Source organism: Lethenteron reissneri, chromosome 27, assembly GCF_015708825.2.
Source record: "Lethenteron reissneri isolate LAM-NWPU_2019-01 chromosome 27, ASM1570882v1, whole genome shotgun sequence".
In the NCBI taxonomy this organism is placed as follows: domain Eukaryota; kingdom Metazoa; phylum Chordata; class Hyperoartia; order Petromyzontiformes; family Petromyzontidae; genus Lethenteron; species Lethenteron reissneri.
Genome location: NC_083805.1, coordinates 5,410,436 through 5,554,614, shown reverse-complemented (window position 1 = coordinate 5,554,614; position 144,179 = coordinate 5,410,436). Strand labels below are relative to the sequence as shown.

Below are 144,179 nucleotides of genomic sequence, written 5' to 3'. Positions count from 1 at the left end.
AAATTGACTTGATTACGTGTTAAGCCCAATTTGCACACCTTGTGTGGTAAGAGGGACACACGACACTTTTGATCGAGATGGATACATTTGCATTTCGTTTCAGATATTTAAGAAACAGATTTTTTTTAAATGTTGTGAGTTGGATGCTTGCATTGTTATATCGAGTTTCAAAACTGATTCTGTGAAATACAGCTACCGTAAAACTTTCTTTGTATCTATTAAAGCTGTGACCATTGCCTAAAGGTGATTGTAAAAAAACAGACAAGCACCTATAAACATTTCGACAAAGTACACAAATTAATCTTGAGGCATTAGCACGTGAAACATTTGTTTACAATTGTACAGTGATCACAGCAGTAGCATTTCTAATTGATGTGTATTTCTTGATCTAACAGGGTGGGGGGGGGGGGCAACCCGCGGCTGCGAAGCCGCGCGTACGGCTCTTTAAGGACTGCGTCATAACGACGTTATTCACATTGCATGCATTGGTGGCTCTTGAAATATTAATAATTTTTTTACCGAATTCGAAAAAAAATCTCTATTTTTGTTATTTTGATTGCCGACCCCTGATCCAACAGATGCAAGTGTGTCTGCATGAGCACGTGGCCACTTCAGCGAAATGCAGTCTGAATTCTTAACAGTCGTGCCAAGGGAGGTATAAACTACCACTTATGCCATGTGTTTTTGCTAAAGTCAAGCTGTAGGAATTAGATAATGCTGCTAGACATACAATTACACCCTCTGTGAACATGACAGAATGGATGGAATTTTCGAGTATTTATTGTCAACACTAGGACAAGAACACTGGGATATGCATAGGGTTGTTTGGGAGAAATGCCTCAATAGCCAACAGTTAAGCACAATGGTTCTGAGCTGCCAAAATAAAATCTGGTTTCTAGAATTGTAGGTATTACTATTTTCATACAATGTATTTTGTGCTCTATATTTCAATACAGTAAAGGTGCATCCCTGCAATTTCTTGCTCATGCCACTGCTGACAGAAGGGACTTCGATAGAGAGAGCTCTACAAAGTCCCTCTACGGGATATTTAGGCCTACTCTTCTATGTTAGCCAGACATCTTAGAAGAGTATCCACACTTGACCCTGCCAATCGAGTGTGGTGTGGGGGGGGGGGGGGCGCAAATGTAAGAAGGTTGGTTTTTCATTGCTTCAACTACCACACCAGGAATTTGAATCGAACCTGTGACCTTCGGATTGCAATTCCACTGCCCTCACCATTGCACTACATTTGCTTCCCTTGATGGTACATGCATACTAATGTTTACTTTAATTTAACGTTCGTTAAATGTGTAGTGAGTCTAACTGAGTTGCAGATGCTGTCTTAGGAGCAACACTATCTATTTCACCAAATCAACATGAATAACACAACCTACACTTGGGTGTTGAATGCCTATCTAGCCACGCTACGGCAGAAATAGACACGGTTCGCTATCCCGGCCCGGACCACAAGCTGGGTCCCGGACCGCGTGGCTAGAGACAACTTTTACCCAACGTGGATCTTCTTCACCAGCAACACGAAGAACCCCGAGCCCCTCACGGGGCCCTGTTATATCGGCCTGGGCTGGGGCTGGCTCCGCCCCTCGCCCCACCCACCTTCTAGATCTCTCGAGCTCTTTCCTGAAGGCTCCCGAGAGCTCTTTTATACCACGTGAACATCCAGCGGCCGCCGTCCACCGGTGGCCCCCCTCCAATATCATCCGGTCACGTGTCGGCAGGTCAACCAGCGTATCATGCTCCAACGTAACCCTGGTTGGCTGACACTCTCTCTCGCTCCCTCACCGGGAGCCCGCACCACACACTGTACGTGGTGCCTCCACGCTGACCAGCGCTCACCCAAGCCACGCTAGGGGTGGTATCTACGCCCAGTACGCGGGCTACACATAATGCCAACACATTCACAGTCACTACATATGTGAGAATACATTTTGCTGAATTGGAACCGCAAAGTAAGTGGCCTTGGGTAGAACAGACTTGTGACAGAATGGCAGCCAAAGGACAGAACACAACCGAGAGGATGACAAGCGTAGAGACAGAGCGAAGAAACCGGCTGTTGTGGGGGAGTGAGATGGATTGTGGCATCTCTAGGCATGAGAGATGGTGGCAGCATGGGGAAGCTCTTCATCCAGCAGTGAATAGACTGGCTGATGGTGATGTTATGTTAATGGTACAAACTGCCGATGTAGACTAATTTAGCCATTCTCCCCAGAAATGTAACACGGAGGATAGATTATTTTATCACTGTACACACATGCGACTCTTCCAATAATAACATTGGTATCTGGTATCCATACACATACCAGAAATTGTATGCAACATATTCAATTTATCTTTTAAGGTTTAACAAAATTGCATATACTTATTTTCGAGATGCCTAATTTAATTACTTGTGTTTGCAGTGCCATCTCTATATATCATCCAGGTAGCCAGGTCTAATATATTGTCCGGCATGGATTGAGATTAATAGGGCTGTCTTGATAAATTATTCTCAAGCGTACTACCCCTCCTAATCTCTTCCTTATTTTACCATCTTTCTTTTTTCAAACATGTTTCATAGCTTTTTTTTGCCTCCCAGTCCAATACTACAGACCAGTTGGTTTAAACATGGCCATCTTGGGGGATTTAGTCAACGGTTGTCAGATTCATCTCTCTCCCCCCCCCCCCCCAATAATTTGGGTCACACTGTAAGTAAAGCGAGTTTAACACTCGCTTTAGTAAAGTGAGTTAATTGATATCTGGCTCCAAACCCATGGTACTGGACAACCGTTCACGACATTTTGGTTTAATGATCGAGAGCATATAATTGACTAATTCAAATCAGACACATCTGCCCATTTGTACTGGGCGAAGTGGCAGATGCCTACATTCCAGTGCTGATGAGGCAGTGTTTGGAAGAATGTGTAAGCAATGACATTTCAGGTAACATTACCGGGCAACAAGGTATGCCGTTGGTGCTAAGGCACGAAGTAGGCTGCTGACCTATCCGTGTTATTTGACTGTAACTGACTGTGTACAGATCCTCCGAGTACTCTCCTAAGGTAAAGGTACAGTTGTGCAATTGCTCACCCATGTTTCTACTGGTGGAAAAGCCCCCATTAGAGAGAGAGAGAGAGCTCTATAGTCCCTTAAGAGGATATTTTGGTTTATTCTTCCATGCTGACCAAAGCATCTCAGAGGAGGTGGGAGTATTCACCCTTGACCTCACCACATGGGAGCGACTCTTCAACTCACCGTCGTGTGTACCCATAATGCATTGCTACATTATGGAACTTGTCCTTTTCATTGATGAACATGTGATTGTTTAACACATTGGTAAACATACGGTACTTTTTGAATTGCATCTTATGTACAAATTACTTGTTCATGCCCCGCGGTGCCCATAGTGAATGGATTAGCTTTATAGGATATTACTCCTGCAACGGAAATGCATTTACTCTTCGACGATTGTTTTTTAAGCTGTTTTGGTAGAAACGTTAATCTAAAACACATTACCCAAAATGTAATGATCAAACAAAACAAAAACACGAGCGAAACCCTAATATATATGTTACAATGTAACCCTTACAAAATATTTGAATATGCAATAAATGATGCTCATAGCTATATATGTATATTCAAATGGTGTCCCCAACAGTGAAACATAACAGAAACCCCATCTTCAAGGCGATACATCACATTGCTGTCCTAAAGTTGCAGCTGTTGCAATATAAAACACAAGCCAGCTGTGAAAATGTTCAACAAAATTACAACTACTGAAGTAGCAATGGTGCATTTCCAATTCGTAATTGTTTCGCTTAAAAAAATAGCACGTTCAATTACGTGTCATTTGTTGAGAAAAGATTTGGTGATGTGTAATATGGAATGAATGCAATGCTCCTCTAAGCAACCGTTAAGATTAAGCGTTTAATAGAAATATGAAATGAAGCTGGAAATGCCATAGGATTTAAGTTGACGTGCCACACTGTATGGCTTAAAATATCTGGCTTAATCAAGGTGTGTGATTTGGAAAATAAAAATGAAACGTCAAAGAAATTTGAATCGAATACAAAAGAAAGCTGTTAAGTATTGCTAATCAATGGAATTCAGTCTAATTCACGGAACGGGGGTTAATAAATATGGTCTTATTGCTGAGCTGTGTTAATATTCCGTTTTACCCCAGGGAGGCCTGAGACACTGGCACAGCAGAATCACGAGTGTGGTTTGGTTCAAAATATGATTTCATGACCACAACGATGCATTATCAGCGAGGAGCAAGAGAGGAGAACATCTATATATGCATAGTCAGCCAGGAGGGATGTGAAGATCATGAACACCTTTAAAAAATACACACAAGGAGTCTCGAAAATGGACATGAGAGGAGCCCAAAGAGACAAACTCCATATTGTCAGAAGATGTCTCTAGCACTCGGCACGTTTCACACAGGAAGTGGTCACATCCCAGTAAATATGGAACGTTGGGCCAACGTTGATCCCAATTCAACGTTACCCAAGAGATGAAGCAGGGTATTACGGGCAAGAACAAGGCAGTTAATATCGAACGTCTAGTTCAGAAGATAGAAACTTGTTCTCTCATCCCTCGAGAAGCATTGTGATGAAATGGATTTTGAACTGGCCACTGTGATGAACTAAATGTGGTTGGTAATAGCAGATAGGGGACATGTTATCAACATGCATGTTGAAGAAAAGGATATCTGAAAATATGTAATGATGGTAAACAGGTATGAATGACGATTATCTATATACATAAAAGGGGAATTTGTGAATATGTGTGTCTTTTCATGCTTTCGCACCTGATGACGGACGCTTGTGTTGCGCCCGAAACGTCGTGATTTATTTTATTTTATACCTACGTGACGTTACTGAAAGAACCAAAGAGTATGAAAGGGAAATTTGTGAATGTGTGTCTGTTCGAAATGTTTAGCATACTTCCCAATATGCAACAAACTTGAAATTTGGCATTTGGGTAGCTTCCAGACTGTACACAATGCAAAACGTATAAAAATTTACTTTTGTATTTTGGGTGGGGGGGGGGGGGCAATAATGCATATATTTTGCAAGGCAAGTGAGCGGTGACGTCACACCTGTGATGTCACCCGCATGCGGCAGCGTTCCGCAGTGTGCCTGCTGACGTCACGCACCCCCTCATCCTCCGCGTAGGCCATGTATTAATCCAAGACAAGAATCCAAGTCACGGGCGAAGCCGGGTAGTAAAGCTAGTATATGTATATAATGCGGCAAATACATCGAGAATATATCAACGATGTTAGTATCAATGGAGACAGTCGTAACAAATGACTCCGATGAACGACGGGAAGTGATTACATAACTTAATTTTGCCATTCACAGAGAAAGTTGCAGAGTAGGGATAAATATAATAATTTTAATTAAACTCTTTCCTCAACTTACGAATAAGATTCTTAAACATTTATGTGGAGCACATAACCTATTCAATTTAGTTGAATGAAAAGGCAATTCAGAAATCTAATTATAAAAAAACTCTTGAAAAAATCTAATTCGTTCATAATTGAAAATCGTCATTGACCAATGTAGCATTTTCAGGCGCTGACATGGCTTTGCGATAGCAAATTTCCCGCTTGTTGCAGATGTCCACAGTTCGGTACCAGCGGCTGCCATGAGTGCATTAAGCAAAATATATATGGACCAGCATTACTACCCTGCTTCGCCAAGGACTTGGATTCACCACGCCCGGCCGCCTTTGTCCCCCCAGTGGCGATGTTCACACACCACACCAGTTACTCGTTTGAGGCTGAGTCGACCTAGGGGCGGCCCAGGACCGGTTAAAATAATCGTCACCAGTGGTGGCCGTGAGCAGGAATCGAACTCGGGGTCGCCGGGTTCGTAGCATGGCGGCGCTAACCACTACACGACAATGCGTTACGCTTCCACATGCGCGGGTCACGTGACAGATTTGACGTCACAGCTCACTTGCCGTGCAAAAATATATGCATTATTGAGCTCCCCCCCCTCCAAAAAAATAGAACGTGGATTTTTATAATTTTTGCATGGCGTACAGTCTTGAAAGTACCCACATGGCAAATTTCAAGTTTGTTGCATGTCGGGAAGTACGCTAAACATTTTGAACAGACACGTATTCCCAACTTTGCCCTGTATATAGATGGAGATGTACCGTCTGCTTCACATTGGACGTTGAATATCCCGTTACTTTATTTGCAAGAATAAGGCCATTGCATAGTCCAGGTTTGCCGATATTTGTTAACTTAACCCACAAATTACACTTTGGAATATACACACGTAGCAATCATCGCCCACCTTACTGCTCAAACACTTTGCAGGAGCCTCCTGAAAAAGAATCATTTCAAAAAATCAATCACCAGATTCGTGAGGTAAATAAGTATAATAATGAAGAATAATTATAATTTGTCGGTATAATTTGTTATACACTGTCTTCGCACATTATTTTTATTCATATAAATGTTGTCACTATTGGAAACTGGTGCACTGGTGGGTCAATCTTCAATGCATTTCAATTTCATCTACTCGCTTACCATCAAACGAGATCTAATTAATATGTAATTTCCTTTCAAAGACTTGCATGCTGTTTGTGCTTTTTCCTCTCTTCAACTCGGCTCAAAACCCCATAGAGTGGCACCAGCTTTTAAAAATATAGGCAATTATAGTCAAGCTAGAGGTGATAAAAATGAAGTGGCTTTTTCTGACCGGTGTGGATTACGGCTCTGCTCGGTGATATGCAATTAACCAGTGGCATGCGAGATAAACAAACCATTAATGCAAGCTGATATTCTAATACTTCACCAACAAGTCGCTTTATTACGTGGGATCCATCGTCAGTAAAGGCTTTCCTTTGTACATTCTCATTTGCTATAAAACGAATTGACTTTCAATCACCAGGTATATAGCTTGTTTTCAGAGATATCCTCCAACAATCCCAAGCCCTGGCAAATTTAGCTATTTCCTAATCAAGTGGAGAGCATATATTACCACAATTAGATTACTGATGAGCATGTAAACTACACTCAATATTTTTTGAGCCATTGAAGGACATACATTCACAATTCACATTGTGTTTGGAGAAATGAAATGCCGATGTAATATTGTCCCAAGTGGGGGGATGATCATTTATCATCCTTGAACGATATGAATGAGTCATCTGAAAATATGATTGGATTGCTTTTTTAAAATAAAAAGTGAACATACATTTGGCTTTGCAAATCCGATATTTTTTTATTTTGAATTTTGTGTACATATTATCAACCCCGCCGCCCCCCCCCCATAGAAATATCTTGACATCAAATGTAAACATTTAAATGTTTCACAGTACTAGCTACATTGTCAGTTCAATCACGTTCAATGCAAGAGAAAGTGTTTAACAATTTGACCAACAACTTCATGTGGAATTGCACTATGTGCTTTGCTACCAAAACTGTCTAGAACATTCCTCCCAATATTGCACAAAAATTGAAATGCGGACAACTGCCCAAAGTCGGACTAAAGACATACAGCTTTTATTGCTTAAAGAAACAATGATAAAATCGTGATTATAAATGAAATGTATGATTACTACGTGAAGATATTCCTGGACTCCGCAGTCTACTCACTTTTACTTCAGGTCCAGAAGCTTTACCAAATGCACTAGGTGCTGAATGATATCTTGACATTTTAAAACGTGGTGTCCGTTTGGCCATACAATGTGGGGACAGAGAGAGATATTTATGTCTCAATACCGATGATGAGTAGTGTTATCACCAGTTAATTTTGTTAAAACCCGTGAAGAGGGCACACACTTGCCACTGTGATTTCTCTCCATGATGTACATTGCTTTGTTGTTTGTGGAATATTAAACAGCGTTGCACTATGTTGGAGGCCAATGATTCAAAGTAATATAAATAACCAAGTGTTAATCCAGTAATACTGTGTGGCTATAGCAGCTGAAGCTTTACACGTTACACGTTATTGGAATGGACACTGTCGGCGCAAGGAGCCCTCCATTCACGTATCTCCCAAATTGAATCCCTGCCACCACGAGAAGCACCTGGAGAGAAAGACGCAAGCTGCAAAGCCAAACACTGTTGGATAATGTAATCATTGGCGCAACACATAATCACCACTGTAATGTCATTAAACTGCGTACAGTTGTGCCATAAATTCACGATAACGTGCAGACGTAAAAATGGTGGAAACTACCACCATTTGTGCTCATGTATTTTTTTGTTATATTATGTTAAACAGATGTTTTTTTTGCATAGCAAATATTTCTGCACATTGATTATTTAGCAGTGTTAAATATTGCACTGTTATTTTTCGTCAAGGTATTGGGGTTAGATTCTAAAAGTTATTTTCTTTATTATATTTTCATTATATTTAGATGGATGAACAAATGAAGAGTAATTGGCCCACACAAAGCAACGTAATTTGACAAACATTTTACGTCTTAAAACATTTGGGAATTTATATGGTTTGAATGTATGCCCACAATGAGTATATCAAAAAGAAAATGTTTATATAACGGAAACCCTTATGCACTCACTGTGTAAGGCAACATGATTTTTATGGTCATTTCTCTACCTTTTAGAGCAGATGGTTGCACTAATGTGAAACCAAATTAAATCCTTTGAGGCCATAACAGCTGTGACATTTCTTAAAGCCATTTTAAGCAGCTTCCACAAGTAAAGCTTTGCTGCTAAATACAATGGCTTTAAACAACCAACAGTGGAACAAGTCTTTAAAAAAACTAAAATAAACTTTTAAATGCAGCACCTATGAATCTAAGTTGACTGTAACAACACAATTATGTTTATGTTATAGGTATGCATCGGTTAATATACGGGTGATATTCATATATATGTATGTATTTGATGTTATTGATTTTATTTGTTGGTGTGGGTAAGACGCATTCATCCGTGCGCAATATTACAAAAATGACCCCATGTGGAAGTTTGTTTAAAAAAAGTTTCAGAATATAAATCATAAAATTGCAGACACTAAGTAGCAAACACATTTGTGGAAAATATAGCCAGAGTTTAAGGTGTCCAACTTGTATTTTATTACGAACCATGATGTGCGCCTTTTGGCGTCATCTGGTCGAACACCATATGAGACTAGGCTCTAAAGAAAGCTGTCTCTGGTGTGGACCAATCAGTTTCAAAGGCAATGCATAAATGATCAGAGTATTGTTTTTTGTTTGCATTTGACTAAAAGTATTGTGGTTAATGTAAGCATGATTCCTTGCAAAAGGTGTCAGTTTTGTTGCCAGAAAAAAGGGGAAAAGCCTATTAGCATGATGTGGTACTTAATGTTCCATAGGCCAAGTGTAATGGTAAATGGAAGGCAGAACAAGAGCGACCTTCATTTGCCACTAAGTGGCGGTGACGTCACCGCGGTGCTCGTACCAGGCTTGGTGCACGTTGAGGTCACGTGAAGTGTGGAAGGCTCCCTGGGCAGGAGGTCACAGGACAGACCCAGGGTGTGATAGATTGACCGACTGAGATGACTGACAGATGCACCATCTCTGCTCCCTAATGTCCCAACTTTGTGCGTTTTAGCCGCCCGGCGCTCCGCTCGTTTGTTGTGAGAGTTACTTACTGGTCTCCATTGTTGTTGTTGTTGGTGAGCGACTGCCTCCAACTGCCCAACAGAGTCCTTCATGAGCCTCCTCAGTATGGAAGGCATATACTGTATATATATACACATACCAGGCCGTAGCCATGGAGTCAACATTAGGGGGGACCAAATGTTCCAGGGGGTCTGGGGGTCCCCCCTCAGAAAAAAAATCTAAATTTGATAACTCATTTCCTGCCTAAAATAGAAAAATAATCACTAACACATGGGATTCACTTTTTATTTTTTTTTAACAATAATGTCTATTCGTGTATTGTATTACATTGCCGCTTTTTTCTTGTTTACCTTTTCTTGTTTCATTTTAAGTAATGGCAAAGATTAGGGATTTATAAAGTACAACCATAACCACAATCATATAAACAGAAATATATTTTATAGCAATATATTTGGGGGACATTTGGAGCATATTTGAATATTACGGCCTTGACACATACAATCCAGCACTTAACATGACACTGTAAAATCACAAAAATTTTGGCATGCAATGCTTCATTGATTAAAACTATAAACGATAAAAACTATACACTTTTTATTTTACCAGGTAAGGCCCACTGAGCTATTTACTGTAGCTCTTTTTCAGAAGCAACCTGGCCACAGATGATAGCTCAACGAAGTGGCTTTTGTGGAAATGTATTGCGGCCACATATTCTATATGGACGTTGATTCTTAATGTGGAGGGGAAAATCGGTTGGACCGACCACGTTGAGAGAGAACACACAAATTCAAAAATATACAGCGGGCATCAATGTCGGGATCGAACCCATGACCTCTTACATATTAGGCGAGATAGTTAACATCTCGCCACCGTGGCGCCCCTTTCACCTATGCTTAGGAAGGTGGGTGTGGTCGGGGGGTGGCCAGTTGTCAGCCCCAGAAAATATTCCGTAATAAATTAATCTCCTTGTTTAATGTAAACGTTGTAGGCACTACCGAGCTTTACCAGTCAGCAATAGCAACAAATACCCACATTTTTAAGTGGCAAACTTCTACACGCTCCACTCCAGTCTATAAATGACGAACCAAGAACAGTCAGAACAGGGAATGTGGGACAAAATGAAGAGATTCGTGCCCGATAATAAACAACCAGGAAATGAGTCTCACAGCAGCTGCTAGGACATTCCTGCCAAACCTGGCGTTGTGCAAAGCCAACACAACGTAACAATAATACTTTACAAATGCCTTGCAAATCTGCAGGATGACACAAAGCGATACAGGCCCATGGAACTGCCATTGATCTAGGAGAGTGCACTTTACACCACCCTGCCAAGAGCAATCCTTAAAAATAGGTTTCTGACATACTGTCGTTTACCTACAAACCAATTCTCCGCTTCAATGCCTTCCAGCACCTTAAAATGTACAAAATGCTCACTCTGTGTCCACCCGAATTTTGTTTTCTACAGATAAAAGGTCCACGCCCTGACCACATGCAATCTATGTAATTGAGCCTGCATCGCCTATTTTAATGGTTTTCAGAAAATAAGAGGTTTTAAACAATGTCTTGATTAGAGTGACAGTCTGACAAGAATATATGGGCAAATCTAAAAGATTTCCCCAAGATGTACTTCATCAACTGTTTTCATGCAATAATATAAAAGGAGATCTTCTATTAAAACCTGTATCTTACTAACCCGTCGGGGGGGGGGGGGGGGGGGTGGGCACGGACCGTGGGAATGCTGCGAAGTTTAGGATTTGCTAAATTACTCGCGCTGATGTTGGCCAAGGCTGGGAACTGAACTCGGTAAACGCAGTGACTAGATTCACAGTGAAGTGCGGAAATCCAAACATTTGAAACGTTATCAAACTATTGCTTTTTTTACTGTGTAAGTCCCACTGAGCTGTATAGCTCTTTTCCATAAACGACCTGGCTATCACAAATGATATCTCAACGAAGTGGCATATCGTGTGGAATTCATAGCAGCAAAACACTCTCAACGCGTGATGTTGATTCTAAATGTGGAGGAAAAAACCGGAGGACCTTGAGAAAAACCCACGCGGCCACGGGGAGAGAGAGAGAGAGACGCAAACTCCAAATACACAGGCAACAGGGTCGGGATCGAACCCACAACCTTATGTAAGCCCCTCCACTATAACTATTTTATTTTACCGGGTAAGGCCCACTGAGCGATATAGCTCTTTTTCAGAATCGACCTGGCCACAAATGATAGCTCAACGAAATTGCATATCATCACGTGGAAATTTATAGCAGCCGTATACTCTAAACACGTTTCTAAATGCGGGGGGGGGGGGGGGAACTGGAGGACCTAGAAAAAAATCCACGTGACCACGGGGAGAACATACAAACTACAAATATACAGCAGGCGTCAGGGTCGGAATCGCACCCACGACCTCCTGTATACCAAGCAAGCCAGTTTAAGATCTCGCCACCACGACACCCAATCCACCAATGGCTGCAGGCCTTCCCGCATCTTCTCGGCCATGGTGTTATTTAACTTTACTTCCCTACACTGGTCATTGCGGGTTGGTGAAGGAGGTGGTTGTGGCGCATGTCCCGTTTTTTGACATCACTTGCTGTTCGTGTGTGTCGCCATTGCCAGGAATCAACGGTGGGTTGCCGTGGTTAAATCACACAGCGCCCCAACCACTCGACCACTGCTCGCCAGGTGAAATAGCCAGCAGAACAAAAAAAGAATTACTTGAGAAACTTTTCAGAACAAGTTGCCACAGGGCTCAGATCGATAATCACAGGACGTGTTTAAAGTTACCTGCTCAGCGCTCAATACCTTCACAATCATCCAGAGAGCCCTCGCTGAGCTTCCACAAACCTCTTGAACACTTCATCTACCGTGGCCTTAAGCATGGATGGATAATGGCTGTAGACTGACAATGGGTTAAGACTGTTCAAAACCAACAAATGCCTGCAAATCACTCTCTGCGTTATTAAAAAAGCAAGCCTCACCACCATTGTAAGACCTAGATCCCTGAAACAAGTCCTTTCAATCTCATTCCCGTTAAAGGAGAATTTTGCCAGCAATTTGACCGCGAGAGCACAGTTAGATGGGTGAAATGCCGCAGTTTGCCCATAGGCAGAGCCAAGAGATGCAAGCATCATGAGCTCATTGAGCAATGTGGCACACAAGAAGAATCAATGATGCCACCTCGTGATTTTGATCCCCTTGCCTGAAGTATCCTCAGAGTCGAGGCAAGAGGCGGAGAAGATGCATGCCCCCATCTCTTTCCCCGACAAATGTACCTCTTCAGGGCTTGATTTCTCACCGGAAATCTTCCGTGTGTAAATTAAGCCCTGAAGATACGTATTGGTTTATAACAGCCACTGGTTCATAAGACAATTTTGTCATCTTCATATGAACTTATTATGTATTTCAACCAATGGTCACATCATCAATCAGCCTTGGGCAATCCATCACTGGATAAAGGCTTCGCCAGGCAGTCGACACATCTCACGATTTTTGCGATGTGAAATATTATAGCATGTGCAACTTCTTCTTAGATCGTTCGGTAAAGTCACGTAGAAGGGAAATAAAAAAAAACATAACACCTGAGGACGGCTGCTTGCGTTGTGGCCGAAACGCCGTGAGAATTATTTTATTATGTTTTTTTATATTATTTTATTATTTTATTATTTCCCTTCTACGTGACTTTACCGAAAGAACCAAGAAGATGAATCCCTGCAGTCACGAAAGCTTTAAATAATGTGCAACTTACATAGTTTTCATGGCATCTAAACTCCGGTGCCTAATTTTTTTTACATTTAGCCTTGAATTGTGGGTGTTGGATGATTGGATGAATGTCATGGTGCAGAATAATGATTCAATTCCAGATTGCGACTATCATTTGTTCCCCAGTGATGTATGCCTCACATGGTATCCTACAGATAATTGCTTTGAGTCACCTTAGATTCTTACAATTTAATACATCTGATGTATGATTCACTTTTGAGCATCTTGGGCCTCTGTCGCAGGAATCGCTAATTGTCTCCTATTGTTGACTGACTTCGGACTTGACAGTCTCACCGAATTTTTTTTTTATTTTCCCTTACTCTTCTCTTTCCAATCCTCTTTCTTTTTGGGTGGTGACATGGCCCAGCGGTAGTGCGTTTGTCACTTTGTAGCAGAGGATTGCAGTTCTCATCCGGCAAGCCGCCCTGGTTACTACTCCAGGTGCAGTAACCCAATAAATACTCAACATGTACTTCACAGTGGGCAATAAAGATTCCGTGACGTCATTCGAAAAGAGTTTGGCCATTTCGTGCCTGCGCCATGGGTTCACACATTTTCCAGTTTTAAATAATTACTTGCAAATAACTCAATTGGGATAACAAAGCAGCAAAATATTGCCCCTTACTGTGAAACTACTGCAGACTGCGTCTGTGAAACAAAATAGCGCCTTTGCGATATCACTATGCTCTAAGGATGGCACAAATACCAATTATACTCAATTCTAATTGTTATACATTGTATCCTTCTTTTAATTTATTTTCTCTCGCCATCCTGCCGTTTTCTTGATCATAAGAGCTCCTAGTTATGTGAACTAGATGTTAACTACCTCGCCTGGTATACAGAAGGTCGTGGGTTCGATCGCGACCATGATGCCTGTATATTTGGAGTTTGCGTGTTCTTCCTGTGATTGTGTGGATTTTTCCCTGTGGTCGACTGGTTTTCCCCTCCACATTTCGAATCAACACACGTTGAGAGTATTTGGCTGCTATACATTTCCACACGAGAAGCCACTTCGTTGGGCTATTATTTGTGGCCAGGTCGCTTCTGAAAAAGCTATATATCTCACTGGGCCTTACCTGGTATAATAAAAAATAGATAGTTTTAATAGTTTATGTAGGTCGTCAGGATGCTGTGTATCGCAGGTCTGGGTTATCCTCTGCTCGTCGTTGTTGACATTTTTTAAAACGAAATTGTGAATGAAGCAATCATGGGTGCCTGTTTGGTTCATGAGTGCCTGTAGGGTCCATTGCCTATAACAAATAGGAACGAAACAATATTGATTCTTTCACATGCATGGTTTGTCAGATTGAGAATCGATATTAATTGCTCAATCAAAGCGTCGTTCCACTCCAAATTAAAATACACTTTCATAACATTTCTTGAGGACAATGTCAACTCTTTATCATTAAGACAATTTCGGTGATCAAATGTAAAAATCCATGACGTATCACAGAGCCTCTTAACGTGGATGTAATCATGGCAATCAAGAGGATTGGTCTGAGATTCTCTTGATTAAAGGCCATAATTAAAATATTAGGTTTGTGTTTTTTCTCTCCCTCCGCATCGTTGAAGATTTATATATAACTATAACATGATGCATACGTTACTGTATAGTGTATGCAAATAATCCAAACGCATCGAAAACCCATGTATCCAGTAGGCATGTCTGTATCTTCGGGGAATCCTGCACATGGCCGTGTATTATCACGAGTTCAATTTTGATGTCCCATTTTAATGAGGGACTGTGTGTTGTCTTGTCGTGGACTCGGACTGTTTTGGTTGTTGTTTTGCTGCCTTGCCCAAGCTTGCATTAAGGTGTTGACAAATCAGCAGCAATGTATGCGCTTATGCCATTTGTGTGTATATCCTTTATTCATAGATTTTTCGTGACGTTCATTTTTTTGTTACATTTTCTATATTTTGCCATTCCTATGGGTTGTTTTTTTGTACTGTTTGTTGTTGTAACTAGCTGACCCGCCCCTACTGGAACACATTCCTGCGGAGGGAGCTAGTAGGAACGTTGGGTTGCTCGGTCAATGGCCAGGGTCAACGGCGGCGTGGTGTATTCCGCAAATATGCCCGACTGTGAGGGCGGGCACAAGCCGGCGTGAGTAGGTGAAACGTTGAGTTTATAAGGGCACCACGGGGTGACCAGCCCCTCCCCACCCAACCCCACCCCTCCCACCCCCCACCCAGCCCCACCCTCCCCACCCAGCCCCTCCCCACTCAGCCCCTCCCCACCCTCCCAACCCCACCCAGCCCCTCAAGACCCTCGCCACCCAGCCCCGCCCTACCCTCCCCTCTCCACCCAGCCCCACCCCTCCCATTTTTGGATGCACGACGGACGGACACAATAATCCCCTGTGGGCTGGTGGAACCTGGTTCCTACCACTACAATATCTCTCTATTATTTTCTTCGTATTACCACCGCTTAGGAGATATTTCTTATAACACATAATTAAATAAATATTCGGCGTGTTTTCTCAACTTTTTTTCTCAGTTGGTTGTCATGCTTTATTTCAATGAAATATTCAGAATAGTTGGTGAAACATCGCCCCATTTTTATTCGTGTGCTGGACTCAAAAGATATCTTATTTATGAAAGATACCTCTTGTAACCTTCACCTAATTCTTTTTTGAACTATTCTACAATGCACATTTGCCTTGCTATAGCCGCACGTTGTTAATAGCATAGAGCTCAAGTTTTTCGGCTGCATAATTTAATTATTTCGCGAGTAAATATAACCAAGACCGTCTAAGTAAATTTGCAAATAAGCACAACGCAACTGCGTCTTAAGTTCTTGCGGTCAATGTATCAGCTGAAAAAAAGTTATTACATACAGAAATTAGAACTGATGGAATCACTAAAGACAGCCCATATGGAACAGGGGCCAACATTTATCTGGACTGAACTGTACTTGCAGCTTAACTGCAATATTCTTTATTCATATCAGTAACCACACATGTGCTGCTTTTTTATTTTAATTTGGATGCCTAATGTCAGAAAACCTCGTAAGAAAAGTTTGCCGATTCCGCACCAGAAGAGAGGTTTCTGAGAAAGCAATGCCAATTCAACTTTTGGCATGTTGAAGGTATTTTGTAATGAAAACACAAAAGGAAGGTGCTATGCAAGTGCATTCGTATGCATGCATTACATCTCGGTGTGGGGATCCTGCAATGGTGTGACGGCCAGTGCATTGGACTTGCAATCTCATAGGGTAGCACTTCCACAATACAAGGTTTTTTGTTGTGTGTTAGATCACGTAAATATAAATGTGTCGTTAAACCCGCCACCATCCGACACAGCCAATTAGTAAGGTTTGTCATGTAAACAAAACTTGCCAATTAGTTACTAGTTCAGTACACCGGTGTGTTAAAGAGCAAGCCCACAACAGTTACAATTCTAGTACGACGTTTCGCCGGTAATTACAACCAACCTCATCAGGCGACAGCCAGAGTTGTGTAGAAATCCTCCTCCTGCTTCGGTCTTAAATATCGGGGGTTAATGTGATGTCGTCACTTGTGAGCAAATCCGGTGCAAAGACCAGAGGGGCGAGGTAGATGTAGTCATGTATCTTACAACGGACATCTGTCATCGGTTTAGTTATTCACAGTTAATCAACATACATAATGTATTTGCAGCGGTTGAGACAACTATATACTCTTAGTTCTTTCGGTAAAGTCACGTAGGTGAAAAATGAAATTAATTGAGACAACTGTTGAGGTTCTGAAACACCCAACTGCGTTCATTCCACTCAGAAGTCTTGAAGGGGTATGGCACAGTTGATTGGCAGGTTGTGTATGGTGGGTTACAGTTCGGGTGCTCTGAGCGCAGCCACAGTAAATAGAAAGCGTGCCGAGTACCCACCTCTATCCACGATGTACTGGCCAACATGGACGTCACCCTGCTGCTGCTGCTCTATTTAAGACCGGGAGCAAGAGGAGAGCCTCACCATTCTGGCAAATTGCCAGATGAAGCTGGATGTAATTACCAGCGAAACGTCGTACTCAAATTTTAAATGATGTTGATTCACTCTTCAACACACCGGTGGGCTAAAGTAGTGAATTATTTGTCCAAATTTTAAATGATGTTGATTTACTCTTCAACACACCGGTGGGCTAAAGTAGTGAATTATTTGTCCTTTGTAAACGTGGGCCGTGTCGGGTGGTGGAGGGTTACGACGCATTTATAAATAACGCGATCTAACCCAAAAAACATTATTAGGAATAATATTGGTCACGAAAGCCTACTACGTGTTAAACTGATGGAAGGATCGGTCAAAAGAGTCTCTCTCTCGAACTATTTTTAGTAGAGACCATTCAGCCAGCGGTGGCGTGAGCAACTCACGGGAACGCTGACCTTTAAGCGGTCACCTTCGATACATCAATATGCTGAAAATAACAAACGTTGTTTTGAATGACGGTCGTCTGGGATCCCTCGACAGTCTTACATGCATGGTACAGTTTAAATATACAGACAGCGTCGGCTGTTTTTGTATGAACGCTAATAATTGCAGCGGCACTCCACCCCTATGAGCAGTCGAATTATTAGCTAATGCAGTCAGGCGTGCTACTAAATCACTTAATGTTTGAAATAAACATTCGAGATATTAGCCCAAATAGATTTTTGTTTTTTTATCTCTCTCTCATTCCAAGAAGCAAAACATGTCCAATCCATTTGCTCGCATGTTTTTCTATAAATCAGTGCCTTTTGATCAGCGCTCGCTGACCACGGAATTACGCAGGCAGGGGCGGCCTCAACAGAGCACACGGCACAGTGGCTCAGCGTGAGGTTAGAGATCCCAATCTGCTCTCAGTGGAAGCCCTTTTGTGTATTTTTTTTAACTCAGCGGTTACACCACGGCTGTGAAAATTCCCCGACAATGCACGAGGCCCTTTTCCCCCACTTTATCAGCATGCCGTTTAAATTGCTGCGAGTGCTCAGTGTTGCAGAGAAAACTTTTTCACCTCTCCGTTGCGCATTTTTTTTTGGGGGGACCTGGGTAGCGAATACGGTGAAATGTCTCTCGACTCTGACTTCTGGTATCTCTCGATTGACCCTCCCGTTACTCGTGGTTTCCGTTGACACGAGGAAGAGTGAGCAAAGAACTGCAGACCTTGCAGCAGCAGATTCCAGCAAGGCTGCAAAGAGGCGCCGACATCTGTTCTTTCATTCCGTTTTTTTTCTCACAACGTAGTGGAGATGGATGATGATTATGATGATTAATGACTGATTATGATAGTGATAGATAACAGATGGTTGTCATTGCTGACATCTTTGTCAGATACTGCTAATGTTGGCACCACGTCTGCCAAGAATAAATCACGATTACGATGATGATTCTTTCAATAATACTTTCAGGAACATGTTTTGTTAAGTACGTAAATACAACCACATCTCAAAACACTGTTTCGAGAAAAGCCGAAGCCATTGAGGTTCAACACCCACGAGGTCAAGAGGCACCAAGATCATTCCCAGTAAACATGGACTGCCGAAGCGACGTTGAGCCAACGTTGAGCCAACGGTTCCATCGAGTGCCAACGTTGACCCCACGTTCCATGTCCACTGGGTTGAGGCTTGCCTCCGACGAGGTTGAGTCGTGCACAGGGCCCAGCAATTGACGATGTGCAGGACGGGCGAAGCGATGTGGTGGAAGCGTGCCCGAGAGTTGCAAGGAATAACATTGAGAGACAGAAAAGAGATGGATTCGAGACGATGCAGGTGAGAGACGTCGTCTTGACTGGAAGTGGGTTTCAGCAGGACACATGCCTCGAAGGGATGATAGCTCGTGGTCATTAATCATAACGATGGGGCAGCCAAGGGAAGGAACTTCCCCAGGAGGACGTGAAGGTGGAGTGATGGCATCAGCTTGTGTGTGTCGGAGGTCGATGGATTGTTACATTGTGGGATTGTAAAAGATGGCGATGTTTTCTTTAGAGCCCTTCATCTAGCAGTGAATTGATCATGGCTGATGATGATATTACAAAGCAGAAGGCCAGGGGAGCAGGTGAGTCGGGGTGGTGCAAGAGAGCAATCTTTAATGTTTAAATTCTGCCTACAAGTTCCGTATTATTTATGGATGTGCCCTTGCTCATTGGTAAGGGGCAGAGTGGGGAACGTGCTGCCACATAGTGACATCACACGTCAGGAATGGAGCACGCGGCACAATGAAACGTTGCTCTCTATTTTATGTTGTTGCCTGCTTAAGATGCAAGCAAATTGCAGGTAGAAACGTCTGTGCGCTCGCTTCATTTGGCTGTTACGAGCATGAATAGTTGATTAGCTTGAGCAATCATTCTGTCCAGGAATTATAAATCGCCTTTCGCCAAGGCGCTTGACAACGCTTACCGACGACGGTACGAAATGGCAAAAATAATGGATGGGGGTGGCGTAGTGACGAGAGTGGAGGGAGCGAGGGGATTTGGCTGGGGAGGGGTTTAGGGGCGTTCGGTTGGGCTGGGTTCGAGTGGCGGAAGAGGAAGGGGATAGGAGCTGAGGGCAGTGCGAATAGAAGAGAGTGAAGGGAGAGAGTCTGATGCGAAGAGAGAGTGTGTTATTTTGGTGATTTTCCGAAAAGTGTTTTGGTTTGGCCATTTTTGTTTGTTGTAGTACTGAGCTAGACTGATGGCCTTAATCTAAGTTGTCTTGTGGTTGTTGTTGTTTGACTTGCATCCCACTGGGATATTTGCACAGGGTTGGTTTACGGTGATTTTTCTGCACTATTTTGCTGTCTTTTCTTGGATTATCTGTTTGCACATAGTCACTTTAAGATGTTTTCTTGTTCATGTTTTTGTTTTTTTGTTGCGGTTGCACCAGATTCAAGAGCCGAATGGCTCACAGAGCTATACCTAATAAATGAACTTTGAACTTTGTGTTCAAATTGTTCGTGATGGTTAATTACAAAAGGCCATGATTGTACCAAAGGATTATGAGAGTATCATCTATGACATGACAATTGAAAATATAAAACTTTGACATCTAACTGAATATAATGTAATTTTAACTTGAACTTTTTTCCGATTGTAATATGACTCTTCTTTCCACCGCTGCAAAATAGAAAGCCATGCGGTGGTGAGCAATCAATAACTGTAAATTCACGACAAATAATAGGCAGCTGAAAGGGGAGAGGGTTGTGGCTATTACCTGCACATCAAGTTCGAAGGAAAAACAATTAATAGCAGCTCCCCGGTGAAGCTCTATAGGTGCCTGTAATTGAAATCAATATTTTCGTTGCACAAAAGTCTGGCTCGTCAAAGTCCGTTTTTCCACACATGAGGTCATAAACAGCTATTCAACACTAAACTAGAACAAGTTAATTTTTAAACTATTTTTTCTACATTGCCAATTTACGTTCATCAATGATCTGCCGTGTTTGCGAGTTGACTACTAAGCACGGTTTTAGGTTGCGTTACAACTAAAACTGATAAGATCCCAATATGTGTTTACTAAACTCCAATAGTTTACAACCCTTTGTCAATCTACTTTTGGTTGAAGCAGTGGTGGGGGGGGGGGGTGGTCCAATACAGGCATCACTCGCCACCGATGTTTAGCAGTGGTCAGGAATTAAACTCGGGACACTGGTGGTTCACCGTGCAGCGCAGTGTGCTTACCAACGTATCGTCACTCCACCTGCTCTCTCATACTGGATCAATATGTATGCATAGTGGGAATATAGCTGCCTTCCAGATGTATCCGTCTCCCACTCTCTGACCTTTCCTTGGATTTGAGATGGCTGTGCCCTGGCTTACAATGTTGCCACTGCCCCAACTCAAACTTTATCTGGTCCCCACCTCTCTGCCTCCCTCGTGTTCGATTTCATTCGTGGGTTTGTTATTTATCCCCCCCTCCTCCTCTTCCCCTGCCTTGTTTATTTTATTTCCTTGCATCTCCTTGGGGCTCACCTCTCCGTTGTCCCTCGATCTCTGCATGCCCTCCTTTCCGCGTCCTCACTCCCGCAGCATCGCCTCTCGTCTGCCCCCGGGGTTCGTGTGTGTCACCAGCTAGGGCTCCTCTGCAAACTCCCTGATGCAGCCTGAGCGAATCGCTTTGGTGGAGTGCACGAGAATTCAAAATAGATGTTTTTTTTTGTTGGTCGATTAGTGAGGTTTGTCACGTGCATGAAACGGGCCAATTTGTTACTAGTTCAGCACACCGGTTTGTGTGTTGAAGAGTAAACCCACGACATTTACAATAACTCACCAATACACCGGTGTGCTGGACTAGTAACGAATTGGCATGTTTTGTTTCCATTGACAAACTTTGCTAATCGGCTGTGTCGGGTGGTGGCGGGTTTAACGACACATTTATATTCACGCGATTTAACACAAAAAACCTCTTGTGGATTATATTGGTCGCGAAAGCCTAGCACGTGTTAAACTGAAATATGAATTGTTCCTGAAATGCCAGAACCCTGCTGAAAATGTATATTCGTGCACAGTGAGGCTTCCTTGTATAAATGGACATTATGTATCATGATTGCACACTCTTTCAGAAAGTTTGGGCCTCGGATTGCTACCTGTGTCTTGATTTTGCCTAGGATTGTCATTATTTTGGGGTAGCTGTACTGACAAATCTGCAAATCGTCCTCGAAACATTAAACGTCCCAGTTGTTGTCAGTTACGTTATAATAACCACTTATTGAAACGCATTTATCCACTCTTCTGGTAATGTGAGGTATATTGCTCTGTGATATGTCAAGGTTTTTGTACCTCAGGCAGTTCTGTATGTATGTATGTTGAGTTTCTTACGCGCTATACGTAGCCAACGTAGGTGTGGGGGAAAGACAACAAACTAAACACAAAGTGGTTCTAAAGAAACGAGTTTGAATTTTGATTTAAAAGTGTAAAGCTTCAGTAGCCCCCTAAAACCAGAAGGAAGAGCGTTCCAGACGGCCGCAGAAGCGCATCTGAAAGTGCGCGATGCAGTCACCGTCTTTGTTCGATGGTTCACCAAAAGCACGCTCCTGCAAGGATGACCGGAGTTCTGGGACTCATTGGTGAAATACCCTGGTCCCCAAAGACTGCCCTGGGACTCATTGGTGCTGCCCTTGCTGCCCTGGCTTCCCCCGGCTGTTCCTGGTGTTCATTGGTGTTGCATTCCCATCGTTACCCCTGGGAATTGTTGACTCGGGGTCCCCATTTACTTTCATCCCCTTGGACTTGGCCTCATTGGCCGCTGGGCTGTGTCAGGGCGATGCACTCTGCCCTCTCTCTCTCTCCCATGTGTCTCCCCCTTCATTCAGCCGCATGCTCTCGCTTCACTTTCGTCCCCGCAGTTGCATTTAGAGGCTATATACATTGAAAATATATTAACGTATTTCTTTTTAGACATTTCATCAGCCACACGGCCTTTTGGGAGTGCATAATTTCAGCAACATTAATTACTGAACGAATTATAATAATGATTATTATTTCGTGTGAAATGCATTTGTGTTATTGTTGTTGTTATTGTAGCTATGGAAGTTGCAGAGGCCGTGCGGATGCGTTTGTAAAAAAAAAAAAAAATCGGAATTGTGTTTTAAATCCAAATAATATACCTTTGAGGTCTAAGTTAGGTGTATAAAATAATAATTAAAGGTATGTTTTATAACAAAGAAACGGCATAGCATCATACAGTTAATCACCTAACGAGGTCAACCTTCTTCTTTGAGAGGCGATTAGTGGCAACGCAGTCGATCAATACGTCACGTGTGGCGGGGTAAAGTGTCCTCCGACCAAGACATCTCGGCCAGCGTGGGGCTCTCACGACCTCCCGTCATTGGAGACCTCTGGAACCAGGAGTGTATTTGCGCAAGCAACGGCAAGGGCTGTTGCATCTTTACCTAATAACAACACGATTCACTCTACTTACACATTCACAGAGGGACAGAATCTCTTGTTGCCAAATACATCGTGTAAAAATAGGAAAAACGAAAAAATAAATATGGTAACTGGTGAGTTTCCTTCATCTCTGAAAGCTTAATTAGCAACGAGGTTTCCACAACCGTGCTCTTGGGGGTTAGCACGGCAATAAAAATGATGATAATAAGATAGCACGTTCTCTCTTTTTTCTTATCAAGCATGAAATGATACTCGTGCTCTTCTTCAATTGTTATTGCGGCAGTAAAACAATCGTAAATGTCCCATCACTGTTGGGCGACGGCAAGGTTCGTGAGAAATGTTGGGACGTTTTAATAGAGGCCACGGTCTATGATATACACGATGTCTTAGCCATTTTCGGTTGTGCCATGTGGAGCCAGTGTAGTAATATAGAGGGTAGCACACTGCATCTACTACAAAATGTCTGAACGCACGTTATGTTAGTAGTCTCAGGCGACTCTATATAAATCCAGTAGCGAAATGGCTACGCCGTGGTAAGTTGATTGACAGATTACTTCAAGCGGAATGCAATACATGACATCACGTCATTTAAACAGCAGCATTGAATTTCAAAAAGTCACTGAACAATGAGACGCTTTCTGATAGAGGTTTCTTAAACGCCACGTGCACCATGTCGGGTACAGCTTGCGGATCGACCTATTCATGTTTTGTACGCTGGGATCATCATCCGACTTGGTTCAATGCAGTCCGATGGACAGACTTGCTTCTGTCAGAAGAATGTATAATTTCCACCACTTGTTTAGGGCCACTAAAAGTAATACCTGATCTGTTGTCGTTCGTGCATGCAGAAATAAGAAGAGATGTCAATATCGTATTATATTCTCAAAACGCGATTTTATGCATTTTCACACATTTTAATAACCAATATTCTGTTGCACAAGCCATAATTTGGATTATTTGAATATTCGAATGCATACTCTTCCAATTAAAAAGCAAACGCTTAATCTGTAGTAATTAATTTTGGTCATGTCCATGATGTGATCTCAAAAGCAAGTCGAGGCAAATTATATTCAGTTACCAAAATGACACAATTTTTATAGCAGATGTTATTAAATTTCATGAGAACTTTAATAATGCACTTTAATTTGATTGCTGTTGCCGAGCTGATTAAATTAATATGAATTCTAAACTGGACACATGCTATACACAAATTCATTTTACAACAACCATACATTGAGCGCAATTACCTGCGCATGTTAAATATAATCACTAAATCGTACAACATATGTAAGAATTGCTCTCATTGTTATGCTGTCACCTGGATAGATAAAAGATGATGAAAGCGCTATAGAGTCTAGCACGTATCTGATTTATACATTGGATTTAATGAGGGGTGTGATGGAGGTCAGTGTGATTGTGGCCATACAACCCAAACTATTAACCATGTAGTAAAACCATCGCGAGTCTGCACTCCTTGAATGGAGAAGGAATAGCAAAACTACGCCAACTCTCTGCTGAAGCCCTCGCGTGGCGAGCAGACCTCGACATTGGCATTTCGCTCCTGAACGCATTACACAAATACTAGAATGACAAGGAAGGGAAATGTTGCAATAATAATGTAGTGGTCGTGCCGGGTCTGAGAAATTCTGCGTTGAGGGGTAGGGGATGCTGTTCAATGTTATTTCATATACAAGACCGAGATACTACACTATATATTTATACTCTTTGGGTCTTTCAGTAAAGTAACGTAGATAGAAAAAAAAGTATTTCTTTACATTTCGGACAGAATTGCTGTGATAATAGCACCGTTCGACGCATCATGCAATTTCTAAAGTGTAAACATTTCCAGCCAAAGAAACAACTCATTGGCTTTTAATTAAAGTTGTACCGTGTTTCATTGTGCTAATACAATAACTCCTGTACCAGTAAGTTTTGCGGGCTGGGCCTGAAAACCCCAACAAAACCATATTGGTTTAACACGTGAGCTTTCGCGACCAACATTATCCATAATAGAGGTTTGTTGGGTGAGATCGTGTAAATATAAATGTGTCGTTAAACCCGCCACCACACCGACACAGCCAATTAGTAAGGTTTGTCATGTAAAGAAGACATGTCAATTAGCTACTAGTTCAGCACACCGGTTGTGTTGGCGAGTAAACCCACAACATTATTACCGAGTGTTTGTCAGCCTGTGTAAACAAGCTTTAATTAGCTGTTTCCATAGACCATTGGTGTCAAGCATCTTGAATGAAATAGGGTGCAATCGAGCTTGAGAGAGCTACTACGTTTGATAATTGTATGCAGTTGTGATTTGTAGTTTGACACTGGGTCCCCTTCATGTGAAGATATTGCACACCTATGGAAACCATTTCACCCAGAAAGACAGCCTGTACCTAGTGAAAAGACAGTTCGGCGACATTTCTGTGGGGAAAGGGGGGAGCTGCTAAATCTGCAAATGGTGGTGATGTAACCATTTTCCCACCAAATGTCAGTAGAAACTGCCTTTCCACCAACACATAAATTAATCCCTGATCATTACTCATTAGCGTGGAAGAATAGAACAAAATACCCTCTGTTTGGGGGGATTTCTAGAGCTCACTCTCATGGAGAACCTTCGACCGCTAGTGGTGTGAGCAAACAGTAACAGGTCTGTACCTTCACCTTTGCTCATCGACAAAATGGTGATCTGCCATGAATTGATTTTGATCGTGAACAATTTGTTTATTTAAAAAACAAACTTTATTTTGACAAAATTTTACAGCATTGTTGGCAGTAACTGGTCTTTATATTAACAGCAAGTTTGCATCTATATGTCCACTTTAATGGTACCTTTGATGATTACTTACAATACTTATGGAAACAGAAAAAATATTAAAAATTGAACATGCATTTTTAAAGCAGCGTATTTGCCAGTTCAACAGCTTTCTATGACACGTGAAGTTTTATAATACAATACATGTAACAGTGGTATACATGTACAGCAACGTACACCTCTGTAACTATAATCGATAACAGCACAGACCTGTGTTGTTGAACTGGATACTATGAGAATCTAGCGTACACATGACCAAAAAAAATTACACGCATCTGTGTGTAAGATCGATTATGCCAAAAAGTGGCTTTCATTTGTACAATAGGCATGTGAACAAGAATCCCATTTTTACCATTGTTTTAAACAATTCCATTATTATACAAGACTGCACAAAAGGCAACCCATAGTATTTATAATGTTGTGTGTGTACACCGTATCATGTTTCTGACTGATATTTGTTGAGGCCTTTGGTCTCGTTTTGTGATGTCGATGTGCTATTAAATTCCCACTGCCACCATCACAGCTACAATGATACTTTCCAAGACATCAAGAGAAAACTTATTTTAAAGTTGGAAAAGTGCTGGCTGGCAATCTGTAAGTGCCTCTAAATTGTTGGCCTCATGAAAGAGAGAGAGAGAAAACGAAATAAAGCAGACGTGAACTTAATTTAACGACAAGTAAAAGTTAAAGTGACTTATTTCTCAACTTTCACGAATGCAGTATAATTCAGCCGTCACCTATGTTCAAGAAAGATTGTTTATTTCAACTATGATGCTTGCCTGACTTTTCGCTCAAAGCTGAAATGAACAGCCAATTCAAAGGTTTACAATTGAAGTGTTGAACTTAAATAGCCTGGGTGGCATTTTCAGTCACGATTAGCCAATGTATTAAAAACTCTCCATGCTCCTTGATTAAGTAGTGTTATATTCATATAAAAATAAACCAACATTTCCTCTCAAAGATTGTCATGGTATTTTAAATGAAAAGTTATATTCATATATAAATGCTAACACAATTTACACTACTCTATGAAAAATATAGCAGGCTGTTTTTTTTGGTTTAGATAAGCCTTTACTGGGTAATAATAAAAGAAGAAAAAAATCCCTAGATTTCCAATTTGTTTAAACTTGGGTCTCTGATTAAACCTGTGATGGTTCAAAACATATCACTCCGGTCAGTTTTACATCATACAAACAAATATTGATTTATTTGTGTGGATATCACGTACACGAGTTTGCATAAAATTAAGTTTACTTATTAATTTGCCGATAAGGTATTTTCGACTGAAAATTCGTCAGCAAATATCCAAAAATGTAGGTGGCCATATCTCTGCAATTTTTCACACAGTTGGCGAATTTACCACCGAATATTGGTGGAAAATTACTTATCGCCACACCATGAATAAGGTCCGATATCTTCAGTATAATGCCAATTAAAACAAAGCCCCACTCATAATGGTTAATTAGAGCGTTTTTCTTGTGTCAGTACCAATTCTACATTTCAAAATACTATCTCAAACACTGCAAAAGATTCATATGATAACACATCACTGTTAATTTCTAATCCGGTGTAAGTTTAGGTATTTACAGTCTACATGTTTTCATGCCTATGACAAGGCACCATTATTGAGCATTGTGGGACAGTGTTTGTAAGGCATTAACATACTTATATAGATACAAAAAAATCGTATCACATCGTAGCACAACACGCTAAAATAACAAGAACAAAAATACTGTTAACGTCACAGAAAAAATAAATTTTGTGCCAAAAATGTCGGTGTTTCTTTCATTTTAACATATAGCGGTCTGGAAGGATATCTGGTGATGCATTTGAATGAAAGTGTAGCGGTTCAAATTATTTTATTGAAGAAAATAATATAATAAAACAGCCATATTATATTATTATGAATATTGCTAAAATCTCATAATTGTAATTTTGTAGTGGAACTAACATATTCTCCGGATTATAAGACACACTCACTTGAAAGTAAAATGCACCCAGGCTTTGTGCTCGGTGTTAATAAAGTTTTAAAAACAAATCTGGTCCTGTACACACATACAAACACACACGCATACACCTACAGGATTATCTGATTCACTTGCAACTTTTGGTAAAAAAAATACAGGGGAAAAATATGCGCCTTATAATTGGGAGAGTATCAGACATGCCAATGTATGACGACGGAAAATGTTGCAACACACCATTTTAAAATAACCACTTAAACATATCTCGAGACTTATTCCATTACAAAAAAAATGGTCTTGTGTTTCTGCTCTGCACCAGCATATATACAGTAATGTATAAGATTTAGATTGAAAGCTTTCGTGACTGCAGGGATTCATATTCTTCGATGTGACTTTACCGAAAGAACCAATAATATAATGTCTAAGATGTAAAAAGGAAGAATGCTGTATGTGCTACATATTCCAGATTTACATATATAGAGAGAGTTTTTTTTATCTTTACTGAGGAAATCCTGGCTAATCTTCAAGTCTGTTTTAAAGAAAAAACTGCTTAGGCCATTGGACCTTCGAGTCGTTTTGCAAGTGAAAGGAAATTGGAGTGGACAGAACATAAATTCGTGCATCTAACGAGAGCAGTTTAACTTCACAGAAACAGCTCCGAACTCTACTTTCTGCATGATCCCGTCTCATTTCACAAGAAGTGGGTCATTCATGAATGTAATCGCTGTTGCTGTTATCCACTTTTGTAATCCAGAAACACAACCTACATATTTCCGTATTAAAGCTACGTGTAGCGCCCCACCAAAGCCAACTCCAAATTGTGTGTTTGTTTTGGTATATTTGTTTTATCCAGATTTTAGTTTTTATAGATTTGCACGTTTCAGCTAATTCAGTTATATATGAACTTATAATTAATTATATTACAATGATGTGCCTATCCATTGTGTTATTTGAAATGGTTGTAAAAAAAAAACATTGTTTTAAAGCAAATTGTAAAGCACACTATTTGAGTGACTGTGTTATCAGTGTTTAAATAGGAGAAATATACCGTTAATCAAGAACAGAGTGTTTTAAAAAAGACAGCTGTCAAAATGTGTACGTCCCGTTTGACGTTGCTTGACAAATGTTTAGAAACCAATAAATATCGAGTTTTTATTTTACGATTAAAATTTTTTTTAGCTAATAAGAGTAACAAATGACCATTAAACCATGGATATGCACACAAGCATGGCCTCGTAAATTGCATACACTAGCTCTAATTATTTACCAAAGCCTTGCACTTTTAATTAGACAGTATGTCTCCTTTATATATCTCTATCTCCACGTAAAAAAAATGCAAGTTTTCTTTTTTTACACAACCAATCAGCCTCACGGCCTTCTGGGAGTACATAATTCCAGCAGCATTGATTCAGTAACATTGATTCAGTGCTGCTAAAATTATGCACTACCAGGAAGCCCGTGGGGCCGACGGACTGTGCAGAAAAATTACGTGAAATCTTCTATAGAGAGACGGATATGTAGGGAAACATATTGTCCACTCATCCATTTCACTACTGACATTCTCCACAACAATTCTAATAATAATAATTGTGTATTTGCATTTATAAAAGACTGTTTTCTCCAAAGTATACAAACATTTACAGACACCATTAGATTGCCAGCTAACAGGTACAGTATGCAATAGAAAGAAAATTATGCTGGGACAGTCGTAGACCAGTGCTACGGAAATCATATATATATATACACATATATATATATTTATAGGTTGTTTCTTCAATCAGTAGCACTGCCGTATTGTTCATTCTCTTCTCTGTGCAAAATCTGTCACTGTTTTTACTTCTCCCATTATTTCTGCGTTGGATATAAATGACGTGATCGCCTCATTTTCGCCGACCAGTCCACTGCAGCTGTGGTGCCGGAGGATTTCGCAAGGGCTGGACGTCGTGAAGGTGGCAAATGTCACCTTTTTCCTCTGCGACGTGGGCGACGTGGACAGATCGAACTTGCGGTGCGACTCTTCTGACTGCGGAGGCGCTTCGAGCGCGTGCCTGTGTCGATGCGTTTGGATGTAAATCTTTGGGCTGCTGCCACTCCCGAAGCCTCCGTCGTCGACGATGTGATTGACGGTGGCAGGATACGGCTCCTTGGCGTCTAAGGCCCTTGCACTAATTGTGCTGCTTGAATTTTTGAGGGAGACCCATTCGTGAGAATGGGCCATCTCCTCCTGCTGTCCCCTCCGCGTGTGCCTTTTCCTGTACTGTACTGCGTAGAACAAGCAGTTCACCAGGAACATCAGTATGGCCAGGCAGAATACACTCAACAAAGTGTACATTCCTATTTGCAGGTCAGATAGGCGACGGGGCTTTTGTGACAGCTGTTCCTCGAGGTCTTTGTTTCCCGAAGGACTTGTGTCAGGGACGTTCCGGTTGTCCGCAGGTCTCTCATTGTCTTCAGAGCCTCTTCTGTCCTGAGATCCATCGTTACCATTGTCCCACTGGCCAGGGTGTGTCCTTCCAATGTCAGTGTTGGATGAGGTGCTAGGTTGTGCGTCGTTTTCCAACGGCTGGCCTCCCAGATCGATAAAGTTGACCGGTACGAATATTGCAGATGTTATCAATGTACTTGGCTCCACGGAATTCTGGCACACGTGCGCATTTTTTAGTTCCACTTTTATTCTCCCATTACCCTCGCCTTCCGCTATTATCATTGGCATCGGTGAGTGGGGATTCACGTCAATGGACAGGATATGTTTCTGCAATGTGCTAACGACGATGTTGTAATCCTTGGGCTGGTAAAAGTGGAGAGGCGATGTGGTGCCATCACTGAATTGTATCCAAGCACGCAGCGTTCCTTTCTGCAAAGGGGTTGAAAGAAGCAGCAGTCAAAGGATCGCGTGAAAGAAATTAACACAGTTAAATTGTGTGACAGTAGTTTAAAAAAAATATTTTTGATAACTCTTATTAAATTTAAAATTACATTTTGCAGTAACATTTACGAGGTGTTAAATGTTGGCTTTTAATCATCATAACGCCCCTTTAGGATGCATCCAAAACCATAATTGTTTTTTTAATAATACAATGATATTTTAGATTCTCGGTATGGTTAAATGTAAAAAGCTCAAAATGTAAATTTTATATTTAGGTCCAGTCCATTGAGCCAAAAGCTGGTGTTTTCGATTTACACGTCTTAATATTGTAGCATGTCACCAGGTACTTGGACAACACTTAAAAAATAAGACTCTTTAGTCATTAGGTACGAACTAAAAAAACTATTTGTAACACAGAAAAACTCTTCAAAACAGATTACGTTAAGAGTTAGGATGTTTTCTTACCGAGTGTTAGATGATTTAAATTGCCAATGTGTCATTGCAGATCTCATGCACATCAATTGCTGGATAATATAATTATTGCTAGATAACACACCTTCTAAATCAACACTCACGTCTATAAAGAAAAAAACATTCTATATACAATGATATGAGGACCTTTGTCAATGCTACGCTAGATGAAGGCCTCTCCATGCCACGTCGATCATGGGGGTTGTGTAACACACTTCACCACGCCGGTCAGTGCAGGTTAGTGAAGGGAGGGGTAATAATGCCCAAAACAGTCACAGGCATCGCTCGCTACCGATCTTGGCCGTGGACGGGAATCTAACGCAGGAAACCGCGTTCCTAAAGCGGTGCAATAACCGTCATGCCCGCCGCTCGACATCATTGGATCAGCAGTGGCAGGCCTTCATGCAGCAGTGGATTGACTATGGCCATGGTTGACGATGATGATAACAGTAAACACTCGGTGCAAATCTCCTCGCAAACAACTTCATTTTAGCTGCATGAAGGGTTAAAGGTGCGCAGAGATGTTGTCCTCTCCCCCACTTCGTTGTTCTTCCCTCGCACCGCCAACTAGCACGGTCGGCTTCGTACGGCGCGAACGAAGTTCAACATACGTACGTACAGATCTGCAAAAAAATGTTTGCTCCTGCCACTGCTGGAGGAAGAGCCTCCACCGGAGTTAGATCCTGACATCACCACCCCCCCCCCCCCATTAGGTGGGTCAGGCTGCAGCACCACAACCCCACTGCGGCTCGTACCTGCTTGCTGGCCGTGAAGATGCTGAGCCCCGTGGTGCGGGCGACGATGACGCTCGGCTCGCTGCTGCTGGGCCGCAGCGACAGGGAGAGGCCCGAGAGCAGCGTCACGTGCAGCCCGCTCACGGAGACCTTCTCCTCGCTCACCGTCACCGCGCGCTCCCCCAGGATCGAGTCTGACAGCGGGGACAGCACCTGGGGGATGGGGTTTTGGAATCAATGGGGGATCGATGATTAAGAAAGGGATGTTGCACAACTCTCCTCGCATCGGATGGTTTGTAATTGGTCCGTGTAGGCCATTAGGGGTCCGTGCGGCCATTAGGAGCACGTGAGGACTAAACTGAAATGAGCACAATGGTCATTTGTACTTGGCAAGACAAGGGTTATCTCGAATGACTGGAATAAATGTGTTTAACCGAGTTAAATTAAGTGGAAGCTTGAATCACTGCTAATCGGTAGAATGGCATACAGAAATGACATCGTTTTAGATAACCGATTTGCTTTGCTATCGTATACCCTATAGTTTTGCATATGTGAGTTTTGTATTGCGTTCACAAAGCATAGAACTGTAACTTTTAATAAAAAAAAAACATAGTTCCAACTGGTTAGCAGTGGGGTAGCTGGAGGTTATGGAGAATCAGCGATGTTGACACCAACTGTGAGAATTGGCTTAACAATTCGGTATATGAACACAATAGCCTAATCATACACTTCCAGTATGATATAGTAAGTAGCAGTGTTGATTTACATAAGAAAATGCGTATAGCATTCATGCATATTTATACCAGGGCCTTCATTAAGTTTTCATAAAGCTTGTTTACAAGACTGCCCCAGTTTGCCTCTGGGAATACTATATTTTATTGGGGGTAATTTTGCCATTACAGACGCCTATTAAGGTCTCTCTTTCGGGAAATCTCATGCAATCTTTATTATCTCTATACGGATAAGCCACAAGCTTAGGATACCTGTCACACAAGGGCACACTCCGTAGAGCTCTGCTAGCCGAGCAATATCACGAGTGAAATACACACAGTGCAGCACTTTGAAATTCATGAGCAAGTGCGCTCCCTTACCCCACATGCGTCCATTGAAAACCCTTCACGATATTAACTGCGGTACAGAATCAGATGAGCTACTCATAAAGTGATGCTAGGTTATCGCAGTTGTGCCACGAGAGCTCTCCGATGTGTTCTTGGGTTGTACCGCGTGTTCCGCGGCACTGATGCCCGACGTTTCGAGCCACGTGCTGGGATCTACTTCGGGAACTGGATGTTGAAGTTGTCAGCACGCGGCCTGATACACGCACATTGGAGAGTTGTGTGCACCACAACCGCATAGTGACCCCAACGAGCTGCAGTGCAACCATCTGCGTGCGTGAGGCGTTTGGGAAAAATAACGTGGGGGGGGGGGAGGAGAAATGTGTCGCCCATTCTACGGCAAAAACATAAACGCGGCTTTAAAGCGCGCAGGAGCGTCGTGTCACGTTCGATCACCGGTTTGACCTCGGCTTCTCACTGGTACGCACACTGGTCGGTGCAGCTGTCATTCTGCGGACGCGGTATCGAGTGGGTTGTCTTGTTTTGTTTTGTTCTGGTGTGTTGTTGTTGTTGTTGCTGCTGCTGCAAACGGGTTTCTATGGTATACTCTTTGGTTTTTTCGTCACAGCAAAATTACTGTATCAAGTGATACAGTAATTTTGCTGTGACGGTGCCACCTGAAGACAGAAGCTTGTGTTGCCTCCGAAACGTCGTGATTGAATTTATTTTTATTAGATTTTTTACCTACGTGACTTTACTGGAAAAAACAAAGAGTATGGATCCTTGCAGTCACGAAAACTTCAAATCTAGAATTGGGTTTCTATGGTGTGACCGGGTCCCCATCGAAGATGAGTGTTTATTGCCCAATGGGTTTTGCCCGTGCCAGCATGAAACCTAACCTAAACCGTGGGGTCCGCCACCATGGCACCAACGGAAGGGAATGTTGTCGGGAGCGTTGGGGAATGTTGGCGTCTCACCTGCAGCATGGTAGAACCGGGCGCCGTTCCGATGAGAACGTCGCCTTCAATGATGCTGGCCACTTTCTGGTCCTTCACGATGACGTTCTCCCGGACCAGCGCCGTCACGTCGAGCGTCCAGCCGGTACCCGCGAGGTAGGCGACTCGATTGCCCTCCTCGGGGGCATCGGAGAAGAACCGCGTGTACACGCGCAGCGCCGCGTGTTGGTACTGCGGGAGGCAATTCTTGTCCGGAGGTTTCCTGCGTGGATGTTAATCAATTTGTGATCACGGGAAGTAAGCATTGAGGCAATCGAGTTGATTGAATTACTATTTCACGTTATTAAATACGTTTTCTTTAAAACAAGATTTCCAATGTGTTTGGTAAGAGTTTTTTTTTTTTTACGTGAATTTTAAAGGTTACTTTAAGAGTAAGGTTAGGAGCTCGTTAATGTATTGCTTTTAATTATTTATTGAAGTAAAATGTCAACTTTGCACGAGAGAATGTAGAGCAACATCTACATTTGTAGCACTCTGTATGAGTGTATCATTTCATACATGAGTTGGGAAAAAAATTCAACCTCACCTCTGTGTAATAAATCTTTAAAATGTACACGTTATACGTTTGTACTTGTAATGGCATCACAGTTACATGTAGCAATCATTTACGTATCAAAGGATACGCGGTTAACACATAGGCTTTCACAACCAATATCATCCATAACAGTTTTTTTTTATTATATCGTGTAAATATAAAATGTGTCGTTAAACCCGCCACCACCCGACACAGCCAACTAGTAAGGGTTGTCACGTAAACAGAACATGACCATTTCGTCACTAGTTCAGCACTAACCGGTGTGTTGGAGAGCCAAGCCACAACATTTACAATCTGAGTACGACGTTTCGCCAGTAAACACAACCGGCATCATCAGGCGGCAGCCAGATTTGTGGAGAAATCCTCCTGTTTTCGTTCCTTTAATAGAGGGGTAGATGTGATGACGTCAATTATAATAGGAGTAGCAGATAATAGGGAAACGGATATATAGGGCAACCCTATTTCCTGTATTACAGGCAACCATATGGCCTGTAAACTGTTACCCTAAATGTGTGTAATGTACAGTGTACGTTTTAGAAAAGTCATAGATATACAGTAGAGAAGCAACTGGTTCAATTAGGCCAATAAATTCTAGAGTATATGCCAATGAAGTTGGCAGTGGTGTTTACAATTTGGTTAATTGCTTCTGAGCACACACTTTTTAGGCAACCGACCACTATAAAGTATAGCCAATAGAAACGTATTTTATTCGTAAATCATTCTCAGGTAGTGAATAAATGGACACGATGACTCAGTATACTATACCATTATTTAGTATATTATTTCCAGGAAATCTATATATATAAAATCGTGCATGTCTGTCTGTCTGTGTATGTGTGTGTGGATTTCGGACCATACGCACTTTCATTGGACGGCGGTTGCCCCTGGCAACAGCTAACGACGCCTTCGCCGCTTTCATTGGACGGCGGTTGCCCCTGGCAACGAGTAGCAACTTTTCGCCGCGGGGTGGACGCCATTTTTAATAGCGCGGGGGGGGGGGGACCGGCACCCGTACCCAGCGTTCGCCGGGTGGGAAAATCAGGCAAGGCGGGAGGCTCTGCACGGTGCTAGGCCTCGACACCCAACACGCCACTCTGAGGTAAATTCATACAAATTTCACGTCCTCTACAGAGTGGCGAGGGAGGCAGAGTGGCGAGGGAGGGAGAGTGGCGAGGGAGGGACTCAGCCTCAAAACGAGTAACTGGTGTGGCGTATTAACATCGCCACTGGGGAGACAAAGGCGGCCGGGCGTGGTGGATACAAGTCCCGGGCAAAGCCGGGTCATGACTATGTGTGTATGTGTTTATGTGTATGTCTGTGTGTCTGTATGTATGTGTGTATGTATGTGTCTGTATGTGTTTGTGTGTATGTATGTGTGTGTCTGTATGTATGTGTGTATTGTGTATGTGTTTGTGTGTATGTATGTGTGTGTTTGTATGTATGTGTATGTCTGTGTGTATGCATGTGTGTGTATGTGTGTGTATGTGTATGTGTTTGTCCGGCAAAACAACCTCCTACCTCCTCGCGGTGCCGGACGGGCAACACTGTCGTGGGCAGTGCTGTGGGGGGAGGGCCAATGCCCATTGGCCTCTCCCCTCATGGCGTCTGTGACCACCACAGTGGCTAAACGGGGGCTCTGGACGGGTGTGAGGGGCTGGTAACCCCTCCACCTTCAATTCATTACCACTAAACCACGAATTAAACATAAATCTGTAACAAATAAGCTTGTGCCGGAGGCCCCGGGGGGTCAGGCTTTTATGACGTCTCCTGGCCAAACCCCATTTGGCGGAGCCAGGAGATTGAATTTTCACCCTCGGGGCTCCTCCAGAAACAACAAAAAACCATTGCGGATGGCCACGTGGAATGTTCGAACGCTCACTGCGGAGGAGAGGCTGCCACTCCTCTGTCGGGAGCTGGACCGGTACCGCCTGGATCTCTGTGGCATTCAGGAGGTCCGGTGGACCGGTTCTGGCTCCTGCCACCATGAGGGGTGGACAGTCCTCTACTCGGGGCAGGAGACTGCCAAACAACAGGGTGTGGCTCTTCTTCTGAACAAAAGAATGAAGGGGGCGTGGGAGCGTGGCGGTGAGGTGTGGGAAGCTGTAAGCCCCAGGATACTTTGGGCTCGCCTTCCCATCAACCAGAGGCGAGGAGTGGTGGTCGTGGTTACTTATGCCCCCACCGAAGACGAACATCCGTGGAGGGATGCAAGCAAAGCCGATGAGTCAGACGCTTTCTATGACCTCCTGTCACAGGTGCTGGCTAAAGTGGCCACTCGGGACAGAGTCATCTTGTTGGGTGACTTCAATGCCCGAGTTGGTCATGATGCTGACACCTGGTCTGGAGTGATTGGAAGGCATGGGCCAGATCAGCTCAATAATAACGGTAGGAGGCTGCTAGATTTTTGTGCAGCCCATGGGCTTGTAATTACCAACACGCTCTTCCGGCATCGGCGCATCCACACAACATCATGGATACATGCCGGGTCCAAGCAAGAACATCTGCTGGACTACATAGTGACGGACCAGCGGATGCGAACCCATGTCCTTGACACCAGGACCTACCGTGGAGCTGATCTGTCCTCTGACCATCGACTAGTCATCTGTAAGATGCGCCTGCCTTTCTTCCACTCCGGTGGTGGGTGTACACCCAGGATCCCATTCCAACCAAAAGTGGCCTGGTCTCAGTTAGCTGATGAAAGTTGCAAGCGAGAATTTCATCATCGCTTGCAGCTGGGGTTGGCATCGTCCCCCACTCCACCTGATGTCGAGGGTAAATGGGCGAGGTTTAGGACTGTGACTCATGCAGCTGCAATGGCTGCTTTGGGTACGCGGTCCAGACCTCCCCAGAAACCCTGGCTGACAGAGGAGGTGTTCAGGTTAATTGAGAAAAAGCGACAGGCCCACTCTCATCGCCTACAGCATCCCACGTCAGAGAATGAGGAGGTTTACCGCAGCCTTCGCTCGGAAGTTCGGAGAGCCGTAAGGCGTTGTAAGGATGGGTGGTGGTCGCGGGTTGCTGAGGAGATGGAGTCTGCCTCAGTGGCCCGTGATCACAAATCACTATTTAACTCCATCAAAAAAGTAACCTGCAGCGCCACACCTATTACCATCATTAGAGGAAAAAACGGTGATCCAATCTCCGACCCCCAGGAACAGGTTTGCAGATTTGCTGAGCATTTCTGTGAGGTCCTGGGGGAGGGAAATTCTCTCAGCCAGGAAAACATCATGGCACAAAGTGGGGATAACCCTGCTGAGGCTGCGGTGCCTCAAATATTGGAAGAGGTCACCCCCTGTGAGTGGCTGGCTGAGGTTCCAGCTGTTGAGGAAGTACTGAGGGCGATCCGGAGTCTGAGACCAGGGAAGGCACCGGGCAGAGATGATCTCCCAAGCGAAATGCTGAGGGAGGGTGGCGTTTGTGCACAGACTGCCCTATATGACATCATAACAACAGTCTGGACCACTGGACGGGTTCCGCAGGACTGGAAGGATGCCCTGGTGGTCCCCCTCTTTAAGAAGGGGGACCGCACAGACTGTAACAACTACAGGGGCATCTCACTCCTCAGTGTGCCGGGTAAGGTCCTGGCAAGGATTATTCAACATCGCCTTGCTAGGCACGCTGAGGAGGGGCTTGCGGAGCCCCAATGCGGTTTCAGGAAAGGGCGGTCCTGCACAGATGCCATATTTTCTGTCCGTCTGCTACAGCAGAGGTGTAGGGAATTCCAAAAAGACCTACATCTCTGCTTTATTGACCTGGTCAAGGCCTATGATACCATCAGTAGGACTGGACTCTGGGTTGTTCTTCGTGCTTTCGGAGTCCCTGACCCTCTGCTCACGATCATTAAGGACCTTCATGATGGTGAGCGGGCCCGGGTAAAACTACGTGGCCGGGAGTCGGAGCCTTTCCCTGTACACCTTGGGGTGCGACAGGGATGTCCTCTGGCTCCCACATTATTTAACATCTATTTTGACCGCGTAGTTCGTGAAGCCTTCAATAGCTGTACCGGGGGAATTTCCGTTTGGTACAGATATAATGGGAGGCTGATCGACGCCCGGGTGCGATCAAGGGATGGCTCCTTATTGGTCAACCACGTTATGTATGCCGATGATTTGGTAATAGCTGCTCATTCAGAAGAGGAGTTGGAGGCGCTGCTGCTGAGACTGGAGCGTGCCACTAAGAGGTGGGGCCTTACCATCAGCCCCACCAAAACCAAGCACCTGCCTGGGTATTTTGTACCATCGGACACTCCACCCCCACAACTCCCAATTGGTGATGGGGCAGTTGTGGAGAGAGTGGAGAGTTTCCCATACCTGGGCAGTGTGCTTATGACCGGCTCCAGTCTATCAGCAGAGGTCTCACTCCGAATCAGTCGAGCGGCAATATCTTTTCATCGGTTGCGTAACGCTGTGTGGAAGCTACCTGGTCTGTCGCTCCGCACGAAGCTTCAGGTCTTCTCGGCCACGGTCATTCCCTCCCTTCTCTACGCTTGCGAGACGTGGACCCCCCTGGTGGAGCATCTTCGCCGGTTGGAAACATTTAGGCTGGCCTGCCTACGATCCATCCTGGGTTTAACCAGGCTGGATTGTGTGAGGAGCTCACAAATCCTTGAAAGATCTGGGCAAAGTCCCATCAGTGAGCTCCTCCGGCAGGCAAGGCTGCGTTGGCTGGGTCATGTAGCCCGCATGCCCAGCCACCGCATGCCTAAACAGCTTTTGTTCGGCCGGATCGAGGGGGCTAGACGGGCGCGGCACGGGCTGGAGAAGAGATGGAGTGATGTGGTACAGGAGGACGTGGAGCTGAGTGGACTTGCCGATGACTGGTACCAGCGGTGTCAAGATCGGCCTCAGTGGAGGAGGCTCGTGAAGGACGCTACTGGGCAGTTGGAGGCAGTCGCCCTCCAACAACAACGGAGGGCGGAGGAGCGACGCTCACAACAACGAGCGGAGCGCCGGGTGGCTAAAGCACAGCAAGTTGGCACAGTAGGGGGCACAGGTGGTGCATCAGCCAGTCATCTCGGTCATCTCGGTCAGTCGACCAGTGGCACCTGGGTCTGCCCCGTGACCTCCTGCCAGCGGGCTTTCGACACTTCACGTGGCCTCAAGGTGCACTTGGCCTGGCACAAGCATCGTGGTGACGTCACCGCCACTTAGTGGCGAATGGCGGTTGTTGTTGTTGTTGTTGTTGTTGTGTATGTGTTTGTGTGTATGTGTGTGTATGTGTTTGTATGTGTTTGTGTGTTTACGCTCGCATTACACAAATGTGTTGCAGGTCTAAGGCGTTCCTCGCGCAGCATTGCCGCTTTATTATTGCAGTCGTTTACTGCCGTACGCACCCTCAAAGTCGTGTGTGTCTGCAGCAAGCGCGTGTATGTGTATCTATGGACGCGCGCGCGTGTGTTGTGTAGGAGGAACGGTAGTGTAGTGCTTAGCGTGCTGCCTGTGTCTGTGTGTGTCTGTGTGTGTGTGTCTGTGTGTGTGTCTGTGTGTGTGTCTGTGTGTGTGCGTGTGTGGTGTGTAGGGGGAACGGTAGTGTAGTGCTTAGCGTGCTGCCTGTGTGTGTGTCTGTGTGTGTGTGTCTGTGTGTCTGTGTGTGTGTGTCTGTGTGTATGTGTCTGTGTGTGTGTGTGTCTGTGTGTGTGTGTCTGTGTGTCTGTGTGTGTGTGTCTGTGTGTGTGTCTGTGTGTGTGTGTCTGTGTGTGTGTCTGTGTGTGTGTCTGTGTGTGTGCGTGTGTGGTGTGTAGGGGGAACGGTAGTGTAGTGCTTAGCGTGCTGCCTGTGTGTGTGTCTGTGTGTGTGTCTGTGTGTGTGTGTCTGTGTGTGTGTCTGTGTGTGTGTCTGTGTGTGTGCGTGTGTGATGTGTGGGGAGCGGTAGTGCAGTGGTTAGCGTGCTGTCTGTGTGTCTGTGTGTCTGTCTGTGTCTGTCTGTGTGTGTCTGCGTGTGTCTGTGTGTGTGTCTGTGCGTGTGTCTGTGCGTCTGTGTGTGTGAGGAGCGGTGGGTGTAGTGGTTAACGCTACGCTGCGCTACCAACCCGGCGAACCCAGTTCGATTCCCGCTCACGGCCACCACCAGTCAAGATTATTTGAACCTCCCATAGGTCGACTCAGCCTCAAACGAGTAACTGGTGTGGCGTATTAACATCGCCACTGGGGAGACAAAGGCGGCCGGCCGTGGTGGATACAAGTCCCGGGCGAAGCCGGGTAGTACAGCTAGTTTAGATATATTGCTAAGCCTTTTACGTACATTAATGTCGAAAATGCGCCATTGTAATTGTATGGCTTTGAAAACTTTAAAGGGCAGGGTTAATTTGTCTATGCCAAGATGTACAGTATGATTTTGTTTTTTGGATATTAACTAATGACGATTGACATTTGTCAGGCACGTTTCAGCCACGGATACCGATGTGCTGCGCATGGAAAGCAGGAAGAGAAACATAACCTGCAGGGTACATCAGCCAGAAGTAGTGGGCGCTAAGCCAGTTTAAACAAGTATAACCCGTAAAAACAAAGTTTTCCACTATAAATCCTTTATATGCGTGGCGGCTAGAGTTCTCTCGTCCTCTGGCTTGAGATGGCTGCCACCTATGGGTCAGATGATTGCATTGCACCATTAAGCAATTGGTAATTAAATATAATATTTCTGTCCTAAAAAGTGTAAACTTTTGGAAAAAAAATTTCACGAACATTAATTGTCACGCACAACGAGTCTGTGTGGAAAATGTCAGCTCGATTGGATCACGGGAAGTGGGTTTAAAAAACGACCGAAAGATTTGCACGGTCGTAAGCAAGCAAGCGAACTTAACATAAAGGATTTAAAAAGGTGAGTTTTCAAGACAGACGTAAATAGCTCAAAAACTCTGATTGTCTCGTGTCCAAAGGCAAAGCGGTCCATGGCTAATTACGGAACTTGTGCCTACATCCAATGCCAATATACAAAATAATCCACTCCGGCGTGTTGCGACGATAGATGGCCAGTGGACATCCCCAAAGTTATACTAAACACGTTACATTCCATTTGTTAATCAGACGACCAATAATAATGGGAAACACTTGCGCGCATTGCACGGTGCAGGGCTTTTTAGTAGTGACAGTGGAGGCACCCATAAAGAGCAAGGACCCATTTGGCAATTCAGTGGAGCATTTCACATCACGCTTTACCCCCATGTGCGAGTACATAACTCACGCGGAACACACACGGAGAGTGCCGATAGGATTGCATCAACAATGAACGCTACTCTCGTGCAATTGGGTTCATGGTCAAATTAAAACAACTCAGTGGAAGGAAAAAATACCACACCCACACACACACTAACTGTACTTAAATCATGCTACAATTGAAATATCATGATTGTCCACCTCTCTCTGAATTTGGTTTATCAAGAGCTGTACACGTTGTACAATAAACGCGTTGTACATGGACAGCCCGTTTTGTCGAATCACTGCTGGAGGAGTGCCGACAGGAAATGAGGACTAATTTGGCCATCCTCCCTCCACGTTGGGTCACCTGCAGGTTGATGAAAGTGGGGAGAGGGCAGAACAGCGGATCGAGAACAATGGGAAAGTGGATCTTTCTCACAGATTGTGTTCACGGGAGTGCTGTGCAGTTCTGTAGACATAGAACCAAAACATAAATAGGAGGAAATATGCCTCCTTCGCATATCTCTCCCTCCACGTTAAAAAATAAACAACACTAGATTTTACACACCCTCTCAGACACAGAGGCATCTGGGAGCACATATCTGTAGCAGTTCCGCTCCCAGTTCACCCAAACAGTGCACCCCTAGTAGTTTATGATACAAATATAACAAGTGGCTTGACAAGGTGCACTTCACTTTTTCCTTTATCTACATTATCTGGAAGATCGGCAGAGGCTCTGGCAGCCATTTTTTATTGAGTTAAAATGACACCACTAACACGGATCCAAACAATTCATTATTTTGCTGCACAATCTGGAACAACGGTGCAATATGTTATTGGTTCTTTCGATAAAGTCACGTAGAATGGAAATAATAAAATAATAAACATAAACATAATAAAATAATTCTCATGACGTTTCAGCCACAACGCAAGCAGCCGTCCTCAGGTGGAGAACAGGTCTGTCGAGAAGACAGAGTCATTCAGACTCTGTCTTTCAGACTGTCATTCGGACTCTGTCTTCTCGACATACCTGTTCTCCACCTGAGGACGGCTGCTTGCGCTGTGGCCGAAACGTCGTGAGAATAATTTTATTATGTTTTATTTTTATTATTTTATTTCCATTCTACGTGACTTTACCGAAAGAACCAAGAAGATGAATCCCTGCAGTCACGAAAGCTTAAAATCGAAATTTAACGGTGCAATACTCGGAGTACAAATTCTTGCCGAAGACTGAAAAAAAAATATATCATTACCTTTACTCCGGATGACAGCAATTTCCCAAAACGTGAACAAAAATTATGTGATGGACAATCTTGTGCCGCCAAGACATTGAAGTACAGTGCTAATCTTACTGTATAGTTGAATAAAAAAAAACTTTGGAGAGTGAGAAATTACATAGTTCTTCCGAAAAAATACCATTGCCGCCCATTGCTTGTTATGGGCTACTCGGAATGTCGCTGAAGGTCTGTGAGATCATTCAAAAGTGACAATGCTGAATATACCCAGAGTTGTTGATTTCTACCCCCCCCCCCCTTTTCACTGGAAACATACCTATAATGCAGTTAAAATCAGACTGGGTAGATATGAGCCGGTGATGCTTACCAAGAATATAAAATAGTCATTAGTACCATTGTGGGGAAATAACAGAACAGACCGTACACCTCTTGAACGTGTCTGTCCTCAATGCGCTAATCAAAGTTTCAAACTTTTGTTTCTTATGCGCATTCGTCCTCGCTGCTGCGCTTGGAGGACTTGACAACAGAATGATCCGCACCAGGTGGGTCACGGCGTTTATGTACGCGGTGGGACGGAGTCGCCAAAATAAATTAATAACGATTTTGATTTCAGTTAATTCGGGACCCCAGGGTCCCACCATAAAGATCATATCATGGAGAGAGAGAGGAAAAGTTGAAGTGTACCTCTTTAAAGGATTTGCTTTGTTTACATCACTAATTATAAGGGGTGCACCATCTGAATCCATTGGAAGCGGAACTGGTTCAGATGTCACTCACCACCGATGTTATCTGTCGCTGGGAATTCAACTTCGGGTCACCAGATTTAAACATCCATCCTGCTACCACTCTCTCAATTTCCGAACCAAAAATATTTAGGACACTCTTAATTCCACCGCTGAATAAAGGCTTCCCCATTCCGTGAACTTCACAGAGGGCATCGTATGTAGCCAACCGTGCAAACCGGAGGTGCCGGGGAATCGGAGGCACTATACCTTCCTGTGGAGGGTCCGAGTGTCTGCCATCCATTGATGGGGTTGAGTATGTTGTCAGAGATCTGTATTTGCAGGGGCAGCTTGGGCATCCAGACGGTCAGATCCAGGGAGGCGCGCATGTGCTCGTAGCTGACGTGAACGCGAGCCCGCGTGGAGCCCTGTCTCTCCTTGCCATTGACGTACACGTACTCGCAGCCTGCTGACACCTGCTCACCATCGTGGGAAAATTACGAAACAATCAATATTTGTGATCCTCTGCACAGAGGGGAAAAAAAGACTGAATCAACGTATTTGACAGAAATATTAGTGCTGTAATCTTCTTAGCACTGCAAGGCAGTTGTTATATTTTCTGGAATACCAATAAAACCGCCGAAATTGATTGTATTGAATGAATTATGGAAGGTCGTAACCATTCTGTGGTGTGAGTTACTAATATTTCGTGGAAAAAATATATATTATAAAACAAAATGATTATTTTTCAGTATCATGAATGGTAACATTGCATTATGGTTCATTGGAAGATCCATGTACTGCACAATGTAAAAATGTAGTCATATGAGGTGTGAATTGCAAATTGAGCATGCATCACTCAAGTTAGTTCAAAAATTGGCTTTTTTGTAATATTCACACACTTTGTATTTGTATCTGACATTTAATTGGTTTGTGCTATTTTAATGTAAGGCCTTCCTCAACAAATCTAGTTCATTCATTATCTAAAATGCATTCTGGGTTGGCAAAGCAATTAATAAGCCTCGGGTCATTGACAGAGCTGATCGTATCTTTCAAAAAACACTTGACTGAGCCTGTAATGTGGCCTAATGTAGAAAAATTTGCATACACTTTCATAAAGTCGTGTCACAGAGTGCGTTGGCAATTTAGCCATTCATCGAAAGACCCAATAAGACTCTTAACACAGCTGATCCCATTCTTTTCCGCTGTCTCAACAGTATCGTTCAAAATTAAAGTACCCAGTGCAAAGGCACTACCCAAGTCATATACCCATTTCAAAGTAAATTCAAACAATACTCTCGGAATCGTGCAATGCACATCTTGACATTGATCTGCCTGCAGAGCATTTGCCTTGAGGGAAAAGGCCTGTTGCCCAGGTACATTTTAATGTCATCTGTCACAGAAATCAAGTTGCTCATTCCAAGAGGCATGTTTCCTTTATTTTTTTGCAATTTTTCAGCAAAAATACAAATAATATTTTTAGTTATTTGTAGATTTTACTTAAACGTAGAACACGTTTTGGTAGCTGGTGAAATTATTTTTTTTGCACTTTTAAATTATACACCCAGTCACCTGCTTGGATAGCATAAATTAAATGTTTTTTTTTTTAGTATTCATATATCGTGAACATACTAAGAGCAAAATGTCAGGTTGTCACACATAGGCGTTGGCTCTGTTACAAAAAGGCATCCCATACTGTTATGTACTGAATTGTATTACAGTACATGTGCTGTACTGTATACCGTAAATAATAATAATGGTAATTCAAGTTCAAATCCTGGCCAGGTGTTGACTCAGTCCATCATTCCTCTGGAGTCAACAAAATGAATACCAATTTTTTGGGGATGTCACCAGTGGGCTGTCCTATTGATAGGCACACTCCTACCATGCGAATTGAAAATTCTACCACTGGCTCAGGAATATAAAGAATCGATAAAGCACCGCCTCAATACTTAGTTGAGCAGGAAATGGCCTCGGCTCTTTTTTTTCTCTTCAATGATAATACACGTGAACAACTCTTTGTCAAATTTCGATTTAAAGCTTTCGTGACTGCAGGGATTCATCTTCTTGGTTCTTTCTGTAAAGTCACGTAGAAGGGAAGTAATAAAATAATAAAAATAAAACATAATAAAATAATTCTCACGACGTTTCGGCCACAACGCAAGCAGCCGTCCTCAGGTGAAGAACAGGTCTGTCGAGGCGACAGCGTCTGAATTAACTCTTTGTCAACCAACTGCTGGACGAAGCCTTTCCCATGCCACGTTAATAGTGCGGGTTGCTTGACCGAGCTTCGCCACGCTAATGAGTGCGTGGACAGCTGAGCAGTGGTTCGTGTGCTGCGCTGTGAACCCAGCGACCTGAGTTCTATTCACGGTCAATGATAATACACGTGAACAACTCTTTGTCAACCAACGGCTGGACGAAGCCTTTCCCATGACACGTTAATCGTGAGGGTTGCTTGAGTGGACAGCTGAGCAGTGGTTCGTGTGCTGCACTGTGAACCCAGCGACCTGAGTTCTATTCACGGTCACGACTAACATCAGTGGTGAGTGAAAATCTGAACTCATCCTGTTCTAGTACAGAGTTAGACTGATGGCCTTAATCTAAGTTGCCTTATGGTTGTTGTTGTTGTTTGACTTGCATCCCACTGGGATTTTTGCACACAGCGTTGGTGTACGGTGTTTTTTTCTGCAATATTTTGCTGTCTTTTCTTGGATTTTCTGTTTGCACTTAGTCACATATTCACTTTAATATGTTTTTTGTTCATGTTTTTGTTTTTTGTTTGTTGCGGTTGCACCCGATTCAAGAGCCGAACGGCTCACAGGGCTACACCTAATAAATGAACTTGAACTTGAACCTCTTCACTCTTTGTGCGTGGATGTATGCATGTGTATTAAAAATAAGAATCTGGCATTATCCGTGAGGCTGGGTAATCTGTGGTTGTATTCACAGCTCTCCAAGGGTCAACACAGCAGAACCTCGAGACTTCTCGCCATTGATGAGGCTTTCCCGCTGATAAGCAGAACTTCAAGGCTTCCCCGCTGATGAGCCAATGATGAGTCAATGGCCAGACCAAGACCCAAGCAAACCCTGCCCATTAGATCCAAATTAGCTCGCAGATACAGGACACTTTTCCTTATCGACCTGCAGAGGTTCATAATGAGATACAGATGTCAGAGCTAAAATGACGCGTGATGCACGTAATGATTTCTGTTAATAAATTATGTATTTGGATACAAACAAAACTAAAGACCTTGGCTAACAGTAGGGCATTGTGGTGATGCGCATATTAATGTGACCTGGGTATTATGAAACTTGACCCAAAGGATGCCATTAATTTCTGCTTCGAATACAAATTACTGTCACCCCCCCCCCCCCCGATTAATACAAATTGCATAGCAACAGAACCAAAAAGAATATAACTAGTGATTGTCCCATTGTTTGTAAGCCACGGTTATCATTACAGCATTCCAGAATTGTAACAGTGGCTAATGATGACTGTTGCCTCTCAACAATGTTTGGTGACGAGCTCAAATTGCATAACATAGTTCTTACAACTGTAGCAATTTAAGAAACATTCCCAGAGAGAGCAACTATTTTTCGGCATTTTCTTTAAAGTCGTACAATGATTTCTTCTATATTTACTTACAAATGCAAATCGGGAATTGTTGTTTTAGTTGAACACGTAGGCTTTCGCGACCAATGTTATTCATAATCAACGTTTTTGGGTTTAGATCGCGTTTATTTATGAATGTGTCGTAACCCTCCACCACCCGACACGGCCAATCAGTAAAAATGTGTCTTTGTCAACATGACACATTTTTACTGATTGGCCGTGTCGGGTGGTGGAGGGTTACGACACATTTATAAATAAACGCGATCTAAACCCATAAACGTTGATTATGAATTGTTGTTTTAGATAAAAATTACACATACAACCAGTCATGCTGTGTAATTTTATTAACTTCTAAAAACCTTACTCTGCAGCAGCAGCAGCCTAATGAGGCTAATGCACGTCCAGTGAAGTGTTAATTTAATGCGATGCAGAGATTTTTTTTACATATTTTATGCAGCGTATGCATACATATACATGGAGAGAGAGAGAGAGAAAGGGCGCGACCATGATTACAAAAAAAATCTATACCGCAGTAACGGCTATTTCCTACATCAAGGGACAAATAGCAACTGCCCACGGGTGCAGCTAAGGTCACCCAATCTGAAACCATGGACAACATAGTGACGTCACTGTCCACGTCGTTCATTTGCTGGCAGCAGCGTTTAAGATATCCACCAGCCTACTCCCGAAGCCGTCCAATGGCTCACTCACTCACTCGTCAACCTTCGCAGGGCGATGTAAGTGTTGCTGATAAACTCCCCACCATATGACAGCAGAAGGAGAGGCACACCTTTTGTATGCATCCCATTTATCCAGCTCCGTTGGTTTTTTCCCAAAGACAAACACCCGTTCATGGAAGAAATTAATAAACAGACAAGACGCCTCTGACCCATATTTGTCTCTCCACGTAAAACAATTAATCTTTTTTTTTACACGACCCATAGGCCACACGGGCCTTCTTGGAGTATTTGTTTTAGCATTAATGGTATTAACCCAACATTCCAATGTCAGAACCCTACTGAACACAAATATATCCTGAGACCCAATGAGGCTTTCCTGTGTAAATAGTTGGCAACATTATTTTAAGTCGGCTTATTTTCTTACAATTAATACATCATCCAATTGTCAACAAAGATCTCCCTTGGTTAGTTTTAAGGGATATCATGGCAAGTGGCAGACAAAGGAACAGTGTGTTCAGGAATTCATTTTAGTCTTAGATATCCTCGTCACTACCATTGTGCATAGCCAAAGATGTAAATTCAGGTCACCAGCAGCAGAGCAGCGGAGAGCACTCACCGTTACACTCACCACCATTTCCCTTACGACGACAAATACACACGAATATTTGCCATTTATCCTTGCAGACTAATGGAATAAGTACTATTGAGTGCCTAATAAGGGCAGCAAGGCACATGATGGATTGTTGTGATCAACACCTAATCTGGCCATCCATGTCCGTCCGGAGCGACGCTAACATGGTGTAATTAAAAAGGAGGCACGTCAAAATGTCTTTCTACTTAAATGTGAGCAAGTGGTGGCAATTCCACGTTCTTATGGTAGGATCTAGTCCATCCGCGGGATGACTGCTTGAAGTTCCCCATAGTGGCATTTATTTTCCAAATTCCAGAGGGATTGAAGGCTGAGTTAATTCAAAACAGCTGCAGTCAAGGGCTATAAATGTTTAGTGCCACTGCAGTATTATTGAAATGCAATAGCACTGGCAGCAATCAACATCTGCCGGGCGAGGGGGGACTATTCATGGACGTAAACCCCTTGATGCAAGGTGAGTGGAATTGGGCAAACAAAGGGGATATAAAGGGCCAGTTTGGAGTACTAGAGATCAGGAGGTGGAACATATGGACGCGTGGCGTGGCTGGTGCGAACACGAATTGGATTATGCTACTCCGTGGCCGTTCGCACCCCATGCTGCACAGGGGTTTCCACCTCCGGAAAAAACATTGGAGAGCAATGGGATTACATTCACGGCGATGAATTCAAATAGCGCCACCGTTCACGAGCAATTAAATTGGCTGGTCTCTTTGTTCTACCAATGCTTGACTTGTAAAATTTACAGCATCACCGTGTGTGTACACGGAGCGGCACCGATTTTACACAAGTCAGCCAAGACATGTAAGATGCACGCATCGTGCAACAACAGTCGTGCTGCTGTTGATTTATTGAGAAATGTTTTGTCATTTTTGCTGCAAAAAAAACCATGGACTCCTGTAAACAGGAGTACACAGATAGGCAATGCACACCAATATTTTTTTTTTCTAAGTCTGACATGGAGAGCAGGAAAAATTGTTCAGTGGTGGGTTTGTTTGCTTTATGATCGCTATCAGCAGCTGGCTGAATTACATTGTTTGTTTAATTCATCATTATACTGTTGTTGACTTTTGAAAGATGTGTGCATATCATCAATCACATGCAGTTTGTTTTTATCCATTCATATTTTGTTAGCTCGTTTTTCAGCAATTACACTTTTATCTTATAAACCAAAAGCAGCAGCGTGGACAATGGAGTGCCTATGGTACGCAGAAAGAGTGTCTGGGTACATTGGAGGAGTGTCTGTGCACATGGGATGGGTGCCTGTGTATACGGGTTGCCTTTCTATGCACAAGTTGGAGGCAGTGGAGATATAGCTGGCAGTCACCTAACATTCCAATGAAGGACACATCCCATGAAATTTGGTTCCGCACTTAATTGGCTCAATTCGAACTGTGAGAATGAAATATCAGTTTCACTGTCATGGGACCAAAGTCACTCTCATTCTCAGAGTGGGTGGGCAAGTGCTGCCCTCAACTGTGTGCACCAGAAGTCACTTGAAGAAGGGATCTCAGAGGTAGCTCTGTGGTATCTGCTTCCGTGGCCCATGCGCTGTGAGAGATCTGCATGGATACATCGTCTCGTGTTGCGAAAATTGACAGCACATTTGGGATAAAACCAGGGAAAACATTGCAACAACAACAACAACACGTTTTTGGACACACACACACATGGCCTACTCATTTTTGATCCATGTCACGGGATATTTTAGCACCTGCTGCGAGGCAGGCAGCGGCGTGCACGTTGTGGTTCACAACCAGGGGCGCCCGCTGACTTCGAACAGCGGACCCTCGCAACGAGCGGCTCGCGCTCCGCCGAACCACGAACACCGTCCGCACCTTGAGCACGTCCTCACCTTGAGGACGTCCTCGTCGAGCGAGTAGCACTGCGCCTCCTCGGAGACGTCGGTCACGAGGCCGCTCTCCTCCACGACGAGCACTCGCAGCGGCAGCGCCACGGTGCGGCCCGTCAGCACCGCCGTGTTGAGCAGCTCCTCCGCCTGCGGGGAGCCCGGGTCGTTCACGCGTCACACGCACACCGCCGCCGTCGTCGTCACCACCGACGCTCTACAACGAAGGTTGTCCATGCACGAGCTCCGTCTGGTCTGACCCTCCCGCGTGTGTGTGTCTGTATGTCTGTCTATCCGTCTGTCCGCCTGTAACTTGGCAGCGGCGATAACCCTCGTAGCGGCAGTCCAATACGAACCAAACTTGTGTACAGGACACTGGCATCACTGTTGCGACGAACCGTTATTAACTGAGCTTTAATGCATTTAGCTCTGCCTACTGGTGTCCGTCTGCAAGGTTGGGGTCACGATAAGCCTCGCAACGATGATCCAATATGGACAAAGTGCTAGAATGGGAGCAGCTCCTCCACCTGTGAAGTCTCCACCAGAATATCGAACCTAAATCTTTAAATGACCGCACCGGGCTCGCAATCCAGAAGCCTGCCAGTTCCATTCGTTCTCCCGGTGCGGCGGTTGAAACAATAAAATCTCAACGCTCCTGTCCACCCGGCACTATAAATGGATCCAACCGTGGTTAGCCGATCGGAAGATCGCATGCGGTGGGGTAAAGTGTGGGTAGTCGAGCATGAGCGAGTGGGGACAAGATAGCCTCCAGAGGAGCCCTGTAGAGCTCCCTCTAGTGGAGGCCCTTCTGCCAGCAGTGGCGTGAGCAGGCAATTGTCCAGGCTGCATCTTTACCTTATTTTTAATAACCTCATTATAAGCACCATGATAACAATGGATGCAGTGTGTGTGTGTTTTTGCTTTGACATGTATAGGGAATGACAACGATTTCACTTTGACCAACCCTAATGACTACTGTCCCTGTCCAAACATGTATTTTAACGATCTCTAAATATATTGTATCATAACTAAATATAATGCTCGCATACGTTGTGTCACAATCCGTAGGCATATGCATCACAATTGTTCGGTTGAATTTCAAATGCTTTATGTAAATATGTACCCTTTGAATGTAAATCGTCAGCGTGTGCAATAAATAACAGGGTAATTAAAAATACAAAATAAACAACGAAACCACGGTTATTTAAGATGGGCTGTTACCCAACAAATTAGACAATTAAATAAAAAAAAACGTTATAACTGTCAATAAAAGGGGCACTAAGTAATCAGATACGCACACATTAAAGCCAGCGCAAGCATCTCCTCAGGGCCATATAACAGGGTACCTGTCATTAACAAACAAGATTTGGATTCCGAGCGTGAGCTTAATGAAGCACAAATAGAATTAATCCCAACATGCATCTCTCTAATGGAATTTCCTCAGAGCAGTCTATATGGGGCCACCCGAATACTGTACATTCTCCGTGCAGAACGTTATTGTCTTCGAACTTTTGGCAATGGTCATTCAGTATGTGCGGCTGCTACACGGGCCTAGTATGTGGTACATTTTTTTTTTACTCTGGCTGGGGTACTTGATTAATTTTAGTTCATATTTAGCATTCATTCAGGAAGATTACATTCCAAGTGTAATATATTCCTATTAATTTGAGATGATTAATTACATGTGCAGTATGGGGAAAAAATGTGATGGTAGACAAGACACTTTCATCATTCTAATGACCAGCCACTTTTAACATCATAATCATGAGCTATTGTCTATACACTGACGGATTAAGATTTCTCCACATCATAGAAATCAGTCATGTTCTCGCGATGCCACAATCCATCTCGTTTCAATCAAAATCCATCTCAACAATGGTCATCCTCTTGGCCGTGGTCACGCCTTTGGCTGCCATTCCATTACTGATCTCATCCGTCAGCCGTTATCCCTTACAGCAATTTGTCTTGCCAAAGTCCACTTACTTTTCATGCCTCTAATTGCATTTGCTCTCACATCCATGTGCCCTTCTCTCTTGTCTCTCCGTGTAATTCCCACCATGAATTCCTCAATGGTTCTCCGCATACTCTTCGCTTTTGTAAACGTTTCTTTGTCGGCGTCCATGTTTCCGATGCGGATCTTATGCACTGATTGAAAACATTACTTATTTTCGTATGAGCTTGGTGTTTTCCTTTAGTCACGCTGGTATGCTACATTCCATTATCAAATTAAATTGAATTACCAAATTCGATTAGCGTACATGAGGAAAGAGGTTGGGAAGACTGGGGTAAGGCTATGGTTAAACCACGGTGGGCTCGTTTGAGCAGGAATAGGTGAAGCCACTCGGGCAGCCATCCATGACATCATCAACAGATACATTCGCTGCACGAGTATTCCTTCAGGAATCCATCTCAACGTATTCCCATTGTGAGTGCACCATTTCAGAAACCATCTACAACATATGCAGCTCAGTAGGAGGCTGCTCACTCAGCTGCAACTTCTGTCTGCAACACCTTTCTTTTGCCAGCCTACACCGCTCGCATTCTCCATGTGTTCAGTCTTTTTTTTTAGTAAGAGGTAAAAAAAGGTAGAGTTTACAACCCTCCAATTGCTTGTTCAGTCCACTCCTGGCAGAAGGACCTGCACTATATTGAACCCAACAGAGCCGGGGTGTTTTGGCCGATTCTTTCACGTTGCCCAGATGTCTTGGATGAGGTCTGAATTACCTCACTTTATGCCACCTGCCAATCGATTCGCTGTGGTGTACCCATTCATACTTCTGGCTGGACAGAGGCCCGGGCAACGCTGGGAGATTTAATAAACTTACCCATGTTTCGACTGCCGCACCCGGAGATCTAATCAAATCAACGACCTTTGAATCGCAAGTCTTAATGTACTCACTATTGAACCATGGCAGCATTCCTTTTTTTTTAAGTTGCTCTTTAAATTTTTCACTGATGGCTCCAAATCACAGCACATGCGCACTATAACTTGTTTTTCTCTCCCAATTGTCTCGTACATTCAACTATAAATAATAAGTGAATTAAACTGCCGTTCTTGAATTTGCTGTCAATTGTTGTGACTCGCCAGTTTCCCTGTCTCCATAATTCGTTGCCCTTGACTGCCAAGAAATATATTTTTTTTCTTTTATCCTTGGTTCTTGTGCAGAATCTTGATGTTCTGATACAATGCCTGGCATCCGAATGTAAGATTAGTCTATATGAAGTATTTTATATCCGTGATCATCGGTATTTTGGGAGTATTTATTGTTTCTCAGAACAGTGGCGTTCCAATGCGTTACCCATGGGCAACATGTGGACCCACTTGGATTTTTTGTCTGCATTGAGGCCAGAGGGCAATTTTTCCGAAACCTCTGGGGAACAAAGGTATATTTGTACAGCTATAGATTGCGTACACACGTACGTATGCTGTGAAGCTCTTTGCCAAACCCTAGCTTTGACACCCTTAATTTCCAATGATAATGAAAAACAATGTAAAGCACGCATCTTTGTCAATCCACTGCTCAATGAAGGCCTTCCCACGCTCCATCAGTCATGCAGGTTGTTTTGATCATACTTCACCACGCAGGTTTTGGTGAAGAGGGGGGGGGGGTGGGGCTTGGGGGGGGGATCGACCCAGAACAAGTTCAGATATCAGTCACTACTGACGTTTTCCGCGGCCAAGAATAAAATTCAGGTCGCCGGGTTCATAGCGCAGCGCGCTAACTCTGTGCCACCACTCCACGCCCCCCGGTATAAATCGGCGAGAACGAATTCGGTGGATGATTATTTCATGATTAACGCGAAAGCCTTGACTGTGGCATTGTTTTCTGTTGAGAAGAAGAAGAAAAACTCGGAATTTCATAATCCTCCAGGTGATTGTAAAAACCACACCAATAAAGCAGCACGCGTGAATCAGTCGTGGAGCTTGTAAACTCAATGAGGCAATGAGCAGGCTAATAACATATTGTGCGATTTGATAGCATAACAAAATACGAGGTGTAATTTAAGTGCAGCCGATTTAATAAGCAGGTGATACTCAGGTGCATGGCAGCAGGCGGGAGTTATGGATGCGTCATTAAATATTTCCGCAAGCATAAATTTCCAATTTCCAATTAAACCCACGTTAATGCAATATTAGGAGTTGGACTGTCCTTCAAGCGAAACTTTACAAATGTCTAAATAAAGGTATTATCAATTTCATTAAGAAAATAAGTAGGTGACAATACAATTGTTTATTTTCATCCTGAATGCGATATGTATATTCAAATGTATATTATAATTCACAGCTGTTGTTGGTCAATTGTATTGTTTGATCGCACGTCCATACATGCTAATCAGTGCAAGCTGCTCCACTGATCAGATCTGCATTCGAATTAACGACATCCAATTCGCTGAGATGACGGTATAAGTTGTGTTTCAGGTAACATGAAAACAGGTAACAGGCAGCCCTCTCGTGGCTAGCAGACCTCGACATTGCCATTTATCGCGTGAACATGTTGGCTGGCCATCGAACAAAGACGGTCGCTGCATCGCGCGCTTTCAGATGCACTTCTGTGGCCGTCTGGAACGCTCTTCCTTCCGATATTAGGAAGCCACTGGAGGTTTTCACTTTTAAATATAGATTAAAACTAATTTCTGTAGAACTGAATTTTTTGGTGTTTAGTATGTTGTTCTTCCCCGCGCACCTCGGATTGGCACGGTTGGCTACGTACGGTACGAAAGAAGTTCAACGTGCATTCAGCAGGTTGCTGCAGGAGTTGAGTTGGGGCGGAGGCGCGGGAAGGGAGGGTGGTGAGTGTGGGGGTGGCAGGACTGCTTCAGATATCACTCACGACGAATTTTACCCATGCCTGGGAATTGAAATAAAGTTAGAGCAGGTTCATGGTGGAGTGGACTTGATCACTATGCCGCCAAACAGTGAAGCGGCAATCACCAACGCATTTAATTCCAATGCATAGCATAAACTCTTCAGGAATGTGTGATAAATTATGCGATATCCAACATCTGAACGTTATATGAACGGATCAACAAAAAACTTCAATCTTGATTTGTGACTGCAGGAATCCATACTCTTTGGTTCTTTCGGTAAAGTCACGTAGGTAGAAAAAATAATAGATCACGACGTTTCGATCGCCACACAAGCAATCGTCCTCAGGTGGACTTTAACGAAAGAACCAAAGAGTAACAAAATAACTTATTTCGCACCGTACGTAGCCAACCGTGCTAATCGTAAACAGGAAACAACGGGAGTCGGTTGGGATATGAAGTAATTGCTCATTTTAAATAACTCTGCATGAATTCATCAGTCCTATTGAAATGTAAGAAAGCACCATCTCTGTTATTTACCAACATAAATGACCCTGAACCTTTTGGTCGCTTTCACTTTTGGGCTGTTGTGTATAAAGCACTCTATTTTTTTACATCAGTGCATTCATTCTCTGGGGGTGTTTTAATGTAACAGCTTTAGCTCTGGGCAAACCTTGTCAAGGCAAGAGTAATGATAGCTGCACGCTTCCCATGCTAGGGGTATCAACGGACAGCAAATGGATTGCATGGTCGATATTCATTTGAGCTAAAGCAATGTTCATCCTCATTTCAGTATAAGCTCCATTTAAAGCCTGCCCTCGGAGAAGCACTCGTTTGTTTCCAGATCGTGGCAGATTCGTAGAGTCCTTGATAGGGTCACATTTAAAAGGTGAAACCCATTGATTGCAATCACGATTGCCTGATAGACTGCTTAATGTTTAATGGGAAGAATGCATGCCCATTAATTGTTTCAACTTTTGTTGATGGGCATAAAAGAGACGGTAACATTACTCTCACAAATTAACATCTTACGATTTGTCATAGGGCCAATATATCCATGTCCCATATTTGCCACTCTGATGTTGAGATAAAACATGTTTTTGTGAAAGTGCAATATGCAGGTGTACTGAAGAGCAAAGGGAGATGGAAAATCTCGTCTATTGTGTCACCCTATGTCATGGTCAGACAATACCATATGCTCCCCCAATCCAGAAATATGAAAAGGCCTCTCACTGCCCAGTAAATTCATGATTTCCTAACAACAAATTGAAATCCATGCTTAGATATGTCACGAGCCTAAAACCCCTTTTTAGTGATACAAGTAACATCGGTAAAACTTGGAATGTCATACGGATCCGTAATTAACAAATACATTTACGTGCAATGAAACTAAAGTTTTCAGATTTTAACTAAAAAAACCTTAATAATACTTGTTTAGTCTGACCACAATGTGATTTTTTGCGGTTGCACAAAAGTAACTGCGAAAAATAGGGGTTTAAATCACAGTATGTTACGCAACTCAAATTGATAACTATTCCCCGAGAGAATTTAATTAAAATGCTACGAGAACACGTCTTAATTTATTTCAGAAAACATTCAGGAAAGTAAAAAAAAATGCGTGCATTCCCCCCCCCCCCTATTAAAAATTATTCTACCGTGGCTCCCATGAGCCCCCCCCCCGTCTCGTGAACGACTTTACATGAGTGCTTAAGCAGGTAATTGCAGAGCTGTAGCTTTACTTTTTTAAAAACAGCATAAGAGAGTGCATCTAAAGCATGGGAATTTCCCACCAAAAATATCGGATCTAGAGGCAGCTTGCATTTGTCAGGCACAACTGTGGGTGTTTTTTTCTTCATTTTCTCCTGTTTTTAAGCTGAAGGTTTAAGGCATCGATGGAAAACAATTATGTCTCTTGACAGCTTCGCCTTAGAGTGCCAGCGATAAAGCTCCATCAGCAAATTTTCTGGATAAATAAATGTAGTCATTGTTGAAGAACAGCACGCTAGCCACCTGCAGCGAAGTGGATTATAAGCGCAGGGATTCGGCACAGCTTGTTTGGTGAAGCGGCAAGGACGGATCGATACAAACTATTTCCGGAGAGTACGGGAGACTTCTTCACATAAGAACGAAATAGAAAAAAATTTGCCCAAATTTCTCACCGAATCACACATCAGAGACAACCAACAACAACAAATAATCCCTGGGCAGATATTTAAGATGTAATTGTGTAAGCGTTAGGACCCTTTGTGAGTTGAAGGAACGATGAAAAGCGTGTTTTTGTAATCTCTGTACAAATATTTTTTTCTCATCATTGCTTCACACGTTCAAGAGCTCTTCATTAACCTGGAGAAATCGTGTATATGTGCAGCCCTTTCTGTCAATATAGTCACTGCACGATGGCTTTCCCCGGCCGTGCGGTTACTTAACCATACTTCACTACACCGGTACGTAACAAAATCCTTGTTGCGGTGAATGTGGATGGTCACATGCTAAACCGAATAGATTATTGGTTTCCAATGTGTAATTGTCCATTGCAAGAGTAATTTCTGATATTGTGATATTATGCCAATCCTATCTCAATTTCCTTGGAATGACTGATGGACTCCGCTGTGATTGTTCAACTGAGAAAATTGTTTGCAAGAAAATGGATCGCCACACAGTGGGAATAAGCTGCGTGTAGCATTCAATCACCTCAAAGCGATTCTAAGCGATGCAACAAGGTTGGCACAGAACAAAATAGCGAATGCATGCATTTTCACACGTGCGAAAATGTCAATGAACTTCAAAGGCCGTTGTAAGGAAACAATGTGGTACAGCACTGGCACCTTTGAATACAAACCGGACGGTCTGCAATTTGAGCAATTATGCAAATACATAAGGATCCACGGATGGATTATTTTAATTCATGCAAATTATAGCTTCGTGTGCTTGAAAATGTTACCGCACTAAACGAAAACAAATTAATGTTTTGACCCTCAATTTTACTTTCGCCCTTTGCCATTAACGATCTAGGTAAACACGAGATATACAATTGCACACCACTGTGTAATTATGATACGAAAATTAAACTATATTTTTGTAACGATTAAAAGTAGTGATCACCCTTCACGTTCCCCTCCCTGTTGCTCAGGTTCCAAACACCGTGGTGGCGAGATGTTAACTACCTTGCCTGGTATGCAGGAGATCGTGGGTTCGATTCCTACCCTGACGCCTGTATATTTGGAGTTTGCATATTCTCCCCGTAGTCATGTGGATTTTTCTCCGGGTTCTCCAGGTTTTTTTCCTCCGCATTTGAAAACGTGCTTTTAGAGCATTTCGCTGCAATACATTTCCACGTGATGAGCCACAATCGTTTGTGGCCAGGTCGCTTCTGAAAAAGCTCTGTAGTTCATTGAGCCTTACCTGGTAAAATAAAAATTACCTCAAATAAACCCACTAGCGGGCTCTCTACAGCTCCCACTAATTGAGGCCCTTCCGCCAGCAGTGATGTGATGAAGCAAATTCAGGGCTGCACTTTTACCTTTTTCAAAGGCCAATGTGTTTAAAAATTTTAATCCCTGAGGCTATTTTCATGAATACCATAATACATCCCGTACCGATGAGAATGTGGTTTGTCAGCTACAACACTATTTTTTGTCACATGGGGTTCACTGCCTTTCCGATAACTGGAATTGCTTAAAAGTCAAGTTGTTATTTTTGCATATTCTTTATTTAATTAATGACTCTGTGGTGCCACGGCCTCGAAACAACTCTGCAAGTGCCGCTACTCCCACCTGGCCCCCACACTGAGCACACACCCGCAGCGCAAACACGTAGTGTCCTGGCGGGGGATTGCCTGGCACAACGGGTTTTCATCCGAAGGGTCCCTAGAAGGAAAGTCCCGCGGTTTCCCGGTGCCAGGAGATTGGCCAACCCTCGCAGGACAAGTCACATTGTGGTTGGCTTAAAATTGTATGGGCGCACAAAGGTTCACCGGGCCAGCCGCATTGAGTCATGCACGACATTGGGGAGGGGGCTGGGGTGAAATATTAAGTGAAAAGAGCAGACCATGAGGTCAGGGGATCTCAGCGCCACGACCTCCCCCAGCCCCAGACCGAACACACACTAGCAGGGTGTGTATTCGCCAGCCGGACGTCCTTCCAGATTAAACAGGATGAGTCACAAATTAATGAGTACGGGTGGATAGACAATAGGTCACAGAAGTAACCATCACAACGCTCCATGTAAGGGAAGGAAAACGAGCGAGAATCATAGGTAGGGGCACGATTGGCCGCGCGGGATAACGTAACCCTGGACTTTTTGAAGTCAGGGGGCATAAAAAGGGGAGCCTGGAACCGTTCAGAGGAGATGTCATCTTCAACTTCTTGGCCGCCAAGACGGACTCCCTGCCGTCCTGCCTTCTCAAGCCGCTCGCAGCATCCGTGAGACACCAGCGAGTGCCGCTACGAGGCAGCGATAGGTAAAGTTCTCTTTCGTCTTCGTCCCTCCGACTCTCACAGCATCCTTGCGACGCCGTGAGTACAGCCGCGAGGTACGTGATAGGGCGTGTGAGTATTTGGAGACTTGGGTAGTAGTAGGCTAGGCTCTGTTCGCAGAATATTCCCTCCGGGCAGTGCGGAGTTTGCGCCGCGAATAACAGTTAGCAGAGAGCATCGGTGTGGTGTCTGTGATTTATGTGTGGAGCGGCTGCCGGGGGGGGGGGGTGGAACGCGCGGAGCCGCAGCACGAGTGCGCGTTGAGGTAATGGCTCGCCGGCGTGGGCACGAGCCGCTGCGTGCTGTGTCGGCGTTAGCTGTGGTGTGCGCGCGCATTAGGGGATAATTGCCCGCAGGTGCGAGCGGTGTCGCGCCCCTGTGTTAACGATAGCTGCGGTGTGCACGGACGCTCATTGAGGTAATCGCTCAAAGGTGTGGGCACTAGCGTGCCGCTGTCTGTTGCGTTGCGTTGGCTGTGGTGTGCATGGGTGCGGAGGGTTAACTCCGTGCGACGGTGAGCCAGCAGTACAGCTATGTCCCTCAGAGAGGGTGCTCGCATGGTGTGCCCGATCACTCGGTCGGCGGGAGCCAGGCGGGAGCTGACCGACGTGGTGGAGGAGGCAGCAGAAGGGGCGGACGTCACGCTCCACCAGCCTAGCGAGGGCGGTGGGGTGGACGTCGGCCTCCACAACTCCTTGTCCAGTGGTATTGTTTGATACGCCACACCTTGGTGATGAGAATATTAATGTTGAGGCCTAGTCCAGGGTGGATTCGTCTGCGCAGAGGCTACCGTGAGATTTTTCTATGGAAAAATAATAATATGTGGATCATGTTTAAATGCACAAAAATACTGTGCTCACATAAGGACGATACAAAATAATGATTGCTAGTGGAGCACACAAACAATTGTTTTGTCACTCTTGACACCTCCGATTAGCACGGTTGGCTAGGTACGGTGCGAAAGAAGTTCAACATACATACTTACACTTTTTTTAAATGAACATTTCTAAGCTAGAGCAGTACACAAACGTAACCTGCAATTATGCAAAGTGAATTGCAGGTGGACCAAATTATATTGGCAATCGTGGGCATAATGGCATCCAGGTGTGCGATGCTTGCAGATTATAATTAAATAAATATCAACTTGATAAGAGGAATGACATTTATTTTGCTGGCTTGTGACAAATGCAAATGTTGTCTGTGGTTCAGCGCATGCACAAAATATTCATAACCCAAGCCGAGAGTCTATTGGGCCCATTGAGATTTTTCAAGTGATAAACGAAACATGAAAATAGATACAGCAGTGAAAAACATTGCAATACAATAACTGTTGGAATAGAATATCAAAGTAATATTATACGTTGAATAATATGTGCCAAAACAGACAGCGTTATGCATAAACATGAGCAATGATCTGAATAAACAAAAGCAAAATGTAAACAAGGAGTTTAACCATTAATACATGTATGAGAAAACTCTTAAACAATGATGAGGTAATGATTGGAAGCACTCAGAATTTGCAATGACCCAAGAAACGAGTGCAGTTGCACATTCAACACCAATTGAGGAGGTGACCAAGTGACTCAGAGGTCAGAGCACTAAGCCGAAACCTTTAAGGGCCTGGTTCGAATGCAAGTTTAAATGTATCAGTCTAACAAACACATCTTTATTCCGCAAGTAGGAGCACCCGTTTAACACGTGGGCTTTCGCAACCAATGCTATCGACAATAGAGGTGTTTTGGGGTAGATCACGAAATTACAAATGTGTCGTTAAACCCACCACCACCTGATGCAGCCAATGAGCATGTTTTGTTTAGGTGACGAATCTTACTAGTTGGCTGCGTCGGGTGATGGCGGATTTAACACATTTATATTTACGCGATCTAACCCAAAACGACCTCTATTAAGGAATCCTAGTTCTCACTGAACGGTCTAGACCAGTGGCACTGGAGGAGTGGGAGAACGCTAATTTGATGGGGAACCACAGAGGCAATCCACTCTGAACATGCTGCTGTGAATCATCATTAGCTGCGATCAATCCACTGCTGAATGAAGGCCTTCCCACATTATTGCCATCATTCTCTTGGTACAGTTCTGCAAAGTAAGACAATCCATACTCTTTGGTTCTTTCGGTAAAGTCACGTAGGTATAAAATAAAATAAATCACGACGTTTCGGGCGCAACACAAGCGTCTGTCGTCAGGTGGTAAAGCATGGCCTACGTGACTTTACCGTAAAGAGTATGGATTCCTGCAGTCACGAAAGCCTCAAATCAAGATTAAGACAATCCACCCAATACCTGCACGAGGGCCGATTTGATCGCTCCATCTCCTCAGTGGACACGTTCTTGGATGAGTTCTATTACTTGACCGCCAGTCCATTACAATTCTAGCCGTGACTCAGCACATCAATAGAAAGGGCACAGCTTTGATGAATGTATGCTATGCGGAAAGAAAACGGAGGTTCACAAATTCGTGTCGTTAGGCTGGTTGATTGAGACGGCTGGTGTGCGTCACGAATCTCACCATTGCTCAATCTGCCCAATTGGCTATTTTATTTTACTCTTTATTTTTGTATCTATCTGATCTTCATGTCTATATGATTTCCCTTCAGCATCTTGACATCTTTTTATCGTGGTATTGAGATGCAATGTTTAAAAAAAAACCTTTATTTACATAAACAAAGGATATATTTTTCTGTATGTGGTGTTATCACGTGATAAAGACATTCATATTAAAATACAGTACTGTACTGCAAATGCACAAAAAAATGCAGCTATCTGCCAATGTTAGCCGTTGTTAGCTTTGCACGTTTGTGTTGCTGGAAAATCTACACACGCATATGATGCAATAACAAGTTAAGTAAAAAAAGGATGATACCGTAATTATATTAATACCACCCCTGAGAGGAAAACAATATCTTTGGCTTTTTACCCGGCAAACTGATTTCATCACTCTGTCTCCCTCGGTAGACATTCTCCTCGGACGCATTGTTCCTTGGTTGGCCCTCGATTATTATTCTTGACCATGGGCCATCAATCCTTCTACAGTGGCTGTGACGTGCCATGCCCAGGCCCACGTGGTTGTATTCACGGTTTTTAACGATTTCATTAACCTGCGCGTGTCTCTTCGGCATGCATTCTCGTTCCGTTTCTCGGTCTAATCCCAAGAACGCATCTCTCACTCTCCATTCTTTGTGCACTTTTCACTTCTGGTTCAATACTTTTTTCATGAATGACCATGTTTCTGCACCTCCTGTCTTGAAACTAATAACTGTAAACTATTTATCATTAGACCAGGCAAGGCCCACTGAGCTAAATGACGCTTTTTCAGAAGCCACCTGGCCACAAATAATAACTCAACGAAGTGGCTTATCAGGTGGCAATGCATAGAAGCCAAAAACTCTGAACGCATGTCTCTAAATGTGGAGGGAAAAAGCGAAGGACCCAGAGAAAAACCCATGCGGTCACGGGGAGAACATGTAAACTCCAAATATACAGGCGTCAGGGTTGGGCTCGTGATCAAACCCACGACTTTCTGTATTCCAGGCAAGGTAGTTACCATATCGCCACCGCAGCACACCAATAGCAGGCAATATAGCACACAGTACACACCAATTAGTTCACTGAAGCAGAAATTTACTAATATTCATACTTTAGAGGACATGGCATAATATACGTTGCTTTGCTTGAACAGAGTCAGTTTGCTTTGTAATGCCTGGCTAATGCTTTCAAATTCAATCCAAGTTCATGAATTTTATCTTGAAGCAGTAAGCCCACACACTTTTGCATGAATGAGCGACAAGACACGGCTATATATTAAATGAAAGAGGCACTTGATCATTCATTATTGGACTTATTGGGACACAACTTAGTCACTTCACAGCTAACGTGTGAGCAACGATAAAGTGTCTTTTTCCCCCGTGAGAATTCATGATTTTCACGTAGGCTCAATGAAGTGAAAAATGGCCACTCATACCCATTGACTGCTCATATGAAAATCTAACATGAAATAAACCGCATACTTTTCTTCTTACATATTTGCCCCAGTCAACGTCTAATTGTATATAAGAAGATTACGTAACATGTTCAGTTATGATAAGGCCTTGGGCAAGGTCGACCCTTGAAATATATATATAACTTGCCAAGTGGCTTGTGGAATTTCACATGGAATTAACTTGCTTAATATCCCATGACTAGTCGTGTAGGCCTTGATATTAATAATAATATACACACAACTGTCAATCCACTGCTGGATGAAGGCCTCTCCATGCCGTGTCAGTTGATTGGGGTTGTTTGACGACACTTTACCATCCCAGTCAGTGGCAGGTTGGTGAACGGGGGGTGTCCCGGCTCCATTTCCGATGTCGCTCGTCACTGATGTTAACCGGGACTGGGAGTCAAACTCACGTCGCTGGGTTCATAGCGGAGTGCGCTGCTGCCTCACTGTGCTGCTGCTTTGATATTAATAATAATAATTCAAATTTATAATGCGCAATCCATCCATGGAAAGCAGGAAACAAAAACAGAACCAGGGGCAAGCGAGCAAACTAAGTGGGGAAGGCCACCTTAAAGAGATGGGTTTTCAAAGCAGACTTAAATATATCTATCTGATGCATACCAATATCCCTGAATATTTATAGATGCATGTTACTTTAAACACTGGGCAGTTCAAGGTTTGACAAAGCATTTCCTTCATTCTAAAGCACCCTTAAGTGTGTTGTGCTGGCAGTCTGGAAGTGAATCAAAATCTGTGTGCGTCAGGAGAAGAAGCCATGCGAGATAAGCGACATGTCGGCCACTAATCAATCTCCTTTGGCATACCGAACATAACAAGGCTGTTAACTGCATGTGTACATGTGCAAATACAAAGATCCCCCGTATATCCTCCACAGGCTTTTGGGGCAAGTGCTGTTAACGAGCACCTATGAAGGTCGGCACGGTACACGAGAGGGTGGGTGGCCAGCACCATGCCTCGGCCGCCTTTGTCTCCCACAGTGGCGATATTCACACACTGCACCAGGTATTCGTTTGAGGCTGAGTCGACCTAGGGGAGGTCCAGGATTAGTTGGGATAATTGTCACTGGCGTTGACCATGAGTGGGAATCAAACTCGGATCGCTGCGTTCGTAGCACAGAGTACCAGTCCCTGCACGTCCGCTCCGCACATGCAAACGTGCTCACACACACACACGTGACAGGTATTGTGCAAAAGGAAACAAAAGGGCTCATTGGTTTCCTGTTTACTAACATTACTTCAGTAGTTTTGAACTGCAATATACAATACGATGCATCCTGTATATTATGGTTTTCATGTTTCATTGCCACAATATGAATGCGAACTTTGCCCGTATAACATTGCGGTGAAATGGTCGCACCTTGAGTGAAACGACCATTGCAACTCTCCTTTCTCTACGCCTCCCCAAATCCCTCATCGCCACGCTTTCGCTGATCCAACGTCCCATTGCCAGACTCCTCACGCGCACCCGTAAACAAGACCACATCCCCGCATCAGCTCCCAGTGCAATGCTGCATCGATTTCAAGATCAGACTCAATGTGTCTTCAACATTAATCCATATCCCTTCTAATCTCACTCTACCCTCCTCCATGCGTTCGTTCTCTGTCCCAGTAACCAAGACTCTTTGTCGAAGCTCCCAGCCGAACTTATATTCGTGGGGGTGGGGGGGGTCATTCCTGTTTGCTGTGCCCATAGTCTGGAATCCGCCAGAGGTCTGTGCTGTCGACTCCCTGCCCAGGATCAAGGCTTTCTTTGTTCCTCTGCCTATGGCTGACTCTCCCTACAAAATAAATATTCCCACTGTGTATACACATTTTGGAAATTGGCTTGTTTTGTATGACATACAAGGTACATATGTTATTCAGTCAGACTTATGTCTCGGTCTGAGTGAAATGTAAACAGTATTTGAGGCAGGAGGACTGTTTTTACTGCCGTATGGATCAGACAATTAGACCTGAACTAATGAGCTGGAAAGCACGTTGTTGATATTTGAACACAGTTGTCTCTACAGACGATGGCAAGGAAAAGGCATTGCAGAGGTCCGGAAGAGAACACGGCAGGTAAGTGGTGGAGACAAGATGAGAAATGATCCTAGTAGCAAAAGTAGCATATGCTACGGGCGCCACGCTTTCAAGGGACCTGCGCTAAATGCTTTCAAGCTATCAATTCTGGTTCAGTGCTTCTGGGTGTTTAAGGCTAGCGATTTGTCGTATTACCTGACTGTATAGCAAATTAAAAAATACAATTACTCCACTATGCAAGTTTAAAATTTGTGTTTTAATATTTAAGTGTTTTTTTTTTATTTAGGGCCCCTTTATAACATTTGCTACAGGCCCTGCACTAGCTTAATCCGGCACTGATGATGAGGCAAAAACATGGCTGCACTGGGTGGGTGGGTGGGACTTGCGCAGAATGAGAGAGGGCCGATTGCCGAGTCAGATACTGGAATGGTCTCCATGAGCCCAGCATCCAAGGAGACAGTAGATCTTGGAGGCCCCATGTCTACTGTGAAGCAGCTGTGGAATCTGATAGAGGGTAGGGGGTTCCATGGTGGCCAGGTGTTAACTCCCTCGCCTGGCATGCAGGAGGTCACGGATTCGATCCCAACCCTGACGCCTGCTGTATACTTGGAGTTTGCATGTCTCTCTCCCCGTGGTTGCGTGGATTTTTTTCCCAGATCCTCCGGTTTTTCCCTCCGCAATAAGAAACGTATGTCTAGAGTATTTGGCTAATATGAACTTCCACTTGATAAGTCGCTTCGTTAAGCTATCATTTGTGGCCAGGTTACTTCTGAATAAGAGCTATATAGCTCACTGGGCTTTAACTGGTAAAATAAAAAAAATTGCTTAGAATAGCATAGTTAAGTTAGTGAGTTGTGGTTGAATCAGCAGCGGCTTTGGCCATGATCATATCTTGAACTTGACATGTATTATTTACACATACATTCAGACACACGTGTTGGTATGCATTCCATGAGTTTAATAATGGATATTAACAGATGGATTGATGTATCGTTCCACCGCTACTTCAAATGAAATTTAAAAAGTGCTGTTATGCTTTCTGCTTGATCTCCTGTCCCTCCGGTGTTGGGATGACGTCGACACCTATCAGTTGCTCTGCTGGGTCTTCCCGTGGCCACGCAGATCAATACTGGAGAGACGGTGCCGGCCGTGTTAGATACACACAGCCATTCGCCTGGTCGGTCTGATATTGGACAAATGCCATTTTCGTTCTTTGGCAATGCATCTCTCGATCGCACAACGCGATTTCTTCCTCAATCTCGCACACCCACTTTGACGGCACCGTGCCACTTGCTGTGGTCAGTTGCCTGCTGAAAACCATCGCTGTGTCACCGTGCCGTTGCCGGGCATGCCAAGCACGTCGTGCCGCGTAACATCTTAACAGCTGACGCGCGCACTGAAATCCCTTCGCGAGGTGTCGATTGGATCAGGTAATTCAGCCCCCTCCTCAGACTGAGGTCGGATGCGCTGTGGCTAAATAGGGCAGCCGAGTGAAGGTGCCGTCGAACTGCGGTGCCATCCCAGGTCAACGCAGGGCTGGCCAAAGTCTCGATCTTCCCAATGCGCAGGTCCACGGCCATGGCTCCCAGCGGTATCCATCACCTGTCACTCTCGCCAGTTCTCTGTCGCCGCGGGGATTGTGAGATTGTCGAAGGCCGCGCGATAATTTGCTTAAAGTAAACGAGCAGTCGCACCCCCTCTTGGTCAACAAGCAGCTTCCAGTGGCAGGGCAGGGACGAGATGACCGGAAGGGCTTGCGCCGGCCGCAGGTTTCTTTTCGGAATAACCTTTTCTACGACAAGTTGTTGAAATAAGCTAACGAGTCTGGTTATCCCAGGGGCCACTGCTATTTGTCTGGCATCTGCCCATGGACCTGTCCGGCTTCTGTGACCCCACCTGGAGTTCTCAGGATCAACAAAGCACGCAGGCTCCTCTCGACCACGGCAGAGGGAGCAGTCAGGGGTAGCACGGCGGCGTGGTCTATACCGAACAATGGCGCGGTTAAAACGCACACCAATTCATGTGAAAGTGCCGCGCAATAGCTTTCTCATTTTGGTTGACCTGCTTTAGATCCTCCGCTGAATTGGAATCCCTGTTGTCCCTTGGGGGCAAATTGTTACAATGTGGAGCTGACAAAAGTCAAGTGAGAAAACAAACACACACACACACACACACACGAATGCCTTTTTGTAAAAGGAAGAATGTATACAAATGATTGACGTATCAATATAGGTATACACTAGCAGGTGTACCCGTTATTCTCACGGAAATTAATAGTTTAGTTCTAGTATATTATATCCATTATTTCCCCCCCAGCCGCGCATTTGTGTGGGATACGCGGCCTACGCGGAGGGTTTGGGGGGGGGGGTGCGTGACGTCAGCAGGCACACTGCGTGACGCTGCCGCATGCGGGTGACATCACAGATGTGACATCACAGATGTGACATCACAGATGTGACATCACAGATGTGACATCACAGATGTGACATCACAGATGTGACGTCACCGCTCACTTGCCGTGCAATATATTACACACATTATTGCGCCCCCCCCCTCCCAAAAAAATACAAAAGTCTATTTTTATACTTTTTCCATTGTGTACAGTCTGCAAACTACCCACATGCCAAATTTAAAGTTTGTTGCATGTCGGGAAGTATGCTAAACATTTCGAACAGACACACATATTCACAAATTTCCCTTTAATGTATATATAGATATTCCAAAAACTCGATAATCTACAACTCCCCTGCCACCATCTGTTTGTGTTCAAATGGATAAACGCATATCTGTGCAGCAGCCTGAATTGGTAGGTCGCAGAGTCAGAGTAATTGCCGCAATTGGGCACCTCTGACATCCACACACAACCCAACACATCGGCACATGTTCGGAGACACACGACTCAATCCCTCCGGCTGTCTGTCCCTTACCACATTGGGTCATTTCCATCTTCAGTTCATCCAGGCTGTGGCAGGGTGTGGGGATTATTTGTGTTGACTTAAACATTCACCGCACACGCACTTTTCAGTGTCTACCCCCCCCCCCCCCCACGTACGTACTGTTTTTATAAAAAATACAAAATGACTCACCATGTAATGAGTAGTGGAGTAAAGTGTGGGTACTTCAACTGCCTTCGTGGAAGAGGAGGCGAAATACCCATCTAGAGGGGCTCTCTAGATCTCTTTCAAGTGGAGGCTCTTGTGTGAGCAAGCAATTGCAGGGCCGCAACTTTACCTATACTTTGGGTGTAACCATGAATTCAACCATTAAGATAGATGATTTAAGCTCATGTACAAATCGTGTGTATGTGTGTGTGTGTAATAATCTATATTAGTCAGTGCATATAAGTTGTATGTAATGGGTTCAAATGTCCCCCGCAATTCTCTAGAGGCCACTACATTCACCAACATATATTTATAAAAAAATATATTGAACTGAATTGTGTTCATGAATCGCGGCATTTCATCGAACGGCTACGGGAGGAACAGCGAATCATTAAAACTGTAATATATGCTAATTTATTAAATTCCTTTATAGTCATCAATGTGTCTCATACAATCTTCAATGGCATAAAGATGAGGCCATATGCTAACCCCTTCGGAATGGAGTTGTAACGTTCACCCAAATTATTATTTTTTGCCTGCTTTGGGGTTGCTTTTTTTGGGAGGGGATTGCACATATTACTGGATTAATATCGGAGAACATTTTTTATTAGTTTAACAGGTAGGCTTTCGCGACCAATATCATCCATAAAATAGAGTTTTTTTTTGGGTTAGATCGCGTAAATATATAAATGTGTTTATATATTGATTACCCATTGATATCCCACATTAACTGTTTACCTGCTAGTGTGCTTTAAGGTGACACGTGAGCGCTCACAGCTCTTACCATCCTATTTTCATCAACACCAAATTTAGCGGCATTATTAGCATTTTAATAGTGAAATACAGTACGCCAATAGGATATAGTTTGGTAATATGCACCGTGCAATTTGATTTTCACACTGAATTCTTTCCTGCACACATTACATTGACACATTACATTCCAATCAAATGCAAGGCAATTTTTTTTCTTTAATGAATTTAAACTGAACCTGATTAGTTCCTCGTGTTTGCACTGCATTTATTTTTTCTAAAATATAAAAAACAAAAATTGGCAATTCATTTTGGCGAGGAGTGGTTAGTGCACCCCACTCTCGACCCGGTGACCCGGGTTCGATTCTCAGCCACGGGTGTAGTGTGTGATATGTGAATTAATTCTGCCCCCCCCCCCATCACCCCCTACTCTCCCCAGACCCTTCACCAACTCGCAAACTACTCCCATGACTGACAAGGCATCGGGAGGCCTTCATCCAATGGTGGATTTGTTAAGGAGCTGTTTTATGAAATGTCATTTAGTGCATATATGGGAATTCTTCTTTCTTGCAGACGTAGTGACATCGTTGGATGTCACTGTGTGAAACCGGCCTGGGAGAGGCACGGGCACGCGATGTCTCGACACCGCTGACACCACTTGAATGTGGATGCAGTACTGGCCCTAGCGGGGCTCGGTGAGCACTGATAGTGACCGATGGCACCACGCTCTGTGTGCAGTGCCAGCCCCTACAGGATAGAGGGCGAGAGCGCCCTGCACGGAACGGGGTTGCAAGGGGCCATGGCACTCTGGTTGACCACGGAGGACACATGACCGTATTCTTAGGTTTTTTTCGGCAAAGTCACTTAGGTAAAAAATAAAAATTAATAAAAGTAAAATAAAAATAAAATAAAAATCACGACGTTTCGGAGGCAACACAAGCTTCCGTCTTCAGGTGGAAACACAAGCTTCCACCCACCACCCACCAAATGTGTTGCCTACAAATAGTACGTCTGCGAGTCAGTTTGAGCCCACTACACAAGTATTAATGGTTCATTGAAATGGTAATCGCCAATTAGATTATGAGCAATTAGATTCCGATTTCCTGGGCAATTTGTACTTTATTGTCTTTGGATAAAGTCACAGTCAGCAGACTAAAAACATACCAGCTTTGATATTATTCAGAGACGATTATACTTATTAAAAGCTCAAATCAGAAATCATTGCATCCCATTTATTATGAACAATTTCACACGAAGGTCGCAGATATGTGTGAAATGTGAATATACATGCACACGCGACGTCCTATACTTTTAAATTTACAAGACCTTTATTTACTCTTGTGTAAACCCTAATATTGCATAAGTTGGAAGCTCCGGTAGGAAAAATACACGTGCGTTTTTAAACTGCATCACATCTCCAGCAAATGTACCATTCGCTTGCCAGTGAATTGGGATACGTGACATGTTTATTGTGTGTTTTTGCTGTAAATTAAATTACGGATGCTCACACGGCATTCAATCAAACTGGCCAGCGTTAAGCCAATCAATACTGGCCATTCTGTCCGGCGAGCATTTTCTCCAGACGGCACAAGGGAGACTTATCAACATATTTTAAATAAAAAAAAATGCACAGTTTATTTTTTTTTCTTCAACGTATTTGCTTTATATCGAAGAGGCCAGGAGCTCCTGTAATGATAGCATGTACAGTGCTTCGTGCACTGCACTACGAACCCGGCGACCTGAGCTCTCGGTGGTGAGATGTTATCTGCTTTGCTACAGGAGGTCGTGGGCTCGATCCCAACCCTGATGCCTGCTGTATATTTGGAGTTTGCATGTTTTCCCCGTGGTCACGTGGATTTTTCACCGGGACCTCCGGTTTTCCCCTTAACATTTGGCTGCTACAAATTTCCACATGATAAGCCACTTCGTTGAGTTAACGTTTGTGGCCAGGTCGCTTCTGAAAAAGAGCTATAAGCTTCGTGGGCCCTACCTTGTAAAATGAAAATAGTTTAACAATAAATAGCAGTTTAGTTTAATTCCTGGCCATGGCTAAGAAGAGTGCCCTCACCCCCCCCCCCCCCCCCAACGTACAGAATCTTTATCTTAATTTTATCCTGGAGAAATCCGATGAGCTAAGAAGCTTTTTTTTGCATATATGTCCAGTAGGGGCAGGTCAGAAAGTTGCACGTACGCCTTACACTGGCCAGCATTGTAAATAATGGTCAAACAGCCCCCGTGATCTACATGGTGTGGAGGACCTTGGATTGACAAAGGACTGTCTGTTGTTTCCATTGCTCTGCAAAGACGTGAGAGTGCATGCCACGTGTGGTATGTGCTCTGTCTTTCTCTACATATAATAATTATTGAATTACTATTAAATTATATAACAGCATGGTGGAGGTAAAATAAATACATGTTCTGGAGAGGGATGCGGATAACCGTGCATGAATGGATGCTACTCCTTCAGTTAAGTTTTCTTTTTTAATTTCTTAATCTTGCAATTAAAATGACATTCAACGTATTAGTCCTTATATATAAGAACTGCAACTGTCTGTCATTCTGTCAGCTGGTTAGTGTCACGCAGATTTCAGTTTGGGCTCATATTGACCAGAAGGAACAGGAGACCTATGGTATTGAAGATGAGCGATGTAAGACCTATTACATTTGACCTAGGTTTGGAGAGAAAACAAATCATTGCGTGGAATTACCACAGACTTTTCGGAGACGCCAGGCCAACTCACGTCACGTATCGTGCCGAATGTAAGAGGTGAACGGGTGGAGGACGGCAGAGCATAACGAGGCTTCAGGTCTCCCATGCTGTATTTTTACAGAAGATAAATATAAGCACTCCTGCTATAAGCACAGTTCTGGTACAAGCAACAGATCCTTACAGCACACTCGTGGGGGGTTAAGTTCCAAGGGCTACTTCTGATACAAGCAAACTCCTTCTGGTGTAAGCACAATTGGCCTTGCGCCCGGCAAAGGGTTGCGCTCTTAAGCCAGCGTCAACGTCTCTTAACTAATTCTAGTTCAGACAAGCAAATAAATAAGTGCCTGCGATATTTTATTCCTGATAAGGTTCATACCAAAAAAGACAAAAGAGATGCCTCTTACCGGAGCTATGGCCACCAAGCCGACGATGTCGTGCTGGCTGACAGTCAGCTCACTGGTGATGCGCTCATGCTCGGAGGGCGCGCTCTGCCCATCGTAGGCCACGTGCCACAGGATGCGCCGCGTCACCGTCTGGCTGGTGATGTTCTCCAGCTCGAACTCCAGCTGCAGGACCTCCGTGCTGCTCGTCTCTCCGTTGGCGCTGGGCACCGGCAGGACAGAATGGCGTGCAAGTAACACCGGCATGTTTGACGACGGGAGGTTGACAGCAGTGCTATACCGTTCAATATTACATTGCATTGAATAATAATGATCAGAAACAATATGAATAATGCGACACTTTATTCAGGATTCTGCCATGGTGTCTCTTAGGTTAGCACACTGGACTTGAAATCCTGAGGTCCGTTGGTTCGATCTCCTGGTGCGGAAGTTAAAACAATGGGCAGGTTTCTCAGTCCACTTCCTGCCCCCCCCCCCCACAGAACGGTACACTACAAGAAATCGGACGTTCGCATGGGTAAAGTGTGGGTATTCCCCCATTTTCCAAGATGTCATGCCAACATGGAAGAGTAGGCCAAAATACCAGTTAGAGGGGGCTCTCTGGGGCTCCTTCTAGTGGAGGCCATTCCACCGGCAGTTGTGTAAGCAATACATTGCAGGGCTGCACCTTTGCCTCGCTTCCACTTTGTTTATCCAGGAAAACCTCACTGAATCATTAAACTGTCTTTAAGGAGGCTCCTGCATTGATATGTGTGCCTAAATGCCGTGAACAGGTGTTTGACTCGTGGGAGGAAAATCCGAAGCCAGGATAACACGAGACATGTGTTTGGACGTAACAGTTCTCTGCACAGATCAATTCAACACAGCGGCTGCAACTGCCACCTCGGGGCACTAACATTGGATGGTAGCAATATGTATTACTAACTAGCAGGAAATACCCGGCGGTGCCCGGGTACTTGCAGCTATCTTTTGCGAACGTAGAGTGGCTCAATCGCTGTTGTTCAGAAGGAGGGCGTCAGTGGCGTTACAGCAACTGTTGAGATTTCGCTGCACCGTGGGGCCTGCAATAAATGTAAGATAGCATGTCCACCATGGGGTACGAAAGTAGCTAAGATTTTCCGCGGGGGTTCAAAAGGTAACTCTGCCAGGTTTGGTGGCGATAGCTTTAGCGGTGTGGATTTGTATTCAGAACAGAGAGACAGACAGATTTTCATTTTTATATATAAAAATATGTGTGTAACACACTACTGGAACTGTCCACGATAATGTATCGGTTGGCAAATGTATTGACCATTCACATGCTAAATACACACAGGTATATAAAATGAGCCTGCTGCTTAGTCAATGTGCTTTCCTATCTGTTGAAAGCTATACCATTGACAAACTGGATATCTTTCAGCTCTGTAAACCAATAATAGTATTTAACACGTAGGCTTTCGCGACCAATGTTATTCATAATCAACGTTTTTTGGGTTTAGATCGCGTTATTTATAAATGTGTCGTAACCCTCCACCACCCGACACAGCCAATCAGTAAAAAAGTGTCACGTTGACAAAAGACAAATAGTTCACTGCTTTAGCCCACCGGTGTGTTGAAGCCACAACATTTACAAATTGAGTACGACGTTTCGCTGGTAATTGCATCCAGCATCATCGGGCAATTCGCCAGAATGGTGAGGCTCTGCTGTGTCTCCCGTTCTTATATTTTAAACATGCACATTAAGCAAGTGATAAAAAACACCATAGTTAAAAAAGGTACAATCCAATATTATATTTTATAACACCTCACTGTGTAATATTCTAACGTAAAGAAATGTATCAATCCCATACATTTCCCCTAGCTTTAAACTCTTACACGAGATATATTTTTTTTAAACAATACTTAATTATATTAGTATAAAAAATAATTGACATTCTCAACAGGCTTAACAAACTTAATATTTCTAAAAGCAGTTCAATGTCAGAGCACAGCAGTTTATAGCACTGTGTTGTCAAACTAATTAGCAAACTATAATGGTATTTTAAAAGAAGCCATAGGGGATTGCACGGTAATTATTAAACACACCGTGTACCTTCCTTTAGACACTCCTTTGTTGAGGACACCGACACACTCAGGATTAGCTAATGGTAAATTTCCCTCTGTGGGTTACGATAAGTCTTGAATTAGAGCAGTATAATGCGAATGTTTTTTTTGCTCATGCATATCTTATTACCGACCACTTTTTTACATCATTAATTATTGAGTGTTTTTTTTTAAACCTACTGAACGTTATTGAACGATATCTTACACACACACCAAAACTGTTATACACTCTTATTTTTTTTATTTAACGCATTTAATTACACTTTAGCTATAGAGCTTTTTTATATTAAAGAACCATAGACAAAATTAATCATCATTGTCCGGGTGTTTAGTGTTTTTGACACCAAAGCTGAGTAGCAGCTTAACCGCAAACATTACAAATGCGGCAACAATAAATGAATTAAAAAATAAATTCGAGGCATTATTTTCACTTCCTCAAATTAAGTGAACCGTAAAAGAAAATAGCTTCAGTGTTCGTTTAATAACGTTTATTATTGTTGTACTCTCGTTTGTCCGTGTACCTCGTCTGGATACTGTATTGGTTTTTTTCCACGATGTATTTGGTCTGCACTCACTTCCTTACTAGGTAATTATACTGGTAGAAACCACCTGGTTCCACCAGCCCACAGGGGATTATTGTGTCCGTCCGTCGTGCATCAAAAAATGGGAGGGGTGGAGCTGGGTGGAGAGGGGAGGGTGGGGAGGGGCTGGGTGGGGAGGTGGGAGGGGTGGGGCTGGGTGGCGAGGGGCTGGTCACCCCGTGGTGCCCTTATAAAACTCAACGTTTAACCTACTCACGCCGGCTTGTGCCCGCCCTCAAAGTCGACCATATTTGCGGAATACACCACGCCGCCGTTGACCCTGGCCATTGACCGAGCAACACAACGTTCCTACCAGCTCCCTCCGCAGGAATGTGTTATTATCTCAAATGTCCCCGTTGTCCTGGCACCTTCAGATGCACCGTAAACTAGGTGTGGTATACATAATAAAGATGATATTGTTAAATTAAAGAGGGATTACCACAAATAATGGAAGAGCAACGCTGCCTTCCCACATGATGGAACAATAAAGCAATTCAATTTGAGTGAATAATAATGAGAATGTTATTCTTACGTTGTGGTCAACATATGAATCAAACATCAGGATGTATCGTTGAATGACAGCAAATTACATTTTAACGATGTGAACATAAACACATAAAAAAAAGACGCGAAGCAAAATCCCCCTACAATGACATTGCAATAATCCTGAAAAAGTGAGATCCCTGCTGAAAAACGAGTCTTCGTGCTTAGTGAGACTTCCCTGCGCAAATAATGGACACTACTTATGGTTATTAGTACGATGTCAGAAAGTTGCCGTTTGTGCTGATTTTCCTAGGAATATGCAAAGTCATCCAAGGATACTAAACGTTACAGTTTGTGTCAGTTGCCTAATAAAGGCACCACTAAAGACGATGCATTTACATGCAGCTCCCCCCTCTATCGATGTTGTGAAATATGTTTCTTCCCTTGATATGTCCTCGGTTATTTATATCTCAGAAGTCGCGACCTCATGCCTGCCTATCGGTAATCACATTAATATTGAAATATACCAATGCTAGTGATCTTGTTGATGTCCATTCCCAAGTCACGTTGCAGTGCAGATAGACGCACAACAACTCCACTGTGATGACGTCTTTGGAGCTGCCAACTCAGATCATCATCGGAGCACAGAGTTCGTGGTGGTTTTATTTTCTTTAAAATAAAGGTGCAGCCCTGCAACTGCTTGCTCACACCACTGCTGGCATAAGGGTCACCGCTCGACGGAGCTCTATAGAGCCCGTCTATAAGGTATTTGGCCTACTCCACACTGTGGTGTGTGGTGTACACATGTGTGGTACACCACATGTGTGGTGTACACATGTGTGGTGTACACCACACATGTGCGACTGCTGGGGCTAGGTGAATGGGTGGGGGCATATTTAGGAAACGTGTCCATTGTATCAAACTGCTGCACCGGGAGAATGAATCAAACCAGATACCTGGATTTCAAGGTCATTGTTCAATCCATTACACCATAGCCACCACTCCTTCTGCTTCAACAGGTCAACAATATATGAATGCACTAAACTGGTCACTATTTCTTTGTAACCAAGAAAATTATTTAAATGATTCTTACCTGTAGTAGCAATGATTGCTAAATCTTTGGTAATAGGTGTGACAATATGTTGTTGTCTGCATCTGTGATCAATCATAGTGTCCACATTTTGGATGATTCGACAATAATAGGTATAGGCGCAGCGACAACTTAAATTGACAGTGAACATTGCCCGTGAACATTCTCAACATGGCCTCCCCTTCATGGACCTCATGGATTGTGAAAAAACGACATGTGTTATTTCTCGTCTCTTCCGTTCCTCTGAACCTTGTGTGGCGCCTTTTTAAAATGTATTTTGCAAACCATAGAGGTTACGTCGACTTTTTTTGTTAAATGTATCAGTGTCTACAGGACACCAGTGTCAGGTGTGATCACCGGCTATACGCCTGTGAATCTCTGCCCTTCTGTGTCTGTTCTGAAGAAGAGGCATTGCCCAAGAGTCCGCTTTAAAAACACAATATATACATCGTTTTTCCCCTATAATTATGCGGTGATTTTGGTAAACTTCTTTGTGGTAAAAAGAAAATGAAAGGCAACGTTAATGGACAATCAGGGAAATTAGAAAACAGCTTGAATCTAATGGAAACACACTTCAAATGGTTTGTAATTTTTCACATATATTTCATGTGTATATTTTTGGTTAGAATCTGCACGTGCTTTATGTAATTTGCATATGCTTTTGGCTGTTACCTGATGAAGCTAGTTGTAATTACTGGCGAAACGTCATACTCATATTGTAAATGTTGTGGACTTGCTCTCCAACACATCGGTGTGCTGAACTAGTGACGAATTGCCACGTTCTGTTTACGTGACAACCCTTACTAGTTGGCTGTGTCGAGTGGTGGTGCGTTTAACAACACATTTTTACGTACGCGATCTAACCCAAAAAAACTATATTGTGGGTGCTTTACTTTGACTATAATGTGTTGTATAATGGAAAAGGATTTGATTACAAGTATTGCACGTAATCACAAAAGTTTTGACGGTACGTGAAAAAAAAACATTTTCGGAATGTTTGAGGAAATGAAGATGAAACACATTTTAATTCTCAGCTGTCTCGAAACTACAGAGGCATACGTTTAAAACATCTGTGCCTGAGTATCATCTATTCGATTGTGAACAATCCCCACAACCATTTAATGGGTACCATTAAACTTGTTTATAGGACACTATAATAATCTAAGATATACTCTGCCCCCAAATTAACGGTTGAATCAAAGCTTTAATATTAATTAAATTTTTACTGCTACCAATACTCATCTCGTATTTTTTGTTAAATGGAATTTTTTTAAGTGAAAAGGATATGCCAACACAAAGTCCTTTGTTTTTCCATTTACACGAAACAGGTATAGGCATAATGAAAGCTTTCGTGACTGCAGGAATTCATATTCTTTTGGTAAAGTCACGTAGATAGGTTAAAAAAAAACTACGACGTTTCGATCGCAACACAAGCGGTCGTCATCAGGAAAATGGAGGTCTGCTTCTAAAGGCAACTGTTTATAAAGGTTTGAAATGGGCGTAGCCCAAATGTCAGCAGCCAATGTTAATGTAAGTGGTGGGCAGCGACCGCGACGGTGGTGGGTTTTCCACCAATCAAAGGGCTGCCAGGTAAAAATGTGCATGTTAATGTAAGATCGCTTAGCATCCTCCACGGCGGGCGTGCCAAGGTTGGGCTATGTTAATGTGAGAGATTATTTGACTGTGTTCAATCCATATTTCCTTTTAAAGGAGGACTTGTATTCTCAATGAGCTCTTACCTGGTCATACTTGTCCGTATTCCAAGTAATTGAACTTTTATCCCTCAGTATATCGCTGTAATTTTTGTTACTGTTCGGAATTCTCATAAAGATTAGCCCATGCATGGCTCAAGATTGATTTATATGTAAATCCCTGCATCAATGTTTTAGCATTTACAACCGATGTTGTACTATTCCAATGCAAAACAGCTTAAATATATTATGTGGCTCAGGTCTTACGTGTCTCGTGCAAAAGGTTAAATAAAAAAATGTTAGAAATGCTTTAAGTACATTGCCTCTGTTTGATGGAATGAAATTGCATCTGCATCACATTTATCTTCCTTAGCCAGTAGATTAAATTGTATCTCCGACTGGAAACACGAAGGTACTGTAATTGTCTTTAGCAACATATAAAGGACATCGAAGCAATTTGCTTCAAGACTGGCAGGATGGATTAAAAACCTGTCGGTTTTCGTAATGTGCATGTCTCTGTTTGGTAAAAGTAAAATGGATATATGGTAATTGGAAAAATAGCAACGAAAGGTGAAAATAAAATATCTCTTTAGGCTATATGCTTTTATATATGATTTGTCCATCAGTTACTTTTAACATCTCACTTTTAACATCTTCCTCGAGAAGTTTAAAGTAATCGTCCACTGAGAGTACTGGTTTAGTATGAAACAATTCTGACTAAATCAAGCAATATTTAGATTACTGAATCCAGAAGTACACTGATATGTGAATCGGAATGTTCATGAATCATTTCAAGACTTGTAAATGAAGACGATGGAAAACAAATTTTCCCCCCCAAAAATTGGAGCACGATTGGTTCCGACATGTTGCGGACATTTTGAGACATTGGAGCTGTTCCTACGAAGCAAAGCAGAAGTTATTTCTTGTCGATTCTTTACTCAGATCATCCTGCACAAGAGGCTTGCTATCTGAAATGTTTCTCATCCCTCTAAATTACAGCTCCCCGGTCAACGGAATATCAGGTTCATATTCTTAGGTCACGTAGGTAAAAAATAAAAATAAAAATCACGATGTTTCGGAGGCAACACAAGCTTCCGTCTTCATGAAGACGGAAGCTTGTGTTCATGAAGACGGAAGCTTGTGTTGCCTCCGAAACATCGTGATTTTTATTTTATTTTTATTTTACTTTAATAATTTGAATTTTTTACCTACGTGACTTTACCGAAAAAACCTAAGAATATGAATCCTTGCAGTCACGAAAGCTTCAAATCTGGAATATCAGGTCACATTCTGATTGGGTTCTATCGGATCAGTTGGTAAGAAGAAGCTGATAATGACATGTCAAATGTTTCATTTTAAACAGTAACATCCGTATATATCTTGGTACATACTTTTTTCCTGGAAATAGATAATCTACGGGTTTTCATGAGGTTTTGTGCATTGTTAAATACTTATAATAAGACAGCGGTTTGACTCGCATGGTTGAAACGATAACGTATTTCTTATACATACTCAACACATTGTTTGGCGATGCTACATTGGCGGTGGCGTACCAGCACACTTTTCTCAGCCGTGATCGTTTCAGACTTTTCTGCTTTGTGCTGTTGAAGATTACTCAAGATTACCAGTGACACTTGAATACGAAACAAAAAAAAACTCAACAAGTTCGTCGATAACATAGCACACTGATAAATCACTGTGTAACACATTTTTAGTTTTGTTCCTGGGTAGTAAGTGTTATTTTCCAATTGCTTATGCCTCAAAAGTAGAGAAAATGGCTATAATTCCTCACAAACCTTGCTTTTGTGACTTGGACACAAAAGCCAAGTTAATAATCCACTCCATTAATAACACAGTGGAACACATTTATTATATTTTTGTTCCCTGGGTAGTAAGTGTTATTTCCGAATTGCTTATGCCTCAAAAGTAAAGAAAATGGCTATTATTCCCCACAAACTTTGCTTTTGTGACCAGGACAGTGACATTTTCAAATTGACCTATTTTCAATGAGAAAACGTGGTGTGCATTTGTGTCTTTCCTTCACGTAAAGTCCTGGTCACAAAAGCAAAGTTTGTGTGGAATTATAGCCATTTTCTATACTTTTGAGGCATACGCAATTAGCAATTAACACTTACTACCCAGGAACTAAAATCGTGTTAATGTGCTAAGGAGAAGGGATCATTGCCCAAAATGTCACCTATTATATATTCTACCTATTGACGAATGTGCAGAGTTGTTTTGTTACGTACTCAAGCTTTACTGAAAAAGCTTTAATGATCTTCAACAGCGCCGTAGCAGCAGCGTATGTGAAACAATCACAGCTGAGAGATGCTAACAAACACCTGGGAATCTCAAATCTAAATATGATGTGTGTCGCCAGATTAATAAAAAAAAGATATTCACACAAACAGACTACCAAGTGTGTGTGTTTGTAGTTTTTTGAGCGAACTCAAACTGATGTCTAATTATATACTATTTAATAATGAATGCCACAAATAAGGACACCTCGTATAACACACGCAAATTTGCACATTATAGATTATTTAAGTCCACAATTTGACCCCATTACGGATGCATTGCTGAGGGGGTAGGGTATAGGATGGCCAACTTTATACACATTCGTGGCTTAAACATTCGTCGACAGCATGATTAGCCATGGTCAATCTCCTGTTAAAGAAATGTCTCCTAAAGCCACTATCATCTCTACATTAAAAAAATGTCGTTGTGTTTTTTTCTCCCCACAATTTTATTCCGAATAAAAATAATGATATCTGAACTTTCAACGAGCAATGCATTATTGCATCTTGCTAGTGATAACACGTAACTACTTCTGAGAAACCTTCAATCGACCTATTTTATCTGCGCTAAGACGGGCTGCACTTTCATCACTCGCATGTTGGAAATTCACAACAGCTCATGCACCTGGCAAAATTCTTGAAATATTTCTCGAGCGGTGAAATAAACCAGGGGGCCCACCCAGATGTACCACTTCTTTGTCAACGAAACAATTAGTGGTAATCAGGCTGGGGGGGGGGGGCATGAACCGGTTTTGATATTCAGTTGCCACCAACTATATCTCAGAGGTCGCAACCGGGTACCCGATACCCGTACCCTACCCGATACCTGGCTACCCGTACCCGGCCGGGTACGGGTACCCGTTTGCGACCCTGGTGCGGCTGGGTACGGGTAGACCGTGAGTCACTGGTGAGTAACCGTTTGTCACTCATTTCCCAACGTCTTGTCTCTTCTCCCAATTCCCGTTCCTAGAATCAACCCACCCGCAAATTCGAGTCACGTGGCACCAATCACAGCTTTCCAACTCCTGCGCCACCCACTTTAATTGGCCATACAAAGCAAAGAATGCCTCCCGACGGTGTATCACCCCGCGCGGTACCAATTTGTACGCCGGCTCGAGGACTGTGACAGTTGAGACGAAAAAAGACAAAAACAAAGTTCATTTTGAAAGGGAAGAATACATTCAAGACAGCGTCGTAAAGGCACTGCGAAGCTGTTCTCAAATGTCAATTACGTTACCGTTATACATTGCTGACGACGATAGCGTCCGACGATATTCATTAGTGCACAGTTTTGAATGAACCTCATGAAAGTGCAATGCTTGATGGGACCAACCTAGCCGCAGGTGGAGAGGGCATCTTGCTGACTTCCACCAGGATCGTTGTGTGCTTGGCTCCACTGTTAATCTCCTTGTTGACTGCCCACACTTCTGGATTGCTGGGGTGAATTTCCAGGAGGTTCACGCCTTTCTTGCCTTTCACCCTGCAACGCAGACATGTGCTTTGATGAGAACCGGGTCGTGTTTTACCTGCGCAACAAAGGGGCGATGGTGCGCGAGGTGCTCGTCCATGACCTTGAGTCAATGTCAAATTCTGTTTGGCCATTGACTCAGCCCATCATCCCACATGGGGGCGATAAAATTAGGTACCGTATTGTGGGGTAGTCAATAGCGGTTGTCCAAAAGTAATGTGCATTTTCCACCGGTGACTTAGAGATGTGAACGGTAGATGAGCACTGCCTCAATGCTCATCAAGCGGCGTTATGGTGGAGAGATATTAACTACCTCGCCTGTTATACAGGCAGTCATGGGTTCCATTCCGACACAGACACCTGCTGTATATTTGGAGATTGCATATTTTCTTCCCCCCACATTTAGAAATATGCATTTAGAGTATTTGCCTGCAGTGCATTTCCACATGATGTGCCATTAAGTTGAGCTATCATTCGTGGCCAAATTGCTTCTGAAAGAGAACTATATAGCTCAGTGGTAAAATAAAATAATTGAGTTTACTTTGACTTTTTTTATTTGATCCTCTACCTGTGAGCAATTAGAATAATTCTCTATTTGGGATAGTGATTGTAAATTCAGGAATACATTTCAAAATATAAATATTTACCATTTTGTTTTTTATTATTTATAATGTTTTATTCTATCTCCTTTGTGCATCACTGTTTGCTCCGTGAGCCTAAATGTAACATTCTCAAACGTTTTGCATATCATTCACGTAAATAGTTAATAACTTTCTTCTACCCTCATGATTCCATGTATGTATCAACAGCATTGGAATACATTTTAACGTATGAATCAATGCGTTATTACATAACTAATGGGTTTATTGCTGTTGTTATTTATACCTTTTGTACATTTCGTGCACCGGGTACTGATAAAAGTGCCAGTTTGCATAGCAATGTTCAAAATGACTTCTGCCTCAAATACTGGTAACATTTTGTATCTGTCATAATCCTGAAAATGTGTACACATACATACTTTCAAATGAGCCTGTTTTATTATTAGTAGTATTAGTAGTAATTGACTTAAATGTCTTCATATATAGAGAACTGCAGAGCTTGGGCAATCATTAATGCCGGCTCACCACTGGCTGCCTTCCAGCTTGTCTATGGTTAATTGGAAATTGTGGGATGCAATTTGTGTGACCGACGACACTTTATAAAACTCAACGTTACCATTATGCTGCAAAGTGGCTCCAGATAACATGAGCAAAACAATAGATTTGTGAAACAAATTATAGTTGTTGATGGGACACAACTGAAGCAGACAACGCAATATGAACACCAATAACAGTTGTTGAAAGTACACCAGGATCAATTGAAAAAGTAAAGAGACGGACAAAAGTAATTAGATTTCTTTGGGGGGAGGACCGTTTCAGAAATCACTTTGCCACGATTGCTAGGCACTGTAGTCGGTAATACAACTCAGGTGTTCGGTTTTATAGTTCAGTCCGATAACTACTCACTCCGTGTCAAAATTCGGCAACAAGTTGTCTTTGCCAATGTCAACAGAGGAAATAAAATCCTGGTGCTTCTTTCTGATTCCACCGAATTGCTATCGAGATGACATAGAATTAAAATTCAAGGCAAGGACAATGGAGTCAAGTCCAAAGTAGCCAAAAAGCTTTCGTTATCGCAAAGCAGCAGCAGCAGCATATCGAAACCAACACGCATTCCAAGTGTACTATTCCAAGTCGGGCTGCGTGTGTTGAGCATTTCCTGTCAAGCTATCACCACGCAGCGGTTGAATGCAACTCCTGAAGGTATCTGCAGTCGTCCGTAGTGAGAGCTTAAGAGGAGGAAGCCTCAACAAGCAGGCCCAACCTATAAACTATACAACTATTAATATTTTATTTTATTTCATCAATCAGGTAAGGCCCGCTGAGCCATATATACGAATGATAGCCCAACAAAGTGGCTTATCATGTGGACATTTACAGCAGTCAAATAATCCAAACGCATGTTGATTCTAAATGTGGAGGGAAAAACCGGAGGACCCGGAGACAAATCGGCGCGACAACGGGGAGAGTGACAACGCAAACTCCAAATATGCAGGCGTCAGGATCGGTATCGAACCCACAACTTCCTGTACTCCAGGCGAGGTAATTAACATCCCGGCACTTTAGCGCCCCAACCGGCAGAGCAGCACTGCACAAGCAGCTGCGAAAGCTGCGTGTTAAATGAGCGTACATGTCTTGTTTCAAGGTTTGCGTGTTGGGCAAATGTTTTGCATTGTTTGTGAAATATAACATGGAGGCAGCATCATATTTACTATGAAGGCATACATAGAGTGAATTCTTGAAACGTATACTTTGTGTTGAACATTTTGGCTGTTGGCAGTCTCGGGATTTTTTTGCAGACAACTGAAATTTGTCAACAACATTGTGATCCATGAACACTGGAAATCTATAAATACTACAGAATATGCAAATATATAAAGTAGAATTTAATACAAAGCTAATGAACAACACATTTCAAAGCATGCTGAGAATTCTTGCTGGCATTGCAATCATAAAATACTTGTTTTACACAACATTATAATTTCTTTGCAGCCTGTCACCAACCTTTCTAGCTTTAGTGGCTGTTCTCATTAGCTACAGAAGACACTTACATATGTTGAACAAACCGAGAGACCGTTCCTTGGCGAAGGATATTGCAGGTCTTAATGTGCCGCGTATGAAATATAAAAAAAAATGTGCCAAACAGATGGGCATATTCTATCAGGAAAAGGAGGGTAGAGTCGGGGAGCAAAGGGGAGCATGGAATAAACACGTGGCTCGGCACACGTGTATGTAGACACCTTATTTCCCTGCAGGCAGGCTGAGTGACGGACTTAATGAGACGGCCGCGGGCTGTTTAGCTTTGAAGTGGCTACACACCGCCTTCGGCTGCCATAGAAGCCGCTCCTTTTGCATCCTCCCCGTGGTATGGTCACTGTGACTTTAGCCCAACCTTCATTTTTTTGTTTGCCAAATCGCGTGAACGTTTACAATTCGCACTGACATGTGTATAAAATTGTTAGCTTCGGTGTTTGCATTGTTATTTGTTCATTTATGCAATGCCCTAACAAACGACATGCATGCGTATCTAAAAGCTGCCAGTGAATATGTTTGTTCATCTGTAACATGACTGTGTGCCGACAATACTTAGTGCCGCTACATGGGCTGTGAACGTGAGCTAGAATACACTAAAATATAAACAGAACGCGAGCAAATGGTGTTCGGTACATTGTTGCCTATTATTTTGCAAACCACGTGCTTTAGATAACGTAAAAATATAGTTCCTTCAATTTCGTTGAAAATAAAAGTCCGTCACCTGTGCTTCCCCATTCACCATGCAATTACGAGCGCAATAATTTGCACGAACGATAATCAAAATTACATGCACACGCTTTATTAAGGGGACATTGTCTCTCCGAATATAAACTGGGTTTTTTTTTCTATTCCCGAAGGTCATTTTTCATTTACAAAAATATTTAAGTTTATCATTGTTTCGTCTATAATATGTACAGTATTTATGACAAATGCCATGCATACTGAAAAGACAATGCATAATGGATTATGCGATGCATCATCAATAAGTATTTAAAAAAATATCGTGGCAGGTTAAATTAACATAAAATTGACATTCATGCATTCAAACATTTAATTTCCAGACACGCATACATCACAATTTGTCAGAAAAGGGAAAGCTTTAAATGTGCCCAAACATATTAGTTTACAAAGAAAACTCTTGTCAGTCACGTGCTTTGAATGAGTTGAGGCCTTCACTTGATCAACTTTAAGCTGTCAAACCTGACTGCACTGACACATTGATAGATACCCAAGCATTGGAATATTTCCTGCTAACACAAAGCCATGCGTCATGGTCAGCATATGTAACAACATGATAAATATGGTGTACTGACTGCACATTGGCTGACTTGTCCAAATTGTACCGTTGCAGACAACAAAAATCCATGACGTTCATATCAATACGACAGCGTGTACATTTGCATTCATATAATTGAGTTGAACAATGGCATGAGAGAAAACAAGACGGTTGTTGAATAATAAAGCAAACTTTAGTTTTAGGTAATACGTTCTAATACATTCGTTGCCTTTGTCGTAGAGGCCAGGACCAAACATGCCTTAATTTCTCATCGAATATAATTTGGGCTGCCAGTAGACTGGAGTAGGCACGTGACGAGCAGCCACAGCCACAGCAAGACATATCCTGGACGTGGTATGCAGTGGGCAGAAATAATTCCTAGGTCGCCAATGTGGACAAAGCTGGATAAAACTAAGTCCAGGAAAACACGGGGATGAGTAGAAATAAACATGAGAGCAGAGTAATTGCGAAGTGAACGTTTATTAGTTGCATTTTTAAGTACATCTCACAATAAAATGTATGAAGCACGGTAGTAAGATTAATTTAAAGAGTTGGTAATCCAGAGAGGCTATTTAAGGTGGCAGAGGTGATATTACTTTTTCTGTGTTGAAGAAATACAATTTACTGAGAAGTGTACTATATCTTCTTGGTTCTTTCGGTAAAGTCACGTAGAAGGGAAATAATAAAATAATACAAATAAAATAGAATAAAATAATATTTTTACTATTTTTTATTTCCCTTCTACGTGACTTTAAGATGAATCCCTGCAGTCACGAAAGCTTTAAATCGAAATTTAAGTGTACTAGATATTCTTTGGGTCTTTCGGTAAAAGTCACTTAGATGGTTCAAAGAAAATAACAAAAAACTACGACGTTTCGATCAGAACACGAGCGATCGTCATCTGGTGTAAAGAGGAGGAAATCCGCGGAATGCAGACTGTCTTACAGGGTGTAGTGCTTGAGTCATAAACGAAGTGGGCGGGGCTAGTTATGTTAATGTGAGAGATTAGCATGTTAATGTCAGGTCGTAGAGCCACCGCATATCTGCATTTCCCATAAATATGCTAAAATTCCTATTGATATGCAAATTATTTTGTCAAGGCGCTCTTCCTTCTCCCTCCCAGCTTAAATATACGCTCCAAGCCTGGGGTGTGTCATACAGACTCTGTCGTCTCGACAGACCTGTTCTTCACCTGAGGACGGCTGCTTGCGTTGTGGCCAAAACGTCGTGAGAATTATTTTATTATGTTTTATTTGTATTATTTTATTATTTCCATTCTACGTGACTTTACCGAAAGAACCAAGAAGACATTCGCTTGTGTTGTGATCGAAACGTCGTAGTTTTTATTTTGATTTTCTTCGAACCTATCTACGTGACTTTTACCGAAAGACCCCAAAAATATGAATTCCTGCGGTCACGAAAGCTTTAAGTCAAGATTTAAGTGTACTGGAGTCATGGATTAACTCAAAGTGGAAGTTAATTGATGTCACGTCTATTGGGGTTAATATATTAGTCATGGAAAACATGCTTGTTAACAACTTCAAACACTTCGCGCAGAATTAAATCCTTTCTGTAGACTCCAGGCAGAAAGATTTTAATTGAATATTTAAGTCTTCATATGCTGCTATACTCCATTCCTCGCTTGACGTTGTAAATAATCACGTTTGGTATAATTTAACTGTCCAATTGTTAAGGCAATGAAATGATTCCGTGAACATTCAACTGGAATCACGCACGTGCTCTCAAATATACCAAGAAAATATATATGTGTGCACGCAGACAATTGTTTTGCATCTCTGCACACAACTTGCTCGACAATCAAAAGTATTACAGTGATGTCCTTAATTAAATAAGCTTTGAAGCGGTGTTCATCTGTAAACATCTCGCCATGTAAATAAAAAAATATGGGGGGAGGGGGGGAATGAATGCAGCTCATATCAATTGCATTTCTGAAATTGTTCAATGGCTTTTAAACATTGCACCGTATAAGGTTAGTTAACTAAAATCCTCGTGAAACGGCAGCTGTTGAAGTGGTATGGTACAGTTATCCTATTATAACCATATGCTCGAGACCTGCGTGGCAATTAAGCATGCAGCAGCATGATAATGTGCAATCCTCTAATTTTTTGTTTGCAAAGGGAGGCTGTTGCCGCTGCATCGTTTTTATTTCGGCAACATAACACAGTGAGTGTCTCATGGTGACATTTTCAAGGTCCAGCATTTCCTTGTCTTTTGGAATTCTAGCAGAAATGTCAATTTGTATTCTTATTAGCTGTGCAGCCCAATCTTACACAGAGAGAACAGTTATGCCCAGTGTCTACAGTTAGGCGAATTAATTTCTTGAATTTGTTACTGCATTTAGAAAATTCAATATCTCCATAAGCAATGGCAATTACATTGCTGATTTATATGCCATGTGCACTTAGATTCAACATGTTCTTACAAAGACCCTTTGATGTATAGAAATGACGAAGCAATGAACGAAAATCCTTTTAAAGAAATGTCTCTTTGGATTCTGCGAAAGCCCCTATATTCCAGAACAATCGCATCGTTTGAGCTTCAGTGTCATTTGCGTTATGTTGGAAACGGGGAAATCAATCAGAGCGAGCCCATGTTGTATTGTACTCACTATAGGAACCTGGCTAAAACTAGATGGAATATTCTGAGGCCAAGGAAATTTATATTCTGGTTTTAACCCATGTTGCCCTCGGCATCAAGCTGAACATGGGCTTATCAAAGTTGAAATACATTAAGTCACAGCCTTACATTGGAAATCCAATAGCCTGCAGCTGTCTATCAAAACAATATAATACAATGTAATTAAATAAATGCGTAAATAAATAAATAAGCACATATATAAATAAACCAATAACCGAGGAAGCTTCGCCAATTCAATTTTGCAACTATGACCTTTTAGATGAAACTGCTTAAACACTTTACTAGATACTCTAAATCAGGGGTCCTCAAACTTTTTAAACAGGGGGCCAGTTCACTGTCCCTCAGACCGTTGGAGGGCCGTACTATAGTAAAAAAAACTATGAACAAATTCCTATGCACACTGCATATATCTTATTTTGAAGTGAAGAAACAAAACGGGAACAAATACAATATTTAAAATTAAGAACAAGTAAAGTTAAATCAACAAACTTGCCAGTATTTCAACGCGAACTATGGGCCTGCTTTTGGCTAATGAGATGGTCAATGTCCGGTTCCATATTTGTCACTGCTAGTCGTAACAAGTGATGCAAGTGTGCATCCGTTAGTCTAGATCTGGTTGGAAATTTCAAATGTTTAATTCTGGAAAAAGTCTGATTAGTACTACATATGCAGCACGGGCATATGTAGTACTAATCACATTCCTGCATTTCCCATAAATATGCTAAATTCCTCTTGATATGCAAATTATTTTGTCAAGGCGCTCTGTCCCCCGCTTCCAACCCAGCTTATATATGCTCCAAGCTCGTGTGCTGTTTCATTCAGACGCTGTCTCCCCAACAGACCTGGTTTTCACCTGAGGACGGCTGCTTGCGTTGTGGCCGAAACGTCGTGAGAATTATTTTATTATGTTTTACTTTTATTATTTTATTACTTCCCTTCTACGTGATGACTTTACCGAAAGAACCAAGAAGATGAATCCCTGCAGTCACGAAAGCTTTAAATCGAAAGACATCCTCTCCTGTAGTTGTTACTTTGATGCTTTGCAGTGCAGCAAGCTCTTCTGTGACTTCGAAATAGTCATTCGTCCCACGAATAAAAATTAGAAGTTGTGCAGAATCACGAACATCATTGCTTTCGTCGAGTGCCAAGGAAAAATAGGAAAGTTTTTTTGTGGAGTTTTGCAAATGCTGATGCAAATTGTCTCCCATTTCTTCAATCCTCCGTGCAATTGTAGGTCCTGAAAGACTCACTGTACTAAATAAATCGGCCTTCTCTGGACACATCTCTTTGGCAACAGAAAGAAGGCATTCTTTAACAAATTCTCCCTCCACGAATGGTCTGCCAGTGCACGCTATTAGCTTGGCAACTTGAAAACTTGCTCGCAGTGATGAAATATTTAGCTGCTTCTGCTTCACAAAAGTATTTTGCTGAGTTGTTAATGTATTTTTCAGTTTTAATACTTTATCTTTTCTCACTTCTCCGACCAAACAATCATATTTATCTTTATGTTGAGTTTCATAGTGTCGACGTAAATTGTATTCTTTGAACACAGACACTATATTCTGGCATATCAGACACACAGCTCTTTCCTTGTACTACATGAAAAAGTAATCATAAGTCCACTGTTCTTTGAATATCCTACACTCCGAGTAAATTTTTCTCTTTCTTGACATCATTATTTCCTAGGGAGTCAAAATTGCTATTAGTAAAATACCAATATATATACAGCGCTACAAAAACAATATACCAGCAATAACTTTGCCCACACAGAGACATACAGACTGCACTGCCCATCAATGCAGTCTGATTGGGGGGAACTCCGCCCCCTCTCCCTCTTCCACCAATGACCGTCCTTCTCATGTAGAAAAAAAGTAACAGACAGGCAGCGTCGGCAAAAACACCCGGCGGGCCGGATAAATGTCCTCGGCGGGCCGCATGTGGCCCGCGGGCCGTAGTTTGAGGACCCCTGCTCTAAATGAACACAACTGCATTGCTGACCACAGTACTGGATTGGTATTTTTTGGTGAAACACATTGCAGAATCAACGTCTTAAAATTCCTCCACCACCTCTGTCCACCCAGCAGTAGAAATAGATATGCCACGGTTCGTCGATTAGCAGGCTGCGCGTGGTGGGGTAAAGTGTGGGTCATTCTCAGCTATTCCAAGATGCCTGGGCCTGCGCGATAGAGTAGGCCCAAAAATAGCCTCCAGACATCCTCTCTCGAGCTCCCTCGAGTGCAGGGGCGGTTTCTTCATTAGGGCGATTGGGCGACGCACCACCAATGTCATTCAACCACAGAGTCACGCTAGCCGTCACTGTGCCTCTGGATATAGTCCAATCAGCGTCATGTCACGTTCTGTGGAGTACCGCCTCTTTTGGGGCGATTTCACTCCGGCTGAGAATCGCCCCGAGTGGCCCCATAGACTTACATTCAAAGATGTTTTTTTTCGAACGGGGGCGCTCCAATGCATTCTCTATGGCTTCCCGGAGGGCAAGCCCTAACGTGCTTACGTCATCATACGTGCTAACGTCATCATACGTAAGCACGTTTCATCCAACAATATAATTTATCGCTACCTAGTGGAATCTTTAATAAAATAAACTTGAGTGGTTTGTTTTAATAGTGAGTATATAAACAAACAAGATGTATTGTAAGAGTCACTTTATTTTTCATTAATATTAAAGAAGTGAAGTTGCCTTTACATGCTTAAGCTGTTAATTTATTCATTGCATGGGTGGACCTTATCCTTATCAATCATCCAGACATTTGCCCCCCCTGAGAGATTTTGCAGGAGCCGCCACTGCTCGAGTGGAGGATCTTCCTCAAGAAACGCAATGAGCAAGAATTCGCAGTGCTGCACCTTTGGCTTTTCAATGCAGATGAATAGATTTGCTTTGCTAAACATTCCCAGATTTTTTCTATTTTTCTCATCACACTATAATCTAGCAGCAAATATGGTGTAGCACATAAATAATCCAATGACCATATAATATGTAACATTGACCATATGAAACCTTATTCTTGGTTCTTTCGGTAAAGTCACGTAGAAGGGAGTTAATAAAATAAATTGCTTGCTAAAATAAATCCACGAATGTGACGACAGTGTTTACATAAACCGTCAATGGCCGTTATTTACATGTTTATTATGGAGAAAACATTTGATACGCTGTAAAGTAAATTTCTTAGTAGCACTAATATATTGATATTTTCCAACTGGAGAAATACACTATTATTAACATGTTCAGTGTCTTCAGCAAAAACAAGTCCAGTAGCAATAATAATAATAATGACTTATTTATTCAGGAAAGCCATAGTAAGTCCAATCACTATTTTTAGGAGGGTCCTGCACGGTTGTTTTTTCACCTAAGATGTTTTCAACTAATTTCTGAGCATTTCTATGTACGAGAGGAAACTGGAGCACCCGGAAAAAACCCGGTACGCTCACCAGGGGGTAACATTATCTCTGTACAGATGAAAAGAGAATGGACTTTAGTCTACTCGCTGTACTGCCTTCTGCTGGAAAGCCACAAGGTGTAGTGCCTCGACGCACACGGGAAGGGAGTTTCACAATGTGTGTGTGCGCGATGGATCCACCAACTTTTCTCTGCCTCCGCGGTTCTCGATTACAGGTCACGTGCGCGAACACCGCCTGGTTGCATAATGGTCATTACAACTTCTCAAGCCTTCGTGCCACAATATGAACTCGGGGTGAGTTTCAGATTTTTGGATTTTAAGGACAATTTGCAAGTGGCGGTACAACGCTTAAAACACTGCCTATGAACCCGGTGACCTCGGTTTGGTTGCCAGCCACGACTAACATCAGTGGCGAGTGATAACTGAACCAGTCTGGTGACTACCTCCCCCCCCTCTCCTTCTCTACTTTCACAAATCCATACGAATCAAGGCGATGAAATATGCTCAAACAATCCCCATGGCTAAAAATACACGTGGAGGCCTTCATCCAGAAGTGGATTCGCAAAGGGCTGTGAATTCTTATCAAGTGTGTAACTAAGCTCTGTGGTTCTTTCGGTAAAGTCGCGTACGTAGAAAAATGTAATAAAACAAAAAATAACACATCACGACGTTTAATATACCACGTAAATAACCTCTTGTTGTAACAGCTCTCTCGCTGGTCCAGCAGTTCCACTGCTGGATTATTTGTTTCCGCCTGAGGACGACGGCTTGTGTTGAGCGAAACGTCGTGATATCAAAGAGTCACTAAAGCTTCAAATCAAGATTGTGTAACTATGCTTTTATCTCTCTGCAATGTTGATCTTATTTAACGATGCCCCCCCCCCCCCACAACGCACGATATGCATCATCTATATATGTACATGTTGTGCAGATAAGATGAGCTTTTGGCACTGTAATGTGATGTGGGTAGGTGAACCTAATCACGAAATATCTTTGTGAAATGATTATTTACTGTATTTAATAATAATAATCAACAGTGTGTTCTGGACACAATATCCAAGTGCAATGTTCTCCTGCTATTATGAGAGTTCAGTGTGAACATGTGCTGAGCAGGTTTGGGGAATATGACGTGAGAACGATAATGGCAGCAGGGTGCCTGAGCTCTGTAGTGTCTGGATGTGGATACTCGCTGACGGTATGATTGAAGCACTGATAGAGGACAACTTGACAAGAGCACAGTGAGTCCGTTCGAAATAACTTCTGTACAGGTCTATTGAATACAGGATAAGAATCACAACCTGGGCAATACATAAGTACGAATAAGCAAGACGTGCAGATGTACACTTTGTGATGCATCAAAGTTAAAGAAGTCTAAATTCCAACAACAATTCAAGATACGCATTGGAGGCGGGTGTGTAGCCAAGGCAACCGCAGGTGGGACTCGAAATTCAATAAATCTAGGAGCAAACCTGGAAAAGCAGTTGCGAGTAGCAGCAACATCATCATCACCAGCTAACATCACACGCCTCGCCAAAGAGAAGCAGTTCCAGCCATCGCATTAGCGGTGAGTTAATTAAATGTTTGACCAAATATAACGGGCTAAATTTTAAGTTGATCATTTTGTATGGCCCGCGAATGATGTTATAAATATCCAAATGGCCCTTCGCAGAAAAAAGGTTCTACATTTGAAGCTTTCGTGACTGCAATAATTCATACTCTTAGTTTTTTTCGGTAAAGTCACGTAGGTAAAAAATAAAATTAAAATTAATAAAAGTAAAATAAAAAATCACGACGTTTCGGAGACAACACAAGCTTCAGTCTTCAGGTGGAACCGTCACAGCACGCTTGCTGTATCAAGTAAAGAGAAATTCCAAGAGACCCGACCTTGTATATATACTGGTTGAGGGGGGAGGAGCCAGGGTAAGCCCCTGGATAGGAGTTTTTTTTATTATGATAAGGTTGGTGCGGCTGAGGCTGCTGCTAGGAATGAGCCTTTGTTATGTAGACTGGTTGAGCGGGGAGGTGCCAGAGTTGTTGAGGTGCAGCTGCTGCTAATGGGACTGATCCTTTGTTATGTAGATGGTACTTTACTTGATACAGCAATCGTGCTGTGACGGTTCCACCTGAAGACGGAAGCTTGTGTTGCCTCCGAAACGTCGTGATTTTTTATTTTACTTTTATTAATTTTAATTTTATTTTTTACCTACGTGACTTTACCGAAAAAACCTAAGAGTAGAAAAAAGGTTCTCCACCGCTGCCTTACAGGAACGGTGCAAAATGGCTGTGGTTGAGACAGTGGCATAAGTGATAGAAATAAACCTGGCCGCGTGTTCAAACCAAACAGTCAATAGATAAGGGCAGAAAAAAAGACAGATGCTTGAGATGGATATTTAAAGAAACTCAGCAGAGGGTGCAGGCAAAGTTGTGGATAGGCAAGCACTTAGAGAAATAATGGCTCAAGATAGGACTGATTAATTTTCTGAACCAATTTTTATTTTGCCAGGGTAAGGCCCACTGAGCTATATAGCATTTTTTTTTGAAGCGATCTGACCACAAATGATTGCTCAACGATGTGGCTTATCACTTGGGAATTTAAAAGCAGCCAAATACTCTAATGGCATGTTTCTAAATGTCGAGGGAAAACTCGGAGGAAACCGGAGAAAAATCCAGGCGACCTCGGAGAGAACATCCAAACTCCACGTACACAGGCATCAGCGTCGGGATCGAACTAATGACCTCCTGCATACCAGGCGAGTAAATTGACATCTCGCCACCACGGTGAAGGCAGGCATAAACATTAGAAATGGTAGTAAAGAGAGGGGGATATTGAGTATAGTTAGCATAATTAGTGGCAATATGAGTCCTGAAAATAAAAGTTTGGAACCAGCTAAGGATAGCAGCAGCAGATTGTTCAGAAACTGAGTGCTGCAGTGCTTGGCTGAGTTGTTCAGCAACCGGGTCGAAGAGAAAGCAAACGCAGTGGGATGAAAGGTCATTTGGAAACGGTGGGATAATGCTGCGGAGTTAAAGGCTGTAAGAAGTAGGAAGATGTTGATACAGCAGTAAAGACGCTGAAACCTTGTGAAGCACTCTGCAGCGTGGTGTGGTGACTATTGCCAATAAGGAAGGCAGTCAGACAGGTGCTGGAGGAGCTGTGCGCGATAATAGAAGCTCCAAGGAGGAAGGGAACTACTTTCCACAGCACTGGAAAAGGCTATTGTCATAATATTGCGTGTGGAGGAGCGGAAAGTAGTTCAGTAGCTCGGGAGAGAAACGTTTACTGAGCAATATAGGGAAGTTGTTTACCAGAGTTTCTGTTTGAATAGGGTAAACAAGAAGGTGGAATCTTCTTGGTTATTTCGGTAAAGTCACGTAGAAGGGAAGTAATAAAATAATAAAAATAAAACATAATAAAATAATTCGACGTTTCGGCCACAACGCAAGCAGCCGTCCAGGAGAATAATTTTATTATGTTTTATTTTTATTATTTTATTACTTCCCTTCTACGTGACATTATCGAAAGAACCAAGAAGATGAATCCCTGCAGTCACGAAAGCTTTAAATCGGAAAAAGGTGGAAGTGCACTTAAGGGGATGCCAATCTGGGTTTAGAGTGGGAGCGGCTTGTAGCAATCAAAAGTTGACAGTCGGCTAGATAACACAGAAGAGATGTGAATACGCAGCCGGACGTTTAAATTTGATGGGTGGACTGGGGGCGTAGCTTCTCGTGGACTATGCAATGAGGCCCGCTAATCCCAACCATCCCAGCCCCCTCAAACTCCACCTCGCCGCCGCCAACAGCCGGCCACGGGGGGACTATTTGATGGAACTCGGCAGGTCCAGCTGAACTTGACCTTTAAACCTGGCTTAAAATGTGTCCCATGTCTGCGGAAGGGGGCCATCCATTGAGTAGGTACGCAAAAATCTGTTAAAGCTTGACCCCTCCCCACCCTCCCTGTACGCACGCGTACTTTTTACACCCCCCCCCCCTTGACGCACCCCCCCCCCCCGAATCCTATAGAACGGCCGATATTTAATCCACGCAGAAAGGATCCAGGATTAATAATATGAACGTGTTTAAGCATACAGAAAGTCCACCGCCGGCTGCATTAAAGGATTAAGTTGCGTACCTTGGCCACTTATTTTGCTGAGCTGCGTGATAGCTGCAGTCAGGGGCACGGTGGCACACAAAGTGACACCTCTCCCACAGTCCCACTTCTCCCGCTAGTACTTGTTGTCTCACAGCTGAAGATACTCAACTGTGGCTCATTTGAAGGCCAATGTAGACAAATTATTATCGAGGCTTCACCCCCCCCCCCCTGTTTTCTATGCGTACGAACATTGTCAGTAGACTCCCCCATACGCAAGCGTACGCATTTGGGTTATCCCCCCCCCGTGCCCCCCTCCATGCGTACGTACTAAATGGATGGCCTCTAGCGGGGCCTGCTCCCACCTCACCTGTATCTCCCTCCCTGCCCCCCTGTTTTCCATAACCGGTTCGAGCTCATGTCGACGGTTCAAGCACGCATCACAACGTGATGTGACGGGCCCGCGTTTTGCTTTTAATTGAAAAAATGTGGCCTTTTCTAGGGTACAGCAAATTAATTACTTGAAAGATCCTATGTATTTTTCACTGTAATAACGCGTTTTGTCAATGGCACCAATTCACAAATGCAGTGTCTAATACATATTGATGATTTTGACTGACTTGAGTGATTTATGTAAATATCAAACGCTGTTTTAAAAGGTTTATAAAGTGGAATTTAATGCATGAATATAGGCAGGTCCGTGCTTATAACTAGAACCCAAAAATCCATTAACCTCATGGCCTCGAGTTAGTCTACAGTTCTGAATTGCTTTAAATTTAGTCCTTAAGCACTTAACAAATATAATCCCCCAGCATCACCATCAAAATAATTTGCTCCTGTGGAGTATGATGCAAAAGCCATTATTTAGTAGGCAATGTCTGCTTCTGGTTACTTTCAATGTGTACATGTGCACATTGCTAAATATATTTAAGTCATTTTAATATTCATATATATTTCATGTTAATTAACGATACATTGTATAGCCCCCTATTTTAGTTAGGTGTGTAACCATATTCACAAATCATCGTTAAAGTGCTATGCTGCAAACTGAACACCATTTGACTCCAATTGCTGGAAACGTGGCCGGAATTGTTTTTAACTCGGCAAAATAGTTGTCAAACTGGAGTTCGCAATTACAGTAGCTACTGTGAGCCTCTAATACGTGATGATATGAACATGCGTAATGTAATATCACATTTTTAGTATCCACTCAATGTATTGACATTTGCACTACAATGTAATCCATTACAGTAATTGGCATACTAAACTTCACCCTTCTTCCATAACGACTTATGGAGACTGAATTATTTCGTATTGAGCGAAGAGTTTACCAATAGATGCAGGACTTTGTTTTGATAGAATATGTGAATGCTTTTTTCAATACTTTCCAATGTGCATCTCGATCAGGGGTGTCCAAATGTTTTGCAGGAGGACTGGATGAACTATCGTGCTGAGAGCCATGGGACACAGACATATCACGTATAAAGGAGGAAAATGTATTCAGTAGAGATTGAGAGATAGGATTAAACTAAAAGCTTATTATTTTATTTTACCAGGTAATGCCCATTTAACTATATAGCTCTTTTTCCGAAGTGACCTGTCCACAAATGATTGCTCATTTGTGAAAATTTTAAGCAGCCAAATACTCTAAACCGGTGATGTTGATTCTAAATGCGAAGGTGACATCCATGCGACCACAGGGAGAACATGCAAACTCGAAATATACAGGGGTCAGGGTCGTTATCGAACCCACGGGATCGAACTCACGATATGCTGCATACCGGGCGAGGTCGTTCACATATCACCACCGTGGCACCCCCCATGGTGAGAGATGTTTCATGCACTCATACTGCAGTACTACAGTCCTCATTCCATAGGCCCACATCGCCATCAACATGCACCTCACGTCATTTGGCAGAGCCCACGTAATGATGAACATAGATTCATCTTGATTTGAAGCTTTCGTGACTACAGGAATCCATACTCTTTGGTTCTTTCGGTAAAGTCACGTAGATAGAAAATTCATAGATCACGACGTTTCGATCGCAACACAAGCGACCGTCTTCAGGTGAGAGAGAGAAAGCTACTGAAAAAAGGTCTGAGGCTGTGGAAGTGGCTATTGTAGTGTGAGATTACTTCACACGGTTGTTGTGAGAATACAATTATTAATCCTTTAAAAGCCATGATACCTCCACTTTCTGATGCTGGCGAAAATACATCTCGCTCCTGCACGTGCGCACATCTCATTGCTCCATCTTTGCGATGGTCACTCTCTGGTACGTGGGGTGGTTCCTTCGTTTGTCTGACACTCCTCGTCAAGGAGCGTACACCATCAAGCGAACTCCGGTCAACCTCTCAACGGCTTCTGGCTGCTGGCCATCGAATAAAGACGCTCACCGCATCGCAGTCTGGAATGCTCTTCCGATATTAGGAAGCCACTGGAGCGATGCACTTTTCAATCTAGATTGAAAACTAATTTCTTTAGAATTGCTTTTGTGTTCAGTTTGTTGTCCTTTTCCCGTGTCTCCAATTAGCGCGGTTAGCTATGTACAGTTGGCTATTCCGTCAACAGTCTCGATCATTATTCAGTCTGGTGATGTATCCCACCCAAGTCCACTTACTTTTCGTGACGGTTCATACAATGTATCTCATTGTCTGCTAGAAACGTTCCTTTTAAAATCCTTTATATTGAGTTCACTTGCTTGCTTGCTTGCGCGCTTACGACCGTGCAAATCTTTCGGTCGTTTTTTAACCCACTTCCCGTGATCCAATCGAGCTGACATTTTGCACACAGACTCGTTGTGCGTGACAATTTATTTTCGTGAAAAATTTTTTCTAAAAATTTTTCTAAAATGTTTCACTTTTTAGGAATTTTTTTTTTTCATATTTAATTTAAAATACCAATGTGATAAAAATGAAACTCTTACTCAAGAAAAACAGAAATGAATAATAAGATAAAACCGATGCCACGCATATAAATGATTTATAGAAAAACTTTGTTTTTACGGGTTAATTTTTCTGTCTCTAGACAAACCGTGTGAATCAGAGGTGCGGGACAATTAAAGGTGAACAAATTTGGAAGTTGATCATTGGTTCTTTACCCTTCTATCTGGCAACAAAACTGACACCTTTTTGCAAGGAGTCATGTTTGCATAGACCGCAATACCTGCAGTCATAAATACAAACAAAAGACATAACTCTGATAATGTCTTTTGTTTGTATTTATGACTGCAGGTATTGCGGTCTATGCAAACATGACTCCTTGCAAAAAGGTGTCAGTTTTGTTGCCAGATAGAAGGGTAAAGAACCAATTATCATATTTTTTACTGGCAAATGAGGTCCCCATAGTGTAAATTTGGAAGTTGTTTAAGTGCTTCCTCGTCTGTTTTTTCCCCATTTGAAAAACATGCCTTTTCAACTTTTTTCCCCTCAAGGAAATGAAAGTGCAGAAACATATTCTAGCACCTATGTGTATATGCGCACCTATAAATATACGTGGAATGTTATCTGATATTACTACAGTAAACTCAATGTAACCAAAAAACGATCTGCACGTTCAGATGAATATGTTTGCTCGTCAACTTTAACAAGTTGTGAAGGTGTGGAGGGAAAGTTTAGATATTTTATCTTATTTTGGTAATGAAGTTAGGTGAACATTATACACTTTACTTTTAATTAATTAAATGAAGTTGTTATTAAAAAGAAAACTATTGAATTTGAATCATCAATGTAATTTTGATTTTAAAAAATGCAAATTCTCAACAGGCCACAGAATATAACATAAAACTAAACGACAAAGCAGACATAGGCTGCTTTCTGTCGTTTCATGTACACATTCAGTTTGTCTGTTCTCAATTTTTGATACCATCACAAAAAAAACCACTAGCAAACACCGCTACATGGCCTCTTCATGATTATTCATGATAAAATCTGGGCTTCACGTATGAGTGGCCACACGTGCTCATGAATATTAATGAGCTTGTTTGTTTTGGCGCTGCCCTCCCAACTCGCTCTATAACGCCCCCCCCCCAACCCTTCCCTATGCCCACAATGATGGGGAATGGGAGCAAGTGGTGTTATATGTTTTAGCCTGACACTCCACTTTTACCGTGCTTATACGAATAGATAATAGGTAAATTGATCGATGCTTTTGACAGATGCTTTTATAGTGGTACATTTGTACATTTCACAGCTCTGAGTAAAAGCACCCAGCTTTTTTTGTTTACTTTTTTAAACTATAGATTTTTTTTAACCAGGTAAGGCCTACTGAGCTATATAGCTCTTTTTCAGTAGCGACCTGGCCACAAATGAAAGTTCAACAAAGTGGCTTATCACGTGGAAATGTATCACAGACAAATAATCGAAACGCATATCTCTATATGTGGAGGGAAAAAACGGAGGACCAAGAGAAAATTCCACACGACCACAGGGAGAATATGTAAACTCAAAATATACAGGCATCAGAGTCAGGATCGAACCCACGACTTCCTGCATACCGGGCAATGTAGTTATCCTGTTGCCACCATTTTTACATATCAAGGAATAAATAAATAAATATATTTCTACCTGCATCTAAATATAGCAATCATATGCTTGTGGGAAGAACACGCAATAATAATTATCCTATAATTGTTACATTTATTCAATCTAATCAAATATTAGGACTGTAATAATGACAATAAAAAAGCAGGATTTGTCCGACAACTATGATCTTTGGCAGACCGAACAAGATCTGAAGAGATCCCAAGATCTTTCTATGGAATAGGACCAAGGTCATGGTGTGTGAGCAGATGATCATTCCACGACTGAGTGCTGGACGACAAGGAAACTCTATGAAAAAATATATATTGGCGAGGGCGAGATGGGCTGGCTGAGGATTCTAAGAATGTCAAGACTGCCGAGACTGATAAATGACAAAGTCCCAGACAAGGAGACTGCAGTGGTTTTGGACACGTTGCGAGAATGAGCCCAGACGGGATAACCATACCCGGTGTCGCAAGCGTACGTGGAAAGGAAATAGAAGCAAAGGAATAGAGAAAAACCAGGTGGACAGATGCAGCGGTCAAATATCTAGAAGAGGAATGATCGAGGTTGAATGAAGCAGTAACACTGGCTGAAGAAAGAAAACCACGGCGGAAATTAGTTCGGATTATCATCGCTAACCATCTGACAGAAGGGGTCAAATGATAATGATCAGGACTGATATGGTCAAACAGGAAAGCGGAGTATGTTCTATAACTTTATCCTAATTTTCATCCATTATAATTCCGTCTACCAAGTGTACATTTGACTTTTACCAGAGGTTCATTTCAGCCGGAGCAGTTCGGCGCTGACCTTCCGGAAAATATTCCAAGGCGTAAGTCAAACCCTGTGCTGTTTTAACATTTAACAATGTTATTTCCCCATGTGAGAACCCGCTGATACAACAGTCTCTTTTGAAAGGTTTGCCACGGGTAGACAATTAACAACGCAGTGCTATTGCCATATACACCCTAACCCAGAGCTAGGAGGTTTACAGAAGGGGAGCATCTATTCCTCAGTATTAAACCGCAGGCTGTCCAGGCATTCAAAAACAACACGACGTTATGCAGGAACATGACGTGGAAGACAAAGGCATACGTTAGTCTGCTACTGCTCTATTATAAAAAAAAAGTCTGTCATAACTACAGAAGGTTTGCTTTGCATCCTAACCCATCTTAAAATACTTGCACTTTTTTTTTGGGGGGGGGGGGGACATTAACGACGCAATTTCTACACAACTGCGCACACATTTGTAGTGAAACCCGGTAAACTGTCATACAAAGTTTGCTCGGATTATGCAATCGTGCTTGGAAATTTCCCATGAGACAAGGCATGCTGTATGTGACGGGATATAAACCCTCTGGGGCATCTGCACAGAGTAGCCCAGCACAATGCTAGGTTTCTATATGACAATGCAGCAATTGTGGCTCTCATCAAGCAGATGGCCACGAAGATGCTGAGAAAGGATTTCCATTGTTTATATCATACAGTGCAACATTTCCAATGCAAATACTGTTTATAGTAAGATCACAAAATTGCTTGGTTAGCGCTCCGTGCTTCGAATCCGGTGAACATCGTTATTCCTTTGGCCACAGCAAACATCAGCAGCGAGTAATATCAGAAATGGTTCTAAATTCCTACTTTACCAACCCCGCACTGACCAGCCAAGTGAGGTATGCTCAAACAATCCCGATGACAAACACGGCACAGGGAGGTATTCATCCAACAGTGGATTGGCAGAGGGCTTTAAAATGTTAATTAAATACATACATGGAATTAATTTATACACAATTAACTTTTTTTAATTTGTGGAGCATCGCGTGGTTCTCAATTCCAAAAGTAACCCCTAAACCAATGGTGAAACTTCCACATTCTATGTGGTGGGGACCGGCCAGTCTCATCCCAGGACAACAAGCATTGGCATCCTACAGTGGTGCACATGTTGTTATCAACCCCCATATGGATGATAGACTGATTTAGCTCCCAACTAGAATTGCAGCTCACAACCTTCTGCTTGTGCATCAAATGTTCCACCACTGCTGCGACCCAGCCAAATAGCACACGAGTACCCATCAGTAATTGGGTGGGAGACTGCCAGGGAATACGAGGTGTTGTTGGCCAGGATTACAAGGTGGCCTGGAGATGGCAGCTCAGATATGGATTCTGGAATCTTATCTGAGCGGAGCTTTGAGTATTATCCCATATGCCAAACACTCACTAATGGTGTTGGCACAAAATGCCAGTGTTGGATCCTCCTCAAGAGGTCTTGAGACTTGGTGAGGCTTTACTAGGAAAATAAAGGCCATGATTATGATTATTATTCAATTAGCAAAGACCAATCTTCTACATATTGTGTCTGAAGTTTCACAGTGGTCACTATAGAAGAGTATTTACGGGAAACATAATGTAATTTTTTCATTGATTATTGCCAATGGCGAAAGTCCCACCGTCCTATGGCAGGGACCAATCTAATTCCAGGACAGCAACTCTGGATATATCATAGTCGTGCAGTGGATAAAGCATTGCACTGGGAACCAGGTCACCTGAGTTCAATTCCCAACCACGGCCTGCCATCCCTGGCGAGTGATATCTGACCTGGCCCTGCCCACCCCCTCCCTACACCATCTTGTATTGACCGGCATGGGGGAAGAATGGTGAAATAAATCTTGGGACTGACACGGCGTGGGGAGAACTGTGGGCTATTTTTTCCCCCCCCCCTCACAAATGCTCATGGAATAAGTAATTAATAAGAATAAAACCATTTGGGGAACCATCTGTTAAGAATTACTCAAGGCTTAACGCCAATAACCTGTGAAGTTATAGTCTGAGCAATCAGAGGAGGTGATGAGGAATGTCTGTGCCTGTCTGCTCCCAGCGTGGCGAGAGAGCCGCGTGTCATGTGACACCAAAAGTGATTTGAAAATGAACATCACAAGCCAGGCGTAACCAACGTCGAGGGAGAGTTCACCACAAGTGACACCCAGCGCCATGAGTGGCCAGACACATGAAAGCGAAAAATGTCACAGTGTGATTTTAATTGGTGTATGAAGTGCATTTCACAATTGCATGTCATTCCATTACTCAAAACAAAGAGATAAAAAAACATGATTTTTTTTTACAGAATTGTCGCTCTGCGTATAAACAATGTCACGATAACTCATTTCAAATGCTGAAACAATGTACGCTATGATGAATGTGGACAATGTGCTAGGCTCACAAAGAAATATGGACCTGGCAATGCATGGTCAATGGTGCAACACCGTAGTGGGCCATTGAGTTTCAATGTGAAGTCAAATTACATATTTAGTAAACTTACCGGTCATTGGTCTTGCTGAAAGTATGCATTAAATCTCATAATTAACAACAGGCACCCTCTTCTAATAGATGCATTACGTCACAATACAGTATTAATTTCTGGAAAATGCACACGTACAGCAATTCCAACAAAAGTTGAAAACTTAAGTGCGTTAGTTCTGTCAGTCTGTCTCTCTGTAACGGGCGCTGGCCCAACAATTCTTGTGAAGAGTTGTCGCTAATAGGAACTTTCCCTACAGAAAAGTGACCATGTCGATCAAGTGGTTCCCCGACACGTGATGGCAAATGCCAGCGCTAAAGGGATAACACAAAAGCCAGCGTTAAAAGGGAGATGACACCTATCCCCGGCACCGATGACTACTCCCCTTGTGATGCTGTCTGACGACGTCGCACATCACGCGCTGTGTGACGGCATCTCATTGCCTGGCTTGAAATATAACGTTACGCTTGTAATTTCTAAGCAATCATTTCTGAAGATAAATGCCCGTTAGAAAAGTTCGAAAAGTGTTTCACAGAAACTATTAATACGTACGATCTTTATGCATTGTTTATGTCGATAATTTCTAAAACCCCAATATGGTCATGATAAAAAGGCATTTAATGTATTGCTCTGACTAACAAGACACCATTAATTATCAACTGAAGCCTGTTGATGAAACGTCAATAACTATTTTGTGAGTATAATCGGCAGTCGTTAAGGAGCAAAGATAAAGGTGCAGCCCTGTAATTGTTTGATTGTGCTACTGCTGGCAGAAGGGCCTCCACTCTCGAGAGAGAGACACTCTAAAGGGCACGTGTCCCCCTCTTTCACGCTCGCCAGACATTTTGGAAGAGGTGACAAGACCCACACTTAACCGGCCACACGCAACCTGCCGATCAACTGCGGAGTGCCCATTTATTCTGCCGCGTGGACAGAGGTGGGGTGGGTCCTAAAAACGAGCACCGTTGTTTCCACTGCCACGCCAGGATAGCGAATCGAGCTGCATTGCGAGTCCAGTGTGCTAATAATTCAACCATTGCAGCATCTTCTTGGTTCTTTCGGTAAAGTCACGTAGAAGGGAAGTAATAAAATAATAATAAAACATAATAAAATAATTCTCACGACGTTTCGGCTACAACGCAAGCGGCCGTCTTCAGGTTTCTTCACCTGAAGACGGCCGCTTGCGTTGTAGCCGAAACGTCGTGAGAATTATTTTATGTTTTATTTGTATTATTTTATTACTTCCCTTCTACGTGACTTTACCGAAAGAACCAAGAAGATGAATCCCTGCAGTCACGAAAGCTTTAAATCGAAATCATGGCAGCATCCTGTATTGGTTTCGCAGTAACGTGTTAAAACATTGTGGTCACCTAAAGGCCTGCTACTCTGCTAAAAGCCTGCAAGTAATGATATTACTATTTGTTGTTATTTACACGATCAGTTTTTTTTTTCCAGCAAACAAATCGTTTAAACAAAAACACATTTGTCAATAACACTGCCTGAAATGGAGAGATATAGATATTGGTTAATTGTGCTCGTGTTAGTCGTGTTTTTGTGTTCATTTTGCTCGTGCACCACTGCCAACGCAGCAGCATCGCCAAATAATTTGCCTCTAATTAAGGGCTGCACCAAAGATCGACTAAACGTTTTGACGGTGGCTGTTGCAACATTTGGAATATATAAAGCAAATAAAGTAAAACCGTGTTCATAATAATATCGATATGAATTTGTTTGTTCTGACGCAGTATCTTTATCATTTCAGTATATACGTTATAAAAGAATATGCATTTTATATATATATTTAGGTATCCCTCGATTTACGAAAGGGATACGTAAAAAACCCACTACATTTTGTAAATTGTAAAGGCTTATCTATTAATGTAATACAAAAAAATGGATGTATTTAGGACAGTCATTCCACCTCTACTCCTAACCTAAAAATATTTACCCATATCACTTTTCAGAACAAAATAACAATAATGAGCACAAGTATTAAAACGATTAAATAACAATGAATTAAAAAATAATTAACCTTTTCAGGGAACTCACGAAAAAAGATATGCGTATTGGAATGCCTGGCAAGGTGATGTAGAGACATTCCTGTTACACTGTAGGGATAACCGTGACATCGTTGCGGATGGATGACTCAGACTCCGGGTGGTTGTTGTTTGATCTTACGGTGCGTGCCGTAGTGCAATTTCGTTCACGCGGAAATTCGATTTCGTTCATCGAAAAGTGTCCATAATTTGTCGATTGTCGTTAATGCGAAACTTCGTAAAATCGAACGTTCGTAAATCTAGGGATACCTGTAGTAAGTGCAGCACAACAATCTATCTGGCGCCTGAACTCGTCTGAACGCTCAATATCTGCAGACGTCGACTGATGGGGGCCTTCACCCAGCAGTAGGTAGATCATTGTCCGAGGATAGATGAGTATTATGAACTGATAAGTGGCCAAAAATGTTCCTGTTCAGAACTGTTCGCGAAAATAAATCTGCTGTCGTGCAGCAGTGGAATCAGAGTGCAGTATAATTTGAAGGCAAGGTCTCATTGAAATGCCTTGCAGTCGTAAAAAAATCTAATGTTTTTTTTTTATTGCCATCAACAATATACGTTAAATATTGTTTTGGCTTATTTATGTGACTGGTCATAATATGCATGAAATACTGATGACATTCATTCATTATGTATTGGTTTCACAACTTTCTCACTCTGTAAATTTTTCAGATTTATTGCAGACATTTAAAAAAAAAAATTTTTTAAATAGATTACGAAAAAACCCAATTCAAGCATACAATTAGATTCGTTATTTGAAGTAGGATATTGCCACCTATGTATAACATGCAGAACAATGTAATTTCGGTTGAAGTTATAATCCGGTATTTGCAAGCACTGCCCGCACGTTTGAGCCGGTTACACGGTAGGGTGGAGGATGGGCGGGAGGGGGGGGGGTGACGTCAGTACGCAACAACCCTGCTCAACAATGTGGAATGTGGGTGACATCATCACGCAGATGTGCGCAGTGACATCACCCGCGCGCCAGCTGACAGGCCAGCCAGCAAAACTTGTTTTTTTTCTAATATAGCATTCAATTTCACAGAATTAGCTTTAAAAAAATTAGGGCAGCACCCCAATGTGGTGGCTAATACCACCTGTTTTGCACGGACTGTATTTGATCTGTTTTGTATTTACATCACGTCAACAATTAAAAACGATGTTCTTTGTAAAATAATTATTCCCATCACATTTTAGCTCATATAGCTGCGAGTGCTATGAATCATACCTCGTGTGCAACATACATATTGGGCTTCACCCTTGTATTATAGATTACAAGGATAAGAGCTTTCATGAATACAAATCAACATAATAGAGAGGCCATAATATTTGGCATCTATACCAGTTTAATTAGATTCTCCCATATTTCTGCTAAAAATGTAATTTTGCCGATGCAGGGGGTATCTCAGCACATGTCATTTCTGCAGACATTGTGAATATGTCCATGATAATTAAAATGTAGGTGGTGGGTAATTTGTTTGAATGGCAGGGGTAAACATCTGTGAGTGTGCAATGCAAGCTTATTTACAGCCACGGCTGAAAAACTACCTTCGGCATTTTTTACGCATTTCCTTTGACTTTCAAGTGTGTACTGATCAAAGGGCCACATACACATTTCCTGATAAAAGCCGTCAGGCAAATAGCTGCAAAATATTTAATTTCGTAGTCGTGGTAATTTTGCATGCCTTAAATGTTTGGGTTTACCTGCACCTGACAGTGAAGATTAATCAAAACGGATAGGAAAATATTTCAAAGACTTGGTTTGAGATGAACATTCAAAGTCTGACACGCCTCATCTCTCTCTTACACAATCAGTTGTTGTTTTGCCACCACATCTGTCATATGCATAATTAGAGATAATAACGTCGCGGTTTAGATTGCCATACCAGATCAAGTTTGCTACTTAAGTGATAAGAGTGAACAAAGTTGAGCATCTTCTGAAAATTTCGCATTTCCATTTGTTTAAGGCAATGCCTTAACAATTAGAATTGTATCGATTTGTTGAAGCACAATGCAATTTCATTACACCTATACACTGTCTGTCAATATCCAGTTTGTATGAGCTCATTCCATTTCATTTATTTTTAATCATAAGTTATATTTGTTTCAACGGCTAAATTGATTCATGTTTTTTTCCTGTAAATAAGTATTGTGTTTTCAACTTCTATCGATTTTTATCCATGAAGCAATTAATACTGCATTTTATTCTGAAAGTGAGCATTTTTATTTATTAATTAAACAATTGTAAATGTTATTATAAATGATGTTGGACCGTTTAATTGTGCGAGTATATTTTCACATTCACTCAACGACAGCAATGTATTTTTCCAACGGTAGCGTACAAAACCGTTTAACTCTAATAATGCAATGGTAACAAGCATTTTATTTTATGCAACAAAAATATTTAAAACTACACAATTTCCACGCACTCGTGAAACTTTACATGGCATTAAAGTAATTTGACCAATCTCTACTGCAGAGGAAGGTATTATTAAAATCTAATTTTCCCAAAATCTAAACTCCACTTTAAAAACATTTATTAAAAAAAGTGTCACATTCTATATGTACTTTATTATCATTATTTACTCCGTGAGAAGCTTTGAACGAGTGATGTAGATTTGCACACGAATTGAAAAGTAGCAAGGGGAAGACATGTTCATTTCCATATTTGCTTGGCGAGCCGAACATCAACACATTGAACGTTTTACAGCCTGCATTGGACGCACTCGTGGGACAGAACAAGCTGTCAAATGCTTTCACGGTCCTAAGCCATCAGCTGAGTAGAAAACAGACAGGTGGCTCACCTTAGGGCAAAGTGTTCCACGCTGGAATTTTTCAGGAGCCCCACAGGAATGCGTATAATCTCCCCATGTCTGATAGATCTGGCTGGCAGGTAGATCACTACATTGTCATCCAACCTGACCTCATGGCGAGGTGGTGACTTTGGAGTTTGCAGCAGCTGTACACTTCCAACCCATTGTAGATCTGTCCGGGTTTCTTCCTTGCCGAGAACGTGGACATATGTGAGCCCTTGGCTACCCGCAGGGTGCACAATTTCCAGACTCCTCGGGGCTCCTCAGGGCGTAGTACAAATCCACAGGCAGCGACTCGGGAGAATCTCCATTGGAGGTCATATCATCTGGCAAAAACCAGCTGGATGGTAAATCGATCTCTCCTAAACACATTCCCAACTTTCCTTTCAACTGGCAGGATGTCCTCAGCTCCTGGGCTCCAAAGAAAACGTGCAGGTCAACACACGGCATCTTTTCAGAAGCGCTGTTTTTATCCCAGTCTCGCCCCAGAAGACAAAATAAAACCTGAATGATTGGCCTGTTTGAGAAAATAATGTTCTCCGTAAGAAAGGACTTGAGCTTCCAGTTGGTATTCAGATCAGATAAACTCTGCTGCTGTGATGGGTTTCTGAGTCCCTGCATAGACATAGGTACTGGCTTCCAGGTAGAGAAAGGTCCGTAGGTGACGTTGAAGATAGGTTGCATGCTGGTACTGAAGACAAAGAAGGGTTGGACGTGCACTTGCAATGTCGTGGGGTCGATCTCAACGTCTTCGTTCGTTTGCTTAAGAAAGAAGGAGGTCTCCGCATTTAAAAGTTCATAGTTAAACACGGAATTGGTGGACGTTCGACTGGAATCCGAAGAGACTTTGGCAGCTTCTAATAAGCCTGTGAATAAAATTAAAAGCGCACAAAGAACAAAAGCATGTCAGTCAAAACGAATAGAATGATTTTTTCAGGTAACGTGTAACAATGCATTGCACGTATCATCAATATTTAATATGTACACATGTGCAATTTTACATATACAGACATCAATTACTTACATTTGTTACTATTTCAAATAAAATCAGTTTTGCTGCTGTTCCAAAAAAATAAATCAGTGGCTTATCTCTGCAACTCACCATTAGAAAACATTTACTCATAATAAACACACTTATTTATTTATTTATATTATCAGGTAAGGCCCATTGAGCTATATAGCTCTTTTTCAGAAACGACCTGGTCACAAACGATAGCTCATTGAAGTGGCTTATCACGTGGATATTTATAGCACCCAAATACTGTAAACATACATCGTTTCTAAATGTGGAGGGAAAAACCGAAGGACCCGGAGAAAAATCGACGCGACCACGGGGAGAACATGCACACTTCAAATATACAGACACGAGGGTCGGGATCAAACCCACAATCTCCTGCATACCAGGTGAGGTAGTTAACATCTCATAGCAGTTCTGAAGAAGTAAGCGTCTATTTAGAAAACTGTTTTCTGCTTCCAACCACATCACTGACATAACGCACAGAATAAGCGCGCGTGTATTTCTGCGCGAACCCCACAAATACTCCCGAGGCAATCATCCAAGCGACACCTTTGTCTGAAATAGCCAGAAAAGATGTTGATGCCACTTACACGAGCATCACGACATTGGAATTTGAAGTCGCATTCAATCGCCGTACTTATTATTATACAACCGTAGATAGTCGATCTTCCGTTTGGGGCAGTGGTAATGATCTCGCCGAATATTTATTTGTGAAACCTTCCAACAACATTTTCGATGAGACCGCTGCAAGGCCTCACCCAAATGTCAATTATGGCGTGTGCTGTCAAATTGGCTGCTTGTGTAGTGACGATCTTGCCTGTAAGGCTTGCCGAAAGGACGCGACAAATGCAGTTACTGCTCATGATTAAGCAAACGTCACGTTTTATGCTTCGTAATTTTTTTTTTTAACAACATGTTATTACTTTCCACTACGATGTTTCGCATGGTCCAGTTTGTTGGCAATGTGAAGGTGGTCTGTAACCACTTTCTTGTTGGACCTGGAGGGAGAATATATATTTGATGCCACCGCTGTTTGGGGATTAAGATGTGTGGTTCAATAGATAATGATGCCAGCATGGATGCACATGAAACGCGTTTGGGATTTAATCACGTGTCGGTAACATCAGACTTCCCACTCAATTTTATCGGGGGGAGGGGGGGGATGTGCAAAACCAGCAGGAAGCTGCCATAGAAGCACTTCAAAAGTTTCCAAACTATTCTTTTTTTAAATCCTTTATATTAAGTTCACTTGCTTGCTTGCTTGCCCGCTTACGACCGTGCAAATCTTTCGGTCGTTTTTTAACCCACTTCCCGTGATCCAATCGAGCTGACATTTTGCACACAGACTCGTTGTGCGTGACAATTTATTTTCGTGAAAATTTTTTCCCAAAATTTTCCACTTTTTAGGAATTTTTTTTTTCATATTTCATTTCAAATACCAATGTGATAAAAATGAAACTCTTACTCAAGAAAAACAGAAATGAATAATAAACCAAAACCGATGCCACGCATATAAAGGATTTATAGTGAAAAACTTTGTTTTTACGGGTTAATTTTTTAAACCATATGGAAAGTGTGTTTTTCGCACGAGCTGATGTTTACTTCGGACGTTAGCAATGTCAGGGTGGGGTTTATCCAAACGTCAGGAAAGACTAAACTGTTTACGCTTTAACTCTTGCTCTACACCTGCTCAGGGCTTTGCGATGGCATGCACAATGGGGTAAGTGTTGGTTCATACTGAGCTCTCAACAAGAAGTTGACTGGGAATTATTTTTCATCAACACACACTCGCCAATTAAGCCCCCCCCCCCCCCAATTTGCTTATCTACCCAATTAACAGGCAGCTGGACAAAAGCCGCGTGGTTAGTTTGTGACGTGATGGGCCGAGCCCGTGCAAACGAACAGCCTCGCACTCATATTATTCCATGGCGTGCGTGAGAAATGTAATTGCAAATCGAGTAAAATGCAATGGAATTTTGGTGTTGTTTTGATGATACATTCCATCGTTTGCAGCCCTTTGCCAAAACCGCAGCTGGATGAAGGTCTCCCGCCCCATGCGGTGTCAATCGTGGGGGATGATCAGTGCGGGGTGGTGAAGGTGCGGGGGGGGGGGGTTGAACTAGTTCAGAATGTGACGCACCACCGACGTTAGCTATTACTCTTAGTTTTTTTCGGTAAAGTCACCGTGTAGGTAAGAAATTGAAATAAAAATTAATAAAAAATAAAAGAATAAAAAATCACGACGTTTCGGAGGCAACACAAGTCTCCGTCATCAGGTGGGACCGTCACAGCCAGATTTGTTGTATCAAGTGAGGCAGGGGATTTTTTTTTTATTAATTTCAATTTTTTACCTACGTGACTTTACCGAAAAAACTAAGAGTATGAATCCTTGCAGGCACGAAAGCTTCAAATCTAGAGTTAGCTATTACCTTGAATCAAACTCATGTCATCGGATTCAAAGCGTAGTGCGATGATAACACCGCACCACCACTCCATCGCTTGGTGTTTCAATCATAAAGAAATCATATATGTCAGGAGAAATATTTCATTCAAACCTCTTCGTAAATGCACACGCTTATTAATAGCAGGAGTCAGACTGGCGCTGTTTTAAAATCTCTCACTGCACTCGGACAATCGTCAATATTTTCCAAGCGTCGGGGAATGCTGAACAGAGAGGGTCGCATGCAGTACTCGATAGACAAGATGCAAATCTTGTCATCTCTTAATATGCCAAACGGAGCCAATTTGTTTCGCACTGATTATTGCTAATATGGTCTTAAAATACCATATTAGCAACGCCGATGTGGTTATAATTTGCAATATACGAGCATGACAGATACCTAGCATTCGTGAATTTAGTTTCCCTTAAATAGCACTTGAATTGTAAATTAGCAACTGCAATTTTATGTATTTTTAAAAGTATGGATGTCTCAGTGTCATTTGAGAATGCTCCTTATTAAGAAATCTGAACATATCTCAATGCAGGAACCTCCTAAAAAAAATGTGGATATATTCTGAAACTTGTTCAAGCTTCACTTGAAAATTTAATGATATTGTTATCATAGCCATATTACTTTAGTGAGAATTATTTGCCAAAATATCCCAAAACATGAAAACATTTTGCAAACATGTATGGAATATTAATAACCACAGTATATTAGGCTTCTCCAGTGTGAGCTCTCATGCCCTTTCCAAACATCTGGCTAGTTTATAGCCAGATGTTTGGAAAAACAAAACATCCGAGTCAGATTTGGCATGGTACATAAAATACAGAAATTTATATCTGGTACAAAAGATGTATTACCGAAGCTATCAACAGAAGGTGTGTACGGGATTAACTGCACGTGTGGTCAATGTTATTTTGGGCAAACAGGACGAATGATCAGCACGAGACTAAAATAACATCAGAGAAATATTAATTTCTCCCAAGGACACTCAATTGATTTTGATAATGTTGAAGTTCTGTACAAAACTAGCTATTACTGGCCAAGACTAATTAGAGAATCTTTCAAAATTGAAATGAATAAAAATTATTTTAATCGTTTTGGTAGCTACCGCCTTAGTGCTGCGTGGAAGCGAATCATCAAATAATACATTATTTAAATGCATGCCTACAAAGGGCAGCATACTTCAATAGGGAGTACCGTTGGTATGCTATTTTAATACACACAATAGGCAGGAAGGACAAGTTCAAAGAGCTCGCATAATGCATTATGTACGTTGACTCAGTAACACCCCCCCCCCCCTACATTGTGCAAGAGCACGTGGTCAACACATCGACGCCTCTATATAAAGAACGAAACAGTAAGACTTCTCCACTAATCTGGCTGTCGCCTGATGAAGCTAGTTGTAATTACTAGCAATACGTCGCACTCAGATTGTAAATGTTGTGGCTTGGCTCTCCAACACACCGACGAATTGGCCACGTTCTGTTTCCGTGACAACCCTTACTAGTTGGCTGTGTCGGGTGGTGGCGGGTTTTAACGGCACATTTATATATTTACGCGATCTAACCCAAAACACCTCTATTATGAATGTGTATTTTTTAATATTTCGCAATGATAAGCATCAATTATTCTCATTGACGGATATAAGCGATATCAATTTTGAAATTACTTTAACACGGCATGGTTTCAGTTTACAGTATGTATTTGTTTTTAAGGCAACGGTTAAACCATAAAAACCTGCACTGAGGATGTAGGCCATTCATCCTTCCCTCAATCGCTTTGTTTTCTGAGTCATTTTAAACGAAGTCGTGCAAATTGATGCTATCCAAAGATAGAATGCTAAACCGCAGCAGTTTTCCACGTACGCCATCTTATTTGGTAATCTCTTTGGGCCCCAGATTTAATTTCTGCTATACATTCTAGACATTGCTTACATAAAATAAATATTTGTGTACGCAGAAAAATATTGTTTTCCAATAGTGTAAAAAAAAATTAACCTTTGTGAATGTCATGGCTTTTATTCAAAACATGTGAAGCGTTGCCTAATGTATGGTATAATTATTAATCGGCCATATCTTAAAAATGTGTTTATGTGAAGCCATGGTAATCATTGACATTTAAAAAGTGCCTTATGCTTAAATGTGCAAAAATCATCTTAACTTCCAGAATGAGATTATCTATACAGTACAGTATTGTAGTTCGTATGTTTCTAAAAGGTAGTCAATGTAATTCGTTAATCTCTAAGCCATTCAGATGAATATTTGTGAGGAATTACTGCTTAAGCAAGGCAACATTGCATAGCTTTTATTATCGTGCTATCTCAAGAGTGAAGGCAAAACCACTAAGCATGGGGCTGAAATACAGAGCTGTGCCGATTTGTAAAGAATTCCCACAATATATTGTGGCTATTGCAGTGAATTATTTGCTAAATAACCAACAGGAGATACAACACATGTCTATTGCCTTGAAATGTATTTAAATTTGTGGATATTACAATGTTATCCTACGTATGATATGAAATAAATGAGAAAAAAAAACAGTTTGGAAAGGTAAAAGGATTCGTGCGGGAAAATAAAGGTTAGAAGAGATGATGATCGCTGGTCAGGAATAAGTGTGAAGTTTGCAGCCAAGGCAAGGAACGTGCCCGAGACGAGGTCTACAACGTAGATGGAGTGATGAAATTGGCTCGTGGATCATAACGTTGCAGAGATCACGAGAGGTGTCGAGTGGCTTGAGGAGGCTTGTATCCAGCAGTGCATTGACCATCGCTGCAGCTGATGATTTTGATGTGTTTTTTTTTAATACATTTGTATTCAGATGCTAACTGATAATGAGGTGGCCCAGTAAAGTATAGAAAAGTAAAATCAGTAGTTAATGGTAAGCAGAGGGTGTTACGGCACCCGAACAGCTGGATGCTCAATCCTGTCCAAACTCTCATGATAATTAGACATCTGCTTCGGCATCTGTAAACACAATGGCCGTGAATCATATGTTGGTTAAAAAAGAAAGGGAGGTCCCACGAAATGTTTAAGAACGGACGCATAAAAAGAAAGCAATTAGGCAACTTTTACATCAACACGTTTTTCTTTCTTTATTTCCGTGACACAACCACCAAAACCCACATAAATGCCAATGTTCCTTTGAAACCTGCATATGGTTATTGCCACTTTGGGACAGGCCCATTGACACCGCTCTTTGCTACGGCAGAGGATGGCACTGGATGGCACCGCCTTGACAGTTCGGACGTCGGCTGACGGAATTGCGGCCATTGCCAATGTTTAGGCACCGGTGCTGGCACATTAAAAAACGAGCTGTCCAAAAAAATCGATTTGGGATTTCGCACATTCGACACAGGCGACAGAAGGGCGATGTGCATTTTGCAGGAAACAATATACATGTTCTCAGAAGTATTGTTTTTGCAGTTAGTTTTTGATGGACTATATAAACCACGACGGAGGAGTCGAGTTCAACTTGCAGTGTTAAAAGGCGGGTGTTAAATGTGAAATAATGCCCGTGTTACTGTGTGGGTTGGAGAGCTGCACTTTAACAAAAGAACGGGACAAAAGACAGCTTCTGGCCTTTAAATGCAGGTGCGCGTCAAGGAGATGTACGGAGGGACAGGGAAAGTTACTTGCAAGTTTTCAAACATGAAGTTGAAAGTGTTGTAGATGTAATCAGGGAGAGGAGATTGTGATGTTAGGGCAAATGTCTGGCACACAGTGGTTGGGTTAGCGAGACGGGAATCAGATGGTGGGTTACTGTGAGAGCAGCCCTAGTGAGGGTGGACGTCTCGGGGGGGGGGGGGGGGGGCGTCAGTTGTGGCAAAGCGATGTGGCGGCGTCAACAAATTTGGCCGCGATCAATTTTCGGACACTGCGCTTTGAGATATCAGCAACTTTATTTCTAGATTTGAAGCTTTCGTGACTGCAAGGATTCATACTCTTAGTTTTTTCGGTAAAGTCACGTAGGTTAAAAAATGAAATTAAAATTAATAAAAATAAAATAATAAAAAATCACGACGTTTCGGAGGCAACACAAGTCTCCGTCATCAGGTGGGACCGTCACAGCCAGATTTGCTGTATCAAAAATTTGCTGTATCAAAAAGAAAAACTAAGAGTATATATCAGCAACTGGATCCCAGGCCGGGTACTGCCGTGGCGTCACGCCGAGGTCGCCGGTTCGATCTTGCGGTGCGGAAGTTGAAATAGTGGTGCACATTTATTCATAACCCTGCCACTGCTCACCCAGCAGCCATAAATGCACACACCGGAGTTGGCCGATACGCGGTGAGACAAAGCGTGCCTAACTCCCACCTCTTCCCAGGAATGTCTGTTCAACGTGGGAGAGTAGGCCAAAGCACCCTCTGGACTACAGCTTCATCCAGTAAAGGCCCGTTACGCCAGCAGACGTGTGAGAAATTCATTACAGGGTTGCGCCTTTACCTCTTTTAAATTATCGACAGAAATCGATGCAATGGCAGAGGTCCCTTATCCAGGAAACGACTCTGAATGTGAAGACTCTGGAGGGTCCTGCTTAAAATGCCAAATCTTTATTGAGTATTTGTTGAGGAGTGGAGGGGGTGTGGGGTGCCCCTGAAAACGACATTAAATTTCTGCACGAAGAACATCAACGGTGCACTTAGTGCACTGCCAATGAATGGCTACTTATCTCTGTCCTGACTGCCAGGGAGGTTTTCCTACTCACGCGACACTGGTTGCATCATCTACCAATTCCACCTCCCAGTTCACTGGATTATATTGCATGATCTGCATAATTGAAGTTCTTTTTTAAATATAGTTAACGGAGGCTATTTATACTTGAAAACATACTTTGGTCTAGAATGATTATAACCCATATTTATTATTGAAGTAAAAAAAATACAACTCGGGATGAAACGATCCACCCCCACTCCCTGGTGAGTTGATGAATCGTCGTGATTCCGAGGCGACAGTTCAATTCAAGAATCTATGATTCCATTGCTCTGAGATGTATTTAAAGATGTCGTGAAGCTGCCCCCACGCTTACCCCCCCCACTTTCCCCCACCCATTCCCACCCCCGCCCCCCAGCTCACCCCCTCCCGCAACCCCCGGCCACTAGCAAAACAAGTCGTGTGGAAAGGGTGAGGGGGGTGGGGCGAAACATAGAGGCGTGGCCTAAAAAAGGAAAGTTACGGAGCTAAAATAGGAAAGAGACAGTGGGGGGGGGGGGGTAATCCAGAAGGAATAATGTCTAAGGAGTCAGTGTGAGTACGGCCTAAAGAGGAAGAGGCAGGGGGCCTAGAAACTTACGAACCTCCCTGTTTGAAATTCGGGTAGTAAGCGTCGAGTAAAACACGCGTGGCAGGCAGCACCATTTTAGTGCTGCAGATGAAGCCACAGGGAAACTCGTCTATTGTATTGACATTGCAGTGAGTGATGGCACCTCCAGTAGCTGCAAGGGTAATGTGGAACCCATGAAGTGCATGCAAATGAATTCCACTCGTATTTTATAATGTATTGTATAGTCGTATAATTCCCATGAGTGTACCGTAATATCCGTCGTCGTACTATACCCATTATATATATAGTACTTGTCCATACACTCTGGATTTTTCGGCCAGTTGCATGTGTGAGCATGTCAACGGCGATATTGATCATTCTATATTAAAGCAGTAGCAGTAAAACAGTGTAAGGCAGTGGTCTCAACCCGTGAGGGCACAGGCAGCATTGATACCGTGCAGGGGAAAAAAAAGAATCTTGAATGCATAGGGGACGTTAAGCACCACGTTGTTGCGACGTAACACACGAATGCACAAAGTGAAACATGCCTTAACAACAACTGCGTTGGTAAGACGTTTGAGAAGTACTGGCATACGAGCAAGGGCATTCATTTTTTTCAATTGCTATCTATATTGTTTAATTGCAGAACATTGCAGGGAAACGTTGCATGCAACATAGTTTACGAGTACGTACGATTTTGTTGCAATTGAAAAAAAAAAACATGCTTACGAATAATGCAAATGAAAGCTATGCGCTGAGCCTAATCTGTCAGAAGTATGATTCTTTATTCGGGCAAGGGTAAGAACTGTATCCCTCACACATAATCAGAGTTCCATTGAGACTACTAATGTGTAATCAATGTCAATCCAATGGCCAGATCGCCTCGTATTAAGAACACGCAATCGGTCTTTAATCCGGAGGTCACGTTGGGCCATTGTTACACCGTGCTTTCTTGACCTAAACGCTACCACCGGGTCAATTGATTGAGCCATTCAATAAGCGAATAAATATGTGGCTGGTGGCCCCCGAAGCTAGCATATTCACAGAGAATGACTGCACAGTTGAGAGTACTGTATTTTTTATAAATTATCAAATGAAACAGGAAGTGGGAAAAATGCAGGTTGGCTGATGCAAATAATTACAGTAATAATGTCGAATATGGTACTCTATTTTTACAATTGCAGGTTGTGCTCATTTACATACAAAGTGCAGTGACGTACACCAAAAAGAGCACGGTGAAAAATCGTCTTGACTAGTCTTCACTTTTACCAGATCATTTACCTCTAAACTACAACGAGACATTTCACTGCAAAAAAATATATCTCAAATGCAGTATCTGGACATTTAAGTCTTGCTCTCCAAAATAAATGTACGTCAATTGCTGCAACCCATATTAAACATTCAACCCATTTGTCTGTGAATGCTGTGGCAATAACTCGGTAAACAATGGAACGTTGGGCAAACATTAGCCTCATGGTTCCAGCCACATGCCAATGGAACGTTGGACCCAAAGTTAGCACGCTTCCCCGGGTTGCTGTGCATTCATCACAAAAACATGCAATCTGAAATGACGTATATTATGTGAATACATGGACTTCGCATGAGCGCAACAGTATATGACATAGTCTGTGCCAAATGTGTGTTTGAAGCCTCTTTATTCAGACTTTGAAGTGATGGTTAATGCCCGTCAGTGGCATTCTATGGACGTCACTGACGTTACGCCCACACGTGTAACGCGTCAGTGCAGCAGTGGCGTCACTAGAGTGTGCTAGCGACAGAGGAGTGCCTGGCTGTGAGTTTAAAGTCAAAAAATGTATATGTAATAAATAAATAAAACGTGTGTCGTTGGCCAACTACCTAAACCTAGCTAGTTGGTGTGTATTGATCACAAATATTGGCCTGAAAAGCCAATAGACCACAAACGTGTTTGTGTTGACAGAGCAGAAGCAGAGTTCTGCTTATACAATATTTGCTTTTATCAAAAAGATTAAATCTACGGTATTTTTTGTGGGTTTCATTTTACTTTAACCGTACACTAAAATAACAAAATGGAATATACTGCATTGGCCATGCCTATTCTTTCACTTGTTGGTATTGTATTGTCTGGACTTAGAGACAATTTAACATAGAGAAAACATTCTGACAGTGAATAGCATTGGTTGGATGACTCGGTGTTTTTATTTCAAAGATGCACGCATTACAATGAATGTTCTCGTTAATTATTCTGTTTCCAGTTGTAATAAAATATGTGCTCAATATCACTCCGCAATGTGGACCGCATGCAAAATAATCGCGTGTATTAAAACGTATCCAGAGAGGCATTTATTAAAACATAAAACAAGGAATAGCTTTGATGTGACTGACCAGTAATTTTAACAGGTGGATGCACCAGAACTAATGTTTATCAAGTTGGACAGCTAGATACTGTAATGTACACGTTAAAACATGCCAGTGTTATCTTCGCAAATATAGTGTGCTTCAATTTGAGATATACATAATCTGAAACATGTAATAAAACATTGTTAATAACTATTTCTTTTGGTCCTGATTCGGCTTGCAGGCATTAACCTAATTATTCATAGATTATTTAGAAAACCTAAACGATTACATTTTTGTTGTTGTGCTTAAACAAATTGAATAAGGTATTACCCCTACCGACAGGAACAAATAGCCATTGCATGTGTACGGTGTTCTGCGAAGGGACACCAGCAACGCATACATCCACACTTGCCGAGGTAACCATTGCCGGGACACGTGCAGTGACTCTCTACATAACAGCTAAGCGGGGGGTGAGAGAGAGCGAGCGAGCGAGCAACCAGATTAAATCATCTTGCATAAGGGAGTCTAACGCAGCCGCGTGCGTCCCAATGCGTGAAAGAACCTGACCAATAGTTGCAGAACACCAGTGTCAATCGCTGACGCCCCAATGTAAATCCTAAAAAAAAAAAGAAACTGCCTGCAGTTACCGCTGGGAACAGGACCTGTTATCCGTTTAACCGCACGCGTCTTCGTGGAGCTATTATCATTATTGTTCTCCTAGGGACGCTGTCGCACAGCCTCTACGGTTGTATTCAAGCAAAAAAACACACGCAATTTAAAGATTTGTTTCGAGTGGATTGCTCAGCTGAGCTTTGATTTAAAACATGCATATGGAATACCGGCACCCGCGGTTCAGTGGATGAATTGTTTATTCGTTGCATGATAACGCAGTGGGCGTTCTGCGGGTGTTAATATAAACGCGTAAAATGTGACTTTGTGCCTCGCTGGATGTGGAGACTAATAAAAAAAAGAGATAATCAAACAAGCATCCATGAATACGATTATGTAATGCGACTGCTACACACGTCCCTGGTAAGCATATCTAATTTCACTTGCGAAATCCGCTACGTCGTCGGTATAATTGACAAATCTACAGAGCATTCATATCATGCTGGCTTGCGAGCACAGACAGCACTGTCGGCTGCACGTGATTTATAAAACATAACCCCGGATTCACTGTTCGTCGGTTGATATTTTTTTAATACTTTTATTTCAGTGCGGATTATGGAGCGGTCACCAAAGTTTGATTCCTGGCCACGGCGTGCATGATATGAAGTCGGTGGTGATATCTGAACCGGCTTGATCTCCCCACCCATCCCCAAGAAATAACAGTTTCAGATACTTTCATGAATTGGCTCTTTGTAACTGCTGGAATTTTACAATGCCCACTTAAATATATAAACGCCTTACAAATGTCGCTATATTTCACTGGAGTGGCGTGGTGGCACAGTTGGTTCGTCCGCGTTGTATTCAATTCGATTCATAGGACCACCCTCCCCAAATCAACCCGCACTGGCCACTGATCAGCGGGGTAAAGTATAGCAAGTCGTAAAATAATCAACACGACCGACAGACACAATGTGGTGAAGCCTTATCCAGCAGTGGATCGACGTTGGTGAAATTAAAATTTTCTTAAAAAATTCCAGCGGAGCCAATGGCGACAAAAGCGGTGATGCATCTAACTGCACAACAGCGCAACACGGCGAGGGGAGGTGATTTTAGTGAAAACAATATCAGTTAAAATATCGAAAGTTTGGCATCCAATGACAAATATCCCCCCGTGTGGCCTTGTCAGACTGTTGGGGCAATTGCTGTTAGCGACACTACTCTGAGTCTCTCACGCCGCTGACGTTAGAGCCGCGAGCGAGACTCCTGGAGCTCGGGTCAATCCGGGTTCGTAGCGCAGTGCGATACAACCATGACAGCTACCGCTTGTCCGCCACTCGTCTCACCACCACACCATGCTTACCGTTCAGGAGCAGCAGCAGCAGTACGGGCAGATGGATTCGCAGCAACGCGGCACCACATTGCGCGGCGCCCGGAGCGACTCCGGGAACGATCATCACGGCGCTCCTAAGTGTGCCTGCCGCTGCCTCTCAGGCGGCGAAGAAGTGGACCGCAGGAAAATCTCTTCTCGCCAGCACCGCCACCGGTCCTTGCCTCTCTCCTCGCCTCCTCCACCAAACAGCACCACCAGCACCAGCACCACCACTCCTTGCCGCTGCTTCTCGGAGTCCACGCGCAGCGTACATCCGAAGCGGCTCGAACTTGAAAAGAAAACTGGGCAAGGCGCGCTTCTCTTCTCGCAACGCGCAATAGCGGCAGAGTTGCGTCCCGCCGGATGAGAAACGAGTGTGGCAAGAGCTGTGCTGCTGAAGAAGCGACGCCCCGTATCTCTATCTCGCCGCGTCTTGTTGATCCATTGTAAAAGCCCGCCTCTGCTGCGAGTCTGTGCGAGCCATGGGCTGCATCAATTGTTTATTGGTATTTAAGGAGCGAGCGACCTCGATCCGTCATTACAGTACATGCAATCTGAACAGCACTTCTCTTCTCGCCGAGCTGACCGCCGCCGCTGCCTTCTCTCGTTTGCAGCTGATCGCTGCGTAGTTCGCGCTTCTGGACTTTCAATTCGCCAAAAATCCACTTCCTCCCCCTTCGCCCAAACCCCGAGAGCCCCTCGACAGAGATCCCAGCAGCGATCTCGTGAACGGCAGTGAGCCTTATCTTCCTTCCTCCGTTAAAGCGACGCTGTTTGTGGCCGAGGGCTTGCTTTGGCTTGTCCCCGGGTTTGGGATCTCGGAGCGGGAGAAGAGTGTGGTGGGGTGGGTGGGATGTAGAGGCGGGGGGGGGCAAGGAGGTGGGGGCGAGGTTGGGTTTTGCTCCGTGTGTGGATAGAGGAGCGGTGGCGGTGACGGCGGCGGCTTGGGGCGTGCGGGGTGGTTGTGGTGGCGGGGATGATGGGGGTGCAGTGTGGCGTTGGAATGAAAAGCGGAGAGGGAAGGCTGACGGGAGGAAAGGAGGAGTCAAGTGGGATGGGTAGGGGACGAGCGAGCGAGCGAGCAACAGCAGCAGCAGCAACAGCAGCAGGAGGAGGTATCTTGCATTCAAATACCAGGGATTCGACTTGTACACGCAGCTTATAACGCCACGTCGCGCAGTATTCAGTGCGCATTTCGTCTGGTTATTAGCTTTCGGCCAGAGGGGGCTGCTACAATCCCTGTGACACTGCTTCACGTGGTTTTTTTTCCCCTCCGTCTTTTAATCATCACATTCCACGACCCCCTCCACCACCACCACCAACCACCGCCAATCCATCCCCCTCCTTTTGAATGTTTTTTTTTCTCTCTTCTCGAGCATTGCCCTGCGGTTGTTGTTGTTGTTGCTGCTCGTGCATTCTACCACCGCTCCGCACACAATGTCCAGCCACAGTAACCAAGCGGCCAGCCGTTGCGAATGTTTATTAAAACCATTTATTTTTCTGCCGTTAATTGGCAGCCCTGGCAAAATAATGAATGCGTCGGCGGTCGGTGAACCCGGGCTCGATTCCCCGCTCGCGGCCAGCACCAGCTCCTAGGTAGACTCGGCCTAAAATGAGTACCTGGGGCGGTGTGTAGTATCGCCAATGGGGCGTGGTTGCTGGCCACCCACCCTCTCGTGTGCCGTGCCGGCCTTAATAGGTGCTCGCGAACAGCACTTGCCTCAACAGTCTGTGAAGGCTATATGGAGGATCTTTGTATTTTTTGATTCGGTGGTTGGTGTCGTGAGCGGTTTTGTGCATGAACAACTCAGTGACGATGAGTTTGATTACTGGCCACGGCTAACATCAGTGGGGAGTGATGTCTGAACCAATCCTGGGTGCGACCCCCACTTCACAAACCCTCACTCACCAGAATGGTGAAGTATGGTCAAACAACCCCAATTGCTGACACAGCATGGTGAAGGCCTTCATCCAACAGAGGATTGACAAACAGCTGAAAGGAATGTCGCCTATTGTTTGTTTTTCGGACACAAGAAAGAATAATCAGCGAAACGACAAAACATGTACTCTGTTCGCGATGTTAGCGCTGAGCCAATTGTGGCAATTCCATATTCCTATGGCAGGGAACGACGTCATTTCCCACAATGTCCTATTGTGCACATTTTACCTACTACAGAAGGGTGATGGGCTGTCACCCCACCACCCCCCTCTTATCGGAATTTAAATGAAGGCTTTTGCCAGACACGTTTTTTTAAGGAGTCGAATGTTGTATGGTGTTCTGAAAGCATTGCACTTAAAATAGAAACACACTGGCCAAGTAATGTGGGGGGGGGGGGGGGGTAAGACAACAGAGGATTGACAACGCTAAAAAGGAGACAATCTGACCTTGCCATCCGAGCCAAAAGGTTCATCAAGCACGGTGTGACATCACGGCCAGAAAGCGTGGACTCCTATTTGCCAGCACCCGTCCACGGCTGAATGATATTTTTGATTTTAATTTCACCTCGCCACTCTCGTGGACACGTGTGAAATCAATAAGGCGACGGGGGCCCCTCTCGTGCCCAAAACCATTTCCCTGGCTATGGGAGGAGTCGTCTGTGATAAGAATAACACGGGATTGCAGCAAATCGCTCTTCCTCATGTTGTAGTGAGGGCGAGCAATTACTGCTTCACCTTGGGTATCCACAGATAATGGAAATAATCTCGGATCCTCAGGCCCTCATAGATTGTTTTTTCTAGATAAGGAGTTATCATATAATGTATAGGACGTAGAAAAAAAGGGAACGTGACGGAGAGAGAACGTTCATCGCGGAGATGGAGCGATGAAATAAGCTTTTGTCGTGCAGGAGCTGAGTGGCGTGTCCCAAGACTGCAACAACTGGGGGGGGGGGGGGGGAACCTTCATTCAGCAGTGGATATGTCATGGCTGAAGTTGAGAACGATGACGTGAACTCATAATGATACCTCATCAGCGTGCGTGCGCATGTCACGTTGAGTGTGCCGCAAAAATTATCACGCTAATGCGGGCAGCTGCAAACTGCAGGGCAATAGAGCATGTTGCAGACACCTGCTCTAGGACACCATTACATCTGAAAAGGGTTATTTTCTACATTAACACCGCACACAGCTGGTAATCCTTAGCCTTCATTTTGTCGCATTACAATGACAAATCCCGTACCTCATGGCTCAATAACACCCGTAACAAAAGTCGTTTGGCTATAATGCCGTAATGGTCTGCAGTAAATTAAAACGGAGCGGTGCTTCTGTATTAGGCTACTTAATTTATGCACATCTTTCAACTCGATGCGTGAGTGTGCAACACTTTTGTTTCCCCCTCGTAACTTCGCAGAAAACGTTGAAAGGGTTTACAATGCGAGAGAAAAATAAATGTTGATTACACTCATCACCACGTGAAGTGAGAGTGGAAATTGAAAACACCAGCTTGCGCTAATGGTCAATAAAGCACTGCAGCAGTTAACGCAGCTATTGGGTGCAACTTGCAAGGTTGATGACCCATTTGATTTGACAAGGTATTGCGGAATCGATCACTCTCATAAGCAGTGCATATGATGCCTTGAGGACATTTGATTGTGTTGACAGGGATCTTAAAACATGATGCCAAAAAATGTCAGAAAGTCAATACATTTGATTTTTTGAAATTCGCCCAGAGTTGGACTAATGCACTGGCTAGTCTAAACAAAGCTGAAGGGGTTTCGTTTTAAGTCGAGTTGGAGTGGATCTGCACGACTGAATCCATATAAAGCGACAAATATTCAAATGGAATGATGAAAAATGGAATTTAATTCACCGACATCGTTCTACAGTTTAAGTCATGCAGTAGAATGCCAGTTCAGTGCAAGTATTTGTTTAACAGGACCCGGGGGATCTTGAGCTCATATACCAATCATCACATGACAGGTTTCCTTTGCAAAAGAGCCATCATAATGCCGGCATGGATCCTCTTTTTTTTACATATATAGCTGCGCACAACATCTGCAATCGCGGACAGGAGCGGAGAGCGGTATTTATTATCTGTCATCTAATTTATCTGCAAATCCTTGGGGTTGCACAGATAAGCGGAAGAATAGTAGCTCCCCAGACTTCCACGGATTATAGTAATCATGATTAAAAGGATGATGGATAACAGGTGTTTCCCTGTCCAGTACTGTATACATCTTGGAGGTGAACGTTTACATTGTTTTCGAAGGTAAATAGGAACGCATCGGATTCCTCCGTTTAACGTGTTTCTGGATGTTAACGCGGTACCCCAAATGTTAATTGGGGTAGATTACCAGAATAATTAAGATATCGGTTGGGGGAAACATAACCGCGGGGTGGGGGGCCCCATCAGAGTCTGAATACCTCAGGCAGAGACAAGCTGGCGTGGAAACAAAATGGTAATTCAAGGACAAGAGGCAAGTTGGAGTGCATTTGAAAAGCTTAACATAATAATCATGATCAATCTCGTCATGTGTTCAGAGAATAAAGTCACGTAGGCAAAACATTAAAATTAAGAAAAGTAAAATAAAATAAAAATAAAAAATTCACGACGTTTCGGAGGCAACACAAGCTTCCGTATTCAGGTGGAACCGTCACAGCCACGACAGCTGTATCAAGTAAATGAGAGATTGTAAGAGCTTGATACAGCTGTCGTGGCTGTGACGGTTCCACCTGAAGACGGAAGCTTGTGTTGCCTCCGAAACGTCGTGATTTTTTATTTTGATTTTATTTTACTTTTATTAATTTTAATGTTTTACCTACGTGACTTTACCGAAAAAAACCTAAGAATATGAATCCTTGCAGTCACGAAAGCTTCAAATCTAGAATCAGAGAATAAAGATTTTGATTAGTGCATATTACCATTCTTGATTTGAAGCTTTCGTGACTGCAGGAAGCCATACTCTTTGGTACTTTCGGTAAAGTGACGTAGTTATATTATTTTATTTTATACCTACGTGACTTTACCGAAAGAACCAAAGAGTATGCATATTAGCAGCTTATGACATTGTTTGAAAAGGGGAAAAAAAGTTTCAACAAAAGTTTAAAAGTGCGTAGAGAATGGAGGGATGGATGGATGCGTGCTTAGAATTACAGGGAGATGATGGGCTGGTGGTTGAGGCTGATGAGGAAGTGGTCGGCCAAAGGAGGGAACGGTGCCCGGGGAGATGTCCACAGTGGAGAAGGAGCAGCAATGAGATCAACTCGTGTGTTAGGAGCAAGGTGGGTTGATGGATCCGTGCATACGACGAGGAATGGCAATCTCTCGTCCAGCAGTGGAGATACGAAGTGATTAAAGTATGAATAGGTGCAGAATACAGTGGATAAAGCTGGGCTTGGCATTTGTTAAAAGAAAAATGTTGAAAACAATTAACCAAAAATAAGCTATATAATGCGGTAATATTACAGGTAAATATGAATTTGGTGTCATCTGACAGCAACGTTTGCAAAAAGGATTGATAGTAACCGATTTCTTTAAGTAAGAGAGCCGACTTCTTCCTCGGAATATAGACGAAAGATACGGCCGACATGGCACACATTACAAGTACATTTAGAGGTGATGCTTCAGTGGGCCTAAAGATCTGAAGGAAAGTGACGTGAGCTTCTCTCGGCCTATCAGAGCCAGTACGCATCAGCAGCACTAAACAAATACAGTCACTGTGAAGAAGTTGAAAAATATCCATGCGAGTTGCGTATATTGTACATAGTACAACACGAGATGTAATATTATGTGCCCCAGGACAGTGCACTTCTAAGTTAAACTTGCTTGCGAGAAAATTGCATACTGTGCATATAGCGTAATGTTCTCCGCACGAGAATTACTGAAACAATAATTGTGCAGAATTAATAATACATGTGTGCGTATAATAATTTGAAAGTGTATTTTATGAACGTCAGACATTTCAATATAATGTGTGGAGTTCCATTTGTGTGTGCGTTTAAGATCACATTAAACTGAAATGCTCTTGCCTGTTGGTCTTGGCCTAGAATAGGACGAATATCCTAAACATAAGAACATCATAATTTGTGACGTGTTCATATTATGAACCCCTCACCAGCACATCATTGCCACCTGTAAAGCAATGCGTTTGTCTCCTCTCTGATGAGTCACTGCTATATTGCGTCCTTAATTATTACCTTCATAGAATCACATCCTAAAATGAGTTAAAGAAGTGGGAACATGTTGAGCGTTGCACACATTTCAGAGCGCTCTTGTCTGTGTGGTTTTCCATTCGCCCCACCAAGACGGAGTAATCTGCCGAGATTAAATGGCCCTCCGCTAACGCGTGAATCACACCCTTTGAGTCAGAAGACCCTATATTTACCCAGCCTTCTGTAGTTGAATTGCTTTGTTGAGCATGCACAATAGACATGCATCAGTGTTTTAAAGTCGAGTTTACCATTACGTGGAAGACAATGAACAATTTGCTTTTTTTAGAGCCTAAAATTTAACGCCATTAAATGTGCGCGTGGTTTGTTTTTGTTAACCGCGAACAGCTTATTTAATGGAATTGAATGTTAGAAATTGAGATGTATTCGTGACCAAGTTATTCACAACGCGTGGCTTTTTCGCAGAATAAAACAAAGCGTAAAATACGATTCCGCACTAAACACTACGGGTACGAATACAAACAATTATTACCAACAATAATCACGGGGTGAATAGGAAAACATTTTAGCGCATTTCTCATCGACGAGACACGGGCACGAAGCTTCGCTGGGTGCCGCTCCAGATCGTCGTCATCGTCGTCATCAATTGCGTAACGACAGCACTCCACCACGATGACAAAGTCGGCGACACTGTTTCGTTGAGTTGACCTTGCACAGTGTGTCGAACTTATACCCGGGGCTGAGCTGTTTACGCGGGATCAAATGTCATTGGCTACCAAAAGCCATTATAGGAGTTTTATTGATATTCTGTATGATCCCCCCAAAAAACGTCCCGTGATGATGGAACTGCATTGCTGCTTCGCGCAGCAGAGTGCAGCTGAAACACATCGGGCTGAAACACCTTAAGAACCGAGATTGGTAATTTCGGCTTCTGTTGCAACTTTTTGTACGGCGTGTGACATAGTTAAGCGACTGCTTTTTTTGGGGGAACAGCAAGACACCCTGTAAACCGATGTGTTATAAACACACGTCGCACATATTTTGTGTTTGTGGAACTCGAGTTCTATTACACATGTATCTTCCGCAAGAAATGCAACATTACTTTTTCGTCATCCATTATCAACAGCAGCTGCTCTGTCGTTCGCAAATAATCGTGCATAATATGATGCATTGCACGCTTCATTGTCTGCAGCGTTGATATAACCCGCAGGTCCCTCGCTCACGCCTCTGTCCTCTTATCGGAAAAGGTGCAGCTCACATGAAGCCGATCGCTGGGTAAATTGTAGAACGGCAGGATCTGCCAGAATGCGCGAATTGGCCAGAAGCCACATTAGGCGTCGCAGATAACAGGCTAATTTATATGAGGATATCCACGGTTGTGCGCTTGCCAATAAATCATGAAAACAACATGAACGCAATATTATTCTTGACAAATAAGTAATTTGCAGAAATACTATTTTAGCTACGATATCCCCAAAAAAACTTTCGCAGTTTAAGAAACATAATGAAGAGATGCAATTATTTAGAGTGATGTTCCGCTTAATAGCCATTCTTGCCAATTTTTAAGCTTAATTGAAAGTTACTGTATGGGCGTGCTATTTTACAGTGATTGTAAATACCGAGGCTGCATGCTTATAATAACTGTTTTATGTTGTCTGCCATGTAAAACATTGCAGCTACATTCATTGCCTTCCCCAAGCATTGATTTTTGTTACCTTATTAACCGCATGCCTTAGACAAGCTATTATCAGCTTCATCTAAAACTGCAACTGAGAATAAAACAGACATGCAATATACGTGATGAAAAGACATGTAAAACCATCAGGATGATAATTTGCTGATTTTCTTTTTTAAACAAAGCAATTTATAAATGCACAGATCATCCCTGATATACCTCAAGCGAATCCATACCTCTAGATGACCATGGCCATGTCATTATTATCGTTAAGTATTTACCGTAAAAAAAAAAACCTAATAATACATTGATTTATCACAACGCCCCAATTTGAATTTGTAATGCAAGATTAGTAAAACGCTTGCTGAGCTTTACAAAATAAGCATGTTGTTTTCTCTTAATTCCCCTCCAGCTAGAAGCAAACAGACGGATCATTTTCAGAACCACGGACAGCAACATCAGCCAGTGTCTGGTCGCTCGATAGTACTCTGGGATGCGAGTTCATTACACAGGCTCACAATCAATACTGAAGCAGATAGTATTGTGTGCCTTTGCAATACGCTCGTATATTTAAAAAATAAAAGGGTTTCCCCACTACCCTGTATTCTCTTCTCCTACATGTTGTAGGTGTATAGGATTATATAAGCAAGGGTGGGGCAATACGGATGTGTAATGGAACAGATAGCGGATGACATTTTGATAGGGAAAAATATATTTTCGTTATAAATGTGCCACCTATTTTTTTTTACGATGCTCACTTCTGGGCTCAAAGAAAAAAACATGATGTTGCTTTTCAGACCGGTTCACTATTTTTAATGACGACTAAGGATGATGTCAAGGTCAAGGGGGCATTACTGCCTTTGACATTGATGCCACCACACCTTGTCACCATTTCCCGCTGCTAGATCATGTGGTTGTTGCATAGTTTACCACCTGACCTCCAAGTTTTGCCCTTACAGTATTCCACCATTTGGTTTGAGATATTTTCCTTTGTCACTGACCTCTGCGCGATGACAAAACAAAATTTCCTGGTCCCAGTAACCTGCCTTGCTTCCGTCTGCACATGTCACACATATTGCAGCCTCCGTTTTCTGATTACGTTTCGGGTAACATACTTTCAGGCCATGTTCGAATCCAAATGTCCAAGTTGTTTACCCTAGAAATGCATGAATTTTCGAGCATCCTCTTCATACACCTATATAAAAAGGCCAAAATGCTTTGTTTCTGGTGCTCTATAAAAGACAAGTTCTTTGAATCGCTTGTGAACGCAGACATCATGCCATAAGCACCATCGTTAATGGACCTTAAAGTCTCTTGACTTTACGGTCCAAATACAAAAAGTCCTCTGCTGTCTCCACATTCCCACTTCCCACTGACAGTTATCCTAATCGAATAAGCAGCACACTGTGTAACACAGATGTAGCCACTTATATTCATACTTTATATTCGAAAAACATATTTATTGCGATATATGGTTTTGTTTAGACACTATATACATGCAACATGAAATTGTAATTGCCCTCCATTGTTTTTTTGGGGGGTTGTACTGAAATGAATAAAATTGAAATTCAGTTACCCGAAGAAGCTTCTGGCACGTTTTATATAGGCATTTTTTTACCAGATAATGCCCACTCAGATATATAGCTTTTTTCAGAAGCAACCTGGCCACAAATGATAGCTCAAATAAGTGACTTATCACGTGGAAATTTATAGCAGCAAATACTCTAAATGCATGTTTCTAAATTTGAAGGGAAAAACTGGAGGTCCCGGATAAAAATCCACCCAAACCACGGAAGAACATGCAAACTACAGATATACAACAGGTATCAGGGTCAGGATGGAACCCATGAACCCCTGCATACCAGGCGAGGTAGTTAACGTCTCGCCACTGCAGCACGTGGAACGAAACTTCACACCGCATGACAAACAACACCCAGTACAAACCGCAAAGACATCAGAGAGCTGTGGCAGCTGAACCGCAAAAATAACTATGCGGTTAGAATTGAAATGTATAAATTTACATTCTATATAGTCGAGATTATTTCCAACTTACAAACATCAAAGTGTCTTTTGTGGTCGTGGAAATGTTGAGTTTCGTTGCATGATAGTAGGGATATCTATGTCATGAATGTTTGATTGTAAGAGCCAGCATGTTTCCTGTACTAACGTGTAATGGCCATGTGGGAATTTATGACAAACTCATCTGCCATGCAGAACACCCCAAGGCCACAGGCCCATTCAGTGAAAGGAGTGCAAATAATCTGTGTCTCTTGATCTAAAGCCACTGCTTCCTGAACTTGACCACCGAAATATACACAGGAATGAAATATCATGAGCTAAAACTTGTCTTCGGGAAAAGACAGCCTTTGGGAAAAGACAAGGCAAATGTATTGTATTCAATTGTGTAAAGATATTTGCGTTTTTTAATATTATAAATGAGTGTACGGCTTATGTTACGCTGGATACATACAAACTGAAAATGTCACCTAGTTTTACATTTTGAAATCACTATAATATAATAATATACATCTGCTTTTGTGTTTATATAGCATGAAACTATTAGGTATTTATTATCCAATGGAATCCATGGTAATGTATCCCCGGCTATCATCCCTTCCAGAAATGCGTCCTGCACAAACCCACTTACTTTTATTAACAGCCAATATAATGCCTCTTACTTGCATTGGCTCTCTGATCCATGTGTTCGTCTTTCTGTCTCACGGTGTAATTTCAAGCATGCATCTCTTCACACGCGTTTCCCCAAATTTTCCAACGTTTGTTAATTCTGTTTTGCCATTGACCACATTTCTGTTATATGTGTCATAGCAGATAATTTTAACTGATTGAACACTTTCTCTGTTTGGCACATTATATTATCTGGCCGTTCAAGTTCATTTTTCCAAGAACACCCCAACTTCACTTTGATCTCAAGACTGATATTGATTTGGGAAGGATTTTTATCAAAAGGTGGATAGATCGTGGCATATGATGTTGAATAAACACTTATTTGGATGTCCTTTCTATATATGTGTATGCCTGTTTGGTCATCTCTGTATTTCAAACACCTATTTTTATATGCAAATTAACATTTGAGAACGACACAAATTGAATATTGTAATGCAAGAATAATATGCCCGTGCTATGGAATAGACATTGAATAATGTGCACAAAATACAATTACCTGTGAACCATCATTCACCATCAATTATTAACCATTAACCATTAATGGCCACTACATTAGAACGTGTAGAATCATTCGCTTATCTTGTAAGGATTGGTATTCTAACACGTATTGGGGATAATCGCTTTTTAACTTATAATCAAAGATGCGTTTCTTTCCATCTGTGCCCTGGCCAGATAAATACAGCACTTAATAAAATTATACGTTAGCTGTGAGAAGAAAGACTCTCATATCCCATACCTCTTTTATTTGACATTCCATACCCGTAATATAATTACAAAGGGTTCACCTTCTCATTTGTCTTAAGTGGAGCAAGGTAAAGAAAACAATGCATAATTATGAATAGAAAAATAAGCATATGAATTGGAGATGATTGGTGATTAATCATAACAAAGGTACCGGCAATTGATGTGTTCAAATATCTTAATCGTGATTGAGAAGCGATAACCTCACACCAGAGTATTTTTCTTTTAAATTTTCAGCTCAGGGCCATGAGGTGACATGAATATTAATTTTCATTAGAGCTCTGGCAAAATTGTGATGCATTTGTACTGTATGGCTGGCGGGCAAGTATAGTTTATAGCCACAGTGTCTGAAAGTGTTTCTTTGGTTTGTATTCAACTTGGTAATACGGGAGGTAAATACATTACTGCAATTGGCTCCACCACCACATGCAAAATGGTCCAACTCGAGAATGGAAATATTCTGAGCAAGCAAATTAAGTTTTGCCGTTATATTTTATTTGCACACAATCGCTGTGGAGATAATGTGCAGAGGTTCCATGAAGTTATGGTGACCTGCACAAACTCATGCTACTTCATTCACATTCTTTAAGTCCACCCTAATTATTGGTTTGGTCAGGTTGGCCGCATTTTCAGTGCCCTAACAATACAAAACAGTCTTCTTAGTTGATAATTGGTTCTTTACCCTTCTATCTGGCAACAAAACTGACATCTTTTTGCAAGGAGTCATGTTTGCATAGACCGCAATACCTGCAGTCATAATACAAACAAAAGAACATAACTCTGATAATGTGCACTGTCCTTGAAGTTGATTGGTCCACACCCGAGACAGCTTTCCTTCGAGCCTAGTCGCCAAAAGGCAGGGACAGTGCACATTATCAGAGTTATGTTCTTTTGTTTGTATTATGACTGCAGGTATTGCGGTCTATGCAAACATGACTCCTTGCAAAAAGGTGTCAGTTTTGTTGCCAGATAGAAGGGTAAAGAAACAATTATCATATTTTTACTGGCAAATGAGGTCCCCATAGAGTCTTCTTAGTTCTTTCGGTAAAGTCACGTAGAATGGAAATAATAAAATAATAAAAATAAAACAGACTCTGTCTACTCGACAGACCTGTTCTCCACCTGAGGACGGCTGCTTGCGTTGTGGCCGAAACGTCGTGAGAATTATTTTATTATGTCCATTCTACGGGACTTTACCGAAAGAACCAAGAAGATGAAACCCTGCAGTCACGAAAGCTTTAAATTGAAATACAACATAAGTTTCATTTTCATATTTGTGGACAGTTACCGCAAAAATCACAGTGTGTGAATGCACCGATAACATGAAAGCATATTTTTTAAAATTGTAATATCGCGTAACCATAGCTTCATTATATTCATAACAACAATTGAATGATTGCATTAATTTCGCGTTTAGCGTTATTAAAAAGACAATTGAAATGTTTATATTGATTCGCATATCAAAATAAATTGTCTATAATGAGTACTATAACGTGCGAATGATATCTTTCACATTATAAATAGCAGAGGTGTAATAACAAGTAAACCCGTAAAAACAAAGTTTTTCACTCTAAATCCTTTATATGCGTGGCGGCTAGAGTTCTCTCGTCCTCTGGCTTGAGATGGCTGCAATCTATGGGTCAGATGATTGTCTGCCAGTATTAAGCAATTGGTAATTAAATATTTAATTAGTTTTCCCTAAACAGTGTAAAATTTTGGGAAAAAAATTTCACGAAAATTAATTGTCACACACAACGAGTCTGTGTGGAAAATGTCAGCTCGATTGGATCACGGGAAGTGGGTTAAAAAACGAGCGAAAGATTTGCACGGTCCTAAGCAAGCAAGCACGCAAGCGAACTTAATATAAAGGATTTAAAAATGGATACCATATTCATCTATTGTTGAATTGACATTGGCTCACATAACCCAACAGCCGCTAGAGGCGCTACATTCACCACGATGTCAATAACACTGGTCAACACACCTTTTCTGGCATAAAGTATTCCAACGGTTTTAAGGTAATTTTGGGGTGCTGATTCCAAATCTGGCAACAGTTTTTGTTTATCACATCAGGTTTTTGAGATATCAAATATTGCATTTTCAATAAAAACTGCAGAAGAAAAATATTAAATAAATGTGTATATCTACATAAAATTATATTATAAACACACTATACTAAAAATACAGCACCATATTTTAACACTAAAGCAGTCACTGACTCGCAACAACTTGCAATCATAAGTGACAGAGTTAATTTTGGGTAAAATCAATGAAAATGGGGTATGCCGATAGCATAAAAATGAGATGTGATAGAGCAAATCTGAGATCAGATTTGGAATCAGCACCCTGAAATTAGTCTAAAACAGCTTCAAAAGCCCAGGCCACAATTTTTTTTTTTGTTGACCAGTGTAATTGTTGATATTAATCCTAAACCAAATTAAAAAAAGAATGCAGATGCTGTTTCCAATATTTCAGGAAGCTAATGAAGTTTTTCACAGCCTGGCCAAAAGCTGACACATTGAATTTATTTTTAATCTTGCACAGTATTAGGAATTAATGAGTTCCAAGTGATAGTTAAACATTTAAATGATGTTTACTTTTAATATGGATGAAAAGCAGTAAGTGGATACACTTAAGTACCACCCACATCCGCAATGGATGGGGGTTCGAGTGGGGGACATCACTGTCACTGGGTCAAGGACATACCATTGAAACAATCTGACTCACTGTGTTAATCCACTGCTAGACGAATGCCTCTCTAAGCCGTCTCTGACATGGTTGCTGTTTGACGATACATGACCATGTCGGTCAGTGCAGGTTTATCGAAGCAGGGCGAGATGAGGGTTGTTCCAAGAAAATCAAACTCAGGTCACTGGGTTAAAAGCAAATGCAGGCACAGGAGCCGCTATGCCACCACTCAGTGCAAAATATTGACGACGAATTCATGTATCTGTAAGTATTGTATATATGTGAACATTGCAATCATGCATTTCAAAGAGTGGATTCATGGAAGTAGCTGAAACTGTTATCTCATAGCGTATGCTTTAAAACATTTTTTTTTACTAATCGAGGTATTGAAACTGCAATTAAGTCTTCATTAACACGATACATAGGTTAGATTCCAGACAGCCATTACATTTTATAACATTGCCACTGATTGTTAAGGTCCAGCATTATAAAAAAATTAACTAGCATTGAATTAACCCACCAATATTGTCCGAGTGCCAGGAGGCCTGCATCCAGCATTATAAAAAAAAATGTACCCGTAAAAACAAAGTTTTTCACTATAAATCCTTTATATGCGTGGCGGCTAGAGTCCTCTCGTCCTCTGGCTTGAGATGGCTGCCACCTATGGGTCAGATGATTGCCTGCCACCATTAAGCTATTGGTAATTAAATATAATTTATTTTTTCCTAAAAAGTGTAACATTTTGGAAAAAAAATTTCACGAAAATAAATTGTCACGCACAACGAGTCTGTGTGCAAAATGTCAGCTCGATTGTATCACGGGAAGTGGGTTAAAAAACGACCGAAAGATTTGCACGGTCGTAAGCGCGCAAGCAAGCAAGCAAGTGAACTTAATATAAAGGATTTAACAAACTAGCATTGAGTTAACCCACCAATATTGTCCGAGTGCCAGGAGGCCTGCATCCAGCAGTGAGTTGACAAAGGGCATGTGAGCTATTATTACACTATATCACGCGATTTTTGTTCCTGGGTAGTAAGTGTTATTTTCTAATTTCTTATGCCTCAAAAGTACAGAAGATGGCTGTTATTCCCCACAAACTTTGCTTTTGTGACCAGGACTTTAAGTGAAGAAATTACACAAATGCACACGTTTTCTCATTGAAAATAGTTACATTTCAAAATATCACTGTCCTGGTCACAGAAGCAAAGTTTGTGGGGAATAATAGCCATTTTTTGTACTTTTGAGGCATAAGAAACTGAAAAATAACACTTACTCCCCATTAACGAAAAAAAAATTTGTTACACTGTTTTCACCATTGAATAACTTTGTCCAATGCCAATTTGTTCAAGGAAGCCCCCCACCACCTCGGCCCCCCACCCCCATCCCCATGCTTCATTAATGTTCAAATGCTGAAAGTGGTCAAGTGTTTTCTAAATCCCTTCAGGTTATTTTTTGGTCCAGCGGTCATCCAATTCCATTCCATAAACAGTGATTTATTGCTAAGATGGAGTTGCTTAAGCGAATCGAACACAAACACCTCCTTAGTCTTGAAGGGTGTTGGCTAAGTCTGAAGATAGAGAAGAAATGATATCTCTGTCAGACTTTGAAGAATTTCATCAGTCACATTATCTTGGTGTTCAGCTGTTAAATCATCTGAAGATTAATTCGCTATCATGGCTAAATTGCTAAATTCTCGAGGGGAAAATTGACACTAAAAGAATAACACCTTGGGATCAATATATTTAACAATGTGTCGCTTGGCATGCTGTGCTAACGCAGCAAAAGGATGCTGAAACACTAGCGACTAGTGTGAGACCACATTATTGAAGATGTTTAAAAATAGCGTGATGCTTCGATATGTACTCTGTTCATGAGACCATTATTTAGGCTCATAATTTGCTTGCTGTTTGTCTTTCTTCAAAAGGCATTATAATTGGTGGCTCCAGATACTTACACAGTTCATCCTTGCTACTCCACCCAAGCCAGAATCGACCAGTGTGACTGACACCTCTCACTCATCTCCTGCATGTCTCTGGAACACAAGGCTTTTGTTTCCACAGTGATTCACCAAAAGACCTTCCGTATTTTTAGGAGCCCTCAAAGCACAACGCTCCTCAAACGGATTTTATACTGCAACACAAAACCCACTGGGGCCTATCAAGATTTCATCTGAAAGGAATCTATTTTTGGACTGTAGCTGAATCTTCACGGTTGCCAACATGGCAACCATGAAAATTGAGCGTCAGAGTTCAGAATGTGGCCCTTTAGAAGACTCTGATGTCTCCAACAAGTGCCTACAAGGATGTGATTGATATCCACACGTGCTTTTCAGAATTTCTGGTTTTCAAGTCCAGCAATGTAGAGTAAGGCATAGTGTTACCAGGAGCCAGCACTTCTCTCATAATACCACTTCCGAGGTGATGAAAGAGAGAAAAAGTAGCAATCTCATTTTGTCATCTTTATTAGCTCAGCCAACGACAATGGCACATGAATCACACACGATGGTACCCAATGTGATTGTCCACGTATATGTGTGTATATATATATAGCCCATTTTGATTGTCTGCCCAAAGTGGGCCGAGTCCCTTTCTGAATCATGGACATCTGACCATTCGAATTCACCGTTGGTGCCAGTGATGCTTCGGCTCTTGCTGTGGACCTAATAAACATCGTATGCCCCACTATCAATCGTGGGGGAAATCTGCTGGTGGCGAAGAGACTTAAAAGAGTGGAAACGTTACTGAAATGCGTGGCATCACTGGCGAAAACCTGGTGGGCAGGCTGAACCATTTGTGAATAGAGCCACGTTCACAACATAACTGCAGTTGCTGTTGCTCGTGTACCATGCTGGTAGCAAGCCTCGTCTCCTTTCCCCCAAGTAGTCTTTGACCAGAGCCAGTCATCAACAACGGGACCCCAGAAGTCTCATGAGAAGGCTATAAGCCCCTATGAGCGACAGGGTGGTGTGTAGTGGTAACAAGTGTGCATCGCCAGCAAGAGGACCCTGGATTCGATTCCCGACTCGTGCGAATGTGCAGAGGCTGTTATGTTCTCTCCCTGTTCTGCGGCGTGGGTAAAGCAAGCGTAGTGATAACAACACCAATAATATACAACACAGGAAAATAAGTTGTCATCGTTAAAGGGGACGCAGGTCTGGTTTTCAGACGTCGCCCGATTCGTTGCAAAAAGAAAAATGGGTCACTAACGGTTAGTTGATTGGTCGGTTGCATCGACGGGTCAGCCGAGGGGCTTTTTCTGTTTGCACTTAGTCACATATTCACTTTAAGATGTTTTTTGTTTGTTGCGGTTGCACCCGATTCAAGAACCGAATGGCTCACAGGGCTATACCTAATAAATGAACTTGAACTTGAACTAGAGCCTTTCTCTCGTCTATGGAGACCCTGGCCTCTAGCGGTGGTCTCTCTCTCTCTCTGTTCCTCCTTCTCCTCGTGCTCAATCCACGCTTTCGCCCTTGTTCTCTTCTTGCCCCCCTTCACTGGAACAAACTTCCCCCTCCACGTTATTACACAGCCCCCTTCGCTCACTAGTTTCCGCTCCTCACTCAGAACTCACTTGTTCCCTAGCTCAACCTACGATCCCATCATCTCCTCCCTCATAATCACCACCGCTACTGTTCACTCTTCATATTCTCATTATCACTCATTCCCCATTCATTCAATCCATTCGTCATCATTTACTGTCATCAATTTCGCTTTAATCGAATTCACGCGTCACGGATTTGCCCGTTGCTTCCTCTCATCTATTTAATTCACCTCACCCATTGTGCCATTGTTAATTCTTTGTAAAGCGCCTTGGTTCAGGAGCTATACAAATTTCGTTAAGATAAAATAAGATGAGCATGCCATTTCAGGACTGCACCTTTCCCCTCAGAAAGACTCGTGTTGAAGTCTTTGGTGCATAGAGTGAAACAGAAATCACACAAGATCCTTTGAAAACACACTTTTTTTTGTTGCCCCCCCCTGCTTCGATTAACATGGACCATACTAGGGCAATTGTCTCCGATTACCAACTACAGCAACTCGGTATGGCAATGGCATGAAGCGACACAGTTCTGTCCAGTTAACTCCAAGAAAGTCCGTTCAAAATTACCTTTGATTAACAATGATTGGTCTATAGAGCACTAGCTGTATTACCCGGCTTCGCCCGGGACTTGTATCCACCACGGCCGGCCGCCTTTGTCTCCCCAGTGGCGATGTTAATACGCCACACCAGTTACTCGTTTTGCGGCTGAGTCCCTCCCTCACCTATCTCCCTCCCTCACCACTCTCCCTCCCTCACCACTCTCCCTCCCTCACCACTCACGCACGGCCGCCTTTGTCTCCCCAGTGGCGATGTTAATACGCCACACCAGTTACTCGTTTGAGGCTGAGTCGACCTAGGGGAGGTTCAAATAATCGTCACCGGTGGTGGCCGTGAGCGGGAATGGAACTCGGTTCGCCGGGTTGGTAGCGCAGCGTAGCGTTAACCACTACACCCACCGCTCCTCACACACCACACACGCACAGACACACACACAGACACACACACAGACACACGCAGACACACACAGACAGACACACACACACAGACACACAGACAGCACACTAACCACTACACTACCGCTCCCCACACACCACACACGCACACACACAGACACACACACAGACACACACACACATACACACACATACATACACACACATACACACAAACACATACACACACATACACACACATACATACACAGAGACATACACATACACACAAACACACACATACATACACACAAACACATACACAATACACACACACATACATGCAGACACACAGACAGACACATAACACACATACATACACACACACATACAAACACACAAACACATACACACACATACATACACACAAACATAGAGACACACAGACATACACATAAACACATACACACATACACATGACCCGGCTTCGCCCAGGACTTGGATCCACCACGTCCGGCCGCCTTTGTCTCCCCAGTGCCGATGTGAAAACGCCACACCAGTTACTCGTTTTGAGGCTGAGTCCCTCCCTCGCCACTCTCCCTCCCTCGCCACTCTCCCTCCCTCACGACTCTGTAGAGGACGTGAAACTTTTATGAATTTACCTTAGATTCGCGTGGTGGGTGTCGAGGCCTAGCACCGTGCAGAGCCTCCCGCCTCGCCTGATTTTCCCACCCGGCTGACGCTGGGTACGGGTGCCGGTCCCCCCCCCCCCCCCCCCCTAGCGCTCGAACAATACTGAGTAATGGCTATTATTTAATTAATTACGGAGCCTATGAAAGTGGCGAAGGCGTGGCTAGCCATTGGCAGGGGCAACCGCCGTCCAATGAAAGTGCAGCCCTTGGCGAAGGCGTCGCTAGCCGTTGCCAGGTCCAATGAAAGCGGCGAAGGCGTCGCTAGTCGTTGGCAGGGGCAACCGGCGTCCAATGAAAGTGCGTATGGTCCGGAGACACACAGACACACAGACAGACAGACAGATTCACGATTTTATATATATAGATACACAACCCCTTGGGTAGTCATGTGACCTCTGGTTGTGATCTGATTGGACGTTACCAACCCAGTTTCCCACTAGAAGGAGCAGCGGTCAGATTTTTTTTCTTCCAGATTTAGAAAACTCAGGATTTTTTTCCCCCAATACTCTAGACAGTGAAGCCGGCAACCATTGCCTGTGACAATCTCCAGCAATGATTGCCCTAAAATAGCTCTTGTATATCATATCCTCAAGGATGATGCCTGGTGGGTGGAAGAGGTCAAGGGGATGTTGGTCATGGGGTCTCCTGGCAAGAGAGAAATTTGACAGCTAAGAATGTAAGAACTCGCTTTGGGGATTTCCAGAAGAAACCCCTTTGATTGGCGTCAGAGGGTAGATGTTGCTACGTGCTCATCAAGAAGCACACTTCCAGGCTCGTCTTGTGAATCGTTAAAGAAGGCTGCAAGTTATGTTAACCTGCATAGCGCAAACACAATAATGAACACAATTATAGTCAATTTATTCAATGTCAAACAATTAAAACTATCACGTCCATTCTTGAATAGGTGTTTAAATATACTGTATGAAACATGATTTCTCCATCCGAATTGATAGAGTCTATGTAGAGTTAATTTGGTGTTGTCAAACATGTCCAATGTTAATCTAAAAAATACATATATATACTTTTTGGAAACAACACGAATATACATTTCACTGTGCAAAATACGTTCAGTGAATTTTCGCCGTTCATTTTTCAACTGCCAGGAAATTCAGATGTGACTGATCTCCAGCTTTTAGTGATAGTAGAGTAATTTGCATTGTTGTTTGATCTTTGCCATTGCTGGAAGAAGCAAAAAATCTGTTTCACAAAAATGCCCGTGCCATTTGTCAATTCCTGTGTGCTAAACAGAGTTATAATTTTACGACTACTTAAATCTGGAAGCTGGAAGGCCGTATATCTAGGTTTTCTGGAACACATATACTGTATTTCAAAAAGATAAGTAAGCTTATTTTATTTTACACATGTACCACATTAATCATACTATTCTGTTCAGATTTCCCTATAGGATACTGGGAGTCCTCTGGGCTGGAAGTATTTCTGCTGATTTCACGGCACCGCACACCGCTGTATGTAAGTAGTAATGGCTAGGGAAAATTTAGTACGCAAAATGTTTAAGTACGTCAGTTTAGTATTATTTTGAGTATGTCCATCTTAAAAAATTAACTATTTAAATGACAGTGCATTATATCAAAAACATCAGTTGCGAGGGAAGATCAGGAAAAATGATCAAAATGATGAACATAGAATACGTGATGTTATTGTAGGAGCTCTACCTGTTATCCCTCGATGCGTGGGTTTCCTACAGATACTCTGGTTTCCCCTTGGATTTCAAATGCTGATTAATGGCCATGACCAAACAGGTCTTAAAACTTCGTGAGTTTTTCTTTGGGGAAATAAATTGCATTATAATGACACTAATATTATGACTTTTATTTGCGATAAAAATACAGATGAACACGTTGGAATATTGGAGTATACAGCTTAAATATGTCGTAAATATAGCATTGCAAATACAGATCCAATTTTATGGGAAGAGTAAAATTGGCAGCTGAAACTGTCAACATCTATCTATATCTATCTTCTTCTTCTAAATACTGTCCCAGTGGATGAGAGGGTCGCCTTAATGAGACTTCGGGTCTCAGAAAGGAAAACTCTGACTGTTGTCTGTGCTTATGCACCAAACAGCAGTTCAGAGTATTCGCCCTTCTTGGAGACGGTGGGTGCAGTGCCCGACAGAGTGCCGCCTACCGATTTCATAGTCTTACTGGGTGACTTCATTGCTCACGTGCGAAATGATGGAGATACCTGGAGAGGCGTGATTGTGAGGAATGGCAACCCTGATCTGAACCCAAACGGTGAGATGTTATTGGAATTCTGCGCTAGTCACAGAATGCCAATAACAAACACCACGTTCGAACACAAGGATGCTTATACGTGTACTTGGTACCAGAGCACCTTGGACCGAAGGTCAATTATTCACTTTATAGTTGCATCATCGGACCTAAGGCCGTATGTTCTGGATACTTTGGTGAAGAGAGGGACAGAGCCGTTAACTGATCACCGCCTGCTGGTAAGTTGGATACAATGCGTGGGGCACTGACCAGATAGACGTAGAAGGCCAAAACGAATATTGTGCGCTTTCTGGGAATGCCTGGTGGAAGACCCAGTGCAGAAAGATTTAAACTTCCACCTCTGGGAAAACGTATTCTGCACTCCAGGGGAGGTCGTGGACATTGAGTCTGAGTGAGCAATGTTCAGGACCTCGATTGTGGATGCAGCTGCGAAAATCTGTGGTCTGAAGGCAGTTGGTGCCTGTCATGGCGGCAACCCTAGGACCCGCTGGTGGACACCATTGGTGTGGGAAGCTGTTCAGTTGAAGGAGGCTTTCCGAGCTATGCTCGGAATAGGTCTCCTGACTCGATTGAGAGGTACTGGCTTGCCAAGAGGGTGGCAGCTACAGCTGTCACTGAAGTTAAAGCCAGGGC

General features: G+C 42.7%; 1 protein-coding gene across 1 annotated transcript; it reads right to left on the bottom strand.

Annotated features, from left to right (window-relative positions):
• Window positions 1-25,865: 25,865 nt before the first annotated feature.
• Window positions 25,866-123,051, bottom strand: LOC133348425 (transmembrane protein 132C-like). The gene is given in 10 exon segments (XM_061561219.1): window positions 25,866-30,781; window positions 32,020-32,211; window positions 34,031-34,271; window positions 43,965-44,170; window positions 50,492-50,635; window positions 72,768-72,966; window positions 82,322-82,468; window positions 109,201-109,442; window positions 109,444-110,075; window positions 122,222-123,051. Coding segments are annotated over 10 exon segments (3,153 nt in total). The 5' UTR covers window positions 122,316-123,051; the 3' UTR covers window positions 25,866-29,725.
• Window positions 123,052-144,179: the final 21,128 nt, after the last annotated feature.